General features: G+C 41.1%; 1 protein-coding gene and 1 long non-coding RNA gene across 9 annotated transcripts; one reads left to right on the top strand and one right to left on the bottom strand.

The window, feature by feature from the left end:
- Positions 1 to 73411: 73411 nt before the first annotated feature.
- PCGF3 (polycomb group ring finger 3) lies at positions 73412 to 131269 on the bottom strand. Of its 8 annotated transcripts, none has more exons than XM_064437738.1 (13): positions 131138 to 131187; positions 123490 to 123545; positions 98536 to 98578; positions 95629 to 95719; positions 95436 to 95549; positions 91455 to 91572; positions 85201 to 85297; positions 80762 to 80817; positions 79694 to 79804; positions 79145 to 79233; positions 77762 to 77899; positions 75939 to 76019; positions 73412 to 74099 (listed from the first exon to the last, which is right to left on the bottom strand). In XM_064437738.1, exons 6-13 carry the CDS (start codon positions 91561 to 91563, stop codon positions 74052 to 74054), a joined length of 729 nt encoding a protein of 242 aa, XP_064293808.1. In that variant the 5' UTR covers positions 91564 to 91572; positions 95436 to 95549; positions 95629 to 95719; positions 98536 to 98578; positions 123490 to 123545; positions 131138 to 131187; the 3' UTR covers positions 73412 to 74051. The 8 variants fall into 8 exon arrangements, with proteins under 8 accessions (XP_064293808.1, XP_064293807.1, XP_064293809.1 ...); XM_064437737.1 differs by having other exon boundaries at positions 95436 to 95520; XM_064437739.1 differs by lacking the exon at positions 123490 to 123545 and having other exon boundaries at positions 95436 to 95520; positions 131138 to 131154.
- Positions 131133 to 132728, top strand: LOC135310419 (uncharacterized). Its single transcript, XR_010370462.1, has 3 exons — positions 131133 to 131267; positions 131738 to 131876; positions 132168 to 132728. It is a non-coding gene; the product is annotated as an uncharacterized LOC135310419 (long non-coding RNA).
- The last annotated feature ends 11451 nt before the right edge of the window (positions 132729 to 144179 follow it).

Raw genomic sequence — 144179 nt, 5'->3', positions numbered from 1 at the left:
CAGCTACAGGGAGTGTACAGTAAGGGCAGTAATTGCCTTTATAACATCCAAAACCATCTGGCTCAGATATATCTGCAAAGACGGGGTCTTTCAAAGGAGCAAGAATTCATTTCTTCTGGAATTTTTATTGAATACGTAGTCCCAAATGTCTGTTATGTGACCCATTCCTCTATGTCATGCTGGGCTTACCAAGGGAAGGAAGTACCAGAAAGTCACTATATATCACCTCCCTGTTCCCAGTCCAAAGCAGAACTGAAGTGCTTAGTCCATGCTGTGAAAATCCACACTCAGGGTCAGGGAATCTGTGTTGTTCTGTGATAGAACCCAATTTATTACCTGTCCTGATTCCCATGTGGACCAAGGTTTGCCCTGAGTAAGGCATATGGCGAGGATGAACTTCTGTTCCGAGTGCCAACAATACACAGAACAATTAACAGATATTTTTTGGTTTGTTCGACATTCATAATGCCTCTGAGGCAACACAATGATAGAGGTTCTTGTTGTGGTGTCCTGTAATATGAAGTAGACAGATATTATGATAATTGAGTAAAATTTATTTCAACTCATCTCTGCAATGAGTATTAGTTATCCACAAATTCAGGATACAAGGTGGGAACTATTAGTTCAGAACAAACTTAATAATTCTTAACGTTTTTAGATTTATCTACACATCATATAGGGGGGTTCTATACAAATAATTTTATTATTTGCCTGGATAAATTGGCAAGGGGGAAAAAAAGGAATAAACAATATACTTCACACTATTGCTTAATTTGGTATGGGTCCTGTAATCTTCTATACTTAGAAAATTCCCTTTCCCAGTAATGATGGTATGAAGAAGGTTACTGAATGGCACAATATTCTCATTATTCCTTTTCAAATATGCAAAAAGTGCATATCTCAAATTTACATGTTTAAGGAATTTTGAACACTGTACAAGGGTCCCTATGGGTCAGAAATACTGCTTTATCTTTGCTGAGATCTTTACCTTAAAATGTTGGAAGCATGTTTTAGCAGAAACTGTTCTGAACATGTGTGGTCTCTTCTTGCAAAGACTGGTTGCTGTAGTTCACAACTCTTCAAGAATAAATCTCAAAGAAAAAATTACCATCTCTCAATTGTGGAAATGCTCCAGAGAAAGCAGCACAATGTTCCCTAAAAAGATTGAAGTCTAATCCACAGCTCATAGTCAAACCATTACCCGAAGCAGCCATTATCAATGCCATTTTACAGATAAGTAAAAGATTTTTTTAAACTGCCAGAATATTAGCCCTTCTTCTCCTCTACTATAATTACAGCATTGCAGCATTCTGCAGTCTCACAGCACCCCAGACTGGAGAAGAACTCTCAAGAGCCACAGAACACATGAATTCAAAAATTCTAGAGCTTTCTGTGCTACCTCCCTTAATGTCTCCTCACAGACTCTCACATTTCCCATCCTCCACCATCCCTCTAATTCCTTCTTTCTCCTTCTTGAGTGGGCTAGAAACAGTGCGTGCCACAGCTAACCCGGGGTTATTGCAGTGCTGGACGGTGCTGCTCCGTAAAAACAGCATTTTTGGCCAGCTGACTGCTGCCTCCAGGGGAACTAAGCTCCGCATACATCTTCCTGAGCCAAGGCCATGGCATTTGTCTTTCTTTCTTCCCAGAGGTTTCTATATCTGAATCGTTTCAACTTCAATTGGCAAACATTTAAATTAGGGGTGAGGAGCAACAGAAAAAAATTGGTTAAAAAAATAGGTGGATGGAAATATGAGTTTCACGAAGCTATTTTTTGGGGGATAAAAATATAAGTCTATATGAAGAGGAATAATATAGGAGCAGAAGAAAAGCCAGACCAAATATGTCTCGCTTCTTTAATTTCTAATCGAAAAGGGTATGAAAGAAATTGTTTTGATGAAGTAATAGAAGAAGAATCCAGGTAGGAAATACATATGTGGATAACATAAAATTACCCTGGTTTTCAGATGATCTCTGGGGAGTCAACAAAAATTATATTCCCCTCACTGTGTGAGTTTCTAACTCATTCTCCCAAGAGCTGTTACTAGAATGAGCCTTTCTTATTTAGAACGTTATCCCAGCTCTTCTAAGAATTTATATTTAAATACACTCCTGAGAATATATTACAACAATATATCATGAAAACAATTATTAGATCTGAATATAAGTATTACCATAGATACCCAAATCTTTCATATGAGCACTTATTGAATTAAGGGAAGAACATAAACCAGGGCATCCATTTAACCCTATGCTTGTATTCTACAAGGCACTGTTATAATGAACCTAATAAAAAAATTTGGTCTCACAGAAGTTATTCTAAAATCTCAGAAAAATAAAAATGGAGGGGGAGGGGTGAGAGTGTTCAAACACTATGGCAGTACTTCAGATAATTATATATGCTTGCTTATGTTTCTTCAGATAGAAAATATCTTCTCTTTCATGGGGAAATTTCCTGAAGGAGAAGACTTGATGAAAGATGTATGCAAAGCAGCCACATTCTATGTAGCTGCATTTCTTCCCTGGAATCTCATTTTGAGGAGAGAATATTAGTATTCATGGTTCTTCACCACACTAAGAAGGCAGCAAAAAATTTTCTATCTGCTAAATCTCTCAGTTCAGAAGGAGCAGCACTGGATAAATGGTGGCTTGATTGACTTAATTTGTAGCACAGGGACAAGTGTGGAAAAAATGAGCTTTTTCTACTGAAGATGATGTTCTGTAGTTTATCTAGAGGAGCTAATGTGGTCCCTTGACAATGGAATAAGACAAGCTTTGTCTAGCTGCTGCAGAGCTAGAAATCCATAGAATGTATTGCTTTACTCTTTGGTGTTGATATGATGTAGAAAAGGCATGAAGTGTTACCCATTCTTTGCAATAGTTCTTGGTGCAAGAGCAGCTTTTATTTCAGAATTGTGTTCTCTTTATACTGCCCTTCTGTGAAATACACTGAAACATGTCTTGAAGGAATGAAAGATGCGTTCCACGTTAGAAATATCCGTAACACCAAGTTCAATTCTCCATCGCTTTGCCAAAGAGTCTCTAAGGACCATGCAACATGAAACAGCACACCTTAACAAAAGGGTAGAAAGTTTAAAAAAGTGAATAAATATTTATTTTTCCCCACAACTATTTGGGATTTGAAGTTACTAAAAAGAGACGGAGAGCAAAATATACTGCACTTTTTTGCACAGCCCTGGCCAGGGACTGTAAAAAAATAGTTGTTCTTCAAGGAATCTCTGAGGAAGTTTGTTATTTTCTGTGTCTAAAATTTATGAGGTGGAGAAGACAGCAAGAATTGAGGATCGCTTTCTCATAAAGCAGTTTGGCTAAAGAAAACAGCACAGGAAAAGACATCTCTTTTGGATAGGAGAAGAATTCACTAGCTGCAGAATTCATACAGAACAGCTTTGTGAAGAGCATCACCAGCTTTTTCTGTATTTATTGATCTAAATTTTGAGCCCTTCAATCCTCCCAGCTCTGTAGACACTGAAGAGTTGCCCCACATGAAAAAGAGCTTCAATGATAAATCCTTCATTGGATCCCAGCTAGATTTTAAGAAAAAAAAAAAAAAGAAAGAGCAACTACAGCCAATTTACCTTCTTTCCCCCCATTTAGTACTCTTTATATATTATCTCTTTATACCTTTTAAACAATTAAATATTCCTATTGCCCTAAACATAGTAGAAACCTGTTTAAAATGAACTTTAATAAATACTTTTCATTAATTCAACAGCAGTGATGGCTAAAAATTTATTTTAACAAATTGCAAATAGTAGAATTGTTTATAGCAGTTTCATAACCTCTTTGTCCCTGAAATCCTGTCATAGGCTCCTAGCTTTGAGGCACACTGTTGTTTCCCCTTGCACCACACCACTTTGTAGTCACTGTTCCTTCAATCCTTCTTTTAATGTTCCTTGAGAGCTGTGTGAACTGAGAGAAAGGACGAAAAGGCTGATAGAGTACAGGGTAACTGTTTGAGAGCTTCAGTACAGATACAAATGGCTTCTTTCTCACCAGATAACTAATCAGAAGCTGTAATTGGCCAAAACAAAACTAGAAGCCAGGTGCCTGATTGCTATTTTTTCTACAAATAACTCTAGGAGTGTTTTTTTATTAATGCATTGTCTTCACTAACATATAAACTTTCTCGTCATCATATGCTGGTTATAAAAACTATCAGGCAGTACTTGCTTGCATACACAGGAAAGTCTGAGTGGGATGTTGTGTTTGGAAAATGCAAAAGGGCAGATTTTTCATCATCACAGCCCACAGTTTCTAGCCATCAGATCCAGGTAGAGAATTGTATTCCTATGTTCCGTGTAAGAAATATTGAGCAAGACCATCAGAGAAAAAGAGATGCAAAAAAATGAAAATGAAAAGCACCAAACAAATAAACATCTCCAGAGAAGACCATAATATCCTTCTCCTCAGTGGAACTATTCTTATTTGTACATCAACTCCCTGCACTGAAACAACTGCAATTCTTTCCATCCAAAAGAGAAAAGCATTTGTGCCTGAAGAGTATGCAGAGTAACAGCAGAGTTGCTTCAGTGCTCTAGCTAATGACAGATTTTTGATCAAGAAAAGTCATATGACACTGTATTTGAACTTTTAATGCAATGATTGTTTTTCTTACATTTAGTGATAAAGGATTGCTCTGGCTCCAATGCTAGGATTCAAGATTGTTTCCTTATTTTGTGTACTTTATTCTACCCACTTAATCAAAGACATAGTTCAAGAGTTGATGCTGCATAGCCAAGAAATTTTGCATAAGCACTGCTTTCTACAACACCTGACTTTATGCTCACCCCTTCTTTGCTGGGTAGGATTTGAACTGCATCCAATGTGTTGTTTCCTTCTTGTTTGGGGCCCTTAAAAAGAGCCTGTGCTGGCCCTCGTAAGGCAGTGAAGGAGGCTTCATAGAGAGTTATCACAGCTGAACTGACCATTTGGAGTTCTTCATATATTTTTTACATTTTAAAAGTAATAGCCCATTAACAATAGATACAGGGAGAGTGCTTGAGATTCCCAAAGAGCTCCTGTGCTGCAGAAGGGGAGAAGGCTTTCTCTCTCCCCATTCTATAGTGACAAAATTCTAAGTTGAGAATGAGGGCAGAGCGCAGAGTGAGGTGCCACAGGAGCCCCTGTAAGAGAGCCTTCACTGTGACTTTTTTCCTTCACATAAGAGTTCACATATTCTTGGATTTTTTTCTTTCTAGGTAAAAAAACCTCTTATGTAAAATGCCAGCACAGCCCACTGCTTTTGACCTAGGTGTGAGGTGACTTTGAAGCCTGCCCTTCCTGCTCCCACCTTCCACATATTGGCATGAGATCTGTTTTGGAAGGGAGAGGATTGAATGCATAAAATATCAGCAGGAATAAGTCATGTGCCTGATCAGTCACTAGGGGAGACAGGGGAAAACACTGGGAACGGCTTTACCAAGGAGTCAGCACAATCAAGACATATAGTGTAAGTCTAGCAGGACACATCTGACTGTATTGGTAACTCACAGTGAAGTTTGACAGTATTTATAACAATAACACACAAGGATCAGAGCAAAATTAAAACCCAGTGTGATTCCTGCAGTAATGACCCTTGAAATTCCACTTTCTTGCTCAGCTCAGAGGTTCTTCTCCATGTCCCAAACCCTAGCAGGTTATTCACGGCCACACAAATCTTCACTGTGCACCTACTTTAAAAACTGAGTTTAAGCCATATTAAAAGTGGCTTGAGGTAAGATTTTATGCTGTCACAAAGACTGCATTCATATCATTGTAGCTACCTTGGGCAAGAACCTCATCTCAGTAAGTTTCATAACAGCCAAGGACACCTAATTCCCTAGTGAGAAGTTATTCAGTACATTCTAACTAAAACTCCTCTGCTGGCTAACACTAAGACTTATGTGTCTCTCCTGTACTTTGTGATTGATCCATTTTAGCATTCACCACTATTAATCTGTGTGCTTTTATAGCAGCAGTAAAAGGATTTCCGTGGCTTTACTTTCGTGTAAATTTATGCCCAGAGGCGATTTGATTCCTGCTTCATACTGCGCAAAATGACTCACTCATCTTTTCAGATGCGCAATAGCAACAAGCTGTGACTCATCATGACCAGATTAGCAATACTGATGTTTTGTGAGATCGGGAATTTATCAACGTTCTTGTTTGACCACGTGAATATGTGCACAACGCCTGGTGATTTCTAAAAGTCTGTGTGCATCTGCTGAGCTAGCCCTTTTGGCTTAGCAGTAACCATGTACTGGTACTCTCATATGTACTACCTGTTTTCTCATAGTAATGGTTTGCCAGGGCAGAGGTGAACTTTGGATAGGCAGCTGTGTTGATTTCTTTCTGATGGCAAAATTAACTTTGACAAAATTAAAGGTTTTAACACAGCCTGCTTTTTCACTTGGTCTGCCTGGAAAGCGTGAGAAGGTACTTTCCTTCTGCCATATAGCCTTCAGGTAAATTTTGCACACTGCTAATCCTGCAAAAAACTTTTATATTGGAAGGTTTTCACTGCATTTTTTTAAATTTTTAAGTTTTAAATATAGCATGATAAATTTGCACTTACTTCAAGAAGGAAAAGTAAGAGAACCAGAAGTCAGGCCCAAGGCAAGGATACTGTGGTAGCCCTCACGTGTTGCAGAACTGGGACCAGATGTGAGAACAGATGGGTCTGGTGGCAGAAGGATGACTGATGTCATGGAGCTTGCCAGATGCCCCTTCCACCAGATAGAGCATGAAGGAAGATACCATGAAGCTCTCAGTCCACATCTGTTCCTTTAGATACTCCATCAGCAACTGAGAGCCTTACACAACCATTTATATGTGTAAAAAACAATGCTTTTCTGTACATGTAAAACAGCCCTTGACACTCTTCCTTGCTGTGTGCCACAGTAATAAATTTGCTGAGCATACAACTTCCAATTGAAAAGACAGCTCCATTGGTGATCAGATGCATCTTGCATGTTTTTCTTTCTAGAGCAGATATGCATGATAGGTTTTGGGAAAGCAGAACAAGGATTCAACTATGGAGGCTGAAGTGATAGACGTGACGTGACCTATGGCGTTATCGTTAGCAACAGAGCACCCAAGACACAAAGGTAGGAAGCAAATGGGACTTTTTAATTTCTTTAACTGTCATGAATGCACTTGACCCCTGACCAAACTAGTAGTATTTTTGTACAAGCTCCAAAGGATGTAAAGGCCTGAGCTGTAGCCAGGGGATAAAACCATACGGTATCAATCTTTTCTCTAAACTTATCAGAGTAGAGTAACACAGTGTGCATCACTGTGTATGACCTTGGAACACTGACAATGTGATAGACACATGAATAAGCAGGTGCCTTTTCCACAACTCTTTTATGAAGGCACAAAGAATGTTGCACGTATGAAGAGTCTCATCCATGATTTTCCAATTGCATATAATTTGACTATGAGCCAAACACTTCACTCCATAAATATCACAGCCTAAATGAGCTTTCTTTAAGGTCTGCCTCTTTGTTTTTTCCATCCAGTAAAAAATAGCCTCAACATTGTCTTCAAACTTATAGAATCTTTGTAAAGTTTACTTTAAGTAACCACTTAAGTTCATTAAAATTTTAACACTGTTAAATTTTGTTATATTTAGTCAGATTTATTGAACCATATCAAATTGTTATTTGACAAATTATATGTCTAATTATTACCGATGAAACTTACTTATTGCTTATTCTGCATTCTGAGTGATGTCAATCCTACCCTTTCACAATAAGTAACAAGGTTATGGCCTACGGGATGGTGTGTAACTTCTTTTTTTCTTAATAAGCTCATAACGTACAGAATCTATAATAAAAGGCAGCCAGATAATTCTCCAATGGACATGTAAGAGTTAAGATAGCAAATGTAGTTCCTTAATGACTTAATGGTCCAAGACTAAAATCCTAGAATGTAATTTCTCATCCTTGAGGACTCCTGGAGTAGTAGTCCTAGGAACACAAATATCTAAATATGTCAAAATTATTTAGAGTCCATCCACTCTTTTTAAGAGAAACATATCAAAGAATCATGAAAATAACAAAAATTTTCCATCAAGCATAGAAAATAAGAATTTAGTTCCTGTTTCAAGACCAAAGAACAAAAGAAATCAGACCTTTACTTCATTCCCCCTCTTTAAATGCAAAAGGCCTCTACAAGTACAATTTCTTATGACATTACTCCAGTTTTGATAAATTGCATTTGCAGACTTTCCAACATGCTGTCCAAAGTGGCTTCGATTATTATATTAGTATGACGGGAAAACCAAATTGAAATCTCCAATTTAATCTTTTTTTGCTGAAGAGCTTCCAGGCATTTTGCAATTTGTCTTTGCCCACAGATGAAGCGATGTCCACTGTATTGATGGTGGTTGAAGAGAGCATAACTCATATATTAAGTCCCAGCACTATTTTTTTTACTCCAGAAGTAGAAAAAGACTGATTGGAGATTAAAGCACTCTGTCCTAAGCACTGTTATTGGCAGAAGTTTAGAAAGGAAAGTATAAAATAATAAGTTCTGAAAGGCATAAGAAATAATAGCTCTACCATCCTTCTCAGTAAAACATGCCACAACAACCATTTAGTGGCAGAGTGCTTTCTTATTACTGAAAGTGACTGAATTAAAATATGGTCACACTGTGCCTTATCAGCTGCAACAGACTGGAAGACACCTTAAACCATTTGTGTCACACAGAAGGAGCAGGCAGCACTGCTAACTGATATTGTTTTTTATTTACCACTGTTTTTTGGTCCAAACAGGCAGGACACCTGTCTAATGCTCTGAGACCCTACCATCACTAAGAACAATGCTTAGTGAGTACAAATAAGACACTGAAAGTAAAGACAAAGCTGGAAAAAATATGTATTTCCTTGCATACATTAAAATGTAAATCACAAAGACTTATATTTTCCCTGTGAGACTTAAAGTTGCTTGGTAATTTTAAAATTTGCAACAAAACAATTGCATAATTTTATTTTGGCAGGTATTACTGGCAAAATTCTAACTACTCAGCTTGCAGAAATTTTAATATTTGAGTCAGGATTCCACAAAATTAAAGAAGGTATCCTGTCCCAAAAAATTTACAATAAATGATACAAAACATAAAAGCATAGCCACAGTAAAACAGCAGAGAAAAAACCAGAGATTCCCATGATAGATGGTTTACAAAGCCAGCTTCATCCAGAAATCAAGTTTTGTGTGCAAATTAGAAAATCTGAATGTTCAAGTTCTAATTGAAGCCCTAGCAACTGGAATGCCAACTTTAATTAAAGAGTATTAATATTTCTATTTCCTATTCTAGAAATACTGTGGTCTTAAAGTTGTTATGTCATATTAATTTCCTCGATTTTGTTGGGTGTCAGAAAGCTGAATAGCCAAAAGAAGGAGGTATATTAATCACTGCAACTTCGATTGATTCAGGTGTGTATCTCAAATGTGTTTGGCCAAACAAACTCAAACTTAAAAAGATAAATGCAATCTGAGGTCATTGGCTTTTTCTTTAAAAGAGCAAAAGTGGCTGACAATTTGTTCAAGCTCACTAAATTGTGGTTTGTCTCCAGTAATGGGTAACAATTAAGAAAGGCTAAAAAGACCAGAGTTTTTGTATTTTCTTGATAAAACTATAGCCCACTAACAGGATATGGATTCAGGTATATTATAGAAAACTCTCATAATGGGAGTCTGGTTTTGAGACCTCCTTGACAGTTTTAAAATATTATGACAGTGCAATATCAAACAACTTTCTCAGGCCAAATTACTTAAGGCACAAAATATTTTTGAAATAAATCTTACTGTCATAGACCCAAACTAGCCAGGAAAGACTACCAATTCTGAATGTTAAAGCATGCTCAGGTCAAAATATCCACTGGGCAGTGGTCTTAAAAGATAATCACCAGTCCTCACATCTCTTCCACAGATTTTTGGGACCCCCTTTCCATTTTACACTGCTATTTTAGACAACATACTACCATGAGTCAGGCACAATAATCCTTTTTGCTAACGAATCACTGACACAGTCATTATTCCTCTTTTTCCGATTCTTCTTGCTGACACCTTGTATGCATGGCAAATGTGGGGAAACGTGCTGCATGGTTACATGTTAATGCATGGGCAGACAAGGAGTTCCAGTTCTGCAGAGGACACAGGAATATAGCCTTAAAGAGCCACTGCTGTCAGAAAGACTAAAGGAAATATGCTTGATATGTTTCTGCATGACCGTAGCCCCTGCTCTTGGCAGGAGTACCAGTTTGCTGTTACCACAGCTGCTCTGGGCTCTGTTTCAACCCCAGCAACCTCTTTGACATGGCTGGTGTTAACTATGGGAACAGTTGCGTCTCCAGTTCCACCTTGTACAGTGGCAGAGCACAAGAGGAACAATTCTGCCCTGCTGCTAAGAAGCTCTCAGGCTGCAATAACAAATACTATTAGTTTCTTCCTGTTTACCATATAAACAGGAGGCTTTTTATTAAAAAATGCTGCAATATTATTACAGCCTACATGAATTTTATTCAAATCTGCTAATCAAGGAGTTCAAAGACAGAGGGGATTAAAAAAGCAAACTGCACATCCTTTCTGTCCAGTCCATGCTTTCCCTGGCCTTACTGCATTAGAGTGGGACACTGATTTTGAAAATAAAGCATTATTCTCCTACAGTTACCTTGAGTTGCCAAGGGCTGTTGCATAACCATCTTCTGCTGCAAAAAGAGAAATTGGGACACTACAATACTTATGAAAGGCTCAGTGATTTTCTTTGCCATGGTAGAGTTCTGCAGTGCAGGCAGACTTCAGTATAAATACATGGACAGATGACACTGAGAGACACCCAAGGATTCAGTGTGCCAGGAAAATGCTTGTAAACACCTCATACAGATTGCATTCTCCCTCAGTGAATGAAATACACCAGGCAGGAGTAATAATCCTGCTGGGAAAAGAGGGTTAATGACCACTGAAAAGATGGTGACTCCCATCCATGATCACATATCTTCTTTAAGTGAAACTCAGCTTTGCTTGTAAGTCAGCTTCCATTGCCATTCTCCCTGCTTGCAAAAATCTGGTCTATTCTGCTTTTGGAAAAGTTGGTTAGGGAGGGTGATTTTGTTGTTTTTAAGATACATTAGGAAGAGACAGGTTGAGAATTTCTCTGCTGTTTGCCTTCTTTCTGATGATTTAGTGTTTAATAAGCTACCTTCAGAGTTGAATGGTCAAAACTTCAGAGAGTAATTTTTGGATGTTCCTGACCTCAGGGCATCTTTATTGCAAATAATGAGGCATTTGATCTAGAGCAGCAATGCCATGTCTGGGAGGGACCATGCATGGCCATGACCTTGAAGTCTTTCCCTTTCCTTAACAGCACATAACTGATCACTGAATATAAGTGAACAAGAAAGATAACAAAAAGTGAGAGAAGCCAGACAGAGCATGTGTGTCTTTTTATAGTATTAATTATGAATGTGGGTGAGTGCTGCAGTTCTTTATAACACTGTAGAAATAATACTCAGCTGCTCCTCTCCAATCCATGTGTCAGCATTGGAGTAAATGTCCTCATAAGTGGCCTGGAAAGGAAGTGCCCACTGAGAAATAAGGATATTTTAAAGCCTTCTCACAATGACATTCATATACAGGCAGGCATGAGAAAACATTGGGGGTTTTTATTCCCCTTCTTAGCTTGGAGGTAAAGCAGGGTACTAAAGGATGGCACAATTTGAAAAATACAGAAAATTAAAGAGAAGCACCCAAAAAATCGGGAAGTTTTTACATTTCTTTTCCTTCCTTTCATTCATATTTATAAGATAGAAACATTGTTCTGTAAATCTAGAAGTTATTTAAGATATGAGTAGTACTCAAGCTAATAAAAACAGAATAAAGTCAGAAGACCCCCTTCTGCAGGCAGTGTGGCAAATGGCAGTCATAGGGACCTCTCAGCCCCAGCAGCATGGGTGTCTTGGATCATCACATGACAACATCCATGATTTGTTACATGAATATTGATGTGTGGGTTCCCAGGGAGACAGACTTACAGCAATTGGAAAAGCAGATTTTTCTCCAGGCCAAAAGGGAGAGCAGTGGATGTGGGGATGTGCTCCACCATAACTGCCTCTGAACACTGGGCCCCAGAGAGCTGACTCAGCTTCCTGAAATCCATGGCAGCAGGGTCCAGAAGGAGAGCAGGTACAGGTGTAAAAGGGATGTGCATATGTAAGGACAGAAGATGCACACTGGATCCCCTGGCACCAGCCTCACAGCTGATGGCTGTGATGCTGCAGGGTGATGGCATCTGTGGGTGGCTGGACAGCCAGGATCTCCCCTGTTTGATTGAAAATTACAAATGACTCCACTGAATGTATTAAGACATGATCTTCAAAGTTGTCTCCCACCCACACACAGTTCAAGATGGAGGTCACCATCCTTTTCCAGAGACAGGACACTGGTCACAAAGGCTGCCACATTGTTGTCAAAAACACCTGCTAATGAGCTAAAAACATAGACTTCCAAGCCCACTTCTTCTTCGTCTATTGGGAATAAAAGTTCACTTAGTGGGAGGACACCTGAACATGTGAGTACACAGACCTCTTTAGCTTCACAAACACATGCACCAAGTACCGGCATGAACCTTCTGTTCTCTTCCTACCCCTGCCTTGATCCTTGCCCTTTTTCCTCTGACCTTCATCATTATGGTGGTCTTTACAAGCATTTGGCAGGGTGCAGCTCAGCAATGACAGAACATAATTTTTTTAAAATTGTGCTGAAAATTTAACTTTGTTTAATTTTTTTCTCTAAAATTTAATTTTAATTTTGTTTAACTATTTCACAAGGATCCAACCCAATCTCCAGCTGTCAGATGGAGGGAGGATATGGATGTGTATGGGGATAACACTTAGTCTTCCAGTTCACTCCATTATATCTCTCTTAAGTGATTTCTATTAATTCAATTGCTCATATCTTCTTCTTATTTTCCTCTACGGTCTTCAGATTCTAATTCACAAATCTGCATCTCTTTTTAATCTTTCACCAAGTAGATTTTAATGGGAAAAATGAGATACAGTACTCCTAATGGAGTCATACAGTAGGACTAGGTAATGAGTTTATATACAAAGATCTAAATGCTGTGTCAGAATTTTTAAAAGGATTGTTACTTTCATATTTGGCTGTTCTTCCATATCTGGTTTATTATCCCCTAAGCTGCTGACCATATATTTCTGGCGGTGTTGGTTTGCCCCCTTGTTCAATGACAATCAAGCACACATTTTTTCTGTTTATTATCATCAAGGTAAGTAAATTTAGCCACGTCAAGTGTTCCTTCTTCTGGAAATTGCCGTTCTTGCTTGGCATAATTACAACAATTCCACTATTAAAAAAATTGGACCCATTGCCTACCCCCATTTTTTCCAATTGTGAGCCAAAATTGTGGCTTATAAAAAATAACAGATTTTTAGGATACAACCATAAGACTCTGATAGTGTGCACTGATCCTACTTCTGCCTCCAAAATACTTGGGAAGTCTTATTCTATTAATTAAGGGAAATTAAATATATATTTGTTTTTATCTATTGAAAGATTTAACGAACAAAGTATTAGACAGAGCCCTACCACTTCAAGTGGTTCTGCAAGGAGTCTGCAAAGATAAAACGCATGCATATTCTTAATAAACACTAACAACAGCACTCATTGTGTAAGCACTGGCATCACGCTCTCCAGTCTTCTCTTTGTTTCATACCTCGCTGCCAGCTCTCTTTGTCCATAAAATAAAATTTAAAAAAGGCTAGCAGAATACAGCGTAAAAGTTCATTAGGTGAACAGATTTTTTTTGTAATTCTGCACTTAAAAAAGGATAAAGTTATTGTGGCAGAACACCGGCATATATGCCCAGGTCTAGCACTGACACCCCATCCATTGCACTGCCAGGATGCATCCACTTCACCCCTGTACCTTGTCCAGCTCTTTCAGCCTAGCAGCGCTCTCCTCCTTCATTGCCTGCAAGTGCTTCTGCAGGAGAGGGAAGCAACAGGAGCATCATGCAGGGCATGAGGGAGTTGTGTGGGGGGCACTCCCGTGAGACCTCTGCCTGGAGGAGGTCCTGGCACTTCCTCTCAGGCATCGCTTCAGGCATTGCCCTCATACTTAGGTCCCCTTTCCCAGCTACATCTGCGGGCACTGGGGGAGAAGGATCCCTGGGGACAAGTGGTGTTCTTACCTCCAGATGTGGCAGCAGCTCCTCCAGACTCCAGAGATCCTGGTGCCTGCTCTGGTGCTGCTGGGCCAGGTCGTGGCTCTGGGAATAGAAGTTGGAGATAGGGATGAGCTCTTGTCACTGTCCTGGTTGTGGCACATGGGCTGAGGAAGGGACCTCAACCTCCCCGCTGAGCTCTGCTGTAGTGCCCTGCACCTCTTGCTTCTCTTCCTCCTGTGTGTGGGAAGGACAGAGCAGGGGCTGAAGTGTCAGAGCCTCAGCCCCTGAGGATGAGGGGACACTGCATGCTTGCCTGACACTGCCGGTGCTCCTTGCTTTTGTTGTGCACCTCTTCTCCATGTGCCATTGGAGCATGCAGACCTCAAGCAGCAGCTCCACTGCCACCTCAGCCACCAGCTGGGGTCTCTGTTGCCTGCAGGGATGGGGAGCCATGAGATCCCTGATTCATGCAGATCCTTTTGCCACCATGTGCCTCCTTTCACACCAGCACTGCCCCTGACCCCGCCCCAGTACATTTCTCCAGCCTCCCCTGTCCCAGCACCCAGAAGTGTTGGGATCACCCCAGCCTGCTCCCTGTTCCACCAGTCAGGTGTTTACAGCCTTCAGTGTCTTCCTAGCCTCCTCCAGCTTCCCCAGCCTCACCAGCAAGGCAGCTCGGCCTGTGCACGTGTGCCCTGATGTGTCAGAGGGATCTCAGCACAGCCCTGCCATCCACCTTCCTTAGAGAGGAGCTGATCCCAGTAAGTAGACTGTGCAGATTGACTTGCATGGGGAAACCCTGGTGACATTAATGATGACCAATGTACTGCAGAGCAGATCCATGGCAGCATTTGACAGCTTTGCCACACTTCCCAAAATCACTCATAACACACCCAAACCACTCCTGGGGATAAATATCTTTCTGAAAAAAAAAGTCTCTTCTGAAGATTCAAAACAGTTCCATGTTTCTCTCAGTGAATCAAAGCAGAGGGTCTTGTTCCTCTGCTCTTCCCTGGAGCCTGCAGTAGCTGCCAAAAGCCAGTGGCTGCACTTCGCCGTGCTCCCTTCAGTACAAGTCCTTTCTTCATCCTCCTTTCTCCTTGGTCAGCTGTTAAGTGTGACTTTGTCTGACTATCCTTTATCTGTGTTGACTCCCAGCCTTAGGTGCTGTGGTTTGGCCTGGAAGTCAAGCCAATGCTGGAAGGGCTCACTGGGAAAACTCAGCAGCAAGCTTTGGGAGAGGTGGTGGAAGAAGCAGAGCTGGCCCACCTGTAGGCACACCTGCCTGAAGAGGAGGGATGCTCAGTGTCAAGTTTGCTGAGGTGCAGTGCCATGACCAGCAGGATAAGCAAGACCAAGAAAAGGAGGAACATGTCACATAACTTCACAGGGTCAGAGCACAGCCTGAACTTTGATATGGGCCTTCTCTACAAACCCCAGTCTGCAGTAGTCTATCCCAGTTTTTCACAGAGGGAAATGGCTGTGAAAGAAAATGTTTGCCTCACAGCTCTTTGCTGGAAACCCTTGGTTTCTATATTAATTGCATCTGCTTCTATAGGAGAGGGAGCAATGAACCTAGCCAGTACTGAGGGGCAGGTATGCATCCTTCCTGTAGGATCTCAGCCAGAAGGGTCTGGTTTCATCATCTCTTGGAAAGTCTTTTGCAGTGGCAGTACAGTTCAGATAAGCAGGAGAGAGAGGGAGCTACATAGACTTCCTGTCAGTAGCCTGTGAACAGGGAACTGCACCTCCAGGCCCCTGCACTGATAATCAAGCCCATGTGAGCAATGAGCCCAACAAGGAGCCAGGCTCCAACTCAGGAATGCAGTAAGTGTTCTGCCTCATAGTGCCAGTAACTTCTCATGATTTTCAAAGGAGAAAACATCATGGTTTATCCTCTGTTCCCACCTGCCCAGCCTGCCAGGATCCCTGTGCTGAAGCTGGCCATCACTGCTCACATGTGGGACTCCATTGCACCAGGACTGGCCCCAGCTTCCTTCTCCCCAGGCGTGTGATACAAAGTGCACCCACAGGTACCTGTCCACCACTCCTTCCCAGAACCAGAGTCAGAAAGGATAATATTTCAGTATATTTTTCTAGGCTCCAGGGTGTATATCTGCTAGTAAAACATGCTAGTTTCTGCCATCTGGCATGGTTAAATGGCTGAGGAATGAAGCAAACCAGGCATTTCCAAGGATTCATCTGTAGCCCAAGTTCGGAACACGATTAAGGGCTGAGGAGCGCAGAAAGCAGCTGGACTGCAAAGCCCCACAATCCCAGCTGACTGCATTTGCAAGCTTAAAGTCAGAAAATATAGCATCAGGACTCCTGCCTGCGGGGAAAAGTAGCATAGGTGGATTTGCCATCCTCACAGGACCAACCACCGCTTCAGCCTGCCTTTCCATGTATCAGTTTCAAAATGGGGCTTCACAGCTCTAGGAGAATAAAAGTGGTTTCTAGCCCTGTCATGAGGAGTGGACAACCCCGTGCTGGAAGCAGGGTGCAAAGACATATGGGATAAAAGACTCAAAGCATGGGAACAGAACAATGGCTCTTATTCACAAGGTAAGGAAAGCTATTAAAAGCAAGAGGCGCCATTCATGTAGCTAAGGCTGTATGCAGATGGGGCAGTGTGAAGAACCACAGGCTCTTCCAGCTGAAGTGTTAAGACCGTTGCCCACAACAAAAGGAGGAACACCTTACAACAGTAGAGTGCAGGGGGTAGGAAGGATGGTTGCTGCGTAACCACCGTGTAGCAAATACCAGTTTCAGTGTGGGGGGTGGCAAACAGAGCTGCTGCGGGGATTGCTTCCTCCTGGTAAGGCCTCAGGTCTGAAATGAAATCTCCTGCTGAGTCCCAGGCTCTCAGGGGCCAGGAGGCCTCTCCATTTGTGTGTCTTACAATTTTGGTGTGTCTCACCAAAGCCAGAGGAGCCCTGGCCTTCCAAAACCAAAGGCAAGGCATGGTGCTGTTGGGGTTGTGCCGAACTGTCTCCCCCGTTGGCTGAGGGAGCACCTGCAGCTCAGCATCCCAGTGCTGGGGATTTGGTCCAGGGCCACCACGCAGCTCCCAGCCTGCCTACTCCCAGAGACCACACCAGGACTCTGTGGCACCCACGTGCCCCAGCCCTGCCGGCAGAGAAAAGCCCAATTGCTGTGGGGCAGGGGACGGGAAGAAATGCCCCCTACATGGGCAGAGGCTCAGGGCTTGACTCTGTCCCCAGCAGCCCTTTGCACCCTCCCTGCCCTCGCCGAGCTGCCTGTCTCTGCTGCTCACCTCTCCCAGCAGACCCCAAGGCTCATCACCTGCATGCCTGGCCTGAGCCCAGGAGCCTGTATTTGCAGCTCCTCTTAACACGTGGAAGACCTTTGCCATCCCCCATGAGTAGGCAATATCTCAAGACTCTCGTCTTCAGGAGCAGAGGCAGATGTGCCTGGAGTACAGAGTGAAGTTGTGGCCCTAAACCTGGAAGGGAAATAATACTCCAGGGCTGTGTTTTTCTCTCTCACTGTGGCTTGGGGGTACCTAATGCTGGGTCAGGATGGTGACAAGGCTGTTCTTTTCCTGCTGCACGGAGCAATTGCAGCTGCGTTTTCCTTTTCTGCTCTGTCTTGAGCACTGTTCCCCTCTGGGAGAGCTCTGGGACCCAAATTAAGGTAGGACCTGCCCAACTGTCCTCCCTGGTTGCAGCCCAAGACCTCTTAGGAGACTAGAAGTACAAGCTGAGTGACAGCTAATTGCATGTGATTGAGAAACCCATAAACAGCTTTGGTTCTGGCTGGTTTTAAGGCGTGTGATTTGAGCACTGTTCTCCTGCAACAGTGCAGGAATCAGAATTGTCAGGCAGCTCAGGGGTGGGGGGGGACGACAGCAGTTCAGGTAGCATCATTTGATGGTGCAGTGTTAGAGGCTGTGGTTATCCCAGGGAGAACATGTGCCCTGGCCTGTAACTACGTTTGTGCTCACTTTGGCTTGTCTTAGGGGACACTTACCCTGTCACTACATAGTTCTACTCTTGGTAAAGGAAGGCCTTGAAGATTTGGGTTTGTGGCCAGGTATGGGCCTGTTTCTAACATCCCCAAGCTGTAAATACTCAAGGACCAGGCCTGCCATCTTCATGCACAAGTAAGCCTTCACATTTCACAGTGGTTGTCCCTAAAACGTGCGTCACCCTAGGCTGCTGGTTAAACACTTGGCCTTCTGTCCAGGGATGTGGAGTGACAGAAAAAGGAACAGGTGAGGAAGCCCAGATCAAAAAGGGTGAAATCAGTTGTCTGGGAGTAGCTGAAAGCATAGCTTTGTGACAACTCCTTGTTCTGGCAGAATAATTTAAGTGTTCAAATAAGCCATGGATGCATGCCACCAAGAGGAAACATCCCCCAGCCTCCGTGGGAGGGTAGGTGCTGCAGATTTACACCATGGACAGCATTCAGCAACTTAAAAGTCTATGATGATGTTGGGAGCAAAGAGATTTAGCCTCTTCCAAAGCTGTAGTAGAAGTCAAGCACGCTTTGGGAGTCTTGGCTGGAGAAATGGAGCAGGGTGTCTCTCTTGGAGTAGGAAAAATCCTTTTTCTTCCACCTCATTAGCAGTGTTGGGATTGCTCAGCATGTCCCATTGCAAAGGAATTCCTTCCCTTGAGATACTGATGTGGGTACAAATGCACTGTGATCCATCTGGACATTGGTCTGAATACGTAATTCTGGGGTTGTTGCTTTTTGCATCTAAAGGTTCAAACAACTGTCTTGCTAGTCTGCAGTCCTATGGTAATGAATTTGGTGTTTCTCTTGCTCTGGATCTGACCCCCCAGACCTGGCATTTTCTTCCCATTCTGAGGCGTTGCTGCAAGTAGCAGCATCAGGGCGTTGTCCAGAGTGCATAGTTACTCTTGCTGTGGTACTACTGCATAACAGCCAACATGGCTTCACCATGGGCGAATTGTTCCTGACTAATCTAGTGGCCTTCTACAGTGGACTGACTGCATCAGTGGACAAGGGAGGAGCTACAGACGTCATCTACCTGGACTTCTGAAAGACCTTTGGTAGTGTCCCCCACAACACTCTTGCCTCTAAATTGGAGAGGTATGGGTTTGATGGACAGATTAGCATATGCATAAGGAATTGGCTGGATGACCACATCCAGAGAGTTGCAGTCAGCAGCTCAACGTCCAAATGATGACCAGTAACAAGTGGGGTCTCTCCTCGGGTCTGCCCTGTTCAATATATTTATTAACATCATAGGCAGAGAGTAGGCTGAAGTGCACTCTTAGCGATTTTGTGGATGACACCAAGCTGAGTGGTGCAGTTGATAGGCTTGAGGGAAGGGATGCCATCAAGAGGGACCATGACAGGCTTGAGGATTGGGCCCACAGAACCTCGTGAAGTTCAACAATGCAAGCACAAGGTCCTGCACGTGGGGGCAATCCCCACTGTCAATACAGGCTGGGGGATGAACGGATTGAGAGCAGCCCTGTGGGGAGAGACTTGGGGATTTTGGTAGATGAGAAATTAGATATGAGCCAGCAATGTGTGCTTGCAGCCCAGAAAGCCAATTGTAACCTGGGCTGCATGAAAAGAAGCATGGCCAGCAGATCTAGGGAGGTTATTCTCCCCCTCTGCTCTGCTCTTGTGAGACCCCACCTGGAGTTCTGTGTCCATCTCTGTGTCCCCCAGTACAAGAAAGACATGGGCCTTTACGAGCCGATCCAGAGGAGCGCCCTAAAACCGATTAGAGGGATGGACTACCTCTCCCATGAAGAAGGGCTGAGAGAGTTGGGATTGCTTAGCCTGGAGAAGAAAAGGCTCAGGGGAGACCTTATTGTGGCCTTTCAATGTATAAAAGCGAGCTTATAAGAAAGAGGGAGAGAGACATTACTAGGACCTGTAGTGACAGGACAAGGAGCGATGGTTCTAAACTCTAAACCTTGTCGAGTCACGCAAATAAAGTTTCCGCATGTGGTATTGTGAGTTGGGGAAACCGAAATGGAAAGTTTACTTTCAGGTCACCATTTATCCCTACTGAGCTGAACTTCACAGCTTTAGGAAGTGCCTTCTGTGTGCCCCAGTTTTAGGAAAGCATCTCAGGGTCTCCTCTGAGCACAGAAGCAAGTCAGACACACGTATGGTCAGAGCAAAACAGACCTATTTTCCTGTTTTGCTGTGCCCAACTGGCTCAGGGCTGCTCAGCCGCTTCCATGATTAGCCTCCCCTGCATGATTTGCTCCTCCTCATATCCCCTTTTCCCTCTCCTTGCTGTATTCTTCTTTTTAGCATCTTCATCCCATTCCAAATAAGCAGTCTCCCATGCTGACTCATTCCACAGTGGTCCTGGGCTTGCTGACTTCATGCCTTTACTTGATGCTTGTGGTGTGGTTGTCTTCATAACCCTCATCACTCTTCAGCAGCTTCTTTAAACTAGCACTCTCCTTTTTGGTGTTTCTCGTTTCTACCATGTTTCGTGTTTCTGTTTTGTTGGTGTAGGTCAGGGCTGTCTGTCTGCATGCACACATTCATTGGTGTGTCACAGACACAGACATTCCAGCACCTTCCACTCTTCTCCCCAACCCTTGCTCTTCAGCAGAACAAGGTACCTCATGTTGCACTACGGCTGGGTCATTCTGCACAGAGGTCCGTGGATGCAGCTCTGCCTTCTGCAGGCGGTACAGAGCCTATTCACAGGGTGTTACACTGGGGGAAGGAGAAGAAGGAGCAGTTAAAGCACACAAAACTCTGTAGTGTTCAGGCTATGGCAGTTCAGTGCCAAACCCACCTAAGAAGAAAGGTGGAAATATTTGAGAGAACTCTTGGCCCAGACATGTAAGGGGCAATGGTTTTAAACCGAAACAGGTTTAGATTAGGCAAAAGGAAGAAATGTTTTACCATGAGGGTGGAGAGGCACTGGTTGCCCAGAGATGTTGTGAATGCGCCAGCCCTGGCAGTGTTCAAGGCCAGGTTGGATGGCGCTTTGAGCAGCCTGCTCTAGTGAAAGGTGCCTCTGCCCGTGGCAGAAGGGTTGGAGTTAGGTGATCTTTAAAGGTCTCTGCCAACCCAAACTGTTCTATGATTCTGTGATTCTGTGAACTGGAGAGCCTGCTACGTGTTGTAACTTGGTTTTAAATAATCTTATGAAGAAGCAAGGCTGCCCATCTGGTGCACCGCAGGCAAGTGGATGTCCTCCTTTGTCCTGACTTTTGTGCTTCATCAGCATTGTGAGTTTGGCTGGCTGTACGCAGAGTGAAATCCCAAATGCAAGGGAAATGACAGGATGTCTCTGAGCTAGACTCAGTGGAGAAAGGGAAGCAAGTTTCTGATCATAAGGTTGTTCACAACTGACAATAATCCTCACCATGTTTACATCAAAAATATGCAAAGAAGTAGAACACAAACCTACAGTGGGTAAAAAACCTGGAGCTGAGCCAGCAGGAGGCGATTAATGCCTTCTGGTTTTACTGATGTGACTTTTTGGATTTGCTTTACAATGGCACTTGAGAGGATCTACAGTGATCTTAAGGTCAGTGGGTATTGCCTTCACCCTTTTGTTTGTGTCTTTATGGCAGCTTTCCACATGGCTTACCAAACCGGTGATATTGTAATTGACCTACTGGACAAAACTAGATAAAGCTGTGGATTAATACATTGCTTTTATTTTTAGAAATACACATTACTGATGTCCTTGTGCCAGCGTCTTCCTTTTCTAGGGAATTTTAGTAGTAAAGAAGCATGTGGTTCCCTGGAAACACATCTTTCTTGTCACTCCTTTACCAAGAATTGGGAAGGCTCTGCACTGGGTTGGCACCAACAGCTTCTCCTAAGGTGTAGCTGTGGAGGTCCTCAACACAGTCAGGTTCTAAGCTTGTGCCCGTGCCACTGAGTGTTTATTGCTGTACAAAGCTGTGCCCAGAGCAAACACAACCTAAAGCACGCCAGTATGTACAGTTCTTCAGTGCCAAATACCAAGGGTAATCCCTTTACAGAACTGGTCCTAAATCACTATCCCTGAACCCTGCTCAGCATTGAATGGCAAGCGAGTGTTGGAGAGCACAGCCCTGGACAGCAGAGAGCTCTGCCTGCCAGAAGAGACTACTTTTACTGTCTCCTTGCTTCTGGTTCAGCCTGCTGTAGAGAGCAAGGAAGAGCCCCTGTGCCAGTACACTGTTGCAGTTCTGGATCTGAGGTTCAGTATATAGTGAAAAGCTGTGGTTTCCTCTTTCTCTAAGAGGGTTTTGCTACATAGTCATTCAAAGCAGTATGTATGTGGGGAAGGAAAAGTGTCATTCCCAGTTTGGAGGCTCTGAGAGGCTATTGCTCACATGGAGCAATAGCAATGAATAGAACAGAACAGAAAAGAATAGAACAGAGTTCAGCTGGAAGGGACCTACAGCAATCATCTAGTCCAACTGCCTCACCACTTCCGGGCTGACCAAAAGTTAAAGCATGCTATTAAGGGCATTGACCAAATGCCTCTTCAACACTGACAGGCTTGGAGCATCAATCACCTCTCTAGGAAGCCTGTTCCAGTGATGGACCACCCTCTTCGTGAAGAAGTGTTTTCTAATGTCAAGTCTGAACCTTCCCTGATGCAACTTTGAACAATTCCTATGTGCCCATCACTGGATCCCAGGAAGAAGAGATCAGCACCTCCCTCTCCACTTCCCCTCCTTGGGAAGCTGTAGAGAGCAATGAGGTCACCCCTCAGCCTGCTTTTCTCCAAACTAGACAAACCCCATGTCCTCAGCCGCTCCTCACAGGACATGCCTTCCAGCCCTTTCACCAGCTTTGTTGCCCACCTCTGGACACACTAGGGTGCCTTAACAGCATCCTTAAATTCTGGGGCCCAGAACCACATACAGTATTCAAGGTGAGGTTGCACTAACGCTAAGTACAGTGGGATAATCTCCTCTTTTGACTGGTTGGTTATGCTGTACTTGATGACTCCCAGGATGCGTTTTGCCCTTTTGGCTGCCAGGGCACACTGATGACTCATATTGAGCTTAGTGTCAACCAGCACCCACAGATCTCTTTCTGCAGGGCTGCTCTCCAGCCACTCCTCTCCTCATTTATACTTCATTTGCCTCATAGAATCACGAGGTCAGAGCAAATCATATGGTCAGAGCAAAACAGACCTATTTTCCTGTTCCACTGTGCCACATTGGCTCAGGGCTGCTCAGCAGCTTCTGTGATTAGCCTCCCTTGTGTGATTTGCTTCTTCTCATACCCCCTTTTCCCTCTCCTTGCTGTATTCTTCTTTTTAACATATAGTGAACTTCAACTCTAAGCACATTACGTGCTCACCTAGGTTTGTTACTATAGCACTGTCAGAAAGAGTGATCAGTGGAATGTGCTGTCATAGTTTTGCAAAAGCTCTGAGAATAAAAATGTCCCTACTCATTCTGACTTTGAAAGTGCTGAGAGATAGCTTAGGTTCTCCATCTTGCCTCCCTGTCTCCCATGTTTAGTTACAGGAAGTCCTGTCTACACGGATCCAAAACACATTGTGAAATGTTCCTTGACCTGCCATTTTGTGCTGCTGGCAGGGGGAAGACAAAAACAGCACAAGCAGAATGCCAATGGGCTTCTTACTAACTCTGTGAACCTCCCTCAACCTAATTCCTAGGATTTCCTCACTACCCACTAGGGCATAGAAGGTTGCAACTTTGCACCACACCTCTACTAGAGTCACAAGCAAAGAAAACTCAGAGTCAGCCTAGCAGAAAAGGGAGGGTTTTTATTCTGCTAGTGGTCCTCCAACCCTGAGAAGTCTTCCCAAAAAGCAAATAGATAGACACTGGCAAAGAGACATTATGCTGATACTCTACATGAGGTCATAGTGCTCACTTTATCAACGGTAGATCATGAGCCCTTAGTGCACAGCTAAGGAGAACAGTGCCATCTTCCTACATTGTTACAAATTTCTCGAACATGGCCTTCTCCCAAAAGCCATTAAACACCGAAGTGCTGCAAGGGACATCACACCCTCAGCTGCAAAGAACTCAACAGCCAGAATAAAATTCCCCCACAACCACAACTTTTGTTTTGCCCTGCTTTTTGCGTTACAATGCTAGCTATTTCTAAGCAGAGAATAGAAAAGATTTTGTCCTTGGTGAAAACCTTGATGACAGTATGTTTACATGAGAAGTACGGTGATTATAGAGTCATAGGAAAAGTTACCTTTCACATACCTTTTGCTACACAGTCACACAGAGTAGTAGCAAGACAGCAATCTTCATGCGCTGTAGGAACAACAGAAGGCAATTGAAATTTTTCTCCAAACTTTTAGGATATCATTAAAGTTTCCCCTGAGGGTGTTTGAACTCATGCCATGAGATGGTGTCGTTCTTTGGCACCAATTTGTCCATTTAATTGGTCCTTCAAGAAAAAAATATAGGTAAATGCTGTCATTCCTGAATCCATGTATAAATCTCAATGGCTTACATATACATCATCTCACATCTCACTATGACATTTGTGGAGTGTGTTGTTACTTACCTTCCATGTTACATCTTACACCATTACAGTCAGTCATGGTACGGCATGAAGTAATGCTATCTGAGTAATACACAAAGCAGGCAGTCCATGTCTGTGGACAAATCTGACATATAAATCATTTTGTCTGTTTAATGTCAGAGACTTCCCACATAGTCTGTCTCTCCTTCCATGGTTCTCTGTTTGTCTGATGATACCTTCTGTCTGTCTGTGATAAACTTAAAAATATACAAACTGTATATTTACATATTACGCTCTGTCTCTAGCAGTGATGACCACACAGATAGAAATTGCTGGGGATTGCTAGAATAAACAATAGCTAAATAAATGTTGACATGACAATGAATCATGCTGTGCATTCTGTAAGGAAATCCAGTTGCTGCACAGGTCTACGATGCTGACAAGGACCTCAAAGAGGATCGTTTTTCCTAACACAAACTAAATCACAGTTAAATCAAGGCAAAGTGATAAAAAAGGAGAGAATTTTAAAAATGATGGAGCCATTCCAGCAGTGTAGCCTGGTCCTCACAGGATGTGGCTGGGGAGTGCCAAATTCTATGAGAACTGAAAGCATCCCAGCACAGGGGGCAAAGGAAAAATGTAACTCTTCGTGTTTTGAAATATCTCTAGGGCTATATACTTGACTATATCTGCATACTTGAAACATAACCTGAGTTCCAGAACTTGTATCATATGAAAAACTGCTGTTATATTCAGGCAGTTCTTTCACCATCTCCCTGCATAGAAATAAATATGTACATCTGTGTGTAGGAAGGACTACATATCAACCTTTGTCTCTACATTTTGTTTTCTACCTTAAATGTAGATGTGCAAAAAGTGAAACTCTCACTGTGTCATGGTTTTTTCCTGCAGAAACAAAGTCAAAGGCCTTTGAAAGTGTTGGTGCAGCACACTGAGTTTGACATTGAGGAAACATTGAACATCAAACTGTTAGAGAAGCAACAGAAGCTTAAGAACAACTAGCAGCAGGCAATGCTCCCTGCTTTACCTCATATCATATCACTTACATCAATAATGAGAATTTTCTGTTGAGGTAACTATTCAAAAACAGCAATATATCATTCTACGTAAAACCCTGTTTTTATAAATAAAATTAATAACCCATTCTAAGGTGACTCTCAGTATTCTTTCTTTTAGAGAAAACACTATTGATGAGAATGTGCTATGCCCATGTACAAGGTTGTGAGGTGTTAGGGGAAGCAGAGTTTTCTTCACTGATGTATTGGCTATTCAGCACAGGGCACCTTGTTTCCTTTAGCAAAACGTCTTTTTTTTAAAGATCTACATAGGTTCCTTCACTGCAATCTGCAGAAAAGAATGGCTTCATAGCTGGAGAAGAAAAGATAGGGTCCAACAGTTCTCTGAGTACGGTGCAGCGTGCCAGAAGCAGCGTCCAATATAGCAATACATACAGAGTTTGCTACTAATACACTCTACTCTTTCCACCCAGTGATGAAGAATATTACCAGCCTAGCATTCAGATTTGATTAACAAAGAAGCATATTCAATCCATATATATGGATGTAGGAATATTTTTGTATTAAAGAAAAGTGGATCACAACTGGACTAAACAGCAATGGTGTTCTTTTGCATATTCCTGTCTTAATTGTGTGCCAGGATTAATTTTTAATCCCTCTAGACTTATTGGACTGTTCTTGCTTTCCCATTATATTGCAAATGCCATATATTGTAACGGACATAACGGATACCCTGTAGGGCAAATAAAGCCAACATGTACACTGGGGCTTTCATTTTATTCTAGAGCATAACTAAGAATACTCATCTTCATAGTACAATTTCATAGAATATAGTGTGAGAAAGATCATGAAAACAATTATCAGGACATGATATTCCTGCCACTTCCTTTTACTCAAGATGAAATTCTGTCTTGCGTCACTAAAAAATAACTGTACATCTCAGGCAATACTGGTGAGTAATCATTTGTTACATCTGTAGGAGATGAGAAGGACAAAGGAATTGAAAAAATGTAGGCGGAAAGAGCTGGAAGAGTTGTTATCTTCTTCACGATTTGAAGAGCTCTCATCAGAAAGGTATGATCAAAAGAAAAAGGAAAAGGGGAAATTCTCACTGTGGTGGTTATCTAAGAAGAAAACAGCCTCCAAGGAGGGAGAGGCTCAGGCCTCTTTTATGTGCAAGCTTCTGCAAGAAGTACTCACTTTACAAAATGTAATTTCTTACCTGAGACTGATTTCTTACCCTAGAGCAGAGAGTACTACTCTTAGTTGCCCTCATATGTCACCTAACCTGCAGTGTTTGTGTCATCCAACTGCGTTGTTTTCTGACTCCTGGTGAGATAAGGGTGTGAAAACAAAACTAAAACAGTACTTACAGGATGCCAAAACAATTTTTTTATCACTTGAAAAAGCAGTCAGCTTCTACATAATGAGACTTTGCAAGAAACCTCCGTTAAATGATGTATTTCATGTTAGAGATATTTTACTCCACAGACTAGCAGGTGTAAGGAAAATCTATAGACAGAAATTACTGGAATTTGATAATCTACAGCCATAGCAAATAGAATGGTCCTGCTGAAACAGAGCAGGCTTGGGACCAGCCCCAGCAGCAGAGGCTGGCATTGTCCAAGAAACTCCCCACATTCTTTGGGTGACAGCCACATGAGGACTTCTGAGACAAAGTCATCTTTATTTAGAAGGAAAAGACATGTTTCTGACAATTAGGGGTTCTTACTTTTTTTCTTTTTACTGGTCAGCACATCTTAGTAGATGATCTTTTCAAGAGGCATAGTTCTCCTGTGAAAGACACGCTAAAAAAACCACCACAACCCTCTGATAAGGATCCTTTTCTCCTTACCATGGTAGCTCAGAAAAGGATGGAGTGCTGTAAATTGACTTCTACCTTCTAAGTTACTGGAAAAGATAGTTACCTCAGGCAAGAGAGACTCCTGGTTTGGGATTACAGAACACACTGCTTCAGGTGTATCTTGGCTACCGCTATACAGCTTTATCCTACACGCTATTAAGTGTCACACACCTGGACAAAAAAATAAAAACCAAACTGTGCCACAGAAGATGTGGTGAGGGCTTCAGGACGTCCACAAGATTGAGGCAGTGCATACACCTACATTGGCTCTGTCAGTCAGAGCGAGGGTGCTGGAGGGAAAAGAGAAAACCCATGACCAGACTAGTAAAAATACAGTAGATTCTAAGCTTGAGGACTAACAGCTTGAGATCTACCTCTAGTTTAGCATTTCTAGCACCCCATCCTCCCAAGAGAAAGCAGCAAACCAGCCGACCTTAAAAAAGCTCAGCAATATAGCTGAAGCCAGCTGATCCAGAGAAAAATGTCTCCTTTGCAAAAAGAGCTTCCTTCCATTTTCCCATGACTATTTAAGATTATGATTTGCAATTTCAGGTAGAAAAGTCCTAGGAATCAGTAGTTGTTGTCAACTAATTTATGAAGACGGTGACAGACACTTTTAGCTGAGGAACTAGGAAATCTTCAGTCACTTTGCCAGCCAAAATACAGAGCTCTTCACTCAAGATGTAGTGGACAGTGTTCATTAAGTACATTTTCCATCTGAAGTACCTAGGGAAAAAGCGCAGGTTAGAACTAAATGTGGCTCTCCTCAGTATTTTTGTTTAGATCATGATTCAGGTACAAAGGGAAATGTCCTTAATGAAAACTGTCACCAGAATAGAGAGAAAAGAGGTGTTATTTCCTTCTCCTAAACTTTTCAGTGACTGTGGTTCTTTTTGACACAACCAGCTACAAGAGAATAGCATATTCAGAAACCACTTTGTAAAGACAAAGGGTAATATGCCGCCCTCCTTCTCTTGGCAAAGGATGGTGATTTGGATGGTGATGAAGACAAAGGATGAAGGCATCCTCTTGACAAAGGATGGTAATGAAGACAGGACAAGGAAAAGTTATAGAAAAACTGTGTTATTAGCAGCTGCAACAGGTATCACAATAAACATGACACTTGGCAAAAGAACAATACATTAGTACATGGGAGCAAAGGACTCTAGTGCTAGCATTTTTGTTCAATCTGCTTTCAAAGCCATTACACTCTTAAAGACATGAGCTTAAAAGCAATAAAACAGGCATCAGGTGATGTGCAATGATATAACAAAGCTATCCAGAATGTTGGTCCTGGCAGGGATGTTTAATTAATTCTAAGAGATTAATTTCAGTTTGAAAATCAAAAATCATTTCCCTGGTTTCTGTACAGGGCTTTGCAGCAGAGTTTCTCTTCCCTTCAGAGACTTACTCTCCTCCTCTTGGAGACCTGATATGATAAGACCTATTTCTCTTGCTAGTTATTCCTTTGCATTTAAGAAATAACTGTCTTTCCTCTGCTTCCAAAGGCAAGTAAGTTCTTATATCTTTCAAAAAAAACCATATATTGTCTTCTTAAAAACCCTCTTGGAACTATTGATGACAGCGCAAAGTGTAACGTTCCCAAAAATGAACTTTCTTCCCTAACACATGTTGAAGAACCATCTCAAAGAGCAGATGCAGAGGAGACCAAAGACATCTTGGTACACTAGCAAACTGTTTCAGGCTAATTGACAACAAATGAAAGTCAAAACATTTTGCTAGAAACAGCTCTGTATTCATGCAGAGCTAGATTTTTTCTGCTCATTTCATCTTAATTCATAATTTCATTTTACAAAGTTGCAAAAAAATTAATTTGATGCAATTACAGAATTTCAAAATGCATATAGAAAGGGACAAGCTGAGAATTAGCACGGTCCTTTATGCTCTTTTATAAAACCCAGAGCTATTAACTTGCAAATACTGTAATTTATATAAATAAACAAAAGCATGGATATGTGTAGAAATCCTTCCTTCAGAAACAGAATATATAGCACAGGTAGTCCTAATACAAGATTGTACAACAAAAGGTGCAGCATTGATAACATTGCTTAGAAAGTCTCGTTGCTGCCAACATAGACTCTGCTTCCTTCCATATCGGACAGCATTTGGGAAAGAGAGGCTGGAAAACATGGACTGTTTCTTCCAGAAGTTTGCACTCCAGGTGCCACATCTGAAAAAATACCAGAAGCTATGGGACAGCTAGGAACAATTTCTTCTAAATCAGTGTCTGGCCGTAGAAAATAGGAACATCATCCAGATATTTTAAGTGACAATCTGTGTCTGTCACCCTGAAAGGAGGAATTGTAAAAATCTCAGCATTTACACACTTTGCTGGACCACCAACGGTAGTGAGAAGAGTCCAAGAAATGCCAGTCTTCCCCACTCCCTGCTGCCATGGTAAAAGGTGTCTGGGCCCCATAGAAAGAGGGAAACATAGATCACTCTGTAAAACCCTCTTTGAGGTATAACAGCCCTCAAATTCTTTGGGAACTGGTACTCTGCACCCTCACTGAGTATCCTATCACCTGATCAATCAGTGTTGTAGCTAGTCACAATAATGGGACCAGTTAAACTCAAATCTCTGTCAAAGACCCTGGCAATGCTGTCTAATTTGAGTGTGTAATGGTCTTTCCTTCTGACACTAATGGCAAAGTCTCCCCATGAAAGACTCTCTCTCAGGAGCTAAAGGGAACATGCCAGTCTTCCAGAGTATTTTTCCAGCTAACTATCTGAGAGGTAGTGGTTCTGGGGCTTTCAGCTTACATCAGGCAGGCTGATGAAAACTATGAAAAACTTGCCTCAAAAGTATTTTCATGGGCTGCAACAGAGTGAAAATAAGAGTGAAAAATATGTGAAAATGTCACATATCTCCACAGGAGACAAATCCAAGTTTTAATGAGCATACCTCTAAAATTTGTTAGCATTTTGGAGTGCTTCCTGCCACTCCAGACAAAACAAGCACAGCTTATCTTCACCATCTGTGCATCCACAGAACAACAGCAAAGTCTGCACAGAAGAATTAAGTTTTAGCACTTTACAGAAAAAGTACAACATCATGAACTATAAGGAGGGCTTTTACTGGTGTAAAAGTGTGAATTTTGGCATTTAAAAATAGTAAATGCCCTTTATAATAATTGCATTCCCCATCCGTTTAACAGCGTAAAAATTGGAACAAAATCATTTCTGCTGAATTTCTATAAATGTCACATCAACTATTTAAAAAATATTTACCACCATAAATACCCCACATTTTACATAATATCAAAGCCTGAAACACTTGCAGATGTCATAATTCCTCAGAAGGGTCAAAGTTATCCTGTTCAGTCTTGCTGGACTTGAAAGAGAGTAGAAAGCCTGTGTCAAGAGAAGAGATACCCTTACTGAGAGAAGTTTGGCTCCTTGAGAGAGGTAGAATTCCTGCCAACTTAAGCAGTGAAATTACTTTGGTGTAGGATTTGGTTTGCCATTGGCATGGATTGAGTGAAGTTTCATGTTCACTAAAATGTTTAAGAAGTTCTGCTGAGGCAGTTGTATTTGAGTCTGTATCTCCCTCCTGCAAGATATCACAAAATTGCTGAGAGTGGCAGCTTGAAAGAATCTCTACAGAACCTTCTATCAACAAATCAGCTGCATTCATTCTTAATGCCATGGACCTTCCCTTAGAAACCTTCCATTAGAAATGTTCCGTTATACACCTAGGCTTACTAGGCTTGAAAAGATTCAAAGTCCTCAAAGGGCTGAGTATTTACAATGTCAAATTTGACCTCTTTGGCACCACACTACTTTCAGGCAGTTACCCACTTACTAGCAAGCTTTCTATTTTTGGAATCTTGGGCACAAATCACGTTAAGAGGCTACTTAGATTTTCAAAACTTTGAAAGCATGGTTATAGATGGAAGCTGAGAAGTCTGCTTTGTGGTTGTGCAGTGTAGTATTTCAACTGGTTCTAGCACAGGCTGGCTGGATTGGATTTTTATATTTTCAGATTTATCCATCTCATTTTGTGCTGAAATTTTCTGTGATTCACTTCAGGTGTACTGAGAGAAGAAATGTGATCATGATTGTTTTTTAATCCTGCTTCCATAAAAGGTATACAATTTCTTCACAAATCAATTCTAAATCGTTAACTATCACTAAAACATTACATAATGTTTACTTTTTATTTCTCCTATGTGCCATGGACCAAAATTCAGAAAATGCAGTAAGAAAGATTGAGCTTAAAAAACCAAATATTCCAGTTGTTTTCACTGCTTCAAAATTTGAAAAAAGTCTTCAGAAAAGAGACACAAAAAAAGGTTTCACAGTCCTGAGGCTGCTTCATTAATGAAAAGTTTTTCTTCTAGTGTCTTTGAAAAAGGAACTTTGCCTTCACGCATAATAAAAGACCAATGAAGAGCAAAGCCAAAAGCAATAGGGTTTTTTTATACTCCACTGTGCTTTCAGATGAAAGGAAATCAATAATAGCTGTGAGATTCACATCAGAAAGTTCAACTTATTTATGTATGAGCAGAACTCCTTTAGGATGTCTGCACCATCTCTAGGAGCATGCCAGCCTGGCCCGAGGGCAACAAAAGCCCACCAGAGAGTACTAAGCAGTGACAGGAGCATTTGTTCTCAGATGAACTGAAGAGTTGGTGGAAGCAGGGTTAAAGGGATGCAGATAGTTTTGTTATTCACTGTAGCTGAGGAACCTATTTTTAAATTCCTTTCTGTGCAGCAAAAGTCAGAGAAGAAGAATTCTTTTTTCCTAACTTTCTTTTGCAAAATTAGTTTTTGTACAGGAGAGTTTTAGTCTTCTCACAGCACAATAGTGAAATGTTCCTTAGAATCAGTCTCTCATTTGGTGTATTTATATACACCACAAACTCACATATTACCAAGGTCCTCTAAATTGATCAATGAGATTTATTTGGATTTTTCTCCTGCACTGAAGTCCTATTGCAGACAGCCCAGACTTTTACTATAAACCCAGGCAGCTTTAGCATACCATACTATAGCCATCTTTAGTCAAAGATTTGACTTCTTAGAAGATCTTCTTACATTATAGAGCCAGACTGTCATCTTCACTCACTTTACTGATGCAAGAACTGAAAATTGCCAGCAGCTATTTTTTCATAATTGTGGTTTTTAGAAAATGCCAATTCACTTCAAAAAAATCTGTACTTATATCCAAACTCCGGAGTTTGGAATCCAAAGAATTCAAGCTGAGTTCCACCTCTGACCTACAGACACCAAATGCTGTCTAACCCTGGCACACAAAATCACGAGACTGAACTGGAGGAACACGAAAAGACCTTAGCTTTTTCCAGACTGCCTGGATTTTCTTTCAGAATAGGAAATACTGCCATTTTTACAATGGAATCACTTGTGACCGACACCATGACTCAAGCACTAATACCTGGATATTGCTTTGACCGGACTACTCAGAGCAATTAATATCTGTTACTTTTTATCCCTTCAGTTGCTAAATTTCTGTCCTTGAATGGGTAGTACGTATCCTGAAGATGTTATCTCCACGATCAGTTTAGTTGTAACAGCAATGTTTATTCTTGTGTGCTTTGTTACATTCTATTTGAAAATTCTGGGGCTTCATCTCAGGGACTGTAAAGTTATGAGCGCAAGCAGTGACTTAAATTTTGCTGCAATATAAAACTGATTGCATAAAAAGTGAACAGCAGTTTAAAAATGAGATAGTACTGAAAGACTCACATCAGCATTAAAGCATACTGTCTGTATTAGTAAATACTGCAATAACCAACAAACACTATAATTGTGCACACCAGAGTACTCTAACTTGCTGAAATATTCCCTGGTTCTCTATAAAATGTTGCAGCCTTTGATTTTAGTAATAGCAAGTCTCATATAGAAGGAACTGACTGAGACTATTGAGTTTCATAAACCACTTAAGGGAAAGCAGGCAGAACACCATTCCTATTCTTTCTAGGAATCAAAGATGACTATTTGAGGAAGTACAATATTTTTTCAAATATTCCTTAGAAGAAAAATTGAAAGACATAAGAAGAATCCCTTACCAAGTAGATACCAAATGGATTAAGAAAATCATGTGTTCCTCACCTTATTCCCATATAAAGTGTGAACAGCTGGAGTGCCAGAAAAGTCTTCAGTCATAAGTGTAAGTATAAATATATTCTCTACCAAATACCTAACTCCAGAACTTCAGGAGGATTGGAACGGGACAACTTTACATAGGTGGTGACCTGTCCCTAACCCCTTAAAATCCTGGAGGCCCTGAAGAAAGCATTACCACAATGACACACAAATTTCCTGAGGAAATCTCTGTACAACCCACTAGAGGCCTTTAATTAATTATTTATTATGAAATATAGACCAGATGTTTACAGGTTCTCTCTTCTCTCAGAATATATCTTACAGATAAAATAACAATAAATAAAAGTAAGTAATTAAAAATAAGGCGAGAGGACAACATGTAATTTGGGGTTAGGAAGGGCCACTTGCTACCGAAGAATTTTGTCATTGGGTAAGTTGTAAGGGAGTTAAACTAAGAGGGAGAGAAAGCAGAAATTGCTCCACCAGTGTTAGCTGACCCAAAAGTATGGATGTGGAAAATGGGATCACATAAGTGAATGTAACTCCTACCTCACAGCTTCATAAATCAAAGCCAGCTGCTCACATGAGAGCTATTATCTTGATCCTCTGCTAACAGCAGTGGAATGTTTTCACTGAGCTTCCTGAACAAGATGCCTCTTTGTCATGTGAAGAGCAGATGTGCAGGCTCAACTCCACTCAGTAAGGGACTGTCAGATGGAAAACTGAACACTGAGGGGAACCTCACCTGTGCAACTTATTGCAGTCTCAACACCTTTGAGAGTCCTGGTAAAGAGGAAACTCTACAAAAAAGGAACCTCAGGGGAAAAAAAAAAAAAAAAAAAACAAAAAAAAACACACACACACACACACAAAAAAAACCCACAACACACCAAACAAAAGAGACAAATGAAAAAAGTGAGGTTGTGTGTCCCCAGGAAGACATGATGAGAGAAGTTGTTGGAAAAGGACATAGTACCTTCCCCCACCAGCACACTGCACAACGCAGGGTCATCCAAAACATAAAATTCAGGGAAAAAGTAAAAAGAAATCACTGCAGTAATGAGGGTGAGGAGGCATCTCCTAAGACCCTGATGAGAGCATTGCTGCAAGGCTCAGCAAAGACCAACAGCAGATTAATGGGCAATTGCATCAACTAGCCAAACAGTATGTACTAAGGAACTACTCTAATGGGATCAGCCAGCAATACACAAGGGTTGGAATGAACAACGGATCACAGAGGAGGATCCTAAAAAGGGACCCTAAAAAAGTCATCAGCCTTCACCCTGTACTGAAAGCTCAATTTCTGTTAATGGTTTCCATAAAGATTTTTAAGGAAACAGGAGGTTTATCACTTTCTCGATTTAAAACATATTTTAACCTTTTGTTCTGAGCCAGAAGGGCAAAAAATAAGCCAGTGAAAATTCCCACAAAATAGGAAAAAAAACCCTGCAGGACACTAGTTCTTGAGGAAGAAGCAGATGGACCTCAGAACTCTAATTTTGCCTCTGGTATTATTTTATCCCCTTGTCCCTCACCACAGACTGCTTGTAGCCCTGTCATTCAGAAGCCCTCCTCCCTTACCACATGACATGATTTCTATATATTCCTAAAATCATTGCAGGTTGCTGTAATGTGCAAAAGCCCCATAGCATGCAGGCCAGCCTAAAACTTAACATCATTCCATAGAAAATTGCACAGAAACCACAGAAATGTTGGAACATCGCTTTGTGACATAGGGAAGGGGTAAGTATTTCACAGAAAACACCATATAAAGATACCTGCTTTACACAAAACCCACTCAAGCACTTTTTTGCACCACTGATGTCACTGCTGGCAGGTCATTAAAATGAAAAAAGAGCAGGTTTTCAGTTGCAACTGAAATTTAGCTTGATTCCAGGATAATATCACTGACACAAGAAGTTTCTATTTTTTGCTTCCTCAGTCTCTATACTAAAAAACATTTTTCATAAGAAAACTGATCCTTCTTACTTTACTGTGCAACAGGCACTTCTAGATTTTGCATGAGATTCTGGCATTAGAAAGCTAAACTTCAGGTTGTATCGAAATCTGAATATGCATAACTCCTTTAAATCTTAACATTCTTTGGCTTTCTGTTCTCTTCAAACCCACAAACTACATGAAGAGTCACTTACTGTTACGTAGGTAAGAAACTCTTTCGGCTGTGAAGCACTTACCAAGCATGGTTTGAAAGAAAGAACACAAAGGAAAAAAACAACCATCACATTTGGACTGTGGTTACCAAAGTCCTTTTGGTTGGAAGAATAGCAACTTTCACAGACTCGGCTCTTTCACAAAGTCATTTCATTCTAGTCATTTGCTGCTTTGCACTCTTTAATTAGAGCATTTATGAGCACAAGGGTTTGGCAGTGCAGGAAATTCTGGCTGCTAAGATGCACGTTTCTTCTAACACACTAAATAGGAAACAGCTGCTTGACCATAGCTACCCATTGCTCTCCATCCTCTCCAAAAGTTCCCACAAACTCCTCACAGGCAACCAGCATGGGAAGCAACCCTCTCAAGGGCAGCTCCCAGGGAAAGCAGTATTGAAAGCCATAATGCAATCCTAAAAGAGGTAAACCCTGAAGAGAAGCAGCATCCCTTTTCTTGCTGCGAGTACCCTAAGATGCCGAGTTCCACTGGTGTGCTGCCAGAACAGAAAAAAAATCAACTATGTCATCTTGTAACAGAGGACACCAACTGAAGAAAAGTGTTTGCAAACACTCTTTTTCTAGCAGAGGGACATTTATTTCTCCAGCCATGCTCCCAAAAACTGCCACTAGCTTCCCAAGATGAATGAGTCCTAAAGGTCCCAAAAAAAGTCTCTGTCTTTGTCCATCTTAAGGTTGTCCATTCTCCTCTACCAGTTGCACAATGGAACCTTTGGTGTGGCCAAGTGGAACATTTATTGCCCATTTGCTAGAAAAGCACTGTTTTAAGGCAATAAGCACCTTGCTTAATTTTGCAAATACTTTTTTCTCCTCACTTGTAATCAAGCAAGACGAGCTTTTGAGCAAGGTACTTCAAGCCTGTTGCAGTCACATCAGTAGACAGCATTTTGTTTCTGTCCTTTTCAAAGTTCTGTCAGCAGAAAGCCAGAAGATTTTGTTACTAGAAAGCATGATTCCTGTGGGTAGTTTGTCTCATGGCAGAATATGAGAATTCCTGCTTCACAGTTTTCAATCACTTTAGGAGAGACTTTAGTTCCTGGCATCTAGACAAAATGAAGATTATGAGGAAGGATTTCCTACTGCTTTACTGAAACTTGCTCCATAACATCTGTCAGTATTTGTTTTTCCATCTACAACAAAGTAGGCTGAAAGCCCTTTTTACAAATTCTTTCACATGGTTTATACAAATTTCAGAAAGCTTTGTGAAGTATATGCATATTTCCAGTTGATACTTGTAGAGCTGTAAAGATTTTTTCCCCCTACAAACTCTCCAACTACATTTTCCATGTTGGATTACACACAGGATGGCCAAAAAGAGAAGAATCTTTCTCCATTGGTAGACTCCTACTCTATAACACTATTGTGTAAATACAGGTATTTTCTTTTCGGTTGACTTGCCTCGTATGGTTTCAAAGGTTCTAAGTTTCCATTTGATTAAAGCCTGGAAGATGGTAAAATAATTTTTTCCTAAGTATTAGATGGTGTTTATTTTAAAGACCTTCATAATCCTGTCCTCACAATTTACAACTCCACTTGCTGATGTATAAACCACAGCAGTTTTTCTTTATTATCTCTTTTCACCTCTGCAGCATATGCCTTATCTTTGTGCCAAAACAACATGCAGAGGCTGCTCTATATTGCTCATGTAAGCACTGCAAAAAGAAGAGCATTAAGGCCACGCTGAATTACATGTCTGCTGACTGAAACCAGCTCACAGAGTTGTGAGCTGTAGTGCACAGCACAATACCGTTCTTAAAACAAGGGAGATGAGGAGGCGTGCCAAATCAAATGCATTGCTACATATGTTTTCAATATGACATAGGGTCTTCTCATGCGGAGGAGTAATGGGAACTGTGAACCTCGCTAACATCACAGAGGTGCCTGTGAAGAACTGAAATTTAGCTTATTAATTCTCAGATACTTGGGAGCTGCAAAAGAGCAAATGCTTCACAAAAATGTTGTGATTCTGAATTCATCATAGCAACACCACTACCCATCCAACATCTCCAGAGAAAACCGAATCTACAGAGGAAAAACTCCCTGGTACCTAGAAAATTTTTTTGTTGAGCCCTAAGTAAGACTCTTGTGGGAGAATCTTAATATACCTGTGCATGTACACTGGTCATTTAATGAATATAGAGAGGAAAGATTTATCATGTAGTTACAGCTCTTTTTCAGTCACCTAAAGGCAAAATGCCTTTGTTACTATAGGACTAACGCTGCTGAAAACTGAGCAGAAAATTATGTCACCTCCATAAGATCTTTGGAGTTGGGGGAATTCATACCATTACATTTCAGAACTTTTGAAGCCTTTATGACCTGGAGACAATGTTATTGTTTTTCTATTATGTCAACACTGAAACGATGATAAAGTGTTGAACAGCTAGTTAAAAAGCACCAAATGGTTCTCTCTATTCTTATTAGTTTCTGAGGCTGAATTTGAAACTGTTTTAAGTGGTGGGTAAGCACAAGTTCAAATGATAACTCACTAAAACTATAGACTTGTAGTTAGATAAGTATAAAACTATGTAATTGAAGTCTAACTATAGATTATAACTTGCTTCTCTGACTTGTCAAATTCCATTTATTCATATGCACCAGCATAGCACAGTATCTTAGAGAAGGGACTAGAGAACATGAAGGAAGTAGAGCTAATACCTGGAGAAGGAGGAGTTTTCAGGGTTAAATAGGTTTGGTAACAGTGATGTCATTTTTTTCAGCATGTTATCCAGGCCATGTGTAAACCTATCTAATTATGGATTATAATTATAAAGCCTAGCACGCCAGAATAATAGCACCTGCCAAAATCAATAATGTCAAAAGGAGGACATATTTTAAAACAATATAATTGTAATCTTGCCAAGAATGCATTCTGGCAAAATGTACTAATCTACTAGAAACAGAGCTGTTCAGTGGGTTTGGCAACATCGTAAGCTATGCCATTTTCCAAGGCCTGTAATTAATGTACTCTTTCCTCTAAAGAAAAAAAGTGCTCAATTCCATTTACAGAAGCACCGAATCATAGAAGCATTAACCTTGAAAAAGACTTCTGAGATCATCAAAGTCCAACCACCGACCCAACACTACTATTAGTCCTAAACCATGTCCCAAAGTACAAAGTCTACAGGTTTTTTGAACACCTCCAGGGATGGTGACTCCACCACCTCTCTGGGCAGCCTGTTCCAATGCCTGACCACTCTTTCAGTAAAAACAATTTTCCTAATATCCAGTCTACACCTCCGCTGATTCAGCTTGAGGCCATTTACTCTTGTCCTATTGCTAGTAACTTGGGAGAAGAGACCAACACCCACCTTACTACAACCTCCTTTCAGGTAGTTGTAGAGAGCGATAAGGTCTCCCCTCAGCCTCCTCATCTCCAGACTAAACAACCCCAGTTCCCTCAACCGCTCCTCGTAAGACTTGTTCTCCAGACCCTTAACCAGCTTCGTTGCCCTTCTCTGGACACGCTCCAGCAGCTCAATGTCCCTCTTGTACAGAGTGGTCCAAAACTGAACACAGTATTCAAGGTGTGGCCTCACCAGTGCCAAGTACAGGGGTACGATCACTCCCCTACTCCTGCTGGCCACACTATTCCTGATACAAGCCAGGATGCCATTGGCCTTCTTGGCCACCTGGGCACGCTGCTGGCTCATGTTCAGGCGGCTGTCAACCAGCACCCCTAAGTCCTTTTTGGCCAGGCAGATCTCCAGCCACTCCTCCCCAAGCCTGTAGTGTTGCATGTGGTTGTTGCGACCAAAGTGCAGATTCAGGCACTTGGTTTTATTAAACCTCAATATAACTGATCTCAGCCCATTGATCCAGCCTGTCCAGGTCCCTCTGCAGGACCTTCCTACCATCAAGCAGATCAACATCGCTGCCCAACTTGGTGTCATCTGCAGACTTACTGAGGGTGCACTGAATCCCCTCATCCAGATCATTGATAAAGTTATTAAACAAGTCTGGCCCCAAAACTAAGCCCTGGGGAACCCCGCTCGTGACTGGCAGCCAACTGGATTTAGCTCTGTTCACCACAACTCTCTGGGCTCTGCCATCCAGCCAGTTCTTTACCCAACAAAGAATACACCTGTCTAAGGCATGAGCTGCCAGCTTCTCTAGGAGGATGCTGGGGGGGACAGTGCAAAGGCTTTACTGAAATCCAGGTAGACAACATCCATGAAGTGGGTCACCTGGTCATAGAAGGAGATCAGGTTGGGCAGGCAGGACCTGCCTTTCATGAAGCCATGCTGGCTTGGACTGATTCCCTATTTGTCCTGGTGAGCACGCTCAAGATATACTGCTGCATAATCTTCCCTGATAGATAGGGCTGACTGGCCTATAGTTTCCTGGATCCTCCTTCTGGTCCTTCTTGTAGATGAGCGTCACATTTAACTTCGAAGTGCACAGGTAACATGCCTTATGAGAAATTTCTAGCTGTAGTCTGACTACAAATCAAAGTGTCTTCCCTCTTGCTATGTACCGGTTTCCACCAGAAGTTTCAAAGTCTTCAACTTGGATGGATTCAGTTTGTGCCAGAGACATGTTTAAATAAGAATTGGCTGCTGTAAGCAGCTCTTTAGCGTTGTCTCCATCTTATTTCTGTTTTCAGGTGCCCTAACTTGTGTTAGTAATGATGGACAAATCCCAGCATATATTATCATATCACGAGGAATAGTTCTTTTAGCTTGTCCTGGTTTCAGCTGCGATATACTTAATTTTCTTTTTAGTAGCTGGTATAGTGCTGCATTCTGGATTTATATTGAGAGTAATGGTTGTTTCATTGTTGCCGAGCAGTGCTTACACTAAGCCAAGGACTTTTCAGCTTGTCACACTGCCGGCCAGCAAGGAGGCTGGACATGTACATGATGCTGCCAGCACAGCTGACCCAAAATGGCCAAAGGCATATTCGATACCATATGATGTCATGCTCACTGGGGGGACTTGGCTGGGGGCACTGCCGCTGCTTGGGCTAACCTGGGCATCATTCACCACTTGGTGAGCAATTGCACTGCGCATCACTTGTTTTTTATTTTCTTCTATCATTATTATTTTCCCTTCCTTTGGTCTCCTATTAAACTGTTTGTATATCAAAGAATTAACTTTACCTTCTTTCCAATCTTCTCCCCATCCCACTCTGCGAGGCAGTGAGCGAATGGCTGCGCAGTGTTTAGCTGCTTGCTGGGCTAAACATAGCTGAACAAGGACAGTTTTCTTTTCTGCATCTCAGACTTTTTACCTTCCGGAGATGGGAAAGAAGCACATTCAAGCAGACTTAATCAGCATGATGACAAGCAAAATTCACTTACTAGAGAGAAGAATCACAAACATCCACAGGCCAAATGGTTAGGTATCATCTGAAGCCCCCCTTTGCAGAGTTAGTGAAATGTTATTTGTCCTCACCCAAAAGCTTCCCTGCACACACATTTTGCAACAAATCTGAGGATCAGACTGCTGCATTAGGGGCATCGTCAGGGAGGGAAAAATCTTTGCTTGGTTTTGCTTACTGAAGTTCTTCACTGTTGATATGGCTGTCATGTTTTCCAAGTAGCCTTCTGTAACCCTCCTCTTGCCCAGTTCCAGGCAGCCATTTCCGTTTTCTAAGGAGCCTTATACATGAAAAACAGAGCTGCTGGTGACTAATAAAAATGCTTGCAAGAGGGATCTTGCAGCTTGCAGATCCAGCTGTCAGGCTTGCATACCAAGGATCATTCCAGGTTATTTTGGATGAACTCTTCTTTTGGACTGTGATGAAATCTGTGGCAGGGATAGTGAAATTTAAAGCCAGTCACAGATTAGCACAGTGTCTGACCCTTTGTCCCCCACCCTGCAGACCTCGGAAGGGTTTCATTCTGTACCAGCACAAAGGGGCACAGTTTGCTTCCCATGTGTGACTAAGCTTCTGTGGATTCAGAAAAAGGAAGTCTATGAAGATTATGTTTTTGTTCAAAGTCTAGTGTATCTTTTCTTTAAAAGCATATATTTCCACCTTTTTCTAAAGCTTGGCAGTACATGAAAAATTATCCTTTCTGATACTCAATTTTTCTAAGGCATATAACAGTAATAAAACATAGAGAAATAATAATTAAAAAAATATAACGGTGCTTTGTCCTGTACAAAATCACTTGAATGACTTCCTTGTTCTCAATAGGTTAAAATTTTAATAAAAAGAATGCTCTTATTAGACAACTTGCAGAAACTCATTTTAGCATGAATTTCAAGGTAGAATCTGGCTCTCCTGGGGCACATGTAATGCACTTCTTTGACCTGACTTCTGGAAACAGACCACGCAAAGTAAAGATAGCTGGGAAAAGTGCAATGACATTCCCTGTATTAATAAAACAATGAGAGAAGGACTTGCACTCTCAAAAAAGGTAAATACACAAAAAGCTTGCAGGAAAATTAGTTAAATATAGATTAATAAACTTTATTCTGTATTAAATTAACATATATTTTAGTACATTTGGTAGCATTACACAGAATAGACATTTTCCAAGTATTTATAATAGTGGCTTTTTAAATTATCCACCAAGATTAAGTTACTGCTGTTTGACTTTAAGGGTCTGGTCTGCATTCATTTTTTTGAAGACTTCATATATTACTCAGAAATGCTTCTATCATTTGCTCTGTCTTAATTTTAAAAAGAGCTATAGGCTGCCAAAAAAAGAACATGTTTACTACTACAGCTCAGCTAAGAAATTCTCAGTAGCAGTTAATATTGGCATGTCAGGGAATGAAGAAGAAATAGTAACACTGAAACTGTTTGGGTGGTGTGCTATCAGTTTCAGATGCCTTTCTAAAAGAACTCTATCATGAATTTTTTTGCTCCAATAACCTGACATGACAATAAACCTCCATGACAATACTGCCGCAGATTTTAATGAAAGAAATGGCCTAGAAACCAAGGTCAGAAAAGATGCTCATGCCAATGATACATCAGAGTCATTAGGACTGGTTTAACTGTCAACCTCGACACTCCCAGACAGAAATGCTAACCAGAATGCACAGGGACATGGGGAAAATATATCAGCAATGCCAGTGCAAAATACACAACTCCTGGGTTACTTCTGTTAGAGACTCTGACTAAAGCACCTTAACTCTATGCAAGCCACAGTCTGAAAAACAAAGTCAGTCTGATGGAATGAAGAATCTGTAATGAGAGAGGAGGAGTTTTACTCAGCCTTCCATCTGCCTGCACCTACCTTCTCACCAGACCCTGGAGCTGTCTGCACAGTGACATGATGGCACCAAGTTGCTGGGCAACTGCACAGACTCTCAAGTCAAAGGCCTGTTTTCTGCTGAAAAACTAAAGTAGCCACATGTGAGTCAGCTTATGAAAGGACAGTATTGCCTAGAGCATACTTGTGTAAAAGACAAGGAAAAAAAAGACAGTTCTTTCTGCAGTTCGGCAAACTTTGGTTACTTCAAAAAAGTGCTGCTGTAAGTGGCCTTGGAGTCACTAAAAGATACAGCAGGTGATGATATAGTTCAGAATTTCTCTTATGGCCAACATACTGGTGCCTTCCCTCTAGCAGGCATGTATTGGCTCTTTACCATCAACCTGCTGCGAGAGATCGAACAGGCAGTGGACAGAGCTGACTATGGAGATGACTGGTTGGTGTTTGATCAGACTGGGGAAAGCTAAGGCTCATCTCAGTGGCCCACAAAAGGGGAAGCTGTGAAGTAAACATGCCCTGGAGCTGAAGAAGAGCCTTCTCTCTCTCTCAGAGACAAAGTAAGTCAGTGTCTGATGTGTTGCATATTTTGGAGTGCCGGCTGCGTCTCACAAAAAATAGTAAGGAACAGTACCATCAGATTGCTGTCTAAAACATGAGACAGATCTTTAACTTTGCAGCTGTCAGTCCCTCTTGCGTGTTCCTGACAGTTGTGAAACTTTTGCAAAGACGAAAAGCTTTCTGGAAGGTGTGAGGCCTCAAGAGAAAAACCTAGGATGTTCATCCGCCACCTCTGTGTTGTGGCTCCTGCAACAGGAAAAGCCTTTGAAAGACATGGCAGGAAGGAACTTTCTGAATAGTCTGTGCTCAGGGAGAGGTTCTGAAGAGCAAGAAGTGGAACAAACCACTGATTCTTCCTTTCTGCCATTATATACCTTTTGCTAAATCTTGGACAGAAGTGACACCCCCCCGCCCCGAGCATTCTGCTTCAGATTTCATGTAGTGATACATAGAGACAATTTGCAGCCTTAATGATTAGGACATACACTCCATCCCACTGTCCCATCAGATTTTTTTCCCTCTGTGAATTTGCCTTTACTAGTGCTGCACAGAGGAATTGACTTCTCATTGTTTTGAAACAGTGCCACTTCCCGATTTAACTGAGGCACTGCACTTTGTCAATGAGTGATTTATAAGAAAAGCTCCAATGTTGACTAGACATGTTGTCCCAGGCAGGAATCGGTGCAGAAACCCAGACTGCACTACGGTAATGGGCTAGAGTCCTAGGTCTGAAAGTGGGGATGCTTGAGCCAGGAGAAAATCTGATAATCTCATATTTGTTTGTTCATATCCTGAGGAAAATTTCAGTAACTGTTTTGGTAGCACCACAGCCAGCCACAAATCCTCCATCTATTCTTTGTGACTAAACCTGAAAAACAGCCACCAAGCTACAGCATGGTTCAAACATCCCCAGCTAGATCGCCAGGACAGATGGGAGAACCTCTACTCATTACAAAGTTAATGCATTACTAGATTAGTGTCCTGAATTTTACACCCTTCTACTATCTTCTTATCACTTCAAATATTCTTCCAGAAAGTTAAATAAAATTCACTGCTATTAAGTACGCAGTAATGGCTGCTAGCTTGCCATAGCTGAGTGCATTGCAGACATCTAAATTAAATGTTTCCTAGGACCAACACTTAATTTACTCCAGATATTAGCTGTGAAATCTCACAGAACCCTGCAGTCCTCCGAAGTCTCCCTACTGCAGGTGACGGTCAGCGCAGGGTGTAAAAAGAAATATTTGAATATGAGGGGACACTGTGATTATTTAATCACTTGCATGCATTCTTCTTAGGGTACTAAAAATATTTGAAGAACATCAGCTCTGTCTTCCTCCAAATGTAAGATAGATGGTGGTAATCAAGTCGGTGGGTATTAAAAATATCTCCCTGCTGAGATTGTTAAAAGCAGTTTATGTCACTTTCATGCAGCTTCCTCCAGTACCGTTTATAATCAGCCCAGCCACCTGAGGTACCCTTGAAATATTTCATTATGTCAGCACGCAACATTCTGCATACACTCCTGGTTCCCTCAGGCACAAAGCATTTAAAAGACATCATCCTGTAAAGACTGCATATTTTTCAGCTTTAAGTTATATTGCAGAAAGCCTGGAAGGAGCTCCAGAATGATCCAGAGCTCCAGAACTAACCTGTCTCAGATCCACAATCAGTTGCAAAAGCTCAGCTTCACATAACTACCTCCATGCTTACTGCCAAGGAACAGATTATGAGAGCTCTGCTTGTTCTGAGATCAGCCCCATTCATTATGTCCAATACTGTAATCAGTGAGTCAAGCCCATTGAACTACCTTCATGTCCACAGGCTGCACAAAAATAGAATGGCTGGATAAGGGAGTTTTACAAAATAGTAAGAATAATGCAAAACTGACCAGGCTGAAGGGAAAACATGAAACATCACATTAAACTGCACCCGGGTTTTGTTGAAGTCCCTGGACTAGGGCGCCTTCCCTTGAATCCACAATTAGGTCAAGAAAATTGGCTTTTGAGAGTATTAGTAGAGACAGCCCCAGAATGGAAAACAGGAGAAGATATAGCATAAAAACAGCCATTAGTTTGAGTGCTCTATAAATGACAACCTTCCCTCCTGCCACACAACACAGTCTACCCCTGACTGTGACACCAATTACAGGCTGTCTAAAAAGTCTGTTGCTTTGAAAAGCCATCAGGTAGATGCTGCACTGCTGTTAGTGCTCTCAAAGCCTGTGGGCAGCTCAGCATGTACTTACTTTGCCAGCTAAAATCCATTATTCTTGCCCTAGAGAAATAGATTCCGTCCCCAGAAAAGCTCAACACATGAGGAGAGGAATGTGTGCAAAGCATTTATCAACTATCATCTCTAGAGGCTTTCCAGAGAGTATTGCTTTTCCTGTGGAGGTGAGCACCACCACAGTATAGAGAATTAAGTCACCACAGTATATGATGCACCTGTTTTACCTTACTTCACCATATATCCTTCTAGCAAGGATTTGCCACCACCCACGGAGCATTCAAGATTTTTTTCTTTTTTTTTTTTTTCCAAGAATTAAAACACTGTCTTTTTTTTTTCTATTTTGAGGAACAGTCCTCCTACTGGAGACCTGCAAGGTACAGAGCTGAGGAGCACAGAAACCCTTACCTCAGATACTTACAAGTGAGGAGGAAGGTGTCAGAAAGCTAAGGGAGTCTCAGACAGTATCACTGACATTTGTGATATGAACAGATATCCAAAGTGATTTGATACAATAGCCATGTGGGCCAAAACCAGACAAGCAGCCATTTGGCCCACCCAAGTCACCAGCTCTGCTTGAGCCATTCATCTCAGGTTGTGCCAGTCATGATCCTCTGGTGAGGACCAATTTGGAATCATTTTATTGGAGTGTATGACTTTAGCCATAAGAAAGACATCTGTGGCAGCAAGACAAGATTCAGTCCATGTTGATTGGTATGCAACTTTTTTTTTTAATTCCTCAGGAGTCTGTAGATTAAATTTATTTCCACCTATGACAGACTAGCTAGCATTAAATAGTCTTTCCTCCAAACAATTGTTGTAGTTACAAGTTTTCCAAATAGCTGTTTAACAAGGTCAAAAACAATGATTTACCCAAAGACATTGAAAAACTTTTTTTTTTCCTGGAAAGAAACCTTTTACTATGTGTCTCCATCAGTGTTTCCCTAGGTCTCACCGATGGGAGATGTTGTTGCAGATAAGCGCTACCAGGAAAATAAACACATGTAGTAAATATCACTTTCAGTGCAAGCACTGCAAACTCCACCAGTCCTAGTGCCATATGCATTTCTACAGGATCTTAGGTATCGCTGCCTGCAAAGGTATAAACGGATAGCCAAAGCTGGAAGAATGTAGGTGACATTCTACTGGCAAGGACTGCGGGCATGGTGGGTAGTGAATGTAAAGTTTTTATGTTCTGAAAGAAAACCTGATAGGGAAGTCAGTCTGGAAAACACTCTTGTCAGTCAGTCTGGGTGTCTAAGTGAGATTTGTATTACTCATTGTGGGAATACCTCTTTAGCAGAGGAATAAGTAGAGGAATAGCAGAAGGAAAAACATGCATTCTTTTATTCATGAGGGTTTAACACATCTCCAGTAAAGTGGGACAGATATTAGAGCAGAAGCAACACCAAAGTTTGCAAAAAGCATCAAGAAAGTTCACATGCATGTAAATTTGGATTAAACCTGCTAAAACACAGCTCTGATCCAGGCACCTTGGCTAAACCACTGCTATGCTTCTCATGTGGTGCAGCCCAGTAAAAGGATATTTTCCTTGTCTCTTTCTTTCTACTGAGTTGTCTTTCCTGTGTTAACCTAATAGCATATTGGAAATTGTTCAATAAAATATTTCTCTGGAGAAAATTGTGAACTCTAAATCCAAAAATCCTAGGTGTCAACCACCCATATTCCCCTGCTCTCCTAGAGCTGTTGCCTCAACCTGTTTAAATACTACTTTGTATGCAATAGCATACAAAAAGTCTTCAAAATATTCCTATGTTTTTAAATCTCTGATTTACTACATATGAAACACAAAAGTTGAAATAGGCAAAGGATCTGAAATAGAGATTTAGAACATGAATTCAATAGCCATTTGGCCCTCAAACTTAAGTGGTTAACAGTGGTCATGCCCTCTGCATAACAGGCAAACTAAACTCTGGTGTGACACCGAAACGTCTACTTTAAAACACTCTCTGTTTTCACTTCTTATTTGAAGTGAAAACTTCAGTCAGAAACATGTGGAAGTATTGCTCCAGACAGGTGGACAGGTCTGGGCACATGTTCTAAAGAACAACATTCCCTGTCCCTCAGAAGACACCTTCTCACCTAGTGGTGGAGAGATTATCACCTATGCAAATCTGCAGCAGCAGCCTGGGCTTCACCCTGCTCACCGAGCTGTATCAGCAACGTCCTGCTATGCTGGAAATTGGAGCTTTGCCCCAGTGTGTGACACCTGTGTAAAAGAGCACAACAGGTCCTGTGACTATGTCTTCCAGTCTCTGCTGGGAGTGACTCTGTCTGGTTACAACACATACAAAATGCCACTTCAAGGACAGTTTTTTTCCACAGTGAAATGAGAAGGCCTCAGAAAGCTGCTGCAGCTGAGCCAAGGGACAGCCCAGAACTTAGCAGTGGGCCAGGCAATGGGCCACTGTAGGGCAGACACAATGGAGCTCTTAAAACTTTGAAAGAAATATGGCTTTCTAAGTCTATTCACTTTCTGAATTTTTCTTTAAGGCTGAAGTAAAATGAAATTCTGTAGTGGACCAGAGCAGTCCTCTCCACATCCATCCTGGGCAGATAGCCAAACATCGGAGAAAAGAGCCCAGGTGAGGGTGAATACAGAAGAAATGTGAAGTGACTACTTTTTGAAGAAGGGTTATCCCTGAAAATATATTTTGGCGTAAAGGACCAACGGTCTTTTAGCTCGCAAACAGGTTGTATTTAGTTTATACAGAAAGTGTCATCAAAATGGGGAATAAAACTCCGTAACACCAAAGTAGTATTAAGAAACAGGCATTCTTTATTACAGTGTTGGATGCATGGGGATAATTCCTCCTAGCATGCATACTGCAAGTCACAACAGACATAGCTTATATTGCTCAGTTATTTAAATAGGCATTAGATTTCCCTGAATAGTTAGACATATTCTTTCACAGTGTGTTGCAAGATGTTTTGGTTTTGACTGGTGCTCTAGGTGGAGATGTCCTTAGTTCCCGTTATCTTTGTCACAAGGGGCATCTGCTGCTGAGTTTTTTTGCATCCATCCAGAATGTGCCGATCACATTTGCGAAGATTATGTCCTTGAGTGCATTCTTTCCCATGGCCCCTTAAACAGAAGCAAAAAAGCCATTAATACCCTAAACTTGAATGCCACAGAAGGGCACCAGATAAGGAAGTGCCAGGCAAACTGAGAAACAACACCCCTTATCCCCATATCAGACAGTTTATATCAGCTGTGAGGTCCTTTAAGCAGTTGCGTTCTATTTCCCAATGTCCTGTACACAGCCTTCTGATTATCAAGCATTATTCACAACTTTCTCTCCAAGGCTTTTCTTGCATGAAGGATTGCATCTAGACGACAGCAAAGGGATTTCTTTAAAGTGCTCCAGGACCTCAAAAGCAGTCAGGTGCTCTGCCAAAGTATTTCACAGGAAATATTTTAACATAGCCGAGAAACTATGAGGCATTTACACAGTTAAATGTGTCAGTTGCAGCTAGGATTCACACACCTCAGCTAAAAAGTGGTTAATTTCTTTCTCCCTTTGATGTAAATGTACAGCTGACTTTTAATTTACCACGCATTCTTAGACAGTAAGGGACTTATTAGGGGGGCGGTTCCTGACTTATAGGCCTGATTTTTAATATTACAATGATGATAGTTCCCCTAATGGGCACTTTGTCTTAGTTCTTTATCAACATATTAATTTTTGTTCTCCTTGACTATCCACTTTATCACCCCATTCTCAGGATGTTTGCTTTGATCAGTCTTTCAGCTGTCCTCAAGGATAAAGGCATGAAACAATTGCTTCCCTATCTCTCAGTTCTCATCTCTGGCTGACAAATTCTGTTTTGCCAAGCTCACATAGTTCATTGTCATGGCTTAGCAGAAAATTCCAAAAATTTCATTTTCTTCAGGATATCAAAACTAAGGTTGTGGAAGCTCAGACTTTACCCATAAATACGTTAGCCCAAAAGGCGGAACAAGTAGCACTACAACGAGCATTAGAACTATCAAAAGGAAAGAGGGTAAACATCTGGACAGACCCCAAGTATGCATTTGGAGTAGTACGTGCCCACGGACCAATATGGAAAGAAAAAGGATTACTATCAACACAAGGATCTCCAATCAAATATGGATACATTATCAAGAAACTACTGGAAATTGTTCAGTTACTGAGACAAGTAGTCATTATGCTGTAACATAAAAATCTGGGCCTCCAGAGGTTTACTCTCTGGAATATGTACCTGTATTTGTCCATTATCAAAAGTTATTTGAGCCTCCAATTTGCTTAGTACATCCCTGCCTAGTACAGGCATTGGGCACTCTGGCGTATATAAAAACTTACGTGTCCACCGCTTTTTACCTATTTTGAATTTCAGGGGTTGGAAAAATGGTTGATTTTCCTCCTTCCCTGTGGCACCAACTACATTCACAGTGTTTTGACTAAAAACCCCTTTATAGGTATCTAAAATGGAATATGCTGCTCTGATGCCTACTAGGAAATCCACTTTTCATTCCCCACTGTCAGGGTAAACAGAGGCTTAGCTGGCAATGAGCCCCCTGCTCCCTTTCAGGCTTCATCTAGAGCTAGTAGCTTAGCAGTCTCTTCAGGAATTGCTCTACCAACTCTATTTCCCTGCGGACATTCCTGTTTCTGGTGTCCCCTTTCTTTACAAATACACATTGACATTTATGCAGAGGTTGGCACTGGAATCCAATCCTTCTCATGCCTCCCTGGCCTCAGCCTTTATGCCCTATTCCCTGTGATCCATGCCCAGTCAATGCAGCAATCAACTCCCTTTTTTGACTTCTTTCTACAGTCTCTCAGGTATTATACACTTTCATGCCATTTCCAGCAACTTAGTAAGATTCCTAGAATCTTCCCCCTTCAGTCTCTGAAGTTTCTGTCAAATGTCTGGTGCAGACTGTTCTACAAATAAAGTTACCAACTGCAAAGCATCTCCCTCTTTCTCTGGGTCCAAATTTCTATATCTCCTAGCCACTGACATTAATCACTCATAGAACTCATAGGGAGAGTCTTCCTTCCCTTGTATCACCTGATATAGTTTAGAAAAATTGATAGCTTTAGGGATAGCATGCTTTATTCCAAACATCACCAACCTTTACTATCTAGTCAATAATTTTCTTTGAGTTTTGGATCAGGGATCCATAGGTGGAAAATGATCACTCACAGTTCCCGGCTGGGCACTTTGGGCATGTATCCTTTCAGCCTCCTCCTTTCCCTTAGCCAAGACCATAGTTCTCTCATCCAAAGTTAACCAAGTGTCCGATACTACCTGTATATCATTCCAATCTGGATCTTGGGTTCTAACTATAGTTTCAAATATTTTTGCTGCTTTTTTCTGGGTCCTCCTTATATATCCTAGCTAACTTTTTCCAAGATCTTAAATCTGTCACTGAAAATGGAACCTTGACAGCAACCAGCCTGTCATTCCCAGCTGCTTGCTGGAGAGGGGCTTGGAGAACCTCCCCCTTTTGCAGATCACGGTGTCCCACTCCCCTTCTAGTTCTCCCTGCAACAGGACTAAAATCCCTTTCCGCTTCTGAACTTAACTCATCTGCTCCCCCTCTGCTCCATTCTTGCCATAGCAAGTCTGGTCTCCTTTGCCCTGGGGCCACCAATAACTCTACCTCCTCCTCCTCTGGTCTGTCGTATTTGATGCAATATTTCCCAATACTACATGCTGAAAGCAGCTCTCAGGCTTTCTCCCCTTATCCTTTTCTAAAGCTAAAGCCATAGGATCATTTGGCACTAAAAAGCAATCTTTCTGCCATTCTGGGTGATTTTGCAGTATAAAGAACAAATCAACATAAGGCACTTCATCCCGTTTCCTTCCACACAGGCAAAAGAATATTAATTGCAATAGGCCATTATACTTTAAAGTTCCATTCTTAGGCCTTTTCTCTTTATTTCCCAAAGTATACATTGGCCCCCAATGATTACCATATTCAATGAACTTCCTTTTGAGGGGATCATGCTCCACTTCCTTCCAATGCTTCAATAAACACCCTAAAGGCGATTTCTTTAAAATTCCTCCATCTTAGTTCCAATTTTTTCTCAAACAGACCTTAACTATAATTTCTACTTAAATAAAACTTAATTCCAGTTTCCACTTAAACAAAACAATAGTTCTAATAAACAGACCATAATTTCCAAGCTACCACTTAAACAGACTGTTAGTTCCAGAGGGATTCAAACCCACGACCAGAAAACGTAATTTGCAAATTTTTTTTTCCTCTTAATAAATTGTCCAAAACCAATATTACAAGCACCAGTAATTAAAACCAAATTATAAATACAATTTCTAATTAAATATACCTTCCCTTCCCATGTGGCAGACCTTTGGTTGATACATGAGGCAGTTAGCCAGCAAGCACTTAATTCCTTTATGTTGCTGAGACTCAAACCCCACACTGGGACTCGACCCGGACCCTTGGCTGGGACTCCAGGTGTCCCAGTAGTAATGTGCAAATAAGCCTTCCCATACCTGGGAACTCCTCTATTTCCCTTTATAAACCAACCTGGGGAGAGATTTCTCTCCCAGTTTACAGATGGGTTTACCCTCAGTAATGCCTTAACAAATCCCAGGGGTCTTGCCCTGAACTCACCAGACCAGGGGATTGCAGGATCTCCCTGAAAACCCTCTGGTGGCACCAGAGTCCTCTCAATCCCATGGATCTGTTGCGCATCAGAAGTGGAGTCCCATCTGGGGTGCCAAATTATCACTGAAAACTGGGAATAAAACTCCTTAACACCGAGTGTATTAAAGAGCGGGCATTACTTTATTCAGCTCCAGGTGCCTGGGGGATGTCTCCTCCTAGAATGCACACCTACCATAACTACTTTTTGACATTTATACATGAAAGTTAACACACCATGCCTATCTAATCCATTATCATTAACCTGGCTGGGCACCCACTTCTTCCATTGATCTATATCTTCTCCACTTAAGTTTAAAGGTACAGTGTGATTTTAATTCACTGTGCGTGCTCAGGATGAACATGGGGTATGTAGTCCATTCGTCCCTCAACTCAGTCCGTGGTTGCAATCTCCCCCTGTCAGAATTACATTTCCCCCACCTTCCATGCTTCAGTGCTTTCTGGGCCAAGATGTTCCCTTTTATCACTGCTGACTGATTTGTGGCTTTCCCGTATCTTCACACCCTTCTTTGTAGCAGGATGTTTCCACTCTTAGTCCTCAAAGTTCTACTGTTTTGTATTTTTTTAGGAGGTTCTTGTCAATGGGGCATTCATTGTTAATAGCCTCTTGTCTCACCTAAGCATTATTTATTATCTTGTTAAAATTTTTAGGTGTTAGTCTCTATTCCTGACTATGATTCTTTCTTAACTACTACTAACTACTGCGCTATTCCATTTCATCTAAGAATAATACCTATATGTGTGAGGTAACAATATCAAAGTGGTCCCAGGAAGGCTTGAGCGAGATGTCATTGTCTTAGCTAGGCCTAGTGGGACAAACAAGCAGTCTGTGGGGCCCATGCTACTTTGGCATGGTTGCATATCATCTGTGAGACCTGCTGTTGCAGCCCATCTCATACTACACCAGCATTCTGTTGTGTCAGGGAGATGCAGCCAGATGCACATGGCCCAAGACTGGCATGACCCTGACACTGCCAAATGGGTTGGACCTCATGCTTCAGTCCTTCCATGTCACTTCACCTAACACATAGGTGTTAGGTTATGTGCTCATAGCTTTATCTCATCTGCACACCCACAAAGGAGCACAGAAAGGCATTTCGGGGGCAGAGCAAAGAGTACTCTGCTAGGCTGTTCCCAAGCCAACCATAGGAGACACCAGCCCACAAAAGGCCCATGTCCACAAGCCCAGAGGAGCACAGGGGCACAATGGCAGGCAAATTAAGTAGTCCTGAGGAGCCTTGTCCACCCTTTCCCCCAGCTGTCCCTGGAGAATCATCCCATGTCCAGGTGTGATACCCACCATGATGAGCCATTGGGAGCAGCTCTCCAGATCAGGTGTCTGAGGGGTTTTTCCCTAGGGGTATGGGACATATCAAGGGATGCAGAGGAATATCAGTTCTGGATTGCACAGGCCTTATTATGGGATTCTTAGGGGAAGAACCAAAGGCAAGAAAAGTGAGGGTCTTTGGTGATTTGGGAAGGAAAAAACATGGGGGAAAAGAGGGGTATGGGGATTAAAAGGGTCAGTTTGTGTAAATATCTGGCTGGTCAGGACACACATCTAACAATGCCCTGTGTCTGATTGCTGCAGTCTCTCTTTCCTTCTTCTTAAATTCCATTCTAACTCCTTCCTGGGGGAGGGGCGCTCTGTTCTGCGTGCAAGCGTGTCTGCGGGGGCCTGAGTGTCAGCAACTGCAAGTTAGACCATGGGTTGGAGGGCCCAGGGTACCAGCAACTGCAGCAGTGTGGCCGTGCAACTGTGTGAGCTCTAGTTAAGGTCAAGCCAGACAAGATGATGAATAGGTGATGTGGCTTGGAACAAGGGGTTGAGTGGGTCTGCAAGGGCCAGCTCTGAGTGTGAGAGTGCCTGCATATATCTATGAGTGAGAGCACAGGGGGACATCTATGGGACCAGGGAGTCCTGGCCAGCTCTGTGTGTGATGGTCTGTACCAGCAACTGGATTAGAGCTGTGGCATCGAAGGCATGTATGTCCAAATGACAGCAACAGGGGAGACTGGGGTCCAGAGGCCAGCTACTGGACAGACTGGGGGTCTGAGTCCTGATGCTGGAGGGATCCACCTTGTACCAATTAAATTTTTCCTCTGAATGACTATATGTGAAGTCTGGAGGCCCCCACACATGCAGACACAGAGAAGCTCATGCAGTCTATACATTTTGTTATTGGTGCCAGTTCTGAGCTTTTGTTTCATCTTTGGCTTCTGAATAGAAGACCCTGTGTTTCTCAAAACTTTGATCTTCCCTAGATCCCTAAAACAAATACCATCAACCTAATCTTTGATTAACAAAATAAACTAAAATCTGTGATTTCATCCACTTTCTGCTCTGTCAGACACATACAACTCACTTGGTTTCAGAGCACAACATCTTCCATTTAGAACTGAGCTCTGGGAATTGTGTACAGCTTTGTACACTGGACCGCACCGATCGATTTAGGGACAGATTAAGAAAGATGAGGGTAAAGAGTGACTAAACTCAACAGTAGGGCTGCATGAGGAAGTTAAAAAACTGCAGCTAAAGAGAGCTTTCCTCTAATATTGACAGAGAGAAGAAGCTGAGAGTATTCATCAAAATTCTCTGAGCCTGAAATCTGGCTGTGCTACATGGAAGGAACACTGAAAACAGAACACTTTTGTGAGGAGTGCTGTTCAGCATCTATTTCTTTTGCTACATAGCATGGATATGTTTTGCTGTTCTAAAACAAGATGCAAACTGATCACTAGCTTGCAAGGAGCAGAGTTTTGGTATAGAAACCCAGATGCATGAGCCTCAAGGAAGGTCTAATAGTTCATACAGCTCAGCTTTCATGCCCAGCGAGCAAGAAGCTGGGCTTTAGCAATGTGGAGGACAAAACCAAGAAGCTTCCTGAATAACAATTCTTATGGTGAAAAAGATATATTAGCATACAACCCAGAGTACATGTGACAAAATTAACTCCTACTAGTACGCATCAGATTTTCTGCAGCTACTGCCTACCTCATCCACTCCTCTGCAGATGTCTAGACCTTGTAGTTACAAGGGAATTTCTAACCGCTTCTGTGCTGCAGTTCAGAGTACAGATCCACCATGCCTTGGCCCAACTGCTTGTTCCTAGGGTAGTAGTTTTTTAGTCAGCTGAGCAGTACAACACTGTCCTGTTAGCATTAATATACCCTGAACGAACCAGACAAAAAAAAAAAAAACTTGGAAAGGAGGAGCCATCGTGTGGTAGAAGATTCCCTAACGAGAAACAGAAGGAGATAAGGGAAAGCCAACCAAAGTATTCTTTGAAAGATAAAGAAAGAAAAATTGCAGCTAAGGCAGGAAAATCCAGTGCTAAAATAAGCAGAGCCGTTTCTGGAGTCCAAGACCAAAGACGACTGGTGGAGGAGCAAGGAGCCTGTACATGGTATAAACCTATGAGCACTCTGAATGGAGGAGCTGGGTGTGCTTTCATGTTCAAATCCGGCAACCCTGTCCTCCAAAGACTCCCATGAGTCCCTTCCAGCAGATGTGTGGGATCTAGCTGACAGTGACTCTGGATCAGTGGTAAGTGTAGAATAGTTGCATGCATCTTTGATAAAACAGATCTGTCAGAGGGTAGATGGATAGATGCACCGTTAACTTTTCAGTTACTGACTGCACCTTAGAGGTCACTTTGTTGGTCTGGCATGCCCTCTCTCTGAAAGATATGGCTTCTCTGCCCTGATGCCATCTGGACAGTGGCCATCCATCAAGTTATACGTTTTCTGCATTTTTGGATGCCCTTCTTGTTACTTCTAGTGCTTGCCTCTCCTGCTGGTTCTTTCATCACCGCAGAGGTGCTTCAATGATCCTGGAACACCCCAGGACACAGCTTCTTCCCCAGCAGCTGTGATTTTCTACCTCAGAGTTTCTTACCGAGGATCTGACACCCTCACAGCTACATGACTCAATACTGGACTTCTTGCACTAGCTTCTTCATCAGGGCACTTGGGTCATGAGGACATTTGTAGTGACCCATGCTCAGCACCCAGCAACATGCAAGGCAAAATTAAGAGATATTCAAGACAAAATCCAGAGCATCCAGTGAAGTCCTCATGTACTGCAACAGGCATTTCCCTACTAGTATCTCTCTTCCATTGTGCCCTTTTCCAGTTAGCTAATTACTTTGCACACATACAATGCATAGACCTCTCAGTCACCCCAAGTACCCTGTGAACCTGTGCTTTTTATGTTGTCCAAGCACAGCCTTCAATGTTTCCCAGTCAGCTCCTCCTTCCTCATGGCCTTCAGGATCTCCTGTAGAATTCTGGTTTTTCTTTAACAAATAACAAACTGCCTTCAAATTAAGTCTATTATTAGATATGTAACAGTGGCTGTCCTTTCAGATCCACAGCCATGGTAATGTATTCTTCAGGCACACAGCACGTTAGTCTACACACAGTTCCTCCCTTTTTCCATGAATTGTGGATGATACTTTGTTAGTAATAATAGCAGCCTCTGCGCCCAATTCCAGTCACAAAAACCAGACAACTGTACCTAATTTTTACTGTCATCAGTGCCTACGTACAAAATTTGTACAAACAAAGCTGATCATGACTAGCTTTCCTGCATCACACTGCCTCTTCTTCCCAAATACCCCACCCCTTATAACAGGCAGTTGCGCGGGTCATGCTCTGTCCCACAGCTACTCAAAATCCCACATGACAGTTTCATTCAGCATTTGTTTAGTAGCAAGATGCTTATTGCCCACTGTCCTTGGGTAAATTGAGTGGGGGTGCTGCTTGCCTGCAAAAGCCTGCAGGTTGCACTCCAGTGTGATCAGGACTGCTCTTTGCCTTGAAGGCAGGCAGCAGTTCAAGCAAAAACACACACTTGGATGCCTGATCCTGCTGTCACCTGGTGCTGCATGACAGCTGGCACCTGTGCTAGGAAGGTCTTTAGTTTCTCTGGGACAGACATCGAAACAGATTAAACTGTACCCCTGCACTCCTTAAGATGCTTCTGCATCTCACATCCCTCTGCGTGGTTGGGCTTCCCTGACACAGCAGGGCACTAGCAATTCCCAGGCAAAGAGCCACCATGCCAAGTGCCACCATGCCAAGTGCCTCTGGCTCCTAGCATGAAGCAGAAAGCTGAACTGTCATCTGCACCATCAGGTATGCTTCAAACAGAAGTTCTCTCATTTCCCAATTTTTTTTTTCTAAGCATGCCCATGTGAATGTCTGGCTTGTGCAGTTCTGGTTTAACTTAACCAAGGCACTGTTAAGCATTGAGCAGCCAACCTCATCTTTTCCAGCAGCTGCTGTCGCTTCCTCGGCTCTGCCATTTTACCTAGCATGACAAAATTTAAAAGAGCCTGCCCTCTTCCCAGTTAATGGTCCGGTATGTGCTCAAGTTCAGTGGTAAGCCAGGACCACACAGCAGCTTTGCTACAGTTGCAACCTGTTTTCCTCAACATGGAAAGACTTTGGTCACAGGTGTGCCTGCCTTCAGACCATGCCAGTTCCAGGGCAAACCACAGCTCTTATTGTTCCAAAGACAATACCGAGAGCATACCAGCAAGAGATTTCCAGATACAGTTACCAACTGTAAGACAGATCAAGCGCATGTGCAAAACATGTTGCAGGACCCACGGTCACCTAACTTGTTAGCCTCATCAGTTATTTCAGAGTCATTCATTCAACCACATAATTAGCTCCTTTTCCTTTCACCCTATCTCCTTCCTTGCACTTGTATGGTCGTATAACCATGACAGATCTCCAGCCAGGCCTGCTCTGCAGCCACCTCTCATATTCTCTCCCCACAATGCCATCCTGTGAATCATAACCACCAAGAGAGAGCGTGGATCTGTATTTGCAAAATGACATCACCATGCCCAATAGGGGAAGCACTGGAATAGCAGTTGGTACAGCTTTTTTTCACCCCAAAGCAGCATCAAGAGCTCTGGCACACACTTGTTTTTGTCTTACAGAGGAACTTGCTGGTCTCAACCTCTAACCCTACCACTCCTCGGTTGGCGAGGAGCACGGCGGTGGCGGCGGCGGGGCAGGTCCCGCGGCTCAGCGCTAGGCCGGGGCCGGCAAGGCGGTTCCTCGAACCCGAGAAGCCCGGGGGTGAGCAGGGGGACCCGCCCGGAGCCGGCGGCTCTCGCGAGCGAGGCTGACGCGCGGCTGACGCGGCCTGGGGCGTCGCCAGAGGCAACGGCGGGAGATTTAAACGGCCCCTCGGGAGCGCGAGCGGCCAGGAGCGCGGCGCATCAGAAGGGCATGGTGCGTCATAAGGGCGTGGCACGTCACTTCATGCAGCCAGGGTGAGCAGGAGGGATGCCGCAGCCCACCTGTAGGTCTACAGCTCAGGCAAGTGCTTTGGTTCTCGGGTCAAATGGTGGGCACTCGCCTCAGAGCTAAAATCACTGATCGTTCAGCAAAAGCCCCTGAGATGTCAGATGCATCCAGCCAGACGGGCCTGGTAAGAAAGGAAACACCAGCACAGGCAGCGGGTTGCAGCAAACGCCCAAACCCCCCTCCTGGCGAAAGGGTAAGTACCCGCACGAGGTGTGCACAGGTCGATGACCTGTTACGTCAGGTGGCAGAGCTGCAGGAAACGGTTAAGCGGCTGCGCAGTATTAGAGGAGCTGAGGCAGAGATAGACAAGTGGCTTCAGAATCATCTTCCTGTGGCAGACACTGCCGAGAGTGAGGCACCATGGACCCTGGTGACTCACAGAAGCAGGACTCTGCATCAGCCTGCCCCCTCCACCATCACAATCAGAAACAGATATGAAGCCTTAACGACTGACGACACCCATGAGCAAGGTCTGCAAAGTCCCCTGCAAGGGGAAACTGTACCAGCAACATACAGTGGACATCGTAAAAAGAAACTACGAGTGTTTGTGGTGGGTGACTCTCAGCTGAAGGGTACTGAGGAACCCATCTGTCGACCTGACAGGGAGTCACAAGAGGTATGTGGCCTTCCAGGAGCCAAGGTCTGAGATGTCGCTGAGAGGGTGCCACAACTCATCAGGAAAACAGACTACTATCCACTATTACTACTTCACGTAGGCATGAATGACACTGACAGCTGTAACCTGGGTAAAATCAAGGAAGACTTTCGAGCCCTGGAGGAGCAAGTGAAAAACATTTGTACCCAGGTGATCTTCTCTTCCATTTTGCCAGTTCAAGGGAAGGGGGCAGCCAGAAACAGGCGCATAATGTATATCAACTCCTGGCTACGTGGCTGGTGCCACCATGAGGGGTTTGGCTTTTATGACAATGGGGTGTTCTTCAATGATGACAACATGCTAGGGAGGGATGGAGTCCATCTGTCTAAAAGGGGTAAGGGAATCTTCAGCAGTAGGCTGGCTAATTTGGTGAGGCGGGATTTAAACTGAAGGACTGGGGGGGTGGGATCTGTTGTGAAAACGCTCACACCAGCATGTCCAATGGGGGAGTAAGTCAGGCCAAGCAGTGTGGTGATAAAAGTTCATTAGCTGTCTCCCAAGAGGTGAAACAGAAGAGTAAACACCTCAAGTGTATGTATACAAATGCATGCAGTCTAGGTAACAAACGATAGGAACTGGAGCTCTGTGCCCACTCAGAAGATTATGACATCATAGGAGTAACTGAAACATGGTGGGACAACTCAAATGACTGGGGGATTGCAATGGATGGTTACAGGCTCTTTCGTAAGGACAGGTAAGGTAGAAGAGGTGGAGGAGTTGCACTCTACATCAAGGAAAATCTCAAATGTATTGAAATCAACTATGGTGATTGCGACTGCTCTATCTAATGCCTCTGGGTTAAAGTCAAAGGGGTAATCTCCAAGCAGGACGTCACAGTGGTCATCTGCTACCGACCTCCTAACCACGATGACGGAGCTGATGATATTTTGGGCACTAAAGCAAGCTTCTGGCCAACAGAACCTGGTCCTGATGGGTGACTTCAACTACCCAGACATCTGCTGGAAGAACAATACGGCAGCTCACATGTCATCCACCAAGTTCCTGGAATGTATAGAGGACTGTTTCCTGATACAAACGTTAGATGTGCCAACCAGGAAGGAGGCACTGCTGGAATTCCTATACACAAACCAAGAAAGCCTGCTTTGCAATATCTCAGTTAGTGACAGCCTTGGCTGCAGTGACCACAATATTGTGGAGTTTGGGATCCTGCTGAGTGTGCTGAAGGTCAGCTCTAAGACAAGGATTCTGGATTTTAGAAGAGCAAACTTCAGTGCACTCAGGGCTCATTTGGGAGGGATTCAATGGGAAGCTTCCATGGAAGACAAAGGAGCTAGTGAGTGCTGGGAATTCTTCAAGAACTCTCTATTGGAAGCACAAAGCCAATTTATCCCCTACAAAGGAAAGGGAAGTAAGTGGAGCAAAAGGCTCAATCATGACCTCCTGGGTCTACTCAAATCCAAAAGGGAAGCACACCAGAAATGGAGAAGTGGAGGATTATCTACAAGGGAATAGCCAGAGTGTGCAGAGACGCAGTTAGAAAAGCAAAAGCCCAATTTGAATTGAAACTGGCTGTAGACATAAAAAATAACAAGAAAGGTTTCTTCAGACATGTCAACCTTAAGCAGAAAAAGAAGGAAAACATAGGCCCACTGTTAAACAGAAAAGGAGAGTCAATCACAAATGATGCAGAAAAGGCAGAGGTCCTCAACACCTTCTTCACCTCCATCTTTACCAGCACTGTTGGGTCCCAGGCTTTGGGAACAAAACTGCAAATTGAACCAAACACCGACCCACCATCAGTGAAGGAAGAGTTAGTATATGAATTACTACAGGAGCTTGACCCCTACAAATCAATGGGCCCTGACGGCATCCACCCGAGGGTGTTGAGAGAGATGGCTGATGTCATTGCAAGGCCACTCTCCATAATCTTTGAGAAGTCATGCAGAATGGGGGATGTCCCAGAGGACTGGAGGAAGGCAAATGTTACCCCTATCTACAAGAAGGGCTTGAGAGAGGACCCGGGTAACTATAGGCCCATCAGCCTTACTTCAATCCCTGGGAAAGTTATGGAATGAATCCTCCTGGGGGCCATCACAAGTCAAATGAAGCACGTGACTGGGAAAAGCCAACATGGCTTCATTAAAGGCAGATCGTGCTTGACAAACCTGGTGGCCTTCTGTGACAAAGAGACTTGCCTGGTTGACGTGGGACAGTCAGTGGACATTGTCTATCTGGACTTCTCCAAGGCCTTTGATACAGTCCCCCACAGCCTCCTCCTGGAGAAATTGATGCGTTATGGCCTAGACAAGTGGTCTGTGCAGTGGGCGGGGAATTGGCTGACAGGCTGCACCCAAAGGGTGGTGGTAAATAGCTCCTTTTCCAAGTGGCAACCTGTCACTAGTGGAGTCCCCCAGGCATTGATACTGGGCCCAATGTTATTCAACATTTTTATAAGCGATCTGGATAACGGCATCAAGTGTAGCCTGATGAAGTTTGCTGATGACACCAAGTTGAATGGGGAAGTAGACACTCCAGAAGGGAGAGCTGCTCTGCAGGAAGATCTGGATAGGCTGGAAGAGTGGGCCAGCAAGAACCTTAAGAAGTTCAACAAGGACAAGTGTGAGGTCTTGCACCTGGGAAAACATAATCCAGGAGTGCAGCACAGACTGGGATGCACCTGGCTGGAGAGCAGCTCTGTGGAGAGGGACCTGGGGGTCCTGGTGGACAGGAAGCTCAACATGAGTGAACAGCGTGCTGCTGCTGCGGCCAGGAAGGCCAACAGGGTGCTGGGTTGCGTCAAAAAGGGCATCGCCAGCAGAGAGAAAGAAGTCATTATCCCACTCTACTCAGCGCTTGTCAGGCCACACCTGGAGTCCTGTGTACAGTTCTGGTCCCCGCTATACAAAAAGGATGTGGACAGTCTGGGAGGGGTCCAGAGAAGGGCCACCAAGATGACCAAAGGATTGGGAAGCTGCCATACAAGGATAGGCTGGGAGAACTGGGTTAGTTCAGCCTTGAGAAAAGGAGGCTTGGAGGGGATCTCATCACCATGTACCAGTACTTAAGGGGTAGCTACAAAGAAGACGGAGACTCCCTTTTTACACAGAGTGACATGGAGAGAACAAGGGGGAATGGACACAAGTTGCTCTTCAGGAGATTCTGATTGGACACAAGAGGGAAATTTTTCACAGTGAGGAGAGTCAACAATTGGAATAATCTCCCCAGGGAAGTGGTTGACTCAGCCATGTTGGACACTTTCAAGATTCATCTGGACAGGGTCTCGGCTATCTTGTCTAGACTGTGCTCTTCCCAGAAAGGTTGGAGTAGATGATCCCTGAGGTCCCTACCAACCTGTGATTCTGTGATTCTGTTATAACCTTCTTGTCCTCTACATGCCTGGAGATGACCTCCAGGATGAACTGCTCCATCACCTTTCCAGGCATGCGGGTGAGGCTGACTGCCCTAGAGTTTCCCAGGTCCTCCTTCATGCCCGTTTTGAAGATTGGAGGGACATTTCCTTTCCTACAGTCCTTGGGCACCTCTCCTGTTCTCCACGACCTTTCAAAGATCATGGAGAGTGGTTCAGCAAGAACATCTGCCAGCTTCCTCAGCACTCATGGATGCATCCCATCGCGGCCCATGGATTTGCATGGATCCAGTTTGCCTAGGTGATCTCTGACCCAATCCTTCTCAACCGATCTTAAGTCTTCCTTTCTCCAGACTTTTTCTCTCTCCTCTGGGGGCTGAGGTACCTGAGGGCCAGCCTGAGCAGTAAAGACTGAAGCAAAGAAGGCATCCAGTAACTCCGCCTTCTCTGCATCCTACATCACCAGGGCCCCTTCCTTGTTCAGCAGTGGGTCCACTGTATCCCCAGTCTTCCTTTTACTGCTGATGTATTTAAAGAAGCCCTTCTTGTTATCTTTGACATGCCTTGCCACATTTCATTCCCAGTGGGCCTTGGCCTTCCTCATTGCATCTCTGCATACCCTGACAACATTCCTATATTCCTCCCAAGTGGCCAGTCCCTTTTCCCACGTACTGTGAACCTCCCTCTTCCATTTGAGGTTCTCTAGAAGCTCTTTGCTCATCCATGCAGGTCTCCTGGCTCCTCTGCCTCTCCTCTTCCTCCTGGGGATGCACCAATCTTGAGCTCAGAGAAAGTGGTCCTTGAATACTGACCAGCTCTCTTGGACACCCCTGCCTTCCAGAGCCCTAGCCCATGGGATTCCTCCTAGCAGGTCTTTGAAGAGGCCAAAGTTGGCCCTCTTGAAGTCCAAGGTTGTAATCCTACTTGTTGCCCTGCTTCTACCTCGCAATATCCGGAACTCCACCATCTCACGGTCACTGCAGCCAAGGCTACCCTCGACCCTCACATCCTCAACCAGCCCTTCCAGCAGCACATCTCGCCTTGTTGGCTCCTTCACCACCTGCATCAAAAAGTTGTTTTCTATGCTCTGCAGGAACCTTCTGGACTGTGCATGGCTCACTGTGTTGCTTTTCCAGCAAATATCAGGTTGGTTGATGTCCCCCATGAGGGCCAGGGCCTATGACTGTGAGGCTACTTCCAGCTGTCTGTAGAAGGCTTTGTCAACTTCCTCTTCTTGATCAGGTGGCCTGTAGCAAACAGCCACAACAGTGTCACCCATATTTGGCTGTCCCTTAATTTTTACCCACAAGCTCTCAACTTGTTCTCCTTCCACTCCAAGGCACAGCTCAATACATTCCAGTTGCTCCCTCACATAAAGAGCAACTCCCCCACCTCGCCTTCCTGGCCTGTCTTTCCTGACAAGCCTGCAGCCATCCATGACCACATTCCAGTCATGTGAGCTATCCCACCATGTCTCTGTGATTGCAATGAGGTCACGGCCCTGCGACCACACACAGACCTCTAGTTCCTCCTGTTTATCCCCCTTGCTGCGTGCATTGGTGTGCAGGCATTTCAGAAAGGTGCTTGGGCATACGGGTTACCCTGGAGGGGTGTACGAGGACCCACCACAGCTATGCAAACCCTTGAGGTTGTTGGTCTCCTGGTTGCCATCACATAAGGCCACTACGGCACCTTTATCACTGTTCAGGTTGTCCTGTCTTATTCCCCCACTGTGTGTGATGGCATTAGCATTGCCATTTTGTCATCCTCCCCCTGAGTTCCTCAGTTTAAAACCCTCCTCACCAAGTTGGCCAGCCTGCTGCCACATATTCCCCTGCACCTTCCAGACAGGTGGAGTCCATCCCTCCCTAGCAGCCTAATGTTGAAGAACATCCTGTTGTCATAAAAGCCAACACCCTCATGTTGACTCCAGCCTCGTAACCAGGAGTTGATTTGCATTACTTGCCTATTTCTAGTCCTCCATTTTTCTCCAACAGGTAATATGGAGGAGAAGATAACTGGGGCACCAAGGTATTCGAGAAGCCCGAAAAAGACAGACAGATTAATTCACTTGGCAGCATGCAGCAGAAATGCTGGTCTCTCTGTCAATGGAACCAGAACAGCTCCACCACAAGAGGGTCACCTCTAATAATGTGCTGAGACTGCAACATCAAACAGACCATGGATCTGGTTAAGCGATGAGGCAAAGAGGAATTAAGTTGATGAGGCTTTCTCATATCCAGCAAGAAGACCCACCACCACCACCACCAAGCCAGTCAACCCATCAAAGCCAAGGAAGCAAGAAGACAAGGCCCAAGGCACATTGAAAGCACACTTTGCGAAAGAGGACCCCCAGATATCAGACCCATGATACTGAGATGCCAGTCAGCTATGGAAAATATGTAAACCGCTTGTTTTCTAGGGAGAGAAAAGAGGAGAAAATTTCTCCAGAATGAGAAACCTTTCCAGTCAGGACACAAAAGATCTGTTGAGGTGCCAATGGTAAAGCATCCAGAAAACACTACTCAGTATCTTTGTTTCTAACCAGAATTATTCCCATTTTCAAACAATGCCTACTTCTGTAATAAAATCCAGAGATAGCCTCAAAGCTGAGCAGAGGAAACAGTTGAAATCATGAGGTCTCAGGTATTGCAGCTGTAGACTGTAAGGCTGAAATGAAGCACAGAAAGAAATTTTTTCCAGAGAATGTGAAACAGGATCAGGGGAGACATTCTACTTGACATCCAGGTTCACCATTATACTATCAATCTCTTTCCAGGCACTCTCAGAAATTAGCAAAACACTTTTAAAACAATAGCTCAAGTAATGCTGTCACAATCCATTGCAGCTTGTTAAAAATACATTGCTTAAGTGGGAACACAAGAGCATTTAGAGAATATATTGTATTATAAAATATAACAAAGCAGAAACTTTACTCTGCAGCCTGCTGAGAACCAGCAGAACAGCCCAGAAGCACAGACGTTATTTGCTGCATCAGCAGTTAGCATTTTTCACGACAGCAATGGAGACTTCACATGGTGCAGCCTTAGAGCATCCAGAATCAAAGGCTTTGTGTTCTCATGAACGAAGGAGTCAAAATTCAGGCAAAGGACAATGAGCTTTTCATCTAATGAGAGAATAAATACATAAATAAACTTAAAGACTTTAATGAAAATGAAGCTTCCCTTCCCTCAGGCATGCGTAGGAACAATTACATGCTACAGGTATAGGCAGCAAACAACAGGCAAGGCGGTAAGGGCAGCATCCTCTCATGGAAACCACCCAGTCAATGTTCCTGTTGAAGCCAGTTGTTTGGATTTTTGTTCTGTTCATATTTTCTCCAATACGGTATATGTTTAGATATACAAAATACAGTCATTACACACAGCATACGAAGCACAGACATGTCTAATTCAAACCCATCAATACACCATCTCTACACAGTGACAATACAAGTCCAAGGATATTGTCATGTGAAAGACATGTTTAGATAAATGTGGCTCATGTCTTGCTCTCTCAGAACACTCTTGTAAAATTTCTTCTCCACTGACATCAGGCCAGTGCTTGAATTTCTCACAGAAAAAGCTAATCAAAAGCAGCTTGAAAAAAATTTCAAGAAAAGAAAAAACTAAATGAGGTCTATGTTAGAAGTTCAAGATATTCAGGGACTTTTTACGTAAAGGTGCATAAAGGGATGCATTGCATTATACCTCTATTCAGACACTTATTCAGCTGTGGTGCTGGATTAAGCCTAACTCAATTGAGATCAATTTAATCCTGAGTGACTATGTCTACACCAGGGTTTAAACAGCTGCATTAATCTGTCTTAATTTCACATATTCAATTAAAATTGTTTTTTCCGACTGCTTCAATCTCAAGGAAACCCCAAGGAAGTTATTGCACATAAAGAGATGTTCCACTTGCAAGTACTGATTTTTATAGCAGAATACTCAATCAGTAGAATAAGAAAATACCAGTTACATATAAAATACGAAATACCAGTTAGAGCTTTCTCACATGGAATTACCTCTGAGGAAAAAAATGTAGTTAGCTTCTATTAGCTGAAGGGCAGTTTTATGCTTTCAAGACTACCCAACATGACTATTAGCACAATTTCTTGTTTTGAGACTTGGGAATTTCAGTCAAACTAGAATTGTTTTTACTCTTATTTATTACATTAGCACCATGTTCAGGTAACAAGGAGATTTAGTTCAGTTCCAGCAGGTATTTCTGTTGTTTAGGTATTTCACAGTCTGGTTTTAAATGACATTTTTTTCAAACTCACACAAACTAATGGTAACAAAAGATAAAATGTCAAAGTTATTTTTTTCTGTCCAAATCAGAGCCAGAGAAGAGTCTGAATTTCTACAAGTATATTTTATATGGGACAATTCAAAACAGTGACTTACAAAAGAATTTTTGCCACAACCATTTCAAAGGTCACATCCACAACAGATGCTGATGGTGGTGCTTTAATGATTCCTGAAGTGAGGTACATATGCAAGTCACTTCTCCTGCAGATCTGAACAATTTAATCATGATATATGTGCCAACTGAAGAGACCACAACTTGTGTACAGCAGTAAGTGACTATGTAGTTCTGCTTGCATAGAAGAAAACTTTTGTCATCTCTTAACTACTCCAGCATTTACTGAGGTCGGAAAATCTGTAATCATGTTCCCATGAAACAGAACCCCTCCATTCAAGCACATCATCTCCATATTCCTGTAATAGTTGCTGAAAATGCAAGAAGGAAAGAAGCAGGCTGAGCCAGGCCCATCACTGGTTAGTTCACTGATAGATGGAAGCAACCAGTAGTACAAAGTTCAGGGAAGTATTAAAACCACTAATAACGAGCATGGAAGATTTAAGAAATGTAATGCTTGCTCACTTAAGGCTAAGTTTGTTCACTTCTAAGTGACTATACACAGGCCAAGGGACCCCTCTGCGGTAAGTCTCTCATGCTGATATTTAAATGAGGCTAGTAAATGGCGAATGCCTGATTTCCTCAGGACAATTATACATCGGTACTATCAGTACTACTATGAAGTAGTACGTGTATGAATAAACCCCTCACTTCAAACCAGCCCATAGTTGTTGGCTGTTCCTAAGAAGCCAACAGCATGAACACAAGTCCCTCCTGCCCTTTCAGTACGTACAGAGCAGTTCACAAGCTTCAAATTTGCATAACTGCATGTAGACACTGCTAGAAATTCAACTACTGTAGCATCTGCTTTGCAGCTTTACTGTAGTATCTTAACTAGGCATTTCAATTAATTTTACCTAAAAATTCCCCCATACCTTTGATCTGTTCAGGTATTAAAATAGATCTCAAGGATCTTGAAAGGAAAAAGTTCCTGAAGTTACAAAGAGGGCAACCACCAATGTTTGCCAAATACCACAACAGGCCAATTTTTCAAAAGCAAAACACATGCAGTTCATTAATCAAAGTTTCCTATAAGTAAAATACCTCCTTTCACCCTAGCAGCTCACCAAATTAAAATAAAATATAATCAGAACGTGTGTGGATATGCTTTTCCATCTGGCACGCGTGTAATTGGAATGTCTGTGTTCCAGTATGTTGCAGTCAGCCGGCGCACCAACATAACCAGGCAAGGATAAGATTGAAAGTAACACATACACATCAGGTAAGCACCTTTCTAAATAAGGCATCAGGGCAGCTGTGTTTTTCCTCTTTGTAGCTGAAGGAATTTTGCTTCCTAACGGGCAGTTACTTGCCAGACACTTGACACAGACATATTGCCATTCTGTGCAATGGAGTAATGCTTTGGACCATGCTTGTGATTTGAGTAAAGGGCCGATTATGACAACACAATGCCACACCACCATTGTTTTAGTCACACTGTGTTTGTTCAGTGCTATGATATTATGAAAGTTAGTTCCTTATTTTCTTGGGGAAAAATGGGACAATAACTTCCAGACTGACGGCAATTCAGTTAGTTTCTCTGCTTTTATTAACAAGCATATAATATTAATTGGCAAAACACTGGATACAAGCTTCACTATCATGAAATTAAAACATTAAGCAATAATCCCAAAAGGCTTATTCAGACAAAACTAGCCACCAATAGTACAAAAATTACACAGCAACACAAAGCATAAAAATTTGTAAACTTTCAAATGAAGCTAAGCCAAAAACATGGTTTTACACTGTGACAGTTCCAGAATCTTTATTATGCCACATATGAGGATAAAGGCTTAGTGGTTGCACTGGCTTATTGTCCCTTAACTGTAAATTAATCTCGTTGCAGACTGAAAGAACAAACTCTCCTTTTGTCCAGATAAGTCACTTGAATTCAGGATTCCATTAAACCAATGCTTTGAGTTTCAAATAAAAAATAAAAGAAATACAGGAACATCAGTATTCAAAAATCAGGGTCCTTTCAGCCACACCCAACTGTTCGCATGAATGGTCCCGCTGGTTTCTGTAGAACCACCCAGGTTATTAGTAAAGTTACCAATATAAGTGTTCATAGAATTGGACATTTAGTTCCTACCCTACCACTAGGATCTGGACAGGTCACTGTAGCTCCAACAGGTTTCCAAGAAGCCCAAAGGATGATCAAGCAGGGACCAAAGAGCAGGACCAGAGCTTTAATTTGTACATAAACCATAACTCCACATTAAAACATTCCTGTTGACTTGCCACAAGACGCAAGCTCCTAGAAAGTGTGTGTACCGATCATAAGTTTTGATTAAAGCAGAGACTGAAGCATTGTTCCGTGTTCCTCAGTGTTGTTCTCCCTGCAACTTTTTACTTCCAACAACAGATCTCAGGACCTTAGCTATAGATAATTATATCTTACATAGAGATTCTAGTGTATGGGACAATTTTTTTCCCGTTATCTACTTTAGGCAGACTGAACTGCAGGTTGTATTAACACGTTTCCAGTGAAACATCCAAATTGAAGTCATTACCTGAGGAAATACAGAAACTTGATTTTTCTATACAGTCAAGCCTTCTGTACAAAATGCATTTTAAGTACTTATTAAGATTCATCTCGCTGATGTACAGACTGGTTGGCTTTTTCCTATTATATTTAGTTCAACGGTAAGATGGATAATGCTGTAAAATAGGGTAGTTGTATGGTTACATTTATCATCCAGTAGAAAAAAAAAAAACCTCAATGAAGCTCCGAGGACTAAGTAAGTTGCTATAAAGACAATAAGAGCCAGATAAGCTTTCGAAGGCTTATAGCCTATTGGAAAAAAATAGCACCATCATAGTTGTAGTCTGATATTTTTTACGGTCCCATATCTCCAGAGGTGATGGTGTTGTGTATACTATCGCACAACTAATAAAAATAAATATTCCCAGGTTTGATGGTACACAAATATACCAGACATAACAACGGCACAAAATATTTTCAGATAGGCTGCAAGTCTTGCCAATTGCTTCCACACTTCACATTAAGGTTTCTTGCAAGATCATTTATTTTAAATATTGCTGACAGATAGTTCTTGTACTTACACAAACTTTAATCCCACACTTCACTCTTAAAATAAAAACTGAAACAAAGAAACACCCCCCCAAATAATAGCCCCAAATAAAACCCCATTTCAACATGTGATAAAAGCCATCTACATTACTTTTAAACTTAATGGTAAGTAGATGTAACATTTACAATTTAAAACACATGCCTAATAAATGCATGTTTCAAACCTATTGCACAAAAGCATGAGTAATGCTCTTTATCCATACAAAATAAAAACATAGAAATAAAAGCTACTCAAACTCAATGTAAAAGGAAGAAGCTTGTAAAAACATCTTACAATTTCATTTTATATGCCCGTAAATAAAGCTGGACCACCGAAACCAAAAATACTTGATGGTAAAATAAGACAGAAGGCTTAAAATAGAATAAATAATTTTATAAAGTTAAAATTTAAACCCCCAAATCTTATTTAAATTCAATATTATATATTCTATCTGAATTCTCTATACTTAATGAAACTATATTTCATGAGACTCTGAGCCTGGGTGATTGATCAGTCTCACTGCTGCTGAGGATAATGCAACAAGATACTTCTTTACTGCAATTATTTACCAGCGTAAGCAACTGTGAAAACTACTTCACAAAACGGCATCTTCACGAAAGCCAAAATAAACTAACACTATGTCACTAGGCAAAACAGATATCTATGCTGAGTCCAACTTTTAGTCCAACTCTGAACAGTATCAGGGTTATTTTACCCAATATAATCTTGATATAAATTAACTGTCTCTTAAGCTTCACAGAAGTGGAACAAGGCTCTGACCCAAAGGAGACCTCCCTCTCACCTCAATTCAATTGCATTGCAGTCTTTTAGTAAGGCTAAAGGAAATAAACATATGGTCCAGACACAGTCACATCCCTCCTGAGGGAAAGAGTTTCTGTAGCAAAGATGTTGTGACACGATTTAGAAAAATAACTGGGAGGTTTTGTATTTGTTTTCTTCTGACCAGTGAGGTTTTCTCAGACCAAACACATTGCAAAAGCAGTTACACACTATTATGAGCAAAAATCCCCAGCTGTAGGTATTAATACTGGCTTGAATTTATGTATCCATACAGGTATAAATAGTTTTCAATATATTGATAGCACCATAACAAATTCAAGCGATTCTAAAGATGGTTATAAACTTATGTGTTCTCTACTGTAGATTGTTACAGCAAGAGATAGATCTGAAAGGCTTCTGAATTCGTGTTTGTAACTAATTTCTCAGTTGCAGAAGTACACGGGAAAGTACTAAAATCCCAATGTAGTTTAACAGCACTGCATCAAATCTAGTCGTACAAAAAGTTTCTGCAGTACACACATTCTGAGGTAGACAGTTCTCACATACATATATATTTGTTTTGTGTGTGTGTGTGTGTGTGTGTGTGTGTGTGTGTGTGTGTGTGTATCCTGATGAAGGTGGTTAACCAGAATGCTGTCTGTCAGCTTGGATTTTATGTCTACATCAGGTACAGCCAGTGCCTGTGTACTCAGGGTGCACAGAGGCTGGACACAGCTCTGTTCATTCTCAGTGCTTCACTGGCTTGGAGCCAGTCCCTTACTTACACTAGGACAGTAACAACCACATAAACAGCTCGAGAAAGGCCCAGTATGTCAGTTTGTGTACACATCCCATACCACCTGCATTCACTGTTTCTTGAAAAGGTTATAAAAATAGTAGACCCATGATCTAATTTGTTCTTTTCTGTCAGTTCAAGTAATGTTAAAGACAGAAAAAAGCTAAAATACATATGAGTCCACAAACAGTAAGAAAAAACAAACAGAGCCAGGTTTGATTCCATTGCTCATACACGTGCACACACATACTGCACACACGAACCCAGCCACTGAGCCTGGAAGTGGAGTTCTGCCTAACCCAAACATTCAAATCCAGTTATCCTATACCCTCATCTGCAAGGACAGCAGCACTTTTTGGTCTTCATGTGGCTCTCCTTTCCATCTCCAGTTCAGCAGTCTCCCTTTCATTCTCTGTTCGCATCCCATTCATATTTGTGACTGGAACTAAAAGTGAGGAACCCTGTTTTCAAAGGTAAACCAAGCTGGAGCATCCCTTCTGCAGCAGCAGAACTGAGAAAGGAGGACTGAAGACTCCAAAGAAGGAAATTATGTACACATGCTGAGGAATATGGTGCTTTGAAAACTCAAGAAGAGGAAAAGGATTTAAAATATCTGGATAAAGTCCTTGCAATATCAGCTTCCTGTTACCGAGAACAAGTAATACTTTCTAGCAGAAGAGAAGAAGGAGCACAGCTAGAGGAAGCAGGGCAGTTAGAGGCAAACTTATTTTCTTATCCAAAGACAATTTATCAAAAAATAACAGGGTTTAGTAATAGGAATAGCAAATAGCATTTTCAGCTGACTGGAAAACTTCTAAAAATCAGAAGGTTACTATTTCCAGCTGCCAATAATATGGCGTAGCCTGTTTTCAGTGACTTGGCACCTGTGCCAGACAAATGCTCTCACAATCATACTATATATGCTATAACATATACAGCTTACAGAAATCACTTTCAACTACTGTTTTTAAAAAGCCAACTCTTTCAAAAAGCCTTATAAACAGTGCAGTGAACCCTGCTAAGTGCTATTGAGGGTGCATTCTATAACATATATGGTTACATGTGTGTATAGATGTATGCACACATATATACATGCATGTGTATTACGTTGCATCCATTAGGGTCGATGCAAGCAAAATTCTCAGTTAAGGCCAGAAGGTGCTAAAATAATCTTGCCTGAGCCTCTTCCCCACCCTGCCACCAGGACAGCTAGGAATTGCACTGAAGAAAATGCTATGGTTTCATAAGAAAACAGGTAACGAAAATATAAAGCTGCTCATAACAATCTGAGGAATTTTTCATCAGTGAAGTGAAAACTGTGCAGTATCACCGAAAGTTGTCTAAGAGCCCATGTGCTGTCACTGAGCCTAGCTAGTGAGGGCAAATTCTCTCTAAATCAAAAACTGTTTTCTGCAAGCCACAACTACGTAAGAAATGTTTATTTTTTCAAAAAGTTCACAAATCTAGCACTTTTGAGTATTTGTCATTATGTGGTGTGATTTATGCCACTGCAAAATACTGGACACATTAAAATCAACTGAAATTATTTCCATTAATCTTAGCAAATCAACATGCACAGGGGAGTATCAAAACTTTAATAAAACACAAAGTGAGGGAGAGCAATAACTGGGCAAAACTGACAAACTTATTGGTTTCCAAAGTTTTCAGAAATTTTCAATGCAGCATAATAAATTATCACCAGCCACTATATCATTCGGTTATGTTCAATGCTCTACAGAATAACTCGAATAAAGCCAATGCGATCAGGCATACTATATAAGACAGTAACACTTTTCAAAAATATAGTTTTTAAAGATTCAGAACATGAGAAGTAACTAAATGCAACCTGGTGTCAAAAGCAATGTTTTTAAATCACTCCAAAACATTCTAACTTACTTCTGTATAACTTTAAGATAAATCAGGCTAAGCTACATGGAACTGTGAAGTGTTTTCAGTATCTGTAAACTTAGTGCTGGTAGTGTCTTGCTGAGTTGCGACTTCTTTCTTCCATACAAAAAAGTATAAATATTTTCTGTTCTTAGATCTAGGTAACACATCGCTAGAAGAACTATTCAGAAGGACAGTCTGCTATGAAAGCACTACAGTCTTCCAAAATTAGTCGGCTGGTTTGTGTCATGGATTAGTGATGCACTAACAAGGTGCCAGATGATCGTCTCTGCAAAAAACTCTGTCCAGAAGGACAATAAAGTTCTCTTACAGCAAGTCCATTTTGGGTCTGTAATGTAGCAGTAGAGGTGCTTTCTGCAAGATAGAAACATTGGATAAGTTAAGAAACAAAACCAGAATTAATCTATTCCGTAAACAAAACTTTTGTTTCATAAACTATAGCTTAACTAAAGTAGTAATTATTATTTTTATTGTATAATAATATATACCATTACTAAATGATATAAAATATATATACAAAATTTAATATATTACCAATGAATTATCAGAGTAGCTACCTGACCTGTCAAAATTTTACCAAGACAAAGACAAGATGCAATTTCATCTGTGGAGCTCAAACAAGAGTTGGAGAATCCTTTCCCTTTTATCTCAGGAGCTGATGACCTTAGGATAAGTTCTACCACGTCTGTTTAATTTTGAAAACCCATTTCCAGTAAGGGAGAAATGCAGATGCCTAGAAAGCAGTGTAAGAGCATGTTCAAGAGCTCACACCTGATTCCTCCTCTGTGAATGTATCTGTTGCTTTTTCATGAATAGGTAAGCTTCTAACATCCACAACATCCTGCACCAAGTAGTTCTGCGTCTCACTGAAGTAATTACTGCTTCTTGTTTGTTCTGGAACTCCCACCTCCCAGTTTCATTTTACATCCCCCACCTCTTTCACTTGAGAAGGCAGTGTACAATTCCCTTTTCCATGTGACTCACAATTGCACAGATTTCCATGACAAGACTGAAAAGTAGACTTGTACAGATGCACATCAATTTGATGCTCGTTTGGTTCTCTTTTTTCCCCATAAAAATCCTTAACATTTGCTTTGTATCCCTCATCTACATTGAACTTAATGTGCTCACTGATCACCTGTCACTCAGAACTGTAAAGGCTTGCATCAATCCTTTGTCATAAGTCTGTCTTCACTATCATGAATAACTACAATGTTGTCAGTATACTGTTACTGCATCAAATCCCTTTCCAGGTCATTCAGGAACACCACACAAAACAGAGTTCAGTAGGATTCCACTTGTAGCCTCTCTGCATTTCAGAGACTGACCATTGACTTCTATCCTGTGACTCTTATGGAAGTCAATTATTTTTCTATACAAAGATAGAACGCTTCCCTAGTGTCACCTGCACCTCTTCTAGATATGCATCCAAAGCCATCAAGTGGTTCTACCTCAGTGTACACTGTAAGCTCGGACTGTGTTGCTTGTCTGTTATGAGTACTAACTCCTAGTTCAGACATCCCCAAATATATGTACACTGACTCTGTAGGTGTGACTTGTCTCTCAAGTGTTCAATTTTGCAATTCATTCTTACATCCATTTCATCTGAGCTGCAATTATTAATGTGATAATTAATACTTAGAATGAATGCCCCACTGTTTCAGTTTCAAAGAAGTTGTTTAAAGAAGTTACAATAAGCGGGTCAAAGATGTACTCAAACATTTTTAACTAGTCTTGTTTATGCCTAGTAAACACTGATCGAAGTTTCCTTAACGCAGGCAGACAAGCATTGCAACTACTGCCTCTCCTTCAGAAGTAAACCAGCCTTCTTGGGCTACAGAAATTTGCCGGAAATTACTGTCTTTTGTGCATCACAATCAATTTCCGCACCTACATGGATTAAAACCAGTTTCACCTGAAATAGCCAAAAATAATACCTTCTTGTGGCTTCCACTTCCTTTGCCAGACTTGATAACAATTTGACAGTCTTTTCCCTTGCAATTAATACTTAATTCTTCTTTCATTTTCTTGGAAAGAAGATTAATATATTGTATTTAAGGATGCTGTACTAGATATTTATTAAGTATCTTTTTATTGAGTTTGCAGTTACTGCAGTATACTTCCAAATGACACCTATTTTATAACCATTTTATCTGGCCGTTTCATGATTTACTTGGGACCACTGTGTCATACCTTAAATCTCCATCTTGTAACAACTACAAACTTCAGCGTGTGATCCTTGCCAAGAATCTCTTCATTGCATAATATGTCCAGCTGACAAAGCAAAGACAACAGTTTATTCACTGGGACATAGCACATGAAACAACATATTTCAGATACTACTGCAAATGTTTGACGAGATTTTTTTTTTCTCTGAAGACAGTGAAATGGTCCATCTTGCAGTTGCTCTGCTGACGAAAATAGTAACAGGAAAGAAAAGAGACTGCCAGCCACCTCCCTCATATACTATATTATGGGTTTTTGCAGATACTCAATAGCTATTTTTACTTTTCTATCTCAGGGTTGAAAGATCTTGATATTAGAAACAGTGAGGATATAAACATAAAAACATGAGGATCACATGACTACTAATCAGCTGAACTACAATAGCTGAACATGAACATGAATGAAAACAGTAATTTCCACCAAGGTGGCTTATATTAACAACCCTTTACCAGGCAACCCAGACAGGCCTGAATATACATGCAGTCCACTTACATGGCTTATCTAATTGGCAATAACTCAAACCTGCAATATTCTATAGCTATCAATCAAGTGCCCACAAACTTAAATTATTCTGCTATGTACCCTTTACTTGGTACTGGTACACTGATAACACCACAATTTACATACTCTTTAAGACGGCAGGGAGGGATGGCAAAGGAATAAACAGTACTCATGAAGGTTTATTGCTTTACTAAAAAGCCAAGCAGATTGTTAAATCAGACTGGCACAGTGGAATGGAGGGCTTAAACTCACACATGAACAAAAATATCCCCTTTTGAACAGTGACGGTAATCATGTTACTGCTGGGCTGCAGCCAGGAGTCAACCACTTCCAAGCCAGCTAAGGACAAGACAGGAGGTACAGTTTTGTTTAAGGAAGACTAGTAGAGTTTGGCAACATACTCCAACCGTAAGACAGCGTGTTGGTTTGAAGTGTACAGAAGCTAGGAAGGAAGAGTGATACAGATGCAAATTGTTGAGAAGTTTGAGCAGAAAGGTGTTGATACGTTGAACTAGAAAGCAGATGATTTGATTTGAATGAAAGGTCTTGACGAAATTCAGCGAATCAGTGACATAATGTGGCGCTGGGAGGTGTCAAGCTGACAGTCAACTGGGACGTCTAGAGACTACGACCATGACCCAGCGAAATGGTAAACAGAGGCTGCGTTCAATTTTTGCTACTGTTAATTTTGAATCTGAACTAGGAGAAGAGCAAAGAATTGCCTTTCTTTCTGTACCTTTTACCATAAATTTTTCCTGTAATTCTGAGTATTCTCTGCAAAGGAAGGCAAAAGTATGTATCTGATAACACTCTGCTCATGGGAGGCAGCAACTTTGGGCTGAGCTTCACTGAGCATAGAAAGGAGCAAAATATTTGTGCTGCTCTCTCTTAGGCTGGGCTTCAGTAGTGTTAAAGTGTTCACTACTGCCTGCCCCCTACACTGAGCATGAGATCTCTGAAAGGGTGGGGTATACCTGACTACAAACTGTCAAACAAAGCACATTGCCAGAGTCTGTTTCAATATGCGTGGAAGCACATAACCAAGTCTTTTAGGTCAACTATTTATATACAGACATGAAAAGACGCACTGCAAACTAAGTGGCAAGTCCTGTATAGACCCAAGAAAGGACAAGAAAATGGCTAAATGGCTACGTAACATGCAATTAAAGAAATCGTGTATGCTTCTGTTTTCAGAAAGTAAAATCAGACTACAAGAGGAACAATCCCACACTCTTCGTAAGGCTTTTATAACAACTGCAAAATAATTTTTAAAAGAATTAAAATATTACCTCATTAAAAGAAGAAAGGTTAAGTTTTTTGGCAATGAACTTCTTTAGATGCAAGACTGTTGCTTGTGCTGAGCAGCGAATCCATTTTCGTTTCAATCCACGCAATTTGCTGCTATTGCATTCCAAGCAGATGCTTACCTTCAGGAAAAGGCAAACAGTCAGGGTTGTCTGGAACAATTTTCTGCAGTTCTCACTATGTATTCCATATGCAGTTTTTATCCATACAACAAAGTGAAAAATTACAGTACCAGTATTCCTTAAACTGAAATGTCTGTAGTCCTATTAAAGAAAACATTTTCTAATATCTTGTCAGTTTAGTGATAAGCACTACTGCAACCAGAACGGGTCTAGACAAAAAAGTTCAAGAAAGAATTTTTGATGTTGGAACAAGGCAGCTCCAGTCAATTCACAGGCTGCCAATAGCTCAAGAGGACACTATGTCAAAAGCTGGAGTAAGATAAAGGGTAAGAATGCCATTGACAATTTTTAATAATTGCTTCTAATGTAGCTTCTTCCTTTTAAAGCAACTGCTAAATCCAGTTCCAAACAGAATTTTAACATGTTTAAAATAGAATTTAAAGTTTAAAAAGAACAGATATAAATGACATAACAAATTTTTGAAATTCTGGAGATTATCCCCCCAAAAGGTCTCTCTAATTTCTATACTTCAATTCTCGCCTCTCTTCTCATCCAGCTATTCATTATGTATTCTAAGTCTTTGTGATGATTTACTTTATGCACTAAGAGGACCTAGTACTAGGTATAATCCCCTTCTAAGTTCTTGTACATTATAATTGAAAAGAAAATTAATGCATGTTTAATTTACTCCAGGCACACATAACAGGAAAACAGAAGAAGTATGGCATCTTTATCCCAAAAGGAGATTTCACTGTCAAACATGCTTTGCATTTAAAACTTAATGGTGAGCTTCCCAGCTGTCATACTATTTTTATGGTATACAGCTAACACTGTCTTAGTTTAAAAGAAGTTTAAAACAAAATAAATAGTAAACAGTGCAAAAGGTTTTATTCATAAGTATTGATACACATTCAGCTCAATGTATCACAGGAAAACTGGGATACACTGCTTCAGAGGGTGACCAAATACCCTGAATTTGTTTTGAAAGCAAATGAAGACTTCGGAAACTCATAAACAGTCAAGAACTACCAAATCTTAATGCAAATGTCTTTAATGTATTCTCCATTCCTGCCAAAACCCAAAGATAAAACTTATGCTTACACAAAAGTATTTGGCAAGACTGCATCTTGTTTGTATCAGAGGACAGAAAAAGTAGTGTGAAACAGTTATTTTCTTCTCCGTTAGCTTACCAAGGCACTAAAGCTAAAACACAAGATAAAACTGAATCATGCCCAATGAGCTCACCTGTTCGTCACTTCGGTGGTAGTCATTATCTTCTTCCTGTTTTTCCTCAGAAGTTTCTTTGTTTGAATTTTCATCTGTTTTAGTTTCACCTTAGATAAGAAACCAAATATATGGTATAACACTCAGCAACAGCTTGTAATGCTAATATGATTAAAACAGCACAGCTCAGGACTGCAATACAGAATAAACTTTGTTTTTCACAAATTGTGCTTATCTGCTTAGGCAACACTAGCTGCCAAAAGCCCCACGCATGAATATATATACAGAGCACAACCTTCAGTTCAGCTGCTAGCAGCCCAGAAGCTGGGTAATTTCAGAGAGTCCTCCACAGCAGTGCCTACATGGGAACTCCTTCACCAAGAGTAATACGATATGACCAGCTTTAAAAAAAAGATTCTGGGCACAAATAAGGGACAAAGCAACAATCCTACACTAACTGTTTTATGCAGTGTAATAAAACAATTGTGATTGTAATAAACCAACTAGGCACATACCTCCAACAGGTCATCCATCACCCACCCAAGACAGAATAAATAAAGGACTATTTACCATTTCGATGGGAATCTAGGTGCTGTTTTGTAGAACATGTCTCCCCTTTGATGTCCCCTGGAACTTCCATGCCCAGTTTGTGATAAAATTCCCTTTGCTTTTTCATTTCCGCTGTTTAAAATTGTAAATATTAATCCCTGTAATAAAGTTCTAATGCAATATTTATGAAGTTATTCCAAATCCCTTCCCTCTTACGTGAAACAGGTTTGCCAACAAGTAGTGCTATTGTCAGCATTTACTGCTCTTCTATCAAGCCATGCCTGTATTTTTCAGTTAGAATACTAAAGTTATCTGTATAGCTACCATTATAGCATTCTTATTAGAATGGGGTAGTATTTAAAATACTATACCTTATTTTGAATCCCTTCCAAAATATTTCAGTCAAACCATCGGTTTTGAATTTTTATTTACAGTTCTGATTTTCAATATGCGGAAAATAATTTTTAAATAAACTATTAAATCTTATTGATATTTGAGAATATTCTGGTTTTGCAGTTTAAATCCATTAAAATACTCTATTTAAGTGAAAGTTGTAACACACAATAAGATAAAAAATTCCTGAGCAGTTACTATAAAGTATTTCTTCAGTTGAACAGGTTCAGTCTCAAAGAGGATTATGAAAACACAAATTGGAAGTTACCTGCAAGAAAGGGCTCACACAGTAGCAGAAACTTCACTGAAACTAAAAGCTGTTCTGCATTACATTCTACCTCTGAGAGTTCTAGAAAGCTGGCACAACAGATTTAAGTACACAGTTCAAGAAGAACAAATGAGAGTTACAGTGTGCCAACATTTAAAAGCTGAATTACTATTCGGCTTTACATAAAACTGCTTCTTGAATATCCCATCTTTCCTCCCACCACCACATCCCTCAATTGCTGCCAGTACAGGTATGAAACTAAATTAATCACTAGAAATGACACAAAAGAAGAAATACAGTTTTCCACTGTATTTTTCCTCAGTCCCTCCCCCACCCCGCATTTTCATCACCTGAAGCTTTTTTGGTTTTTTAAGTGTTAAAGATATATGTGCAAAACAATGCCTAAAAAAGGTCATACCACAGCTTACCTTCCTGGAGGCCTGGCACAAGTTTGTAAACAATATCTTGCATTGTTCTGTCATGACTAGCAAGAAAAAGAAAACAAAATCAAAAGTTTAAGTCAACTGTCTTGATCCAAAACGTTTATCTTAAAAAAGTTCCATTACTAAATTGATGTAAAATCTCTAAATCCATCTAGTAAGAATTTAAATTCTCAAACCAGTATCTACATCAAACAAGAGAGGGCAGTAACATGAAAGAGATTATGGAGAAGTACAGCCTAAAGAGAGCAACCCTACAGAAGTTTGAGGAAGAATAGTCTTGGACACACGGAAGATGATGCCCAATGGGACATGGCTTCCTGCATCAAGGCAAGTACGTCAATAATAACCTCAAAATTTTCTGACAACTTTGAGGTAAACTATCTTTTATTACAAAAGAATCAAGGATAGTCTACGGCATATACTCATATAGGGTATCATCAGAGTATCATATATTATCAGTGTACACTATTCTTCAAATGCAGAGATAGCATGACTAGTTTTCAGGCTCTTGAATCAGGATCAGCTTGAACAATATAAGTAGATATATAACATCAACAGTTTTCTGTAAAAGTGAAGAGAAAATCAGACTCATCTTCTATAAGCATTGCTTCAGAAGTTGTTACAGAACTGTTGTGGCTTAGCCCCAGCCAGCAACCAAATACCACACAGCCACTCGCTTACTCCCCTCACCAGAGTAAGAAAAGTGGCTGGTTGAGATAAGAATAGTTTAATAATTAAAATAAAAGAGTAATAACAATAATAATAATAATAATAGTAATACAATGAAAAAGAAAATAATGAAGAGTTCAGAGATGAACACTTGGGAGGAAGGAAGTTGTTTTGATGTTCTTCAGTGGCCTGACTCCTGGGGACGTGAGCACTCACATGACATACCTTTACAGCCAGCTTCTCTACCCAGGCAGCAATATCTTGCCACAGTGCAACAGCCCAGATGGGTTTTGCCTCTGCGCTGCCAGTTGCTTTGCTTCCATTGCTGTAACCAGCCCCACAGGGCATTTGCCACCCTAGGGGTCGACCTCAGGTCTCCCCTGGCTCTTTCTGCCAGAGGCTCTAGGTAGGGCCACTGTCCCCAGCTGTGGTGTAGAGCACATTTTTTATACCTTGTCCTGCCCAGACTGGCCCAAGGGCTACTGCGTGAACTATCTCCTGTTTAATCTGTTCTAAGACTTGTCGTTGCTCAGGGCCCCATTTGAACTCATTCTTCTTCTGGGTCACTTGATAGAGAGGGCTTACAATCAGACTGTAATTTGGAATATGCATTCTCCAAAAACCTGCAACACCTAAAAAAGCTTGTTTCCTTTTTGCTAGTTGGTGGAGACATGGCTGCTATTTTGTTGATCACATCATTTGGGATCTGACGACGTCCATCGTGCCATTTTAGTCCTAAAAACTGGATCTCCTGTGCGGGTCCTTTGACCTTACTTTGTTTTATGGCAAAACTGGACTTCAAAAGGATTTGGATTATTTTCTTCCCTTTCTCAAAAACCTCTTCTGTTGTGTTGCCCCACACAATGATGTCATCAATGTATTGTAGGTGTTTGGGAGCTCCACCTTGTTCTAATACAGTACAGATCAGTCCGTGGCAAATGGTAGGGCTGTTGTTTCCACCCCTGGGGCAGTCAATTCCAGGTGTACTGGATGCCTGTACTGGATATGTAAAATATCTACCTTTCTCTCACACCGGACAGTGGTCACCTCCAGAGACTGAGGGCTTGTGTTCCTTTTCCAATTGCTTTGTCAACGCCCCCTTCCCCAGAAAGGGATCCCAATTGTTTGGCTTCTTTTCCCTCTAATTCCGGGCTACTGGCCCCATTATCCCAGCATCGGAGCAGCCAGGTGACAATGTGCTCACCTGAACAACGGCCAAAATCTTTTCATATATCTCACAACTCACTCAAGGATAGGGATTGGGTAGTATGAGTTCCTTCTCTTCCCCCTCCTCTCCTCGTGATGGCCCTGATCTTCCATCTCTTTCTAAACAAGTTGACTTTCTGTTCCAAGATTTTTTCTTGTGTATAGGGACAGACTGATACTGGCACAGATTGGTCCTCTGATTCAGCTGCAACACTTATCACTGGGGTTGGAGTAGCCGCAGTGTCTGTCACAGGGGTTTGAGTCGCCACAGTGCTCTCACTTTCCTTGTCTTTGTCTTTTTAGACCCAGAGGCCTTCTTTTCCCCTTGGGGGTGCTGAATAGTGTTAAACAGGGCTCTATAGGCATGAGCCAGGTCCCAGCACATTGCAGTGATCTGTATATCTCTGGGATTGCCAGGGTGACAACACACTTTCTCCAAATATTTTACTAATTTTTCAGGATTCTGCACTTGTTCAGGGGTGAAGTCCCAAGCCACAGGGGGTGCCCATGACCTTAGGCATTTGCCCATACCATCCCACATACCCTGCCACCCATAGCTATCCAGCCTTGGGGCAGATCTCTGGGTGATATTCTTAAGTTGCTTATTAACCTTAGAAAGAGCTGAAATGGTCTGCCAAAGCAGTATCAACAGATGTATCTTAACTACCCAAGGACGTTCAAGATACTGAAAAGTTGTTGTAATGAAGGAGGAGGCACTATAGAAGATGGTAGCTAAGGTGCCTTTCTGTATTTCCTCCATTAAAAAACTTCTCAGAGGAGGAGGTAAAATTGCTGATTGACTCCATGAAGTGGTACCTAGTGTACAGTAACGGCTTCCATGCAAAACCCAGATAACCGATAATGCTCAAGGCCAGTGTTTTAATAACAACTCTCCCAGGCAAAACATCTCTAATCACTACAGAGCAGAGCAAACTACAGAAACCAAGAGCAATTTTTAACGTGTACTTCAAAATCAGCATGGTGTAGATTGGATAAACTAATACTGAGAACAGATGAATCAATGCTGTGACCAGCAACTGTTATTATCTCAAGCCCTTCGTTGCCCCACGTTGGGCGCCAAAAAGGACTGCTGGCTCCAGCCAGCAACTAAACACAATACAGCTGCCCACTCTCTCCCCCCACCCCGTGGGATGGGGGAGAGAATCAGAAGGGCCAGAGTAAGAAAACTGGCCAGTTGAGATAAGAACAGTTTAATAATTAAAATAAAACAGTAATAACAATAATAGTTATATAATGAAAAAGAAAATAATGATAGAGAGCAAGAGAGAGAGAGGTATGAACGCTTGGGAGGAGGAAAAAATAAAATCCAAACAAGTGATACAACTGCTCACCACCCGCCGACTGACGACGCCATTCTCTGAGCTGCAGTTGCTGCCTGCCGCACTCTGGCCGGCTCCCTCCAGTTAATATACTGGGCATGACATCACATGATACGGAATATTCTTTTCGCCAGTTTGATTCTGCTCTCTTAGCTGTGCCCCTCCCTTTCCAGCTTCTTGTGCACCCGGCAGAGCACAAGAATCTGGAAAAGTCCTTGACTAGTATAAGCACTACCCAGAAACAACTAAAACATCTGTGTGTTATCAACATTATTCTCATACTAAGTCCAAAACACAGCACCAAACAAGTTACAGTGAAGAAAATTAATTCTATCCCAGCTAAAACTGTGACAAGAACTGAGGAAGGCACACTTAAAACTGCCACAAACAAAAGCAAACTCTCTATAAAGGTACGCAAAACACTACTTCATATGCAACAGCTAGTGCAAACACACTGTCAGAATGGATTTTCATCAGCAAAAGTTACCACAGTTCAGTAAAATGAAACGAAAACACTGAAGAAAGAGAAAGGGAATGTCTTTTCTGAAAACAACAAAAAAAACCAAACCAGAAAATACTTAGCAAAGAAAAGGAAACCTATGAACAATACCACATTAATGTTAGGATGTAAAGTGAGAGCACTCTGTGCAGGGATCAAAATAGAATGAAGGACAAGATTGTTCCATCTGAGAAATTAAAGCCACTCATCTAATATTTTTGCTGCCATATTTTTACCTCTTCCTATGAACTAAACAGACCTGTGAAAGACTAACTGAACAATAAAACTGACAATTATTTCTCTCATTGCTCTGTCAGATACTGAAAAGCACTGTTCACCTGAAACTAGTTATTTTGAGGATTTTGCAAAAGTGTAATTTCTACAAATGTTTAATTTATGTAACTTTTACAACCCAAGCATACCAAATGAGAAATCACTTAATCCCATTAAAATTAACACAGATATTAAAGTCCATAATTTGCTTGCATTTACGTCTGGAAGAAGTTAACATGCCAAGGAGCTGCAAATTCATAACAAAAGTTTGATCTCATGATCCCATACCTCCTCAATCATCTTCAACCTTCCTTTCAAATGTTTAACGTGCTCATAAGGAAGTAAGAAAGTTTACGATAAAGCTATGCCATATTGAAGAGGCTGAAACACTCTAGCTTCTAGAGTGTAGCTAGTTGCATTCTTGCTTTCATACTTACCCAATATACTGTAATGGGTGGCTCTGATGTATAACAATTCTACAGGTCGGACAGGTGTTGTTTTCCTCCAAATATTTCACTAGGCAGCTTCTACAGACTGATAACAGAGACATTCATAATTAAAAACAAATAAAAGAAACATAATGAAAAAGAAGTTTGGTTTTATACCATCACAGAAACACACCTTACTGAAATTTACACAAAAATCTTTTTCTGCATCATGTAAGCATGATGGGTAATCATGCAGAATACAGTTTCTAATATCTTTCATTAATGTTCTTGATACAGGGAAGTGATGCACTAGAACTACGGCATCTGCACCCAGCCAGAGTCTTCCTAATAAAGCATACAACACACAATCCCACTCCAGAATGTATTAGAGCAGCAATTTCTAGCAGGTCAACATCACATTGCTTGCACAGATGATATTACAGGAACTGTAAAACATTAAGATACTAAGCCTATCTGCTTTAACCATGGCCACATACAGAAGTAAAGCATACAGTGACAATGAACCCAACACAAAAAAAAAAATCCAAAATTGAATACTTTTTAAAAGAACAGAAAACTTTCAAAGTGTGGATATACAGGTGCTATTTTAATTCTAACTTTCACGAAGTATGCTACAGTTAAACTTCCACCAGAATTAATATTACCTGGGCACAGACCTTCAGTATTTGTAATATATCCTGGTAGAAGTTGCTAAAGCAGTAATTTGTTATAAAGCTGCGTGCTTTTGGAACTGTTTCCAAATGCATATGCACAATCGTCCCTGTCTCATTCAACATAAACTATTTATACTCCCCCGGCTACCCCGAGAAACAGTACTCCTTACATACACTACTACGTGATATCCTGACTCACTTGAAGTTATGACTCAAAAAAAAAAGAGGGGGGGGGGGGGGGAGAAGGAGGGGGTTGGGGATCACCTTTTTCTTAAACAGCAGCAGTTTATTTAATCTTGATATTAATGTACTCATTCTCACCACATAAAATGAAAGAATTTCTGTAACTCTAGTGCCATCTACCTCTCAGACAAGATAATAAGACAATTAAATTAACATCTGTTTAAACCAAAACAGTTATGCAACAGCAAATGAAGCATAGTAAGTTTGCATTCTGCATTATATTTACACACTTAGGATGACAGTTTGGTTGATGGTAGAGGTTATGGTTAGACCAAGCCTCATAGCTTTGCACACAAAGCATAGATCTTGCACAGCAGTCTATTCCAGTGGATTCATTTGTAAATGTGAAGCCAAACCCCAGTCTTACCAAGTCAATGAAAGAAGCACCTGATAGTGGAAGCAGGGACAGGTATCCTGGGAAGAACATAGGGACACTGCCTGGTTGTATATGGGTGGGGTCAGGAAGGCCAAGCACAGCCGGAGCTGAGCTTGACAAGGGACGCAAGGAATAATATGAATGGCTTCTATAGGTATGTCAGCCAGAAAAGGAAGGTCAAAGAAAGCATACCCCGCTCGATGAACACAACTGGCAAACTAGTAACAACAAGTTGAGAAGTCTAAGGTACTCAACAACTTTTTTGCCTCCGTCTTCACTGGCACCCTCTCTTCCCACACCTCAGTGAATGAGCCTCAAGGCAGGAAATGGGGGACAAAAGTCCCTCCCACTGTAAGAGAAGACCAGATTCAAGGCCACCTGAGGAACCTGAACATACTATGCCTATGGGACCTGGTGAGATGGATCCCTGAGTCCTGAGGGAATTGGCTGGTGTAGCTGCCAAACCACTCTCCATGACAGTCATGTCATGGAAGTCAGGTGAAGTCCCTGGTGACTGGAAGAAGGGATACATTGCACCCATTTTAAAAGGGTAGAAAGGGAGGACCTTGGGAATTACTGACCTGGCAGCCTCACCTCTGTGCCTGGGAAGATCATGGAACAGATCCTCTTAGAAGATATGCTAAGGCACAGGGCAGACAGGGAGGTGATTCAAGACAGCCAGCATAGCTTCACCAAGCACAGGCCTTGCCTGACATACATAGTGGCCTTCTGTGGTGAAGTGACTACATCATTGGACAAGGGAAGAGCTATGGATTCATCTATCTGGACTTCTGCAGAACCTCTCACATGGTCCCCCACAACATCCTTCTCTCTGAACTGGAGAGATACGGATTTGGTGGATGGACTATTTGGTGGATGAGGAATTGGATGGATTGTTGCATTCAGAGAGTAGTGGTCAACAGCTCAATGTCTGGATGGAGATAAGTGATGAGCAGTGTCCCTCGGGGATCTGTACTGAGACCAGTAGTGTTTCATCAATGACACATACAGTGGGACTGAGTACACCCTCAACAAGTGTGCAGACGACCCCAAGCTGAGTGGTGCAGCTGGCATGCCTGAGAGATGGGATGCCATCCAGAGGAACCTAGACAAGCTGAAAAGGTGGGCCCATATGAACCTCATGAGGTTCAACAAGGCCAAGTGCAAGGTCCTGCATCTGGGTTGGGGTAACACCTGGTATCAATACAGGCTGGAGGACAAAGGGATTGAGAATAGCCCTGTGGAGAGGGACTTGGGGCTACCAGTGGATGAAAAACTGGACATGAGCCAGCAATGTGTGTGTACAGCCAGAAAGCCAACCGTATCCTGGGCTGCATCTAAAGAAGCGTGGCCAGCAGGTCGAGGGAGGTGATTCAGCCCCTCTACTCTGCTCTGGTGTGACCCCACCTGGAGTGCTGAGTCCAGCTCTGGAGCCCTCAGCACAAGATATGGACCTGATGGAGCAGGTCCAGAGAAGGGCCACAAAAATGACCACAGGAATGGAATACCTCTCCTATGAGGACAGGCTGAGATAGTTGGGGTTATTTATCCTGGAAGAGAAAAGGCTCTGTGGTGACCTTACTGTGGCCTTTCAATACCGAAGGTGGCTTATGAGAAAGATGGGGAGAAACTTTTTAACAGGACAAGGGTTAGTGGTTTTAAGCTAAAAAAGGGTAGATTCAGAGTACGTAGAAGGAAGGAATTTTTTATGTTTCACCACCCTCATCAATGGAACAGGTTGCCCAGAAAGGCAGTAGATGCCCCCATCCCTGGAAACGTACAAGGTTTCTGAGCAACGTGATGTAGTTGAAGATGCCCCTGCTCATTGCAGGGGGGTTGGACTAGACGACCTTTAAATGTCCCTTGCAACCCAAACCATTCTGTGGTATCTTCTAAAACAACCTTCTATTTCAGTACATCTTCCTGTTTGGAATAACTATACACTAACTCCTCCTAAACTGAACTCATCACAAGTCGGCTCAGGTTTTGTCTGGTCTATTAGCCTAAGCACAGCATCCAAATAAATGCAACTATACAGCTTATGGAGGGTGCTGCTGTCCTACAGACTGCTTCCCCCCCTTACCATCCCCCAGGGTCAAGTTGGGATTAATAAACTCTCCTGAAACTGGAAGTCCTAGGAGTATGGGACAGCCAATATGGGAACCATTTTACGGTCTGAAACAATAGTATTACCAGAGTTTTTCCATTACCTGGGATTTCAAAAGTCTCTGATCTCCATTTATCAAGACAGTTGGGCACTGACTGTAGGCCTGAACTGAGCTGTACATTTTCTGGTTACTTTTACAGTACGCTTAAACATATCGGAGACCTTTCATCAGAATGGAATAGGCAAGGTTAATCCTCACTCATTTATTTTTTAAAAAACAGTTTCATTCTTCTTGACTTTTTTCATTAGTATATGTAGATAAAGAAATTCAGTTGGTCCTTCATCATCCACATGAACCCATAAAATAATATCTTTCATAATATAATGGCTTTCCCTTTCGTAACATACAAGGACAGCTTTCATATGTAAACACTAATGAAACTCAAATTACAAATGTAGAACTTTAACAAGACCTTCATATATCTGCTAACCTAGAATTCTAATCAAGAAACAGATGTAAACTAGGAAAGACGTAAAACTTCATTAGCAGTAACTCAGTGTTATCTACTGACTTACAGGCCCAACAAACTAAAGATACTGCAGAGAAACAAGTAGAAAACAGAGCAAAAAAATGCTTGTCTTCCCCTGAATTATGTTTTACAAAAGAAGTATGTTCTGTCCTTCCAAGGGACTGGCCTTGGTCCTCCAAATGATTCTCACTAAAGGACTCAAGGACTACATTTACTACCAAAGTGAAGAGTCTCTGAGTGTCTGAAGGACAGGAAATTAGAGAAAAAATTAAAAAGATAAGAAAATTGTGCAGTTCTGAGTAGAAACAGAAAGAAAATTTCAAGGTGGTGTTAATTCAGAAGAGAATTCACTATCTCAGGGCACTTTCATGATAGATTTTGCAAGGATGTTTTTCCAGTAACATATTATTAGCATTAACATACAGAATACAAACAATGCCAACATGTATTAAGTTTTTTAAAAAGACAGGGTTGTGTGCTTCTTCTCGGAAAGCTGTAATTCTACAGGACACCCATTGAAGCAGTGTTCTGAAAACACAAACAGCCAAAAGAAGGGAGGACAAGCCACAGGAGGTGGGAGTGGAGGGGGCGGAGGGAGAAGAAACACAAGCCAGCAAGGAGCATTCCCTGGCTTTTGAAGCAAGCACTAAAGCACTGTAGGTTAATCTAAAAATTTCCTCCATAAGCAAACGTAAGAACTGGTGGAGATGATGTCAGCTGAGGGGTTTTTGTGGGTTTTGTTTTGTTTTTAAAGAACAATGAAGAATGACCCTCCACTTTTATGTCAGCCACGTTAACTTGTAATACTGGTTTTGTATATAATTTGTTAATAGCAGCAGTAAAACATTTGGGGCAAAACTAAGTAGCAGTCTAGCTTAAGGATCTCTACACTCCAAAAAGAACACTATGGAAATTAAGATGTGAAACAGATGCAGAAGGCACATGAGAATAACTGAAGTGACATGGAAGCCTGACAAGAAAAACAAATTCATTAAAGCTCATGAACAGAACTTCTAAATGAAATACAATGGAAAACGTAATCTCTGACAAATGATGAGCATTACATTTTCCCTTTGTAAGACATTTTAGGGAACGAATAAGTCTGCTGAAACTTTCATTTTGTGGAGATGAAGCCACTACCGCCAAATAATTCCCTTAAAGTTTAAGACTATGGGTCATTGAGCTATTCAAACAACATATTAGCTTTATCAGAATAAGAATAAAATACTGTGACAGAAGCATTTTAAAACATGGGATGTTTGAAGTTGTATGGCAAATACTATTTAATAGGTTAATACAGGTGTATATAAACAAAAAAATTATATTCTAAACTCTGAACAGATAAAACTGGACAAATGGAAGCTCCTGGGTGACAAGGATGCATTGGTAAATTGCAGGGATTCTGCAGACACAGCTCGAAAAACTACTTTTGGTAAAACCCTGTAATGTAAGGTGTAAAGCCATCAATATGGCCACTAGAGAGGATATTTAATGCCACTACAGCAGGCCTTCTGGACTGAAGGTTAATTCCTCAGCTGATACCTACCTTGGCAAAGGAAACTGAGGATAAGAAGAGATTCAAGAGAGAATAGTTTTGGAATTACCACTTTGGACTATAAGGGTGCTCCTTCTCAGAAGGAATCTTTTCAGATCTTCAGTTGGAACTGTGCTAATATACAAGGTTTTCACCAGAATATTGCAAACTCTAGCACTCCTATATTCCATGATGTCAACAACAAAGATGCTGGGATGGACTTACACCTTCAATTTTCTTCAAGCCTAAGGATTTGCAAGGTACTAAGGCATACTTCACTGATGTGAAACTAGAAATTCACAAAGTAGTATAACAAGAAACAACTACCTCATCACAGTATTTTGGAACAAAGGCTTATTTCTAGGGTACAATATAATATACTTATTTTTTTTATTGATAAACTATGGCTGCTTTCTGCAGAGGAATAGGACAGCAAGAGACATGTGGAAGGCTGCAGTGGAGAACATAAGCTATGTCAGTTGCCACAGAAGAGAGAACTAGGCATTCTACATTCCTTTAGCAGAAAGACAGACTGCATTCTTGAATGCATACGTTACCACTAATTATATATGGCTTCAAGTTTGTGCAGTACAGCTTTAATGTTCTCTTTATTTGCATTGTTAAAAAAGCAAATAATCTATTAAAAAAGCAATGTCTAGAGGAGCATGCATTATTTTGGCTGACGCACAGTAAATTTTTTAATTTCAACTAAAAACCATTAAAACATGTTGCACATCAAGTTAAAAAATAAAAAAACAACCAGAAACAATTTCCTTAACTTAGTTATACTTCTACTTACAAGTATGTAAGCATTCTGTTACAGTGGTAGCATCAATCAGGTATCCATTGCACAGACGACAGGTTATATGGGCATTAATGTCCCAAAGCTTAATCTTTCTTGTTAGCATCTTTGGTGTCTGCAGAAAAGACATCATAAAGTAACACAGCTGTAGCGATCAGGTAAAAGTCATTTGGGAATAAATGATTAACTAGAATTAACCCTAAAGATATGTTTATGTAGCTTTAGGCTCTCATATACTGTGTATGTGTGTGCATGCATGCACAATGATAGCACTAACTTCTAAAGAACTTCACCAGAGTGAAACAACGTAAAACCCACACTATTTTGCAAGTCAAAATTTCAATAGAAAAGAGTCTTTCTAGCATGCTATTAATAAGTTCCTTTACCAACCAAGGGACTTGGATTTCAGGTGAAACTCTACTATGCTACTGATCTAAGTCATCACATTCACTCTAGCAATGGGGAAAAATTCACAGAGATTTGGAGAGAGAAAATCTGCAAAGCAATTTGAGAATGGAGAGCATTTTGATAACTGAAAAGTCAAAATAACATGGTCTGATTTGGCATAGTAGGTTTAACCACACTTTTAAGGGTTTGCCTTGTGCCAGTATGGTTAAAGCATAATGTATAAATCTGTGTCTCAATTACACAGCTGAAAAGCAAACCTTCTGAAATGCCATTTTATTTAAATGGAAGTTAATTAAAGAACACATTACAAACTAGAATAGTCTCACTGGCAGAGCTGCAGTTTGTTGTACTAAGGAATGTGAACTAGAAGGGATGGTATAACCGCCATTAAAAGGAAGAAAAACCAGAAATTAAACAGCTCATTTAACTTTTTTTTGCAGCAACTCCAACTGCTTTCAGGGAAAATATCACACAAAACCCATGCCTTAACTGTCACCTTTTAGAAATAGCTATAGTTTATTTTTCAAAATATGTTGAAAAGAAAATTGTACTGTTACCATAAGTTGACATCATTAGAATTATTTAAGAGCAGGCTAAACTGGCTTGCAACCTATTACATTTGGTTCCTGCACTGCAGAAGTCACCAAATTAGTCTTCCACTAAAGTGACTTTACTGTCCCTGGCTCACAAATACTTAGTTTGGAATACATTTAAAAATCTGAATGATGACATGCTCCCCAGATTTCACATAGAAATATTGTAACAAGGTTGTCTGATCTTTAATTTAATTTGTCACATTCTTTTTCTATGTTTAATGAAGTGGTACTAAGCAAAAACAACTATCAAATGGCAAACTTGCACAACAATTTGAGCTATACCATCACTGAAAGAGTACTTTGTATTCCATTATAACCTATGGAAAAGCATTTCCAGCACCCATCTGTTAAAATCTGCATTGTGTTCTACAAAAACGACTAGGAAGACTTCCAGTTCTCATGGCTAAGAAGTAAATTACACAAATATCAAACTTATTTTATGGTATTTGAGATTTCTTAGTTAAGCTAGTGACTAGCCATTGCAGAAAAATCAAAACACAACTTGGTTGTGCAGTACACAAGATAGGTCAGAATCTATGCTAGGAAACTGAATTACTTTTCTAAATTGTATTTTTTAGATTTATTTCTAACCAACTGAAGATAAGCCACATATTAAATCCCTGGAAATTAGTGCATAAGGTCACCAGTTAAAGAAGCTACTGCAAAAATTAAGTACATTTGTATGGCACAGGGAAAGAGCTATTCAATATCATTACTTAAGAAGAGTTCAGGAGATGGCTTAAAGCCACCACCAAATAGAAATTCAGCTCATTGGAAAACACAACTCATGACAGGCAAGAGATAAATTAACTACTAGGATACTTAAAAAGGCAATATCAATACAAATCTGATTAGTTGTCTAGGCAAGAATTCAGAAAAAGGTGTTCAGGATCACCATAGTCTGAATCCAAGCACTAATGAGGCAGAAGAGCCAAAGATATTATGGTGAAAACTGAAGCAAAGATATTTATTTTCTAGAAGAAGCACGACAATTTTTCCCCACTACAGTAGAGACAAGCACTGCCACTAGAAAAAACCTGCAAAAAGAAAAAGTTCAGATAGGGTATAATATTATGAGAACAATGAATGAACCATACAACAAAGAAGGTAAAAATACTGCAAAATGGTAATAAAGCCCATTGTGCCAGAAAAGAGGATAGCAAAGATAATACACACTTCACTGACTGAATGAGGAACAAAATCATACACTTTTTGGCCATGGAAAAAATACACGACTTCTAGAATATCCAGAGCAAGTCTGTCAAATCAGCCTTATGAAAATTTTATACACCTTTCAAGAATGACACAAAACCCCCTTATTAGACATCTGAAGAGCAGAGACTGGGAACTGTTGGTAGAAACAGGAGAATGGGAACAGGTTCTTCCAGAGCATTAGACACCTCCGTTTCGAAACAAGACAAAACCTAGAGTAGGAGATTTCTCCAGAAGGCCTGGCCCACACTGCTATCTTGCAGCTGCCTAACTAAGAGAATGAGCTCTTCTCTGCATATGCAGAGATCCAGATACCAAAGCTTCAACAAAGCTTGAAACTCCAATAAGCAATGCAACTTCTAAGCTCTGTAAGCAAGCTGTCAGTGTCAGATTCCATGTTAGCCTGCATCTGGTGTAATGGAGACCTGTGTCCTGTAGTTTCAGGAAAAAAAAAAAAATTGGAACGCCTCTCATTTTTCAAAACAGTTAACCTGTAGCAATAGGAGGCCTTATTAAGGAGAAAACAGAAAACATAAGGAAAAGAGAGAGAGAGAGATGAGAAGCAAGAAGCAAAGAGAAAAAGAGAAAAAAAGAGACGCGGGCGAGGAAAAAAGAGAAAAAAGAGAAAAAAAGGCCAGACCAATTCATATCTATTTAGAAAGGAAGGGAGGAGCTAGCAACAAAATGGCATATTACCAAGATGTCAGTTCAGTTAGAAACATATTTAAAGACTCAGGCTTTGAAGACAACCTGAATTGCTTCCCAGATGGAAAGAAGGGAAAAAAAAAAAAAGAAAAAAAAAATCAGCAAAACTACTGACATATATAAAGAAGAAATAGAAGGACCAATGTTACAGCCTCATATAAGACACTAAATTCATTAACAACAGCAACAAATCAAAAATGTAAAGTAATTCCACATTCACCACCTCTCTGTTCTGTATCACTTCAGAGGAAAGTAAGTAATAATTGCAAATTTCACCATCAACTACTGTTTTATCATTAGTAATGTTTTTGAAAAGGATACAGAGTCATACCACAAAATACGAAGCTAACCTACCATTCACAATACTTAGGAAGAAACCCTTCATGTGGGTAGGTGGCTAATAAGGATATCTTCCATGTTCCTATCTGGAATATGTTAACAACTATCAACTCAGATGGGGTACTAGTCTATTTGAACCTTCCTTGGGAAGGACTCCCAACATTCCCATGTTCTTACAGCCAAACAAAAGTTTATAAGACAGGCAAGTTCTTGTCACCCCACCAAAAAATGACACTAAACATACTTTTCAAGTAACCATATATACACTGAAGTACACTGCTGTAGGGGAAAAATATTGATTAGGTCTGAAGATTAGAAGCAAACAGAAGGTACAAAAATTTCTGAAGACACTAATGCTGACCAGCATATCATAAATAAATCCCCAAGCCTTATTTCTGGTCATCTTAACTCCACCTTAATTATTATAAAGGCTACCCATTATTCCAATGAGTACAGTAATGAATTAAAATATCTACTCATTAAAAATACAAGATTTTACATCAGCTTGGAAATTTCAGTTGAAATATTGCATTTATCAAGCAAGCAATGGAAAACCTAGTTAGTTTTTTTAACTGCTGGGCTCCTATGAAAGCAAGATGACATCTATCTTGATAAAATCTCAGTATCCTTCAGAAGTGCTAGTTAGGTAGCACTCTCAGAGACCTACGTTTACCAAATTAACATGTAGGAACATAAAGAAAGGAGGAAAAACGTTTACCAGCTGCTGGAATTTCTCTGAACAATCCTGAATGAAGTGACATCCATGTTAGTGATCTCTCACAAACTGGAACTAAACAGCAAGCCTGCACAATGTCCAAAAGATTAAGTTTTACTGAGAACCACCAAGATTAGACAGCTTGCTTTAACCTATTCTTCTATTATCTAGGCAAATCCAGGTTTTCCTTTAATACCTTAATTTTGAAAAAGTGAGTTTTTTCCAGATCTGAAGTCTAGGTGGTATCTTCCACAAATCTCCTCTTTCCATCTCTCCAACAGTGATATCTTGAAAAGAATGCTAAAAGTGAAATCAGAAACTTCCAAAACAAGTAAGCAAACCTTAAAAAGGAAAACAACAGAAGTTCAAAACCATCTCTGAGTACATATTCCCAAGCAAGCCTGCAGCTTGAGAGCATGGAAATGTTCAGACAACTGGAAAAAGCACTGAGCAAACTGCTCTGACCTCATCGTTTACTCTGCTTTGAGAGTTGGATTACATGATGTCCTGATGTCTTTTTGAACCTGAATTATCCTATGATCCTATGAAATTACTACACTATTATACCACCTTCACCTATCCGTGCAAGCTGAATTTCTTACTGTTCCGACTGCTCTCAAGCTGCTCATTGAGTACTTCAAGGAACCATTATCCAGTCATGATCACACAGACTTCAACTCAATTAAGTTATCATGAGCTCAACATCTAAAATTGGTTCTTTTAAGAAGAAAACTGGCAGATCATGATGAGGTTAAAGTCACACACACCAGCTTGATGTACTAATAGTAGGGAATGGTAAGTTTACTTTTCCAAAGTAGCACCTAGGCGGATGTTGTCTTGCATAAAATTTAAAAAATCAAAACAAAATAAAAACATATCTCCAAATTGAGACTTCTTTGTTACAGAGACTAGACTGCACTAGACTGTGGAGGAGTTATTATGAAGAGCATACTTCTACAATAAACTGAGACTATTTGAATTTGCCTTATTTTGTAATGCAATCAATCTGTCACTGCATAGAAGATGCATGCTCAAGAGCTTCTGAATCTTTCTCAGGATCGCAGCCAAGTTGAGATGCAGAAGTCTCAAAAAACATTATCATCCTCTACAAAATCAGGCAACTTCAGAGGACAGACCAGAATCTGTCATGTACACAACATTTTCAGAACCTAATGGCCCCTTTTTCACAGCTGAACACTGCAAACCTTAGGCTCATCAAACCTCTATGGCAGTTTGCAGACAACAGAAATATCATATTTCAGTTTAGGTTTTAGAAAATCAAAGCCAAGCAAGGAATATTTGTAGGACACAAAGGTTCATTAGTTCTTCTACACAGAGTTACCTACTTAAATAGTAACCTACTACAGCAAATGATCTGTAAGAACTGTATATAACTTTCCAAGACTCTCAATTCACTGACTGAACAGTGACATTTGATAAAATACTTGAAGTTTCTCACTCTGTACCTAGCCAAGAAGTGAACACTAGAGCCAAAAGCATGATCCTCCTCCATCAAAACCATGTTGCTGGAATAGGATCCTATGGCTCTATAATCACAAAACACTTCTCAAGTACAGATGCTTCTTTAAAACAAACAAAAAACCCACACACACCAAAACGCACCAACCTGAACCTCACCCGTTTTTACAGGAAATGTAAAATGCAGAAGAAGTGGCCCCTCAGGAGGTTACACAGATTCATAGGGTAATGTAGATTGGAAGTAACCTCCCAACGGCTCTAACCCACCTTGCACTCGAAGTAGGCCTACTTAAATTGAGTTGCTATGGGCCTATTCCTGCTGCATTCAAAACACCTTCAAGAATGAAGATTCCACAGCCTCCCCTGGCAACCTGTTCCAGGGTCTGACCACCCTCACAGGCGAAAAGTGCTCCTTCTGCCTCATAGGAATGTCCTGTGTTGCAATTTGCATGCAATGCCTCTCATCCTACAAGTGCGCACTTCCAAGAGTACTGCAGCATCATCTACTTGATTTCTGCCCACAGGTGTATTGAAAATAGCAGTAATATATTCCCTTATTCTTAGCATAATTTTCTTTAGGACCTTTGTAAACACAGCATAAAACCCAGGAACACCAGAATCTTAGTCAATAGCTGAAGAGCCGCTTTTAACCCAAGAGTATTAATACTTTACACTGGGAATTATTGAGTCAGAACAAAACAAATCAGCACTGTACTGCTTTTGAGAAATAGGAAACCTTCTGAAGTTTCAGCGACCTGAATCATGCCTAAAAAAAGAATTAAGTGGTCTTGTTTAAAAAATTAAAACAAAGAGCCCTGAAAAGATTGTGTTAGACCAGCCTTTCTCTTAGAAAGACAAAGCCGACTTTCCTAAAATGTAACACTTTTGGATCCTGAAAGGACAGAAAGATTCATAAAGGGACATAATAGAAGAGCTATCCAATTCAATTTCAAAGTGATTGCTTTCCTAACAGCTGTAAAGCAAGAAATTATTCAGAGACAACATACCAACAACGGAGAGAGAAGAGGCAGTAAGTCTCCTTAAGTGCTGGAACGTGAAGCCCCAAAACACACAAAGCGTTCCAAACATCCAACTAATACACAAAAATGATCACTTGCACAAAGATTAGTATTTCTTCATCTTGGTTCCAACTCATATTATTTTATACCATGCTGTTGGCATGGTGTCACCCTCTCACTGTCTGGCAAGTCTTAGATCACACCAGGAGGAATTGAGTGAAGACAATTCACAGGTATCTGGACCACAGTCCCAATTAAAAAACAAGCACACACAGGGTCAGGCCACGTTGGCAGGGGATATACATGTGCCAGATAGTCACCTGGTTTGTTCCATGCTATTCTTCATCCACTAATGCATGTTTTGTTAAGATGATCAAGCAAAAAGGTAAGCAGTGTATTACAGATCTCTCTACTAAAACTGTGTCACCAATAAGACAAGCCTAAATGTCTCTGTACAAGCTTTCACCTTTCAGAGAGATTTCAGCACTGAAAACTATTATTCATGCAAGGCTGCAGAGAGGATCAGCAAAGGGCTTCCTTAGAAGGATAGCCTTATCATTTATATATACGCTAGTCAGGAATATTTTGGCCTACATGAGGCATACCTCTTAAAACAGCATTTCTTTTCAAAGTCTGCCATCCAGAGACCTGAAAAGACAGAAAAATAGTCTGAAAGTTAACATTGGAAATTCCTCAAAATCCAGCTGCCACAAAGAAATACTTAGCTCACTAAATTCACCTAAAGGTATCTAAGTATCTATATTAATTTAAGATAACAGTGGGGTGGGGGCACTTCTGAATAAGAAAAAGAAAGGGGGAAATGACTGTCAGAATTAGATCCTCTATTAAAAAAAAAAAACACAAAAGAAAAAAAAGATGTTATACAGTTTCCTCTGAAAGGACAGACATAGGCAAGGAAAATTACTCTAAAATCCAAGGAGTTCTTCCATCATGTGATGGTGAAATGAAGAGAAATTAATTATCTTCACAAATGACAGGGAAAATAACCAAATAAATACGTAGAAACCTTGAACCACAACCTATGGACCAGACAGTGATCAGTCTTTAAAAAAGAAAAGACTTTTGATTGAAGATCCACAACTAGATGAGTATTATGCTCAGTTTTCAAGCTATATTTGCAAGTAATCAGTTCTTTGTATCTTAAGTTTCCACTAACACTTTCAAAGAAATAATTCGTATTTCCAGAATCTCTTGATATTTTCCAAAATAACATTGTTTAAAAAACCCGAAAACAAACAAAAAACCCCAAATCAACAGGGGGAAAAAACCCACGCAAAACCAAACCAAAACAAACCCCAAACCCACAAAAACCAACCAACCAAAAAAACGCCCTTCGCATCACCTTTAGCCAGAGGATATTCTCACTTGAATAGATTAGCTTGACAGAAAAAGGCAATTTTTTATATAGCTTCACACAGGAAATACTCAGATGTTACAGAGACAGGTAAAGACTACTACTGCTTCCATCTTCCCTGTTCCAAAAAATCAAAGGCATAGCCTATAGTTACTGTTTTTACTGTTATATTGCTAAGGGAATTACAAATACAATGATACAACAAGATATTAATGGTAACACTTAAGTGAGAACTTCAGCACAATGCAAATAAAAATCTCTCAGCAGTTTCACTGTGAACTTTTACTGTATTCAGAGAAGAAAATTACTATTAACTGGAAGCAATGCAAGGTTGCATGAGATGCTCTTTTGTTGGAACCCACAAAAAAAGTCCTCACCAAGGATGGAAAGCCCCTCATACGGGCAGGAGAAGAATCTCTAGAAGGCATTTGCAACAAAAAACCCCAGATTTATTTCTGCAGCAAAATCTTGAGAAGAGAGCAGTCAATAACACTGCTTCCAAAGAAACTGAGTCAGGGGCTTATTACCATTTCAAGAACACATCACAACATAAAACTCCTGAGTAACTATCTTTCAAAAGGAATTGTCATGCATCTTCCTCACTGCTACTGGAAGAGGACAAGGTAACACTTTGGTTCAGGCTAGAAGAAAAAAGTGGCACTCAACTTGTAAGCAAAAAGCCAACAACCAAGTCAGTTCTAAATTGCCACCACATTCTTCAAGTTCTAGCTACACAAAGATAACGATGCACTATAAAAGCTAAAGACAGGAAAATTCAGTTCATTTTTATATCTAGACGGTTGTTGGAGAATGGGCAAGTGGATCACTCTACTGATCCTTTACACTAAAAAGTCAGAAGTGAGTACTAATATTCCAAAATGGATTTTCTTTAAAAGGACTGTTCAACCCTTGTGACTGCTCTTGATAACTTGACAGATTATCAAATTGTAATTCTCATTTGTACCACCTAGCTTTATAAAGTAAAACAGGAAGTTACTCTTCACAGGTACAAATCCAGAACTGAAGTGAATGCCTGAAGGATTTACAAACCATTGCAACCTTGCTGTATTTTAAAATGAAAAGCACATATATTTTTCTTTTGCTGAAATATAACAATGTTACTTCAGTAAAAAGCAGAAGGGTTGTGTCTACAGTGGAGAGAGCATGAGGAAAAAAGTTATATGTGGCAGATGCTAGTAATTTTGTTGAATAATTACTGACAGATACTAAGGTCCTACAGCACTGAAAGCTAAAAGACAATAGTAACAGAAGCAGCAGGTATACCTCAGTTCACAAAGATAGTGTTATTAAAGTCACAGCTATAAGGACAAGACATTACAATGGAACTTCACTCAGACCCAGAACTTAGTACGGTAAAGAATATTTTCAAATCTGATGTTTATGACTGTCTGGCATATGCACCCCACACTTTTGTTAGTGGCTGCATGCAGATGAAACCCAGTAGACAAACCTAGGTCTACATCAAGCTGAATTCAACTGTAGAAAAAGAGACAGTCCTTGCTATGTCAGCCAGTTTAATTACCCTTAAAGATGTCCAATAAATAACTATTTAGCTATTAATATTAAATTCTTAAATACTATTAAATATTGTCAATTTTAACAGCTGTTTCCATCTAATTCCACAACCTATATATTAGCTGAACAGGCCTGCAAACACCTCTTTCCATCAAGACAGGATGCAAAAAAGGCTCCTGACATTGTGACCATGTAACTAAAGAACTAATGCCTGGTTAAAAGGAGGTCTAATTCACACTTTCAGCACAATGCAACTGAAGGCAGTGTTGCACGGTCATAAAGTCACAGATTATTAAGAAATACAAGCACAGAATTTGCGCCCTTTCAACTAGATGGATTAAAACATAAGAAGAGCCTGTTACTGTAATCAGTTGCAACAGAAAGATGGAAGTTGTTAATGGCTGAATAGACAGACCTCTATTCCATAAGGTAATTTACTTAGCAGTAACTTGTTAAAATACTATCATGCTGATCTGCAACAGATCAAAAGAATTATGGCTAAGTGAAATGAATTAAAAAACCCACCAGCTTCATATAAAGTACCTTACCCTTCTGCAAATCTTTCCATCACAGGACAAGATATTTGTAAGTCAGAAATTTACTTCAAGGGAACTGGAGAAGTAGCCAAAGTCCTACTTTCATTGCTGACAAGGTCAATACAGCCTATAAAGTACTCTAGACAATGATAAAGATATTACCTCAATTAAACAATTTAAAATGCAGGACACTTTTTTTTTAAGAGATAGAAGGATAAAGAAAACAGAATATTTGTGGTTGCTTTGGCTTCAGATATCAAGGTCGCTTATTTCAACTGTTGCCAAGTTTATGTTGTTGAATTTTTACTTTCCAACTTCATGTATCAGCCACTTAAAAAAAGAGAACAGTAACTTCAAACATACTAGCAACGAGATGGTTGTGTAGGTTTAGCAAAATGCAGTAACAGAAGAAAAATTTTCTTCCAAATTAAGTTTTAAAATATTGTAAACTTCAACAAGATTATTTATGTTGTGTTTGCAAAGCACTGCTCGATAAAAGAAGCTACTAGAAACAAACCTTTTGGTTGAGCAGAAAGAAATCATTAAATATTTAAATTTGCTTTTGCAAGCTAAGTTATTATTAACAGCCCACATGTAGTCTTTTATGATTTATTTAATCTGCATAATTATATGTTAAGGCAGCAAATGTATCCATGTACTCTTTTTAGTATCATGCCAGCAATTTCTCACAACTCAGTGGAACTCCTCGCAAGTCGTTTTTCCCATTTCTGGGAATGTGTTAACACCACCAGATGGCACCAGTGCCCTAACTTCAATAAAGCAGGTATCCCTCTTAATAACTCAACAAAGAAAAAGGAGGACCCCCCCAAACAGAAAAAAAAAATTAAAAACCTTTACTATTTGTTATCTCTGTCTTCTTAAAAGAAAGATCTACTATGCACAAACACAGCACACAGTTAATTTGAACTAGTAGATACTATTTTGACATGTATTCTGTGAGCAGTGCTGGTTTCAGAATAATAGAGCAGCATGCTCCCTGATGCATTTGTTCAGAAGGATTTGTTCTAAGTTTACATTCTGTTGAGTAGAATACTGCATTTCAGTTCTGTGCCCATTTCATGGGTATGCTGAGCAATCTGCAGAGATTACATCACATACAAACTAACTGACAGGTCAGGTTTCTGCAGTTCCAGTGGAAGTTAAAGTATTAATTTTTCTTTGTCTTAGAAAACAGAGATGGCCAACAAGCACAGTACACTACTTTTTTCACTTTTCTGAGTATTTGCCTATTAAGTCACTCAAACACTACTAAAAACTGATACGAATTGATCCCAAAGAAGAATTTTAAATAGTTTAATATTACTTACAGAAATTAGTGCCATACTCTATTACAACACTTGCAAGGAAAGACACTTGTCTTCCAGCCTACTTATAGTAAATGTTCTTCTCCTCTGAAAACATTCAAGAGTGATGATTGATTTCTCCACTGGTGAACACTGCAGAGGTGAAATGCAGAGTGACAAAGGAGACTTAAGGGAAAATCAGGCTGCACCTGGCAGCCCAAAAGAGGCAATGCTGCAGCAGCTCCAAGCCCCCAGAGATATACCTTGTAGTGAGGCTGAGCACTTATTCCCAGTAGGCGCGTGCACACACGCGGAGCATGCATAGACAACACATATATATATACCATAGACAGTGACAGCAGATCAGCCAAGACAGACACATACAGTACACACATGAACACAAACAGCACCAACTGCCTCACCCTGCTCCCCTCTCTACTGAAAATATATACACATACATGCAAGGTGGACCCCACAGCAGCTTGACTCAGACTCTTTGTCTATGCAGTAGCTGTCCGCTGGATCTCAGTCTCCGTAATTGCTGTCACCTGGACATACATGCCTTCAACACCACTGCCCCACTCCAGTTGCTTGTACAGACTGTTTAGGGTCTGGTTACTGGTACGCATGCACACACAGAGCTTGCTGGACTCTCCTGCTCCCTCAGCAGTCCCCCCTCACCACACCCCACCATAGTCTTACACCCTCAGAGGCACACAGGTACACATACACAGAGATGGCTGGGACTTCACCGGTCTCCCAGTAGACAATCCCCTATCGTCTTGCCCTTTAGGGCCACACATTCACCAGCAGTCTCAACCTTAGAGATCCCCAGATCCTACAGTGTCCCTGGCAGCCAGCCGGACTCACTTGGTCACCCCAAAAGGCAGCTCCCCCCTCTGGTCTCCCCCTTAGAGAGGCACACACACCCGGCCACTTCACCTATATGCAGGCTAGCCTAGCTTGCCCTTCACTAACGCTCACTCTCTCACTGTAATTGCTGGCACTATAGACACACAGGCTTCTGACTCCTGGTCCCACTCCAGTGCCTGGCACTTGGTTTCGCTCACTCCAGTCTCTCCAGCTGCTGGCACTCTGGCACACAGTCCCTCTGGCTTGCAGTCCCACTCCAGCTGCAGTGCCTAGACCCTCACTTGCTCCAGTCGCTGGCGCCACTGATGATAGCTCCTGGTGACCTGAGGTCCCACTCCTGTTGCTGGCACTGAAGCCCACTCGTGCCAGCCTCTCCAGCTGCTGGCACCCTGGGCCCTCTGACCAGTGGTCTGCCTTGCAGTTGCTGGCAGTCAGGCCCCCACAGACACACTTACACACAGAACAGAGTGCCCCTCACCCAGGAAGGAGTTAGAAAAGAATTCAAGAAGAAGGTAAGACAGACTGCAATGATCACACACAGGACATGGCCAGACACATGTACTAACAAACCAACTACTTACACATGGGTGTGCCCTCCTCTGTGTCCTTAATTTGGGTTCCCTGCCTGCCATTGCACCTCTGTGCTCCTTTGGGCTTGTGGAGGTGGGCCTTTGACAAGCTGATGGTTCCTGCGATGGGCCTGGAAGTAGTTAGGCAGGGTACAAGTATCCCGTCTCCCCTGCCATCTTCTCTTTGCACTCCTTTGTGGGGGTGCAGATGAGCTTTACCATGTAATCTAATAGGTCTCTCTAAACATGTTCACAGAACCATGTTCCAACTAAACTAGAGAGAGATGGGTTTGATGGATGAACTGTTAGGTGGATAAGGAGTTGGCTGGATGGTCACATCCAAAGAGTTATAGTCAATGGCTCAATCTCCAACCAGTAATGTGTGGTGTCCCTCAAGAGTCTGTACTGGGGCCTGTTCTATTTGGTATCTTCACCACTGACATAGTGGGATTGAGTGCACTCTCAGCAAGTTTGTGGATGACACCAAGCTGAGTTGATATGCTTGAGGGAAGGGATACCATCCAAAGGGACCTTGAAAGATTTGAGGAGTGGGCCCGAGTGGACTTCAAGAAGTTCAACAAGGCCAAGCACAAGGTCCTGAACCTGGGTCAGGCAATCCCTGATAACAATACAGGCTGGGGATGAATGGATTGAAAGCAGCCCTGTGGAGAAGGACGTGGTGATACTGGTGAAGTGAAAAATTGGACATGAGCCATCAACATGCGCTTGCAGCCCAGAAAGCCAATTGTAACCTGGGCTGCATAAACAGAAGTGTGGCCAGCAGATCAAAGGAGGTGATTCTCCCCCTCTGCTCCACTCTCACGACACCCCACCTAGAGTACTGTGTACATTCAGAGTACAGCTGTTTTCCCCACTACAAGACAGACATCTGCCTCTTAGGGTGGATCCAGAGGAAGGCCACAAAAATGACCAGAGGGATGGAATGCCCCTCCTATGAAGAAGGGCTAAGAGAGTTGGGGTGTTGAGCCTGGAGAAGAGATGTCTCTGCAGAGACTTTATTGTGGCCTTTCAAAACTGAAAGGGGACTTATGAGAAAGATGGAGAGAGACTTGCTACCAGGGCCTGTAGTGACAGGACACGGAGCAATAGTTTTAAACTGAAAGATGGTAGCTTTAGCATGGATATAAGGAAGAAAGTTTTTATGACAGCAGTGGTGAGACACTGGAACAGGTTGCCAAGAGCAGTTGTGGATGCCCCATTCCTGAAAGTGTTCCAGATCAGGGGCTCTGAGCAACCAAATCTAGTGAAAGATGTCTCTGCCCATGGCAGGTGGGTTGGACTAGATGATCTTTGAAGGTCCCTTCCAACACAAACCATTCTACAGTTCTAATATACTAAGCAAAGTAAACGTAAGCTGTTCTTCAGCCCTGCAAAAGGAAAATACTTAAAGAGAGTATGCAGAACACAGGATGGATCCTCACCAAGAACATTTCTTCTTCCGAGAAGTTATTTCTCTGCTGGCCAACGAGCAAGTATTATTTTCTTTGTACCATACCTACCAATATAGGGCATCCTACTGAATGCTTAGAAATAGTTACCCCTTTTAGTCTCTCACAGCAATGCTTGTGGAGCATATGAATGCCAAACCAGAGTAAACTGCTGACAATTAGATACATACTTCAGCTGCAGTTCAGACATGAAGAGAAACACATATGCAGGACCACCAGGTGTAACTTTACTTTCACGTGCTCACGTCTAAGATAATGCAGATGATCCCTTAAGGAAATCCACTGGAAAATTTGTTAGATCAATATTTTGAAGTCCCCATAATATTTACAGTTTATCCCAATTAAAAAACACAACCGTCATCAAGGCTGGAAGTCATCATATACATTTTTTAAATCCAGTTAAAGCTAGACCAAAGATTATTTCCCTCCTCTTCGAAATCCAGAATAGTCTACCAAATCTACTTAGGCATAGGGTGAACCTCCATAGACTTTAACTCAGCCATTATATTTTTCACTCTGTGTATTGGAAACATGGAGGAAGAGTATAGCCTCTCAAAGTTGTTATCTTAAAACACGACATTAAGACTAAAGCTCCTTAATTTACTATTAAATCTAAAATAATAGCTGCCTTTGCCACTAGAAAAACAGGTTTAACCTCCTAACCATTCCAATTACACAGCACGTTACCCCAGTGTTTCTTTCAGGGACTTGTCTGCCTGCCACAATTAACTGTAGGTCAACAGCCTGACTCTTATAACTAGCATAACATTGTCCACAACTTGAGTTTCTAGTCAATGACAACCCAATCTCAGTTCCTTCATAAGAGCTACTTCAAAACAGAGGTTTAAGTTTATTTCACTAAGGATTAAAAACTAGGATATTACAAGGCCTATGTAAAAGTTACATCATCAGAATATTCTTACCTTTCATGAGGGGATTAGAAACTCACCATGCCTTCCTAGAGCAAGCAAACATCAATACCTATTTTGTTTTTACATAGTCCAATACTTTGGGGTTGTTTTTTTTTTGTTTTTGTTTTTGTTTTTTTTTTTTGGGGGGGGGGGGGGCGGGGGGGATGGATGGGGTGGGAGTGCTGAGACATTTCACTGCTCCTGATGAATCAGGAACTTTCTTTACAAGGTATAACTTCATAAGCTGCAGGCAAGTTATTGATTTCTTCCCAGTATCTTCATTTATCAGAGGTTTGTGTCAGAGGTACTGCCTCTGGCATCAAGAACACTTTGCCTACAAAAGACATTCACAAAGCCAGAGTAACACAACTAAGCAAAAGGGAAGGTAAAAAGAGAAGGACAACTGGCACAGTACGTAAAGCTCTAGACTGCTATGACATGTTTCTCTCAGAAATATTCCCCAAGTCTAAGTCTATTCATTTTAAGCACTGTTTTGAAGAACCAGCAAAAAAGAACAGCAAAAAAACCCACCTTATTTTATGGACAAGTAAAAGTCCCTTCAAGACAGACATCTAAAAATTTTTTATTAATACAAGAGTATTACTATCCCCACAAGAATACTGGAGAAAGTTTAAAAACCCACAAAGCTCATAATCCCAGTTTTAAACCAACTATGTGAGCTGGTAACTGAAAGGGTTGTTTTGGTTGTGGGTTTGGTTTGTTTTTTAAAATCCCTAGTCTTGGTTCCATAACTAGACAAAAGAGTGAGATCGTATTTCTCTCCCTCCCTGCAATGACCTGGCAACCAAAATAAGCTCTGCCTGAATACTTCTGTAGTAAAATTGCCTGTACATAGTAAGTGTAACTTGATCTTCAACATTACTCCCCAAGAGACTGCTTTAGCGATGGGTTTTCCAGTAGTCAGATTTTGAAGGCAGAAATTCTTACTATTCACTGAAAATTAAGAGATTTTAACATAAGGTTATATTTAAATATTTTTTATACATTGCTTAGATTTGGAGTCTGTATTAAAACTGACTGTGTTAGAGTCCTGAACAGTCAAACAACTACTACCTGCTTGCTAAAAATGGTCACACAACCGATCTCTCAAAGTGTCTGCAGCCAAAGAGATATACAGATACCCAAATTATGGAAGTTAGTTCTTTTCTTTAACTTTTTACCTGACCACAGATGCTTATAAAGCACTAAATTAAGGAAAAGATGTTGAAAATCAAGTAATTAACTGTTATTCTTTTAATAAAATCAACTAAATATTATAAATACCAGTTTGTCAGTAAAAAGGCAAAAGACTAGAGTTGTAATACGCAATATTTTACTGTACTTTAAAAATTCATCCACACCTTTGTCTACCCAGTATCATCTTCTCACTGCAAAGATGATGGATATCATTGAGACTTATATTTAATTTTCAGTAAATCTTGAGTTTTATTAGGTTCATAGAAGATGTGAATTCATAGTCACTGTGATTTAGTAATATAAAATCCCCCGTATATAGTGCCTTCCATCCAAACATGTGAAAGCACAAGTTTCAAACATCAGCAATATTTACTGCAGCCATGATCAGATATATATGAACCCAGAATGTGTCATGGTTCAATTTCAATAGCCATAGTCTGGTGTCAGTGCAATTTTGTAAGCTACTGGTGAAACACCTGATATAATGTTCAATTCTAGTTGGACACATTAAGAAAAAACAGCATTAAACTGGACCAAGCAGTAGGAAGGGTTATCACAATTAGGACAACACAGAGTGTGAATGAAAAAAAAACCTCCTCTGCCTTCCCCATATTCACCTACCACATCCTGGTCTGAGAGGGCGGTATGACTGCTACTTGTAAGTTAAGGAGAAAGCAGAAAGAGTTATTTAAGCTAAAAATGTATGATGGAAAGAAAACATATACAGATATCTAAAAGTTAAGTCCAGCAGGACTTCAGAAAACTGTTCCCAAACATCTGTAATGGTCTTACACTTCAGTTAATGTAGGTAATCAGGAAACTTGTTTACTTACCTATATAGAGTGGGAAATGGTGGAGACATTAGCAAAGTTAACTAAATGATCCAGACATTATTTCAGGCTTCTGTTGTTTCTCTAAGATGGAGCCTCAGATACAGCAAGGTCACAGCAAACTCAGGAAGATGACAATTAATGTGTTTTTCCTTCTCAGTATACCAATGGCAGATAAACAAATACAAACTATGTCATACCTTCACCTCTTTCATTTGTAGTGCTTCATTATTAATGCCCTCTTGTAAAGACTACCTGAAACCCCTTTAAATCTTTCTTGTAGAAGCTCACTACAGACTTTTGTTGCAGGAGTATATATAAGGAACTAAAATGAAAGCTCATTTAAAGTGTACGAATGGGAATTAAGCTGGGGACAGATTTTGGCATTAGATCTCTTCAGATCTGAAGGTGAAAGCAAACACAGTAGAAAAATGCAAGACTAAGGTTTTCCTGACTTCAAACAATGATGATTGAAAACTGCCTTATATGTACATGCATAAAGCATCAGTACTAAATTGGACCTGATATTTTAAAAGGTTCTGTCTAGAAGAGGAGCAATAAGAGTGAAAAATGAGAGAATGGCAGATTTTTAAAGTAAGGAAAATGTGTTAACGTACTAAATGCAACCTAGCCTACTTACTTGATTGCTTCCCACCTACCATCACAAATGTCAGCCCCAGTGTGTTATTGCCCATATCCTTCCTCCTCCACTCTTTCCACTGCCTCAACTCTTCTTCAGAGTCAGGCAAAGGATAAATATGTATTACATCCACCCAAGACACATTGGCAAGTGTAATTATGGAAGAGATCACATTCTCATAATTCAGCAATAGGAGGCTTTTCAAGTGGCAGCAGATGGCAGGCATCTCTTATCAGAAATAAAACATGATCAGGAACATAAAAATACATTATATGAGGGTTTTTTAATAGATATTTTCAGTTCTCTTTCAATCAGAGTATTAACTTAAAAAGCTACCTTAAGTGCAGTTACAGTGACCTACCTTGAGCTTCAACATAGATTTAATCGTACAAGGATGTGTTATCTTAAAATCAATACTCAGAAGCCATTGGAACTAATCCAAAAGACTGCTGCTATGTTACTAACGAAAAAGGGGGGGGAAGCAAAATATAAACACATAAAATGTAAAAACCCCAACCCAAACAAAAAACACCTGACCATTGCCAAAAGCACTCATCCTAGAGAAAGAAATATTAATCACAAAAACCATGCATTTATGTAACTAGCTAAAAAATGTACAAAACATAAGGTTAATCCAATTCTCAGAGTACTTTAAGAGTGGCTAAAAATATTTCTCTATTATTTTATTGAAGGGTATTAAGATAGTAGTGGTTTTTTCTGTTTATATGGTGGCTTGGGTTTTTTTTCCCCTCAAATAAAGTAGTCATCTCAAAAGCAGCATGCTACAATCAGAGTTCCTAAATTTGATTGTTCTCATGTGTATTAATATTATAAAGCTAGCTTGTAAACCTCAGAAAGAATAAAGCATTGATTAAACTTTGCTAGGTTTCTTGAATGGACATTTAAAATGACAATGAACATACTGCTACAAATATACAGGGACATTTAGTACTGTGAATTTCTATCATTCAAGACAGGACAGAGTCAATTGACTTTTTCTATGTCACTCACTAAGAGGCAGCCACCTAGCCAGTCAAATTTCATAGTTAAGACATTAGCACCAGACTCCAACCACTGGGATCAGAACTCCAAACCAGTACTGAAGTTCTTCATCTTTGGAGGAAATGTGTCTTTGGCAAAAGACGTGCAATGAGCAGCAGTGACCCTGGAGACTTGCAGACTGAAAGCACATGAGGTGGCCCTACTGCAACAGCATGAAAATTTTAAGTTTCATCGTACTGAACCATCAGCTGCTAAGGGAAACAGGATCCTCTCACCTTCAATTCCAGCCTTCCCAATCAATCCCTCCTTTTAACCTCTGAGGCAAGCAATGTAGAGGGCAGAGTAGGAGTCAGAAGCAGAAAAGCAGAGAGAATGGAAAGGGCAAGACAAAAAGGTTTCGGAAAGTCAAAACTCTATCAGAATCTGATGTAGTGCACTGGTTTTGGTTGCTCTGCTGCTACTCATTGTCACTGAAATTAGAGAAGTGGTACTTAACTACAGTGTCAGTTATTACAATAATATTAAGCCAATGTCGCGGTTTATCCGGCAGCTCAGCCCCACACAGCCACTCGCTCACTCCCCAACAGTAGATGGGGGAGAGAATCAGAAGGGTAACGCTCGTGGGGTGGGGTAAGAACAGTTTAATAATTAAAATTAAAAGACACAACGCCAGAAATGCAATGTAACGGAGAACAACGAGCGGCACAAAGCCCCGGGGGAGGGGAACAAACCGCCGAAACCAACCGCACGCGCCGCAGCCGCTCACCCCCCGCCGACCCGACACCGCGCCGCTCCCGCGCTGCAACGGCCCCCCCTCAATATACTGGTCATGGGGTCACGTGGTATGGAATGAACCTGCCATTGGCCAGTCGGGGTCAGCCGCCCCCGCCATGGCCCCGCCCCTCCCAGTCCCCGTCCCCCCCCCCGCCACGCGGCAGAGCGGGGAAGCTGGAAAGGTCCCGGACCCCCCACGGTGAGGAGAATTAACCCCTTCTCAGCCAAAACTGGCACAGCCAACTTAGAGGCAGTCAGGGTGAAATTCTGTTACCAAGAATTTTATGCTCTCCTTTTACACACTCCAATAGACCAAGTACCATCTCAGAGGAAAAAAAATAAGGTATTAAATAGAAAGAATCATAGGACAAGTGAGTTATCATAACTTTTGCATTCATCTGTTAATGGCGACAGCAGAGTTTTTAGAACTCACTTGACTGTCACATGCACCCCTCTACAGGTTTGCATTTAAGCTCAGCCAGCACCTTACTCTCCACAGAAACCATTTTCACACAGTTGTTTTCTCTGGTTGTGAGTTACAGAAGTATGCAAATAGGGAGTAACAGCAAGCATTCCACTTATCTATCAATACTCTGAAATCATATTACGGTGATGTAAGCCATTTCCATTTCATTGTGAAAATGTCAGCTGCAGCATAAGCACAGAAGAACTAAAATGGGAAAATGAGGAAGTACACTGTCCCAAAGCAGATGTTTCATTTAATATTAGATAAGCTAAATAAATCTTCGCATTTGTAATATAAGCCAATCAGAAAAGGTGGTTTAATGGTCTTGAAGCTCTGAAATATCAACACAACTATTTCTAATTTTTATTTTGATGGGTCTTTTTTAATCAGATGGACTTACTACTGTATTTGTGGTTTATCTCTACACGCACAAAGTTTTTTCATATGGACTAGTAAGGCACACAACTAAAAGAAGTTTAGTTAATGAAACTTTTGTTCAGAAAAGCTTTTATGGATTACATGGTCAGTAAACTTTCTTGCAAGAAAAAAAAATCTGTTGCCATTTTGAAGTAGAAAACATTTTTCCTTATCTGCCATCTAGCTGTCTTGATTAGCAGAACTTTAGAATTTCATCACTATATTGTTCAAAGCATCTCTTAATAGAATCTCATTAAAACATCATCTTCCATAAGGTAGTGCTGTTTCAAGGTTTAGGGGTGCTTTGGTAATGACTCATAAATCCATGGAGAGTCTTCTGATGGACTGATAAAATTCACTTATTCATAGGAAGGTTAAAGGAGAACTTGAGAATGGTCAAGGCAAGAGGATGCACTGCACAGTGAAAACCGAACCTTTTTTTGGCAGCAGCAAGCTATTAGCTTGGCTCCACAGTCTGTGAAGCCACATACTTCAAAACTGTTTTAAATAAAGTGCATTCCAGACACCTCTTCCAATTAAAACCTGCTTAGTTACTCAGATCGTGAGTTGTTCATGGCAGGGTCTTGACACAGTCCTAAGAGCATACTTACAAATACTGGGATGCAGAATATCTACATAACAAAAGTTAAAATTTTCTGCCAGATAGCCTGGATAAAAACATCTGACTGGCCAGATTTAATCCTACTAAACCAAGTTTCCATTTCTGACAAAGAATCACTAGTTTTGTTACAGTCAAGTTACTCTTTACATCCTGCTACTTCCTTTGTTCAGTGCTGAGGGTACAGCATCATTTCCAATCAACACAGATTACAACTACTGATAAAACTGGATCTTAAAGTGTCAAAGTTCTTGAAGTCTTTAAAAATACTATAAACACACAGTATAATCTCAGGAGTGACCTTCATTTCATTAATGGATGCCACTACAACCTTTTCAAAATAAAATCTGGCTCATTATCAGAAATCAAAATCACTGCTAGCGGCAGGAGGCTTTTGAAGAAAAGACTACTCTTAACCAGAGTACTATCCGAGATGAAGCGTGGACAAAATGTTACAGAGACATTTGTCATACATTGGAAGAACATGATCTAAAATCCTCCTCGCTGAGAATTTAGAGACAGAAGCTACAAGCCATTAAAAAGGCACTTTGTTCCAGTTTAGTACACATGGATCAGAAGAAGATGAAGAGATCCTTGAATTCCAATAATTACAAGTCAGTCAAAACCAGCCTTGAATCTCATGAAGAACAAAGTCCTTTAAAACCAAACCCTCAGTGAGATTCTACTATCTGGACCCACATCACTTTTTTGAATGTTTAATATCCATGTGCAAGTAATTTAGGACCTAGCCACAGCTGAAACAGATCGTAATCGTCATTACTATGTCCTTTGCAGATCAGATGGGCAACTCAAAATAACAAGTGACTTTTAGTTGTCATTTGAACTGATGGTGTACATTTGCATTGATTGCTCTATGACTTCATGCAAGTCAAGAAGAGCTTGAAAAGTTCCCTAGTGAGTGACTGTATAGTAAACTGAGTGCTAAGACTTTTATACCTTTTATTCGAAGTGGTTACAGATGTCTATCGGAAGCAATAATTCTCCCATTCTCATTCATATACTGCTTATTTTGGAAAGAGAGGATAAAGATGGATAAAAGGATATATGAACCAAGGACAATTCCTTTTGGCATTTAGCAAAAGACCTTTAAAAATTCAGGGTTTTAGTTGCTTGACCCCACTTACTGGTCCAGACACAGTGGCAGTCCAGTAAAACAGCAGCTGTCAAAATGGAAATCTGTAGTGAGAAGCCAGAAACCACCAGCAGGTAAGAAGTAGGAAGGTGCTACAATTCAAGTGAGTGTACATTTTAGCAGCAATCACTTTTATTTTTAACATCACCATATAGTTTAAAGCCAGACCACAGCACTTGGTGGTTAATTAATCCAAAGAAAACTTAAAGATATGAGCAGATCTGAAAAATTACATATCCCTGCCTTTGGTTAAAAAATTTCAGCGATCAAAGCTATCAAATTCACAGATCTGTCCAATAATTGCCTCTGTGCTGCTAAGATAGAAGATGAGCAAATGTTGCTAGAATTGCCCCATACCTTGCAAATGGTCAGTAGGTGTTCCGTATTCCTTCTAGATTCAAATGTATACACAGTAATTGACATCAAGTTAGCTACCCATGAACCATGCAACTCAAATGAACAGGAGCCTTGCAAAATATTTTTTTTGTTCTTGAAACTCCAAGAAGGCTTTAAGATGTACTCTGCCCACAGTTCTGTTATTGTTCTAACATTCAGCTCTTTCAGACAAATTGAGGCAATGATGTAACACAGTTACTTAGTCTCCTTTGAACTCTTGCTACTGCAACTTTCTTACCCCAGACAAAATCCTAGCCTTTCAGATGACTGCAAATGTGAAAACAAACCTGATAGTTAACATTGTATGTTTAGTATTAAATTATATAGCAGTATTTCAATCAATAGAGAATAAATTTTTTCTTTCCACCAAAAACTGTTCAGTACTCCATATCTTCCAGTATTTGATTGTCTCAATTTTTACCTTTAAGTCTTGACACTTCAGATTTGAAAACATTTTCTTTTTCTTTTTTCTTTTTTTCTCATCAAAACAAATACAATTGTTAAAGGGAAAACGTTGAGGAAGGGACGCAAGAATGCAATACAAGATCAGGACCATCTGAGCTGGGACTTGCAGGTATTAAAACAGAGCAAAAGCAACAGAGACTTCTTTGTGTTACTTCCAAAGACTGCAAGATTTCTCTGTGTTAAAAATACAGCAGAATGCACTATTAAAAGCTTAATTTATCTTATAAAGGAGACATACAAATCATTTCAATAATGTATCAACCCATTAACAGTTGGAATAAAGTTACACTTGTCAATCACTCCCAGCAAGAAAAATATTCATAACCTCTGAAGTTTACTCCAATAACTTGTAATTCTTTGTCAATATACCCGCAAAGGGCTGGATTCATCATCTGTGGCATACTTTTTAAGTATCCAACAAATCTCCCCCTCATTATCTTTAAGAACATTTCACTTTGTTCAACAGAAAAGAGTTTGCACTGCTAGACATTGTGAACTTAAGAGAAAGTCAGCTTTGAGTTTTCACTGGTATAAATCCAGCTGATTTTAAAAATGGAGATTGTATGTATTTTAAGCATTGTATCAAATTTAGACACCACTGCTAATTTTACAGCATACAGTATTCTTCAAGCACTTTATGTTTAGAGGATACAAAGTATAGTGAGATAAACAGCAGAGAACTCTGGCTTTATTATACTGATAGAGTTAAAGCCGTTGTGACTAAAACTTGTTACTTCGGGAGAGTCAGAAAGGCTTCAAGACAAGAAGTGCCTATACAAAATTTACCACACAGATGTACAGAACCATAAACAAAGAACTGCAGAGCAAACGCTAAACCAGAACAGACCATCCCTCAAGGACAGTATATATGTGATCTCAGAACTGAGTTTGCTCAAAAGCAAAGGTTAACTGGCGGACACAGTGAGGAAGAGTAGATCCTTCATCCAGAGACCCCTGAAAACCACTTGGAGACACCAACAGGCATGCACAAAGGACATTTGCATATGATAATGAGTTCTCAGAAAAGTAATGAGTATGTATATCATTTGGGGGGAACTAATGAATACGTATGTAAAGCTGGTATAAGTTATGCAACTAACCCTGTGCGAGCACACACACTAGGAGGAGTGATCCCCCTGTGCGTCCAGCACTGCAATAAAGAATACCTGCTTAATAGTCGTTCAGACTATTGAGTCCTGATATCAGCTTTTCACAGCATCAATACAAAGCACACAACAACATTCTTTTAACTAGATATTAATGCAAATGAAATAGAATCTGTTTTTACTGCGATCATTTTCAAGGTTTTATAGGAAGCACCTGTTGCAACTATTCATCACTGCTTTAAGACTTCAAGCAGGAGAGGAGAGAGGGAGGTACTCAGATCACCTGCACTGACACCACTTACGACAAAGCCTGAGCAATACCAAATAGCATTGCAAAGCAGAGCCAGTTTTCTTGACAAGTCCTCATTAGTTTTTGGATTTCCAACACTGCCCAGCTCAGTGTAACATGAAGAAACTGAGGGTGCCAAAACAAGTTGTGAAGTCTACTATATACCTGCATCTTGAGCTCCACTAGCTTAACCAAGGACTCAACAACATGCCGTGCCAATCCAGTTCTGGCCAGTTCCTATTCCACAATTCTTTGTGGGAGAGAAACTGTGCTCCTTTCCTTGAACAAACACATCAGCCTGAGCACACCCTCAGCCCATTCAAAGAGCTGACTCAGTCCAAAACTAAACTAAAATACAATTATATACTTGCCCAAATGCTTTGAAGTACAGAAAACCTCATCAGGTGATGAAAACCCACATCAGTACACTTTTACTTCTCATTGATAAAACTGACTGTAGAGGTCAAGGCAACCTAATCAAATCCAACACCATTTTACTTGCAAAAGGCTTAATTCTTTTTAACAAGCAGGAATATAACAGTCCTAATATCTGGAGACAACACAGTAACATCTGAGTTTTCTGTTATTAGGACTTGCTGTTCACTAAATACCTTGGACTGTGTCAAGTAAACTACTAAAACATGTTAGTCCTAGGCTGAACAGACTAAAGCCAAAAGTTTCAAGTTTTCAGTGACACAAGAATTCTCATTTCCACTTCTTTGCTGAGTAGAATTTTTAGAATAAGTAAAATATTAGGAACTTAAGTATTTTTAAAACAAAATTAATAAATCATGGCTTATTAGGGAGGGTGCATTTGTCATGAAGCAACATTGTCTCCTAGCCTAGCAGACCCTTATTCAGTGTCAGCCCTATTGGCCTTGTGCAGCACACGTATTTCTCATGTTAAGTCTTTCATTCAAGTATCATCCATTACATGTGATAAACTTCCCTTGAAACCAAGTGGACAGCCAGCCTCAGTGCTGAGGGCCCAAAAGGCATTTCCATTGACCAGCAACAGAGTAGCTGAACTGTCTGCTTCTGTTCCCTTGTTCAGTGAACTTAACAAGACACTGTGAGGCCCTCTATTCCACAGCTGTGCAAAAAACCCTCAGGGCCACTTGCCCTATGCAGAATCAAGGACAATGAATAAGCACTTGTCAACCCTACAAATGCAAGGAAAAACCAGCAACCGAGACATAGCAAGTGTGCTCAGCAGAACTCTCCTTTTCTCCTGTTGTACCCATGCAAACTGCACTCAAACCAACAGAGAAATAGGCTTCAGTATAAACAGCACTTAAAATGACGACTGGCATTAGAATGACAAAAGCACGTATGTCTGTAGTAGAAGAATGAATAGTTGAGAGTATGTAGGAAAGAAATGGCAACGTTAAACAGGTAATAGAAAGGAAAGTGAAAAATAGTACAAAGGAGGAAGGAAAGGAAAGTTATTCTCCTGGAAAAAGAAAATTAAACATTGAAATGTAATGTAGTTTACTGTGTGGTGGTTTGGGTGGGTTTTTTTTTTTTGGTTGGTTTTTTGCTGTGGTTTGTTTTGTTTTGTTTTTCTAGTCTTTCCCATTTATAATGAAATCTACTATAAAGACAGGTAGAAAACCTGCACTCATGCAATAGACACAGAAAACATTCCTCCAATACAGTACTTCCAGCTTTTTCAGCTCTTGGGTTACTTTGACATACTGACCATACCACCTCTACCACAGTAAAACAGAACAAGAACATAAAGAGCAGCCCTATATTACTGATATTCCAACCCAGCCATCTTAATATTCTACCTTTACAGCTTTTCAGCAATTAACTGCAATAACTTTATCCATTAGAAGCAGCAGACAGCACAGAATTTTGAAATTATCTTTTACCAAAACACAGAAGACATGCATAACTATATTTCATCACCCATGATTCTTGTATGCCGTATGTTCTGAACTTGTCTTAAGATGTTTTTACTGGGGATTGGTCACATCACATAAAGGAAAGATTCCACCTCACATTTTTGGCAGGCTTAATGAAATCATTAGTGACATAAGCATGATATCTCGAAATTTCCCTAAATTGCTATGTGTGCTTACATAAAACAATTACTATATTTTCAAGTCAGAGTGCAGAAGCCAGTGTTCTCATGTACCTGTAACTGACCACAGATATACTTTTTTAGTGGTTTTTATTGGTGTGGTGGGGATGAGGTGTTTTTGTCTTTTAAGAACTGAAAAAAACATCCTTTTACAACCCAACGCCACTGCAAATAATTAAAGAATGTGCTAACTTTCCAGTTCAAAAAGATTCACAACATTCTCAACAGGATAACAGTGTTTGAAAGCTTATGCTTGTAGAAGGAGTTATACCTTTAAAGCCTTCACATTCTATTTATTTTAATTTCCTCATCATAATTAGATCTACTGTTCTGCATGCATGTAGGAAGAGAGGAAGTTAAATGCCTAGCGATATGAAAACATGCATTATCTCCCAGAAAGGCATGGCACATCACAGAAAAGATATCTGCAGTTGTGAAACATATTTGGTTTTGCCGATTTTGGTTTTGCCGATTTTGGTTTTGCCGATTTTGGTTTTGAGGTGTTGGGGTTTTTTTGGGGGGGTAGGCAGTGGGGTGGATGGGTGTGTTTTTTGGTTGGTTGGGGTTTTTTTGTTTTCATTTGGTTTTTGGTTGGTTGGTTTTTATGATGTTTCACTGGCCATGTTGCAGTAAGGAATGATTTTCCAAATTTAACTGTTAAGACTTTTTTTCACTGCATAATCTAATAATGTGTCACAGTTCAAGAAAACCTCATAGAACATATGGAATATCATTCAATCATTCTAAACTCTGCATCAAAGTCTGACAAAAAGCAGAGCAACACAATTACAACATCACAATCTTTTCTAGTGCTGCAGCATGGCACCAGTTTAAGGGACAAGAACTCCTAACAGAAAAATCCAGTGGAAAACAATAGCATGAGAGGATTCAGCACTTATAAAACCGAATTCTTTGCTGTGACATGATCACTGCTGTGACCTGTGACCTGACTTTTGCTGCTTTAAATAAAACAGAGAAAATTTGCTCAGCAGTAGGCAGGAGCTGAAAGGTCTAAATTATTAACACAACAAAATAATCTTACTACGAGACTAGTTTCACTTGTGTAAGGGCTTTGATGGCCTCGTTTCTGCAGTTTTAGAAATTACTGGCTGTAACTGGCCATTCCACCTTGAACCAAAAATTCCTTACACATCAGGTGCTTATTTTAACAGTATTAGCACAAGCCATTGATGAAGGCAGCTTTATGCAGCATAGGCTCAATGTAGCAGAAGAGCAAATGTAAACTGTTCAGGAAAAGGCAGGTGGAATGAGAGCTAGATCCACCAAGTTGCCTGTCAGCCATAATTCTCAAGTGCTGCTCTTACAGCATACATTAGTAAGGTATCCCAAAATGATAGTCTGTATTTCCCTTGAGTTCAGTAAAATTTACACCTTAATAAGTAGTAGCCACGAAAATATTCTCTAACTGCCAAATACCAACATCTTAACCAAATCTCAGAGAAAGTAAGCAATTACCAGTTTTCTTTGCTACGATTTACTCAGCACCTGCTAGCAAGAGAAAGTAACTACTTCCTGAACAGAAGTTTCCCTTTCCAGCCCTACATAGTCATTTTGTCATGTGCTCAAGTCTGTCTCTGACTCTGAGTCAGAAGTTTAGAAAACACATCTTTGAACAGTACAAAAGTTAAATTTCTCTTCCTTATCCAGTCATGGTAACGGTACTCTACAGCCTCTGGGATAGTTCAGTTTTAGCCCATAAATGAGTTGAAGACATGCTCTGCATTTAGACCTTTGTACAAAACTCCTCAGAATCCCTTAAAACAAGGCAAGGATATCAGCTTTTATATGTAAGGGAAGACTGCTGGTGAAAATAAGGAAGTTGAAGCAGAAAACAATAGCTAAGCAGTTAGCTCTTTCCAACTTCAAGTATTAAAAGACAGCACTAAAATCCAGATGAAACAAAGTAACAGACTTACCAAAAGATAAAACCAGTAGAAGAATGGATCAATTTTGGTGTGTAAAAGAGACATCTACGTGAAAAACTAGTATGAAAGCAGAAAAGCAGACAAATAACCACTAAATGGCTTTTGTGCTGTGAGGAGCCAGGCATTCACAACAGCATTTCACAGGGACATAATGATTCTATGATTCTATGACATACCACAGAACCTTTCCAATCCACAGCAGCAGATCAGAAAGCAGTAAATTACAAAGAAAGCAGTGGTAAGTCATCTATAAGCTAAAGCTTTTTATATCAATCTTTTATTCATTCTACATGAAAAGGTATCTACCATTAAAAACACCACTGAACTTACAGATTTATCACAGAATCAATAATTAGCAGAGATATGTCTGTTACCAACAAAACTCTTCAGCTGCACATTAATACAATTATTCAAAAGACTATAGGAAGAAAATATTCTCTGAAAAAGCTCAGCCTAAACAGGGTCTGATGGTCCATGCAAGGAATAAAAAAGTAAATAAATAAATGAACACTACATTTGCTATGTGATTGTGTTATGACTTTTAAAAGCAAGACCACCTTCATAGACACTTATTGCTTCCTACAATAAATTTCAAACGCTACATGGATGTGTCACATGTACAGTAAAAAGGGAAGAAACAGTCTTTCAGTGCAAGGTATTAACTACTACAGCCTGGTGGCACTTATCTATAGGACTGAATTTTGTTCCCCTCTGCAGTTCACCAAGAGTTGCTTTTGGAGATTGAACTATGCCATAAAGGACAATCAAAATAACTTAGAAACATTAATAAAAATGTAGTAGTTGTTTAAATAGATTACATCTTCACTGACACTCTGCCTCCGTTGTTTAGAAAACAACTTAATAAAATACCTCACAAGAAATGTGTATCATTAAAAGTTTGGCTGACAAGGACAGAAATGACCCTGCCGGTGATCTCCACATTGCAAATCCTGGGCATCTGAAAGACTTTTTGCCTCAGGATGTACAAGGTCTTCATACATTATGAACATTTGGAAACGTGATTTCAGGGGAAAAAAAGTTCATTCCTTTGTTTTTGGCTTAAAGCTGGAAGGAGAGAGAGCTGAATTTTTTTTTTTCCATTTGCATGCTAAAATTGTCAATGTCTGCAGATGGTGAAAATGGATGACTAACTTGAAAAAAGGTTACCTATTATGGGAAGTCGTAAGTGGCTAAGGAATCTGGGGGAGAAGTAAAAGCAGTTCATTTTTCCCTTGTCTTCATTCCTCCAGTGAATATAACTTACAGTAATGCCAGGCCTAAAAATGGAGGCCACAGAAGGGGAATCTGGAATCACTTACCCTTATACTCTGTATTTCCACATTCTAAAGAGAAAACGAATGTCCACAACACTTTCTAATCACCTCCAGAAATTCAATTCAGTGTTGACTCATGCTTGTGAATGGAGAATAAATGCCCTGACAGAGCAGTGGCTTTGGAAGTCTACCTCAAGTTCCACTAGGCAAGTAATTTGACCCATATGGTGGGGCATCAGAGGGAGGAATTGAAACTTGGACAGAACACACTTTCCCCTCCCAAAGAAAAGCACCAGAAATACCTCATTTGAAGACTATAATCCATTTACATACTTGATCCCAGAATAGCTCATATACGGAGTTAGTCCTACACTTATTTGTGTCCCATTGCATTGTAAATTCAGTTAAAAAAACAAAAACCAAAACCAAGAAAACGCCAGGGTAAAATACCTTTTGGTCCAAAAAAAAAAGTGTTCTTCCTTATCTGTAGCACTTAGTCCAAATTGAAGCCATTTTTAGTCATAAAATCATAATCACACAACCCATGAACTATTATAATCTGGGCATGATAACCTTACGTAATTTGAGTAACTGTTATTGATTAGAGCAAACACATTCCTGATAAAAAATTTCTGGTGGTAGCAGCTAAGATTATGCCTAAAAAGTTGTATTAAAAATGACTGCAATTAATACAGTACTTTTTACACCCACATATTTTGAAGATATTCATAAAATGAAACATTCAAGTGCCAAGATTCACTTAATACCATGGGGATCAATATATGCAGACTACTTCTGGTAACTTCTGTCAAATCTTGAAAGAATCTGAGATACAAGAAGGTAAACTGAAGAAAATTAGCTCCAATAGCTACCCAAAAGCCTTTTTATCTGGCCCGGTGCCATTTATGCTACCTCTGATATAAGCCTATACAAATCTAGGCTAGTTTTCTTGTGGACAGTGGCTGAAATAAGAAGTTTGAATGAAGCATTTTATGAATATAAACACAAGTGTCTTCTGAAATTGTTACAGAATGACCTGATCTTGGGAGGAATTTCCACCTGATTCTAGCCTGTCAAGAATTAGAAGAACAAGATTAGAAACCCAAGATTAATAAATTGCTATGCAAATAAACTACTTGCTCTGGTGCTACCAAGCATATTGCTACTATTAACAAGGACAAATGTTATTCAAAAACACCTTTCAATTAAACTGTTCCTGCTCAGTACAGTTAGATTGAAAATTTGATTTTTGAATTTTTGGTAAAATAAGGTACTACCACAGTATTTCAAATAGACTAGATTTGATATTTCACCGCAGGAACAGAAGTAGACTGTGGCACTGAACTTCAGAATTTAAAAGTACAGATTCAGAGTAAGGTAATGCCAATTTATCAAATCCAAACACATTGGGAAAAGAGGGTTGGGGAGGGAAACACATATATGGATTTTCCAGGAAAAAAAATACAAAAATATTGGGCATCTCTTCGCAATTTGTCTGAGAACAGAATGAGCATAGATCAAAGTACTTACTTTTCCAAGATTTTAACCTGTGAATTAATTAGCAACTTATGGCAACACAATACAAGAAGCATGACCTTAGAGCATAAATTCATTTAAGATGCAAGCCTAGTTCACCATCAACCTTAGGAAACTGCTACAGGAAAAGTCAGTTAGTTACTTATTTCATTCAACAAATGAAATAAAACCATGCAACTATTCCTAAAAAAGGTAAATGTTTATCCCTAAACCTCATGGATTTCACTTACAGAGTATGTTTTTTTACTACACTGTTTCCACATCAACACAAAAGAACCTTTCAGCAAGTGCAGACTTCTGCACAGAGCAAGAGCAACTTCCACTAATGGATAAGAAGTTCTAAGTAAGCATTTAACAAGTGGTGGCATTATGCTTGCTTTAACCTGGAAAATATTCAGTAAAGCTTGAAAAACAGTCCAACTAGTATAACGCTAAAGCACAAAAGACTAAGAGAATCACTTGCTGTAGCACTGCAGCTGGGGGGCTTTCATAAGGGCAGACAGAACTGATCAGACAAACACTGTACACAGGCTTGGGGTTCACACCTTCGAAGAAAGGAATAATTCAAAGATAGAAAAAAAAGCATTTCAAGCATTAAGAGGACTGATTTGATTGCAGTGTGTCAGCACTCTCAAAGTGAGAATATTAGAAGTATCTTTAACAGATACAGGTTTAACAAAAGTTGAAGTTTAAAATATAAATAATTTGATTTAGAAACAGGGGCATACATATTTTCAGTAGTTTGCATGATTAAGTATTTAAACAAGGACATAAAAAATTCCCTTACCTCTCGCCTATTTTGAATCTTCAAATCAAGATCGGAGTCCTTATGTCTAGAACATACTTCATATTTTAGGAAAAAAAATATAAACAAAAGCCAGTTATTATCACAATGAATGGTATGAAACACAATCACCTGAAACAGAGCAGTTAAGAACCCAGTCTATTTTGACCTTAGCCCCAAGACACAACTCTAACTTCCAAATGTCTCTATGCCCAAAATCATTTGGGGAAAAGTCACTCTGAATGAACAAAGCATGCCACTAATGAAAAAAAAAAAACAACCAAAAAACCAACACCCAAACAGATTATGCCAATCTGTGTACTCAAACTAATAATTCAGATACAGGAGAAATGTTAGAGGCAATTATAAATAAAGAATACATGTTAGCCACAGGTATTGTACCTTTCGGCTTGTTCTGTCAGATGGCAAACTAGAAAAAGCCGTCAAGCACAACACATTACCTGAAAAATCAGCAAACACTGACTGGCAATGTTTACATGTTTCCATTAATAAGTGACATTTATGGTCACAAACATTATATTAATGTTTGCATGCACACTGCAAGAGACAATAGCAGAGATGACCCGTTCCTGCATAATATCACACATAATTCACACAAGATTTGTATTGTATCCGTAACATCATAATGATTACATAATAATTGACTAAAGATGGTAATACACTGACTATCTGGTTATGCAGAGAGTGAAAAGAAAGTCCGTAACTAAAACTGAAAAACTCGATAAGAGGGCCATTTGCAAGCCAGCAAATAGCATGATACTCATTCTGGCAACCTAAAAAAACAAATTGCCTCTCTTAATTAAGCAAATACTGCAAAGCACATTCTCACCCACAAACTACAGATAGAGAAAGCTCCTATCTTAAATCAAAATGAAGTTATGCTTTTCACAAAGCAATTTTATCCTCAGTTTCCAACAATAAGGATAGCCTCAGTTTCAAACATCAAGGATCCTTATTGCTGCCAAAACAGGAGCCCTTTAAATGTAGTCGAAGTTCTAAGTTATTCAACTCTACAAGCAGCTGGCAGAAGTCTCCCAATACCTAGCCCTTGTTCTCATGGGGGACTTCAACCTACCAGACATCTGCTGGAAATACAACACTGCAGAGAGGAAACAGTCTAGAAGGTTCCTGGAGTGTGTGGAAGATAACTTCCTGACACAGCTGGTCAGTGACCCACAAGGGAGGTGCCTCATTTGACCTGTTGTTCACAGAGAAGGACTGGTGGGAGGTTGGGTGGTGGGAGGCCATCTTGGGCTGAGCGATCACGATATGATTGAGTAGTCAATTCTTGGCAAAGTGAGGAGGGGGCTCAGCAAAACCACTACCATGGACTTCCAGAGGGCAGACTTTGGCCTGTTCAGGGCACTGGTTGGGAGGGTCCCTTAGGAGACAGTCCTAAAGGGCAAAGGGGTCCAGGAAGGCTGGGCTTTCTTCAAGGAAGTCTAAAAGCACAAGATCAGGCTGTTCCCATGTGCTGTAAGATGAACCAGCAGGGGAGATGAGCTGCCTGGCTGAACACGGAGATTTTGCTAGGACTTGGGAAAAAAAGATTTTACCACTTTTAGAAGAAGGGTCAGGCAACTCAAGAAGAGTACAGGGATCTTGTTAGGTCATGCAGGGAAAAAATTAGAAAGGCAAAAACCCAGCTAGAACTCAATCTGGCCACTGCTAAAAGGGATAACAAAAAACATTTTTACAAATACATTAACAACAAAAAAAGAGCCATGGAAAATCTCCATATTCTATTGGATGAGGGGGGAACATTCCCACCAAGGATAAGGAGAAGGCTGAGATACTTAATGCCTTCTTTGCCTCAGTCTTCAATACTCAGACCAGTTATCCCCAGGGTATTCAGGCCCTGGAGATGGCAGGCAGGGACGAATCACAGAATAAACCCCCTGTAAGCCAGGATGAAGCAGTTTTACAACCTGCTGAGCCTCCTGGACACTCACAAGCCTATGAGCCGGATAAGATCCACCTGGGAGTACTAAGGGAGCTGGCAGAGGACCTCACCAAGCCACTCTCCATCATTTATCAGCAGTCCTGGTTACACAGGGGAGGTCCCAGATGGCTGGAGGATTGCCAGTGTGATGCCCATCTACAAGAAGGGCTGGAAGGAGGATCCAGGGAACTACAGGCCCATCAGCCTGACCTCCGTACCAAGGAAGGTTATGGAGTGGTTCATCTTGAGTGAGCTCACCAGGCATGTACAGGACAACCAGGGGATCAGGCCCAGCCAGCATGGCTTCATGAAAGGCAGGTCCTGCCTGACCAACCTGACCTCCTTCTATGACCAGGTGACCTGCCTGGTGGATGAGGGAAAGGCTGTGGATGTTGTCTACCTGGATTTCAGTAAAGCCTTTGACACCGTCTCCCACAGCATCCTCCTAGAGAAGCTGGCAGCTCATGCCTTAGACAGGTGTATTCTTTGTTGGGTAAAATACTGGCTGGATGGCTGAGCCCAGAGAGTTGTGGTGAACAGAGCTAAATCCAATTGGCAGCTGGTCATGAGAAGGGTTCCCCAGGGCTCAGTTTTGGGTCCAGTCTTGTTTAATCTCTTTATCAATGATCTGGATGAGGGGATTGAATGTGCCCACAGTAAGTTTACAGATGACACCAAGTTGGGTGGGAATGTTGATCTGCTCGAGGGTAGGAAGGGTCTACAGAGGGACTGGACAGGCTAGAATGATGGGCCGAGGTCAGTTGTATTGCGGTTCAGCAAGGCCAAGTGCTGGGTCCTGCACTTTGGTCACAACAACCCCATGCAACACTCCACACTTGGAGAACGGTGGCTGGAAAGCTGCCCAGCAGAAACAGACCTGGGGGTGCTGATTGACAGCTGGCTGAACATGAGCCAGCAGCATGCCCAGGTGGCAGAGAAGGCCAACAGCATCCTGGCTTCTATCAGGAATAGCGTGGTGAGCAGGTAGGCCAGTGATAGTACCCCTGTACTCAGCACTGGTGAGGCGACACCTTGAATACTCTCTGCAGTTTTGGGACCCTCATTACAGAAGGGCATTCAGTTGCTGGAGCGTGTCCAGAGAAAGGCAATGAAGCTGGTGAAGGTTCTGGAGAACAAGTCTTATGAGGAGCGGCTGAGGGGGCTGAGGTTATTTAGCCTGGAGAGGAGAAGGCTGAGGGGAGACCTCCTTGCTCTCTACAACTACCTGAAAGGAGATTGTAGAAAGGTGGATGTTGGTCTCTTCTCCCAAGTTACTTGCAATAGGACAAGAGGAAATGGCCTCAAGTTGCATCAGGGGAGGTTTAGATTGGATATTAGGAAAAATTTTTTTACTGAAAGAGTGGTCAGGCATTGGAACAGGCTGCCCAGAAAGGTGGTGGAGTCACCATCCCTGGAGGTGTTCAAAAAACCTGTAGATGTGGCACTATGGGACAATGGTTTAGGAGGAATGGTAGTGTTGGGCTGATGGTTGGATATGGTGATCTTAGAGGTCTTTTCCAACCTTTATGATTCTATGATTGCCAGTACAAGGTCAGAATACAAAGTAGTTATCTTGTTAACATCAACCTAATTATACATCTGTAGGGAAAATAAATCTCCTTCTTGCCACCTTGCATGGAGGTGGAAAATAATGGTAGAGCTAGTTTAAATAAGTTATTCCACTAGTAGGAAAACTACAAAAATCCTGGTTTTCTTCACACGTGCATATTTCTTCCTTACAATCTTACATTGCATTGTAGCACTGCCAACACCCACACCCCCCCGCCCGCCCGATTATCTCTGATTCTCTCCTTGACCCCCTCAACAATTTCCCCCACTGGTTCCATCAACTTATAATTGTTATTTGAAAAAGAGGCAGTCATAATTGTGAAAGCAGTCATCTTTCGGCACAAAGAACAAGTAACTTGAGCACACCATACTTTGTCATTACCCCTACTTTTGAATGAATTGTACTAACGCTACTTTAGAATAGTATGTGCCGTGTTTGACAAAGGAATAAAAAGACACTTAACTTCTCACATGTAGTATGAAGTTGCTTGTATAAAGTACTTTTTCTGATAAAAAAAACCACACACAATGAAAACAAGGGAAAATAGTATAATTGATTAATTCACTGCTGGTTTATTCCTCCCTACAATGCTGGCTCTGCAATATGATTGCCAGGCTTCAGACCTCTGCAGCAGCAAACTTCACTCAAACTTTCAATAGCAAATAAGGTTTTCAATCTCACTAGTTCTCATCAAAATGAATATTTAATTTTCATAGTCTGTTGATTTAAATATAGATGCACTTATTCAGTAAAATTAACTTGGGAAAATCTAATTCAGATAAGAGCAGCAAGTTTTTTCTTGACTCTTTAGAGCAATTACAGAACAAACCACTGTTTACAGTGTGCCTTCAGTTAGCAATGGAACTGTTACATACTACAATAGCAAAGATTGTTTTCAATGCAGAATAACCCCTTTCTCTCTTTCCTTTTGTTGTATTTATGACTTCCACATATTAGCTAAACTTACAGTCTAATACAGCACACTTTGATTTTTAAAAGGGGGGTTCAAGGAATACAGAACTACAAGTTCACTTCAAGACAGAGCTTCAAAACAAGTGTTGTATAACCTAAAAGACATGGACAGCTTCTGCCTGGCTTTTAATGTACTCCAGTCAAACTGCCGTGAGCAGATTTTCTCTACATTTCCTTTAAACGTGACAGTATACCTAACCGAGCAAATTGGAGTAGTTTCAACCATCATTAAACATCTTTACTAGCAATGACAAAAAGAGAACAGAGTTTAAGCTACTAAATTCTCAGGGATGCAGACAGTCTTAAATCCATTGCATCTCCAAGCACCATCAATACAAGCTTCCATTTAATAATTCTACTCCCACATGTGTACCAATGGACGATAGTTCCAAAACAAAACAAAACAGAGAAAATGTTTATTTTATAGCATACAGAATTTCACTGCACTTTCTTGTAAGCTGGTATCATCTCTTAACACAGTAGCTAAAAAGTGAAACACTACGAACACGCATGCTTCTCAAAACATCATGTCCACATATACTTTGTAGGCTGCATCTAGCGTAAAACTTCAGTGGAAGTATTTCTACTACTTCTTACAAGTTTCCCAGAGAGTTCAGGAATTTAATCTGGAATTATTTCAGTCCTGGGAGATCACTACCTGTCAGAAGCTAAAAAGGCCACCTAGATTAAACAATCATATGGGAATGGAAGCTATTAAAGCAAATGTAGAATGGTTCTTGGCAAGAAAGCTTACCTATATCTCCTATTTATACCTATATAAAGCTTAGAGATTACCTCCTCTAAAGCATGTAAGTAGTCAGGAGAAGTAAGTCTACGTTGAGAAACTGCAGCAACCAGAAGCTGCAGTCTCTTAGTAGCAGAAGTCTTTCATAGCATGGTAATTAATTTCTGGCATTCTCGGCATTAGGATTTGGCTAGCATAGTTACAACCTCTAAGTCGACTTTACTAAAACATTTACAAATGTTCAGTCTTGATTTTCTATGGTGACAACAGAGTGACAAGATCAGGCTGACTACATAGCCCACATAAAGAAATGAAACATTTTCCTCAAGAAGTGATTTACAAAATGCTTGAAAATTTATTTCTTAGTTTTCTCTTGCAGCACCTCTATGCAACTCTAGAGGTTTTCTAAAAAGAAAAAAAAAAATTCCTGATCCTTTTCTAATACCTCCTACATGATCTTACCAAGTACCTTCAGTTCTGCACAGATTCTGTATTCTCTTAAAACACATTATAGGATATCTGTAAACACAACTTAAATCGAGAAATAAAGCTACCAGAAGGGTACAAGGTTTCTATTTCTATCCACCTTGTCACCAACCAAAGAATTTTATGAATTGTAGAGCACCTGTATGAGACACAATAAGTATCATAGTTCAGATTTTCATCTGACCTGCCACTAAAAGAACAAACATAAAATTCACAAGTATCCTACCCAGCAATAATCAGTAATAATTTTTAAAAGCACACTATCTAGTGCTAAAAAGACTTGTTAAAACATATTTAACACACGCCTAATTGTTCATGCTGTATAAAGGAAACCAATTTACAATGGAAGATACATCCATGAGATGCTCCTTAAACATAACGTTTCATCTCCATTTCTTTTTTAATTCAAACCTTTTCATCCACAAATTTAATTCCTCTGTGAAACTCTGGAAAACAATTATGTAGGATTATTTTGAAAAATACCTAACAATATATTTCCAGATGAACGTTCCAGAGCATATAGAGAGAATAGAACAGAACTTCTTGAACTGGCTCCTTAGAGGCACATATTTCATATAGAAGGTAGGAAACAGCTAATCTGATTTGACACAAAGCATGCATCGAGTGATAGTTTTGTAACAATTAGAAAAACAACCCAAACACATGAAGTAACAAAAGAATGTCCCAGTACTTAATAAACGATAATCATAATCAAACCTCCTGTGAGTCTTATTAACTTCAGGACATGCTAAACTTTCCACACAGGACACTCTGAACACCTGACGCTTTCAGACTAAGAGAGGCCAACTTAAAAGACCAAATTTGACAGCACAACTCACTAAACCATTGAGAAAACAATGAGAATTTTGTAATACCAAATATATACATACATATGTATGTGTACGCATATATCCCTAGACCTTAAAACAACTCAAACCACAAGTGTTCTATATTTTATCTACAAGTACCACTTCATTTCCTATTTCTCAGAAGACTTAAAATCCCATATGCCACTTAGACACACAGCACTGAAGCCACTCACGTGCACAGCTAAGGTCATACATGCAAGGGACATGCCTCCTCTATTCTCTAGCTTACTGGCAATGTGTTGCCACCACTACTAACTGTCACCCCACCCCCAAAGCGACCCTTTCTCCAAAAGCCATGAGGTTTTGAAGCCCTGCAACGCGCCCCGCCCCGCCCCCGAAGGAGAGGAAGCATTCAGGGACAACTCGGGACAGCTCCATCCACCCCGGCTTCCCACAGGTAGCACCACCTCGCCCGCAGCTGAGCTGCCCCAGGCCCTTCCACGCAACAGGCAACTCTGCTCGGGGGTAGGAAGGATAGAGTAGGGGATGTCAGGGTTTCCTTTTTCCAGAAGACAAGAGCCACCTTCCCCTCGAGCTGGGGGAGCTGTCCAGACAGAAGGACAAGGACGGACGGTCCATGGCCCACAGAAGAGTCCCTGCTCCGGGAGGGGTGTCTGGGGAGGAAAACCCCACACAAAACCCAGCCTCTCCTAATAACATCACCACCCCGCCCCGCGAGAATACAGCGTGCTTGCCGCAGCACGGCAAGTTCAAGCACAGTTCCCCCACCCCGCAAACGTCGGACACCTGGGGGGCACATGCCCCGTTCCTCCGCAGACCCCCACCCCCCCTGAGGCGGAGAAGACCCTCGCCCCGCACCCTCTCCCACCTCACGCGCAGGCCGTGCCGGGAGGCCCCCCGCAGCCCCGCACCGCAAACACCTCGGCGGAGGGGGGGGGGGGGGGGGATTGCAGGCCCGCCCCGCCCCCAAGATCCTCGCCTGGCCTCACACGGCCTGCGGCCCCCACAGCGGGGCGGGGAAAGGTCGGGACCCCGGCCCCACCACCGGTGGGGTCTCCCACGCCACGCCACGGCCCCGGACTGACCTGACGAGGGAGGGGCGCCGCCGCCTCTCGGGGCCGGCGGGGGGTTTTCCTCCCCGCCACCGATCCTCTGCGCCCCGGCCCGTCCTTCCCCGGGCGCCACCACAGAGAGAAAGCCCAGGATGCGAGCGAGGTAACGCGAGACAGAGGGAAACACCAGCCCTCTTCCCCTGACCCTGCCAAAAAATTAAAAAAGAAAGGGGGGGGAGGGGGGATAAAATTAAAAGGCTCGGCCCGGAGTTTAAAACAAAGAGGCGGAAATAGCCGAGCGCGGCCCGAGCGAAGCCGAGCGGGGGCGCCGCGCGCTCAGCGCGCATGCGCGCGGGGCGCTCACCCGGGCAGGGCTCCGGCCGCCCCTTCCCCCGAGAAGCGGGGCTGGCCCACGCGCGCTCCCCTCCTCTCCCGCCGCGGGCGCGTGCCGGGAGCGGGTGGGGTCCGGCCGCGGGGTTCCCTGTGCCGCTCGGCGGCAGCCTCCGGCCGTCCCGGGAACCTGGCCTGAGGGGCAGAGGGAGGATATCCGGGTCCCCGGGGTGCCCAGCCTTGAAAATTCAGTTGAACTTGTGAACACGGCGAGGTTAATGAAGGTGATTTACTTTTTGGCAGGGTATGGCCCTTCGTTGCTCCAAGCTGTGTCATGTCTCAAGATTTTCTTCAAAACCATATAGGTGTCTTTTTAATCGATGAATGCAGTAGGAGCTGGGAGTACTGGTGGCAAGACACACAACTTAATGGCAAGCTGCAGGTAACTCAAACACTCCAGCTGATGAAATTAAGATTTTGGCTACCTGGAAGTTGAAAGGTGTGAGGTCTTAGGTCAAGGACCATGAATAAAGCTTGGAAAGCCCATGGATAGTTCAACTTCACTCCAAGTGGTTGAATGGCAAGGTTGCAAAGACAAGTGCTTATAAAATTCACCTGTCCAAACTGTAAGACACCAGAGCAAGCTTTATGTTCCCAATTATGCATATATTTTGAATGTAATGCTTTAACATACCTGCGTATTGTCATCTTTCTTTCCTCCCTGCCAACCAAGAATGAGCCACGAGGCAGTCTTCCACCTTACCTAGGAATGCAACTGGAAATGGACGGTCTGTCATGCCACAGCCCTAGAAGATGTTTTCTTCTTTATCCAACAAACTACTGAGACTTTACTGTGTACCAAGACTTCAGGGTCTGTGCTTGACTCTAGGAGCTAATTAATCCAGAAGCTAAGCCTGTGTTAATAGAAAATATACCAGCACTGTTGATTTGCTCTATTTAACTCCAAGGGTTGTGTGGTTAACTGGATGCACCTTGTCTGTCATAAATATAAATTCTGTTTTCAGTTTAACCACGAATGATTTTATATGGGCCTTTGCTTACAGAGATATATTCTAGAAAGTAATGGCGCCTCCTGCCCAATTTATGGAATTGGAGTTCAAGTAGCCAGAAGCAAAAGTAACAAACTATAAGAATGTGCATGAAATGATAAACTGGATGCCTGCTTTTAAAAATTTTATTAATTTGTTTATTTTTATTTTACTTTTTTTTGTTCCTAGTGTTTCCAGAGCCAAACACTGTAGACTGGGAAAACCATTAAAGCCAGAGTCAATGAATTTTGGTTTTCTCTTACTACAGATACTTTTTAGAAGATGGTAGCTGAAGCAAGATGATATGGCCATGCCTACTCAATTAATCTACTTTAATACATCCCTTGTGACAAGATTATTGCGACCCTCAGAGAGCCAAGGCAATGGTTGCTCTGTTTTCAAACTCATTATCCTAATATCAGTTCTCATGCCTTTGGCAATGCCGAGTGTGTTAGCCTATAATGGATATTTCTGGATTATAAATTTAACCAGTGACTAGAGCGTCTAAGATCATAACTGAGTAGATATGGGTGCCTTGTCTGAACTGTAGCACTCAGTAATAGGGGAGAAGTGAAACTTTTTGTTAGCATTGCAGTCAGTGAGCTGCAATCAAACTACAGAAGTTCAGAGAATGACTTGGGGAGAACTAGAAATAGCATTTGAAGGATTATTTCTATCAGCTTTATGTGAGTTAGTCCTTACAGTTCTCACACAAACAAAAGCATAGCATGAGCACAGGTAAGTTGAAGCTCTAGCTTCTGGAAGCATGTATTTCCTAACTAAAACAATTAATGGAAGAAACTCTATATGAGACCTTTTGACAGGAGAATCCCTGAGACAATCATGGAGCAAGTCCACCCATGCCATTTCTGAACACATGAAGGAGAATAACACGTCTTACCGAAGGTAAATCAGGGTGGATGAACCTGATTGTCTTCTATGATGTAATGACTGTGAGGAGTGTGGTGCATGTTTCGTACTTAGACTTAGCAAGGCTTTTGATACAGTCTCGCACAACATTCTTACCCCATGTTGGGACATTATGTCCTGGATAGATGAACTACTGGATGCGTGAAATACTGGCTGGATCGTTGGTCTGAAAGAGTACTGGTTAATGGGTCACATTCTACCTGAAGGCTGGTGACAGCATGAAGTTCTTCAGCAGTTTTCCCTGGGACACGTTTAACATAGTTGTCAGTGACTTGGACATCCAGAAATAAGTCTGTGTACAACACCAAATTGGGAGTGCAGTCTATGTGCTGCACAAGACCATCATTAGGAGCGACCTAAACAGGCTGTAGGAATAAAATTCAACAAATACAAAGTCCTGCACCTAGAACAGACTTAACTTCCTGCAGCAATAGAGGCCAGGGTGTGACCAACTAGCTGGAAAGCAGGTCTGTTGAAAATGCTTTGTGAATTCTTGGGGACAATAGGCTAAACATGAGTCACCAGTGTACCCTGGCACTGAAGAGAATTAACAGCATCTTGGGATGTATTAAACGGCCAGTACATTGGGGGACGTGATTTTTTTTTTTATATTGTACTTGTTAGAACAAGTCTGGCATAGTGCATCCAGTTTTGGGTGGACCAGTATGAGAAAGATACTGATAAACTTTATCAAGTCCAGCAGAGGCCATCTGAATGGCAGAGGGCCTGGAAAACATGTCCTGCAAGGAGAAACTGAGGGAACTGGAATAGTTCAGCCCAGAGAAGAGATGGCTTCAGGGGGACCTGATAGCAACCTTCAACACTTAAAAGGGGTTCTGCTACCACAAGCAGAGCCAGACTCTGTAATGAGGCAAATGGCAGGAGAATGAAAGACAGTGGTCATAAGGTGAATCAGGGCAGATTGTGATAGGAAAAAAGAAGATAACTATGAAGGTAGTTAAACTTTGGAAGAAGTTTCCCAGAGAGGCTGTGCATTGTGCATCTTTGGAGGTTTTCAAGGCCAAGCTGGAAAAAGCCCTGTTTTAAGGAAGAGGTTGTACTAGAGACCTCTGGATATCCCTTCCCATCTAAATGTTTCTGTAATTCTGGGATTAACTGTCAAGCAGAGAAGTAAAAATTGCCCAGGAAAATTTAGATTAACAGAAGAGTATCTAAAACGGCTGAATCATTATGGGAAAGCAGAGCAACTTTCTCAAACTGCTCAAAACAACATTGCCTTTTAGACGATGTGTGAACAGGCTAATCTAGGTGACTAAACTTTGTCAGTGAACTATTGGCTGCTTTTTCCATGCTTCATCTTTCACCTTGGCTGCTCTTTGCTCCCAACAGTCCCTCACTAATTACTGTCACTCTGAGTACAGATACTTACCCGTTGCAACTGAAAATTTGGAGCGTTTCTATTCACAACCTTTCACACTCAGTCTTTCCCAGTCATAAATCTTCAGTCAGCACTGGAATTTACATTCTTCACCTATTCTTTCTGTTCTTATTGTTCTTTACTGTTCTTATGGGAAGTATCTACAAGATTTGGGCATTAGCAGCACAAAGTGATCACTTCAGAACCCATACACTACACATATATTTATATAAGTATACATATACATAGCTAGAGATATATCTGTAAAATCCTATATTTTGACATCTCCTTTTTACACATTTTCCTTTTAAGCTATCAGGCTTCTTTTGTGGATATCTGCACACACACATGTACCACATTCCCCTCAAATACATGTATTTTACAGGCCTGCATTGTATTGCATTAGCCTGCACTGAACCTTTACATCAAGAGTATAAAACATTCCTCATCACCAACTTTTGCAAAATTAATATGCATTTAATTTAAAGTTTCAGTTAACGTTACAAGGTGCAAGTTCCTGATAATGCAAGAATATCCAGATTTATTTCACAAATTTGTAGATCATGTGGGTTTAGAGAAATGCTTAGAGAATGGGACTATGCTTCAAGTGTTTTAATAACAGAATTATATACAAGTGCTGCTCTAGCATTAAGTCAGTCATGATATTTGGAGAATGGAATAATGATTTTTAAAATCTTGGGAAGACACCACTGGCATTTCTGACTTTGTTGTGTTTCCAGCCACATAAGCCTCCATTCTTCTGCTAATAAACAGAGAAGTCTCTTAACAACAAAGAGATGGTGCACAGCATTTTATTATAGTATTGCAGAATGGATGAGGTTGGAAGGGACCTTTGGGGATTGCCCAGGACAGCCTCCCTGCTCAAAGGAGGGTCAGGTGGAGCAGGCTGTCTTGCTTCCTCTATGACAAGATCAAACACTGCCATCCTTACATTGTAGGTTCTGCATGAACATCCTACTGATTGAATGATAACTTCATTCTTGCTCAGGAACCACTGGGAACGAATCTTCTGAATGTCTCTTTTACCGCAAGTAAATTTGGCTTCAGAGATGTAGTCTATTAATCCTCTCATTTAAGAACAAAGACCTAGAGGTCCTTTACAGGAGGAGACATAATTTAGGATCCCCTGTGGAAACAGCTTTATAGGTGACAGGCCAATCAGCTTGAGAAGCTGATTAAAGAACATCTGTTGCTTCAGCTGTATCACGCTGAAGGAGATGAAAGTTATGTTTGATGTAGTCAGTCCACACCATGTCATGCAGCTCCAGATGGCTCAGCATGAAGAACTGTTTGCTAAGTAGCCTTTCTGGTACTACCATTAAGTCCCCTTCATGTGCTTTGCCAGCAATGCTAGCCTTAGAAGCTCACTTCCTCCCTCTCTGCTCTACCATTTGCTAGGAGGATGAGGTAGGACCAAGAAACGTCATCTGATCTACCAAGGGATACAATCAACGGTATCTGTACTGTGTAAGCTTCTGACAGGTGAGTCATGAAGACATACAATATTTGTCCTCTGAGGCATTTGAATGTCAAACCTATTTGAATAGGTTTGACAACCTAGCCTTGCTTTGTTGGTCTGATTGTTAGAAAGTATTTCCCAGTTTCTAACCTTGCTCTTCCTGCTATGATTTTAGTAGACAAAGCAGTCCATGCCCTTTGTCTTTGCAAATACTTGTGACATAACTGACATAACCTCCAGTAAGTCTTCTGACTAAGTGACCACTTTTCCCCTCATTTTGCATCCTAGGATTTGGGCTTGCAGACTTTTTTCTTTCTTTGCCGCAACTTTCCCAGTTATCTTCCTCCCAATAGACCTCCCATTTCTTTCCAAGACAGACAGACACATTGTCTTCCCTCAGGAAAATGCCTTTAACAATATCTGCTTTCACCATCCAGATGCTTTGCTCTAATATGTACAAACCCAGAAATGCAGTTTGTTGATGCAGCTCTGACTCGGACGCCACGTGCTCCCAGAAACACTAGTTTCAGGGGAAGTATAATCTGTAATACAAATCTTACGCTGGGGAGCTGTAAATCAGAGGCTACTTGGAGGTTCACTGCCCCACAAATTCAGACACATTCTGAAGTATTAACATCTTGTCTTAGATTTACTTTAGTTGAAGCATAATCCGTAACAATTTTTAACTCTGTAACTGTTATGCAACCTCTTCGTCTGTAAAGCAGTAAGACACTTCTATTTCTTTCAATAATCTTTAATCTTTGGGTTTTGGGGAGTTGATATCTTTCTCCCAGTTGTCCCTGCTATAGAATTGACAAGGCATGCTGTCTCAGCCTCTAGCCAAACAGTTTTATCCCTATTCTGTTCTGCAGCATTTTTTATGTTACTGTAAAACTCAGAGAGATTTAAACCCAACAGACCAGTATTTAACTATACCCTCAGTCATTCCAACCCACCCAAGCTCTTCAATCCTCACTGTTGCTTCGTTTTCAAATTCCTTCATTTCCCATGGCAAAAAAATCCCTGGTCTTCTCTCTAGTGTCAAACTCAAATAAATCAGGTTCATTAAGCCCTCTAGCCAAATCCACTCAACTGTACAAGACAAACTGATTCAGCAATCATTTGGAAAAGATGAAACATGCTATTTTAGCAAATACCAGCCACTTAATGTAACTCTAAGCTTACAGATATTCCCACTGGTAAGTGAAAGATTAAGGTTTTTGGCAGAGCATGTCAGCAACTGTTAACTAGCAATTAGAAACTTCTGGTAATGTATTCTTCCTCACCAGAAGACCTCTTACTGCTTCAGAGGTGAAATTGGATATAAATGTGGAAATAGAGAGGGATTTAGTGACTCTGGACTTTTTAAGCCGATAGGCTCCAGGCTATTAAAATGTAGTACATGGTGTTTTTTCCCTTGGGAATTTTTTTCTTTTAGTCTGAGTTGCAGCTTCAGTATGAATCTGAGGTGCAAGAGGCAGTGATACCACAATGAAACTTCGCAGAATGTGATGAGCCAAGGCACACTTGCACAAGGCATACTTGGCTCACATCTCTTCAGGTTCCTGACTTCTTTTTCCAACATGTTGCTGCGAGACCAGTGCCTAAACCTGATAGGCTTAGAAGCTGTGTTAACCAAGTGGATGCAGCTGTATGTATCCACCCCACTCACATTTATCTACTCCTGTGCTGTCCCTTACATATCTTCAACCTTCCACATGTTTTGCAGGTCACAGTTATAGGACAGTATGTAATTCATGATCCACCTGCTGCTCCAAGTAGTTTTCTGTATATGATCAGTTCTGGCTCTGGTTCCTCCAAACAGGGAGAAAGTAGCCATTCTGACTTGGATGTTGGCCATCCACTGCTGACCATAAACATCCTATGATAGGGCCTCGCTGACTTACAGTATTTGCATTTTTTTTTCCTGGGGTAAAATCTGTCAGACTGATTTTATTTGTTCAGATTATCCAGGAAAAGAAGGAGGTCCATTTCTCTTCTAACTCAAGCATATCACCTTTATATAGATTTAAGATTTGGATTTGTTTCCACCATATACATATTGTGATAGGCAAATATTCCTCTACACAAACTGTGCCATATACACTCTATATTTATGCAGTCAGGTACAGTTACCAGTCACTTCCTGTTCACTGATCACTAACATTTCTATGGAACCTGACTGAAATGTCAGGTGTCAAGAGTTTATTATCTAAGAAGGGTATGAGTTAAGATATAAGAGGAATATTCAGATATCTACTTTCCCCCTTTAAAACACTCATTTCATGGAATGAAATACCAGGAATCCTGATCAGGTCTCCCTTGAGAGAGCAGGTGGATTGTCGTATAATATCACACAGCCACGTGATTGTCGTATAATATGTTTCACCAGCGTCACGCAGATGAAAGGACACCACAGACAGCACTCTTGAGCTGTAATTAACAGCTACAAATAAAGGAGCAGGCAGAACATCAGCCATAATGCCATCTGGGAATCTCTTGAGTGACTGAACACATCTTTTTTCGGTCAACAAAGTTCCTTTGATTACATCAGACACCAAAAGAGGGGGGGAAGGAGGGAAGGAGAGAGGGAGAACAGGTCCGCACAAGTGACTAATATGGGACTGTTGATCCTCCTGTTTGCATTTCAGGCTGGGCTTCCCCTTAGGAGCCCTGATGAGTCTCTGGAACTGTCTGTAAAGCAAATGAATGCCTTGGCTGCATGCGGTAAAAGAAGTAAGTACCAGTCAAGTACCTTAGCCAGTGAGAAGAGCCCATAGTCCTATAAGTGGAGCTGATGCAGTGGGTCAATGGCAGGGTCTTACGGGACCCAGGAAAGGGACACTCATCTACAGAAAGGACTACAGCTACATGCAAGTGTTTCGTCCTGGGGGTGGAGATACCATGTTATGCTGATGCAAAATAAAAGTAAAATGAACTTCACAGGGTGTAAAAAGGGTATGACGTGTAAGTCAGTGATAGTTTTTCTGCATTGTTGGTACTACTGGTCAAGTATCGTACTGAAAGAAAGAAATGAGAGAAAGTAGATGTGGATAAACAGGTGTGGAAAATATGACCTAAGAGGAAAGACTAGGGGAGCATGGGTTTAGTCTAAATGCATTTGAGGAAGACACATCAAAGATAGCTGAAAGTTTTGAGGTATTTGGGTGGATATTTTTCCAGCATCCAACTGTGATGATGCAGGGAAGGTGTGTAGTCTCTATCCTAGGAGGCCAAACAAGCATCTGCCAGGCTGACAACAAGCATGTCTGTAAATCCACTTGATCTTACCTTGGGGTTGGGGCCCTATTTTTTGCTTCTGGGAATCTAGCTTCCAGCGCATCCTCCAGGAAACTGCCCTGTTTCAAAAGGGGCCTTCATCAGGACTTCTCCTTCAGTGAACTTCATATAATCACCAGTTACTTCTGTGCAGATTTTCAAGACAGGAACAGTTTAGCAATCATATAGAACTATATTTTGTAGGGTGACAATAGCCCTCGTGTCTGGGATTAAAGTAATTTCAGTGAACAATTCAAACCTGTTAGTCCACAGAGATCATCTATGACAGCTCCCAGTCAAGTTTTTCCATCTCTTCCTGCATATACAGTAGCTGTGTTTGATTCTTGCTTCCCTATTTGCTTTTGCAAGCATCTAATTTTAGCTTCACATTTCCTGTGATCAGGTCTCAATGGAATTTCCCTTGCTGTAGGGTGAATCACTGCACTGTTAAATGTGTAACATGCCCCTCTACTTTTCATCTACATTTTTTGTTTCTCTCCTTCTGAAATCCTCTGATTATATAATTCCAGTTATATCTTCTTGTTACATTTTTTTATGTGCTAGGTGATTCTCCATTTCTAAAGACAAACTTGCTTCAAGTTTCTTAGTAGAGTCTTAAAACACAACTTTAAAATCAAAACAGCTGATTTTCTTTCCTTACATTGGATCAATCAGCACAAACCATTTTTGCGGTTTACTATAATAGTCTCACTAATACAGGAGCTTTATCCCAAAGTTTCAATTAATATTCTCTACAGTAACTAGAGATCTGTATCACCTATTTTCTTGTGAGCTGAAGTGGCGCATCCTTCCTTCCATATGAAGACACACAGAGCCCATACTTTGGTCTCCAGCATGACTGGGGATTCCTGTGGCCTTTAAAAGACTAATTTTTAGGCTTTTCCTGAGCCTTTTTGGACTTTCCCCCCTAAACTTTCCATTTCTCTGCGAGGTTCCCCTATAGCATTTTGCACAATGGTATGACAAAAGGTTTATAAATTGTCTTGGAAGTATCTGGACGATGTCCAGTATACTGTCAGAAACCATTCTCCCTGGTAAGTGTACTCACCTGGTAACCCGTCCACATGGAGTTGGGCACATAGTCAGGAAAGACCACTACAAGATTTATAAATTTAGGATCACCTTTCTTATGACAAAAAAAAATACAGGGACATCCTGGTGATATGCTAAAGCTTGTCAGATCAATGTGCTAAAGCATGTCAGATCAATGTCAATAGCAGAGAAGTTTCTGCTGATGTACTAGAAGGTAAATGCTTCAAGATGCTGTTGCAGCCTTTGAGGTGAAGCATGCTGTTGATCTAGGGATCAGGAAAGACAGAGGGAGAAAAGAAAGCTCAAGAAGACTCATTTACTACCATCAAGACCTCAGGAATTAATATGTTTGATTTGTAATCATACCTATCTGTAAGACTGGCATATTTCTACTGCACAACAAACAGCCACCTCGCTCTGAAGAAATACTCATAGTCCATTATGAAAAGAGCTGTTATGATAAGCCACATCAGATGGCTGGACCTCTGTAGCAAGAATAGGCTGCACTTGCAGGAATGGGGAACTGTGTCCTGTAATGGAGCAGCTCTAGAAAGGGTGGACTGTGACTTCCCATTGTCACTGTGTCCAAAGGGGTACAGGGATTCTGCATGAGACCTTCCATGCTAAGTGACACACAGGATACAGTCTGAGCCATCCCATGCAGTAGCTGGGTCTGCATCACACAGGTGATTCTCACAGCCTTTCTCAGAGCAGGAACTACTTACACCACCACAAAGCTCCTCAGGAGCACATGAAACACTCGGCATTAGGCAGAGACTCTCAGTACTGGAAATGATTCAGGTGTTTATATGTGAAGGGGAAACAGGACATCTTAAAACAGTTTGATAGTGACCTGGACTTATCAAGAGCTGTACCTACACCTAGGAAGCACTTTTTATAATTTAGCATCCAGTTTATTAGTGTGGCCTAGTGAAAAATAACTCCACCTTCCCCCAGTGAAGACAAGGCGCTTCAGTAAGTCAATTTCTTGCTGATCTTTGTGATCCTTTCTCACAGGGGAACCAAAGTGCCCTGCTTTTGTGGTGTTTACATGGAATAGTTCATACATACTACTTTACCCAGGAAGAAGGAAGAGATGTAGCCTGGAGACAAAGAAAAATATTTAATGGCTAGTGTAAGTCCCCAAAGTAGCTATTTCTTTGGGATGGGATATTGATGTCTTGAAGCCAATACATTTGTGGGGTAATTGTCCAAAGGCGGTCTTAGACAACTCAGGTCAAGGCAAATCTCTTGTAGCTATTAACACTGGAAGTGTTTGAATTGTACTACTCTCTATTACCACAGAACCTGGTCATAAATCTTCATTCCCCCACCTCCCCGTCATCTGCTACTGTGTAGTATTTCTCCTTTTTCTTTAAGAAAAATATGTGAAAACAGAGGGCCAAGTGAGATGTAATGAGGGACAAGGTCCCATGAACATATTTCCAACATAAAGTCCTGCAGAGTTTGAGCCTTCACAGAACCTTTTGAGCTCCAGTGACTTGGCAGGGAAGGCAAGGGAACAAGAGGAAATCTTCACTCCCAGCACAAGCAGGGAGAAATCTGCACTGTTTTTTTGCAGAGACGACACAGCTGTCATGCTTGGGAGCTTGTATTTAAGGTTCTCTGGTTGCTGAGTCAAGTAGAGCCCTGCTGCCATATACACAACAGGGAAAGGACAATCTCTTCTAAGGAAAGAAACAGTTGATCAGCAATAGAGACACATCCAAATTTAAATCTCAGTGTTTCCACAGATCTCTATCATTAGGCTTTACTACTTCTTCTGTGCCTCCACCTCTCAGCTAGATGAGGAGGAGGAAGAGTGACTGATCTTTCATTTAGCATGTCTGAAGAGACCTCATTGGTCTGATCAAAGGTTTCCAAGCTTTTCTGAGATACTACTAAGCCAACATGAGGGAGAAGGCTGCAGTCTGTTGGTGTACAATATTACTCCAGGACGTATAACATAATTTGGGAACCCCTGAACTACAGAAAGAGAGAGGGAGGGATTCTGGATTCTTATGTCTAACAATTAAATGAACAGATAAGTTGCCTTCACCTTGAACCCTACCAGTCAAATCAGCATCCCTCTCTAGCATGCCATTTTTATCATAGACAACATTTTGAAAGTACTTCAGTTTTTAGGACCAAGCAAGATTAAAAGAATATGGGCTACAGAGTCAGACCATCTTTGGAATTTTGCAGAGTTGGTGGGCAGGTAAGCAGGAGTCAGGATTCCAGCAATGCCTTCAAAACATTGCAGTGAATAATTGTCCCTTCTAAGAGGAAGAATGGTTGGCCAGAGCATCAGAAATTGTTTTCCTTCTGACCTCAGGCAAGAGGTAGAAATCACACCAGCTTAACATTTCACATACAAGAAAGTGGCTCCCAATTTTTTTGTGAGTCAGAAAATGCTTCGTCTATGAGGGGAAAACTGAAAAGATCTGACTGCCACAAGGAAATACTATATATTGACCATGTTATCTACCACCTAATCCACCAAGAAAACTAAACAAAAGTGAAGGATGAAAAGAGAGTAAGAGTTGATTTTGAAAGTATTAAATACAGTTTAGTACAGTAGTCTGATTTTCAAGCTGGTACCATTTTACCTCCTTTTTATGTGTGCCCAACTTTTTATTTGCCTTCAGACATTTAAATACATTAAAAAAAAAATTCTGTCTGTATCTAGGAGACAAGGTTGTCTCAAGGTTATGCATAACCATATAAAAGTTTTTGAAAATTATTGTTCTCCGAACAAAGCGCTTTAATTGTTCTAAACCTTGATACTTACTCACAGTCTATGGGAACAGGACACATTGCCCACTTCCTGAACAGCTTGCTAGTTTAGGTCAATATAGTTAGGAACTGAAGACTAGAAGCAAATGGGCATGTAAATTTGCTGTCTCTGGTAAGGGGGATATCACCTCTGGTGCAGAAGCAGGCTTGACAGCTGGAAGGCAGGGGTGGCCACCGTTTAGTCTGCATACACCCATAACCAGATGTCTCAATATTTGCCACCCCTTGCAGAATCTTGCCGTAGGCAGAACCATCTATGCTCTCTGCTTGCCCATGTCAGCCCTGGAGGGAGATATATTACCCAAGGCAAAAAAATCATTGTGGGTTTTGTATTTAAGTTATTAAGTAGTTGTACATTTTCTGTCTGCATCACTGGAAAAATAAGGTCTCACACCCAAGTCATGGACAGTATTCTTACAATCCACTCCTCAAATAGACACTCAAATAGACAATACTATAAAACAGGCCAAGTACCTTGTTAAGTAATACACACCTCAAAATCAACACCACACTCACTCTTCCTCTAGAAGCTTATTTCAAACATTTCTCTCTTCCTTTCTTCCTGGCTTTTCCCTATTTTCCTCATGCTCAAATTCTGCTTTGGAGGAGGTTTGCACACCACTCTATGTTTTCATCAGAACATACACAATGACTTGAAACCAAGGAAAATTTAGGCTTATCTAATACTGTGGTTGCAGCCAGAGCTTCAGTAAGTTCTGCTTGCCACTGCACCAATATGTAGTGTATCCAACAGTTCCTCAGGATGCTTCAGCCTCAAAA

This window comes from Phalacrocorax carbo, chromosome Z (genome assembly GCF_963921805.1).
Source record: "Phalacrocorax carbo chromosome Z, bPhaCar2.1, whole genome shotgun sequence".
Taxonomy (NCBI): domain Eukaryota; kingdom Metazoa; phylum Chordata; class Aves; order Suliformes; family Phalacrocoracidae; genus Phalacrocorax; species Phalacrocorax carbo.
Note: the sequence above shows the minus strand (reverse complement) of the source record. Positions and strands in the feature narration are given on the sequence as shown.

Bases quoted from the DNA above. Each gene is read 5' to 3' on its own strand.
- PCGF3 (XM_064437735.1), bottom strand. From the start codon at position 91,587: ATGTCTTTTCTGCAGACACCAAAGATGCTAACAAGAAAGATTAAGCTT. The intron at 79,805-80,761 runs GTAAGCTGTGGT...AATTTTAAACAG, and splicing joins TGTGCCAGGCCTCCAGGAAG to CGGAAATGAAAAAGCAAAGG. The intron at 76,020-77,761 runs GTAATATTTTAA...TTGCTTTGTCAG, and splicing joins ACCTTTCTTCTTTTAATGAG to CTGGACATATTATGCAATGA.